This window comes from Pinus tabuliformis, chromosome 1_2 (genome assembly GCF_031772625.1).
Source record: "Pinus tabuliformis cultivar Carrire ecotype Pingquan chromosome 1_2, CPIR1, whole genome shotgun sequence".
Classification (NCBI taxonomy): Eukaryota; Viridiplantae; Streptophyta; class Pinopsida; order Pinales; family Pinaceae; genus Pinus; species Pinus tabuliformis.
This window is the reverse complement of record NC_142298.1, coordinates 237,971,246-238,115,424: the sequence shown is the minus strand read 5'-3', so window position 1 is coordinate 238,115,424 and position 144,179 is coordinate 237,971,246.

Below are 144,179 nucleotides of genomic sequence, written 5' to 3'. Positions count from 1 at the left end.
GGTGGCTGGGGTATCAAGCAACTTGATCTGTTTGCTAAGGCCCTAGCTGCCAAACTAGGCAGGCTACTTCTGACTACAGACAGCCTCTGATCACGAGTAGCACAAGAAAAATATATCAGACCCTCCCATCTCATGGACTGGTTCCGTCGACATCACAACCTAGGTCCCAATATCTCAAATATTTGGAAGGCTATATTACTCTCCCTCCTGCTTCTCAGGGAAGGCATCACTTGGCGCATTAAGAGTGGATAGGACGTGAGGATTGGCATTGACCCCTGGGTAGGATGCGGCAACCTACACAGGCTCTCAGATGATCTCATCAGACACCTTCATGACAGGGGGATAACTCACATCAATCATATAGGGGACAATGAAAACTCTACATTCCTACAACAGGCCTGGTTCACATCCGCAACCTTGGACATCCCAGAACAGTGGCAGCCTAAATGGAGCGCATTTACTGAGGCCCTCACTCAAGCCAACATCAGACTATCTGAAGGGCCCGACAAACTCATATGGGCCATCGCTAAACATGGATGTTATACTCCTAAGGAGGGATATCTGAAGCTTATGGAACCTTATAAGCCCCCGGACATCAATCCTCAATGGAACAGGATCTGGAAATTGCAGGCCACACCTCGTTGTCGTTTGCTCATGTGGAATATCATTTTCGACAAGATCCCCACAGGAGTAAACCTCTTGAAGAGATCCTTCCACGGCCCTTTCAGATGCCATCTCTGCTGTTGTGAAGAGGAGAGCACTGATCATCTATTCATCCACTGCTCTGTCATACGAACATTCTGGCACAGCATTTCTGCTCATATACCTGACCTCAAGGATTGGCACGGATCTAACAGCAAGGAAGCTTGGAGCAATTGGATTAAAGACCACGCGGACAGACTCATTAACTTACCCCTGCTCGTTTGTTGGGCCATTTGGATTGCCCGTAATCACATCATCTTTAATAACAGGCCCCCTAATTGGCCATCCATCCTGAGTCACACTATTGTTGACTTCAATCTTCTACCTACGTCTGTGAGGAGCATTCCTACCCGCACTATCACCCCCCTCACCATAGACAGAACCAAGCCTTGGGCCTTCTTCGACGGCTCTGCCCAGGATACTGGATGTGGCGGGGGTGCTGTCCTTTATTTGAATGAATCCCGCTGCTTTAAGATACAGATCAAATACCCAAATGGCACCAATAATTTCTCTGAGCTCAGCACAGCCAAACACATCATATATTTTGCTATACAAAAACAGTGCAGACATCTCCAACTATTTGGCAACTCCCAGATTGTTTGCAATTGGATAAATTCTGCATCACATTGTAATACTTACTCTTTGAGAAATATCCTTGATGAAGCCAAAAGACTGATCACTTCTTTTGAATCTTTTGACTGTCGTCATATCTACAGGGAGCAGAATGAAGAAGCAGACCAACTGTCAAAAGAAGCAGCGCACAACCATCTAGAACAATGGCTGATACAGGAGAAGATTGATTGAACCTTCCATCAATATTATCACCGGCCCTACATAGATCATAACAGGAATGGGTCACCGACCCATCCATAACTATAGATATGGAAATGGCTATCTCTTTTTGTGATATGGTTCCTTTTTGTTACAGTTCATCATGACTATTACAGTACTCCCTGTGTGGAGCCAGACTTTGATATTTAAAATTTTGTATACATAACATACAGACTCCCTGCGAGGAGATCCAGAACACTCAAGTTATTTTTTTGCTGAACTCAGGATGGTCAATGGCCACATATGAATATGCAATATGCATCTGCAAAATGTAATTTCTCCCTTTTAATAGAAATTACGACTTTTTCCTAATGGGAAAAAAAAAGGTTGAAAAACACCTTATGATTGGCAAAAATGATAAGTACAAAAAACAAAAATGTCACATGTGCCCACAAAAGGCGATCATCCTATCACTGGTGATGATCTCTATAAGAAACCACTGCCCTGGCCACCTTGCAAAGGAACCTCCTAAAAGGTCCCAGGACTCCAATCACATAGCGCTGAAGTCGACGAGGAATGTCATCTATAGTGGTCTCAGGAATATCCCTTGTCAAGCGCTCAAGATGACCCTCCAACTCAGCCAAAACCTCTGCTGATTCGTCCTGTGGGGCTGGCGCGGGTGCAACTGGTTGCCTCCTCTCGAAAGGCCGTAGAGCGGCTGGTCGCTGTGGACCCACATCTGCATTTGAAATTTTTACTATCAGTTTTGAGACGATGGAAAAATAAAAAAAAATAAAAATAGGAAAAGTTGAAAAGATTTTACCTGACTCGTCCCACTGCTCTCCTGGTGGAAGAGCCATGTCTGGGTCACCACGGAAATCTATCCCAGCGTAAGGGAAATCCTGAATGGAAAAGACCTGGTTTTCCAACCATTGGAAATACTCAGGTTTGAACCGAGCAACTTCTGTCCTCTCGTCCAGGTGACGGGCCATGACTGCGACCCATCGCATCCGTTTGGGCTCTCGAGGAAGCCCAGCTCCAACAGTAAGGTGTTGTGGGATCAGCATGGGAACCCTCTCCAGGCCAAAACTCATGACCAAAGCCCCATAACCAAAGGTCTTTAGTCGTCCGCTCTTGGCCCTGGTCAGTTGGCCTTTCACATTGGCCAGCACAGCATTGCACCAGTTGAAGATGGTGCCTCGAAAGCAATCAACTGCCAGACGCAACTGGGATACGGTGGCAACATGTAATGCGGCAGCTCCGCAAAGTCTAGTGATGGTAAACGCAATCGCCATGAGCTCAGGATGGGATATGGTCTTTATATCTATCCCTTTGTCTTTAGCCTGGCTGTTGCAGTACTCTAGCCGAAGGCTATCGACAAACTGGCCACCTGGCCTAGTACTGAATAGAGTCAAGTATTTGCCTCTCTTAGGCAAACCAGTCAAGAAATAAATGTCCTCCGGCTCGATTTCGAGCCCGTGCCCGCCAATGAAAAAACGTTGGTCCTGTATGCTCCATCTGTCAACCAGCCATTGTAAGAAATCCACCTGAGCCCTCATGCCAGGAATAGTCCAGAATTTGTACAGTCCGCATCAAGTGAAGGTTGATGATTCCATGCGGCAGTATCCACGTCCTCATGCTCTCGTTCACGAAAATCTAGCATGATGTACTCTCTGCATCAAGTATAAAGATTAATTAAATTGCTAGAAAACATTTTGATTGGTCCATTTTTGAGAAATTTTGGGTTCAAAACCCTTGCGGCGGGGTACGCACCCTCCGAGTTAGACACAGTGCGTGGGTACGCACTTTGTCTACACGGAAGGTGCGGACCCCGAGCTTTTTCCCAATGGAGAAAAAGTCGGGGTCCGTGGGTCCGCAATGGTAAACCTGCGGACCCCCACGCACGGGTTTTGCGCCTAAAAACCCTCCCAAAAAATGAAATGAGGGACTAAATCAAAAAACTAAACGGTTGAAAATGAAGAGTAGGATGATGTGGATTACCAGGAGAAGACGGCGCTCGATTCCGACGGTTGGATTTTCCACAATCTTCACGGGAAGTTTTCTAAGCAAAAGCACTATTTTCTCACCTAAACTCGAACGGTAAAAATGAATTGACAAAGGCCCTTTTTATATTTTTTTTGATTAAATAAATCGCAAATTTGTTTATGTTTCACTTTGAAAAGGTATTTTGCAACGCTTTTATCCATTTCAAATAGGTATGAGTAATGTTTGTGTTTCTGTGCAGAATAAAGGATTATTCAGGAAAAATCTATCATTTTCAATGAAAAAACAAGTAGAGTCATCTTTAAGCCCTTTTCTGACTCCTAAAATATGAAAAGATTGTCGAGCGTTTCTTTTACACTCGTTAAAACGGAATTAAAAGACGGTCCACTTACAGCTCTTTTTCGACCGTAAAAACATGAAAAGATTGCCGGATTTTTGTCGTTTCGAATTTGATATTGGTTATAAAACGACGTGTCGTTGATCGCTTTTTTACTTTTTCGAATCAATGACACTAATAACGAAAAGTACTCCTTGGTCGTAAAAGATCAAGCGGTTCTCTCAAGTATTATTTTATACTTTTTCAGGCTTGGGAGACACAAATTTACGAAAAAGGTCAACCCTGGAGTCTTCTTAAGTTTTTTCAGACTCTCTAAAATTGAAAAACGCCGAGTTTCTCCTATACTGGACTCGTTAAAATTTCACAGTAAAGGACCTGTTCAATTACAAACAGGAACGAACCACTCCTTCTTAGGGTTCGAATCTAAACTATGTTGGACTCATCTGAAGGATGAGCTTATAATCAAGCAAATGTTATCCTCCTCAAGCTTTTCAAAAATAAAGAGGTACTTGCAAGAAATGGTGGGGGAAAAGAGAGGAAAATGAGTATGTTTGTCATACTTTGTAACCACTCTTGAACACGACACTTTTATTCACCTGGGTTGGGAAATCCTTTGCCTAACAGTTGATCAAACCACATTGAAAGTCTTCAGCCGGTTTCTGGGTATTAACTTTGGGTCAATTGTTACCAAGCCATCTGTCGTGTCGTTATGTGTTCAAGAGGTCACTGCCAATAAGCCATTCATCTGCAAAATATCTGTCATCCATCTTGACCATCCCTGAGTCAGTCCTTGCAACTAAATTTCTTCAACTTGATCTATGATTTCGTGTTGTGGGCTTGCCTATGACGGATCGCTTTCTATCGACGTTAGCACATTATCTAGAAAGATGATCTAGGAATCGTCAATACGTTGAGATCTGCATGCCTCAATGGCAGGTTTCTCGCCTTTGACGACAGTTTACATCATTGACTTTCGATCGAAGGATACCGTGACATGTTCGACATCAACACATTTATTCACATCTCATGGATTGTACTGAGTACTTTGAGAGCCATTGACATCACTGGTGGTTTCTCTCACACTTGTTAACAGTTTACATCATTGACTGGTAATCAAGTGGTTTCTACCATGTTCGACTTCAACACATTTATTCGCATGGATAGAATCGTACTATTTCGGGATATAGAAATGAAGACCCTGGATCTAGTTTCCACCATCCACGCTGTGAGGAATTTTGTATTCGTTATGTTGTGGACTATTCATAAACAGATGGCTGCGTCCATACTGTGTTCACACGAGTCTATACTTATGATGTTTTACAAGATCATTCCTATATCGGAGCAGTAGATAGTTTTCTAGTTAGTTTTGATCTGAGTATGGGAATACCTACCTCAGCGATGATATGATCTCATATATATATCTTGCATTGAATGTTTTTACAGGTTCCGACCGGGCCCTCCATAAGATGATCCTCGAAATGATAAAGTACTTCACTCTTCCTATATGATAAATGAAATCCTCATCTACTACAGACTTGGCACTTTAGGGGGCAATCTGTTACACAAAAATATCGTCACCATGATTATTTGCAGTCAGTATGGGTCTATCATCACTTGTACTATCCTCCTAAGCAAGTCTAAGACCTCAGCTCTTCAAATCAAGCTTTAGAAGTGGGAGAAAGACATTAAATATCAATGTAACTCTGGTTCCGCACTTTCTCTCATGGTCACCTGCGGTCCCGCACCTTCTGTGTACAAAAGCTGCGTACCTACCCGCTCTGTTCCTAACGGTGTAGGTGCGGACCCCTGTGAAAGTCAAAAGGCGCAAGTTTTATCTTAAAAACTCACTTTGGGTTAATTCTAGAGTTTTCTAGAAGTAATTTTGACGTGGATTGTTCGCTCTGAGGTGGTTCATTCATCCCAAAAGAGAAGGAGCTAATCCCTTGACTAAAGGAGCTATCCCTTTGAAGGAGGGCTTTATCCCTTTAAAGGAGGACCTAGTAACTTCCCTCCATTGCACTATAAATACAGGCATTGGGGTGAGGTCTAGAGAGGTTAGAAGCTGAACATTTTGAGGGTAAATGCTGGTGAAATTGAGACTCTTTAGTTGAGCTTGAGAGGAGAGATCACATACCTCTTGGTTTCATTGGAGAGTGAGGGAAACTTGTCAAAGTAGAGGAGACATCTTGTTGGACCCTGGGAGGAGCTTGTACAGCGTCAAGGCAAAGGTTGTAAGGTTCTTCTTCTTTTGAATTAATACAATCAAACTCATTTTTATCAACAAGTATCTTATGTTATTTGTTTCATGGACTCCTTGACTTTCATGTTAAATATGTTTTATGCAATTGGTTTTTCAGGTGCTATTTAATTTGTTTGCCTTGTTTGTGTTTGCAGATTCGCGAAAAGGAGCTCATTTAGATCAAAGGAGCGAGGGCATCCACAAGCTTGCATTGGACCAAAGGTAGGCCCTAAAAACACTTGTTTGCTAATTGTTTATTGAAACATATTTAGAGAAAGATAGTGTCTGGTTGGTTTGCTTGTCGTTAGGTCTTCTTTAGATTCTAGGAAGGTCTATCTTGACCGCAAGATCGACCCATTCCGTGCGACAGTGGGTGCTCTCCATCAGGCCTAAGAATCCAGGGATGGGATATACGGTAGAGCCTAGAAAGTGGAGTCTTGGTTAGGGCCTAGTGATCCGGTGTGGATTGTGGTAAATCCCAGATATTCATGTCTTGGTTATGGCCTAGTGATCCCTTAATCGAACTGTGGATTGCAGTAAATCCTAGAGACTAGGAGACAAGAAAACACCTCATAGTGTAGGTGGAGAAATCTGGTGGCATCGATGCTTTTTTGGCCTAGTGATCCGGTGAGGATTGGGGCAAATCCTAGTTCTATTGATGAGGGTGAGGTGGTGTAGCCTCGGGAAGCCCTAGTTGAGTTTTGGTTATGAGTCTGAGATTCATTATTGGAATATGGCACGGGGATGATTGCCTGAAAGAAAGATTAAGTTGATCTAATATATGGTAGGGCGGTTCGTGGAAGTCCCATACCCGATTAGCTTTTGCATTCATTAATAAGAGTTCTTTTCCTTGGTAATTTATGAGAAATGTACTGGTTCATATGTGGCATTTATGGTTGATGTATCCTTATTATTTATGTTGTTTATATGTTGGTTATGAGTATGTTTTATGACAATGATGATTTATGGCTCTCATCATGTTTTAATTGTAAATGAATGAACAATGAATATATGACTTAAGAGATGATAATGCATCTAATGTGTAAAGGCATCAATGATTCTTAGCGATTCTCAGATAAGTGTGCGACCCATATGCTCAGATCTATTGTTATGGCTTATAGATTGCATATTCGTGACATGTTTGACAAAATTCCTGTCATGTCTAGTAGGGGTCCAATCAAGTATTTGTTCAAATATTTGCATTTTTATCATTGTCTCAATGTTAATTTCATTTCTGAAAGTGTCATGGATTTATGGGCAGTGGCATGAGTCATGGCCCTTAAAAGGTGGCACAGAAGCTGAGGTAGAAGGCTCAAAACTAGATGAAGAAAACTTCAGTCGCTTGCATGCCCATGCTATGATAGCAATTGGAGGGCCCAAGTCACATGCATGCCTATGTCATGGGAGTGAATGAGTCTCTAAGGCAATGAAGTTTCAAGTTGTCTCAGGGGTTGATCACCTAGAAGGGTTGGTTGGCTCTTGTAGTTTTTGTGACATGTGCAGAAGCCCAGATTGGTTGTGTTGTGTTGGTTCCACTTCCATTACTGTACATGGGGAGTTGAATCATATTGTAGTAGTCTCTCATCATATTTTTACCCCAACGGACCAATTAACTTGGAGAAATGTGGGAGGAGGGTGTTACAGAGTGGTAACAAAGCATGGTTTACCCATTGGACTGGATGGGTGATGTGTTAGTCATGCATTCATGTCGATTGCATTTGTATTCCTTATGCTTATGGTTTATGTACTTGTTTTGTATGCATGGTGTTAGTCATGGTTTCACTTATGTCACAGTGTGGAAGTTGATGGTGTGTTATTGGATGTTCTTATCATGAGTATAGGTCGGTTATGCACTGGTTATGCATGTCAGTTTTTGTATGTGTCGTGTGTGCATGCATGTTGTATGTATGTTGATTACGCATACATTGACATGGTTCGAACCACATTAGTTGGTTCGAAACATCAACCAAAACTCAATGTTGTGATTAATCTAAAAGAAAATCTCGTTATTAATACGAATCACAAAAGTCTAAGTTCTAACATGGTTGTAGTTGTGTTGTGTTGTTCAACAACCCCCCCATTTATCGATTTAATAGTTAATATTTTATTAATAAATGGGGACCCTTTATAAAAAATCCTCCAAGAAAAACTTAGCACTTAAGTGCTTTCTTTTAAAAATTTTAGAAATAAATTAAGATATCAAGTCAAATCCCTTTAAGGCTAGAAATTATCTCTTTTATCGCATATCATTGGACCGAGTGTGTCAAAGGTTAATTATCAACCAAGATTCGCGAGTTGTGCTAGAAGGGATCACCGTAATAAACTTAGGATATCATTAGACTTTCCATTTAAAGCTAAGGCTAAAGGCATTTATTGTAAAATGAAGTGCCCATCGCAATCACATATTGGCTTTCACAAAAAAAACAACTCATAAAAGCCTGTTGTAATATGAGAACTAGGATATTGCGGTAGAGAAAGCCAATACTTATCGCATCGTGACACTTTACTTAAAAGCCAATCTTGTGAACTACAAAAGTTTGTGAAGTGCGATAGAACTTGGATCCAATAAAAACAAATGTTATAAAATATAATTTAAGTCCGGCACATAGTAAAAATGCACTTTACTAATTAATTATTCATTTAAGAAAAGTATGTTCTAAGACAATGAAAAGTATGCCTCTCACCTCGCATCTCACTAAATTATAAACAACTCCATCAAAACACACAACCTAAAATGCAATAGTGTTATTTGTGATATTGCGATAATATTATCACAATCGCATAATCAAAATTTCGCACTTTAAACTTTCCACCTTAAATTTTTCCCCTTCCCATTTGCAATGTGGTAGTTTAAATGAGTAATAAAGGCAATGATAAAAGATCTTAGTGCATATTTATTAAGTTTAATGGCATTTATCTTAAGAGCAACTCGACGTGATTTGATATCTTTTCATTTATGTTTTGAATAAAAGCTCCTTTCTTGTCACCTTTCGAGGTTAAATGTATCATTTAATTCTCACTGTCATTCTTGCTTTGTGTTTATCCGATAACTTCCATTGCTCCATTTTAGGAAACCTCCGCAGAAAAAATCGTTAGAAAGAATGGCGAAGAAGGGAAAAGCGACTGCATCTGAGAAATCAAACATGGTGCCACGTTTCTCAGATATCACATGAAGCAAGGACAGAGGAACCATGACATGGGAAGCCATGTATAATTTGTTAGAAGAAGAGAAGCCCAGGCAACTGGTAACAAAGGCCACGACTGAGGCTCAAGAGTCATATGACGCCTCTTATTTTGAGATAGCATGTTCATTCTTGCATCGAATAGCTGCGAGACCAAAGATAATACCATACACAAATATGGTAAAATGGGTAATTGATGAGGCAGACATCTCAGACATAAATTTCAAGAATAAAAGCCAACATGTCATGGGGTCTTTCTCACCAGACAATCTACGCCTAATGTACTAGATACCAGAGCCTCAAAAGCTCTATAACAAAGAGTTCCTTGAGCATTTCACCAAATAAAACGAGGACCCATTGGACGTTACATAGACCTAGAGGTCAAGCAGAGGCAAACTCAAATGGGATAAAACTGGTATGTACTCAATAGCATCCATTTCTCCCCCTCATAGTTTCGCAGCAGCAATGATGTGTAGGTTATTCGATAGACCCGATACCACCAAATTTTCTATGGAGTGGCTCATGTTAATAGATGCAACGGTTAATGCAACAATTATGAATTGGGATCATATTTTATCAAACAATTTACGAAGGGCCATTATGGAATATAGAGTGTTTTTTCAAGGATTTTCCCCCCTTTCTTTATGAGTGCTTTTGTTATGGACACAATTTGTTTTTGTTCTCAGTTTCCATATATGGGATGGAAGCAGACTGTACAGAACCCACTCCCCATCCATATATACCATAAAATTTTGTGGGAATCTCAATTCCACCCCCATTTTTATAAAATCTGTAAGGGTGTTGTGCTACCTATTCATAAAGCAGTTTTTGATAGAACAACCCCTAGGTTTTCTAAGGAAGTTGAAGTAGATATCTTTCCAGTAGCGAGATGGTTTGGGGAAGAGACATCACCTACATTAGAGTTTTTGGGAGCAATGTTTCTCTGCATATCCTCCCATATTATGTCCCCGACAAGCTATTAGCCAGAGAAATAGCTTACCAGATAGTAGGGGAGGGCGGTTTAACTAGGGGATTGAAAGAACAAAAGAAATCCATTTGGCAAACATTCCCATTACAATGAGATGCTTTTGCACTACACGATTATGGACATGTAGTAAAGGAAGCAAAGATTATTATGTCTCTAAAATTGGCTACAGTTCCAGGAAGGCAATACGACCCAAATCGTGTTGCTAAAGAGTTTACTACTATGGTAAAAGTCAAACAATTCACCCATGAAGAGGATGCCTTTGATGACCTCTTCCAACAAGAAGAAACATTTTCACAAGTTCTACATATGGCATCATTATTTTTGACCCCGGAAGATATTAATGCTTTCCATGTATACAAGAATAAGAGACTATTAAAGGTCCCATTGGACCTATCACAGATTGAACCAATAAGAGAGCCAACTCCTAACGTAAGCTTAGAGGGAATTTCCAAAGAAAATTCTGAAGAAGAAACCCAAGAAAATTTGATTCATGAGGTCTGGAAGGACACGCCTCTTGACCCATTAGAGAATCTCACAAAGTTATCGCAGTTCGTAGGGGCTTATGCCACAGCAACCATTGATAAGGCAACATAATTCTGAATGTTGCTAAAGGAAAAGTAATAGAAAATTATGCTGCTCGAACAACAATTAGCACAAGAAAAAACTAATCAGCAAGCAAAGAAACAAGTAGCCCAGCTTCAAAGGGAATTCGAGTAGATGAGAGTGTAGCACCAGGCCATCTTATCAAAAAAGGATTCGCAAATTCATCAAATGAAAGCCATGGTGGATAAATTCATAGATAACCCAGAAATTGACGAATTCATCAAAGAAGCAGTCAGCCTCAATTCCCTATTAATGCAGCAAGAGGAAATATTATGCCAGAAAATCTCGCAAATAAATCCTTACTGTGAGACCAATGATAAATTAACGAACCAAGTAATTGATATGAGGTTTGAGTATGAAGAAATCCACAAAAAGGTTTATGAATTTATCACCTGGCAAGAATCAGAGGATGGAAGAAAGGTTGACCTACCAAAATTGGAAGAGTCCCACAAAGATATTATGTTTATAGATTGGGATTCTCAGTTGAAATAGGCAGAAAGGGCAACAACGATAGCAACAGGAGCAACAATCAATATAATAGAAGTCGTAAATGAAAACCTTCATGGTGCCAACCTTGTTAAGGAGTGTGTATCAAGTTTTCTACTGAATGTCAAACAACTAGAGCAGCAGTGGAAACAGACAACGCAGGAAAAGGAAGAGGTAGTTAAATAGCTAAACAGGTTAATTGGGAGACATATTGGCAGTTTCTAGTAAAACCACACAGCGAGTGGATGACTCTGAAGTGTTTAGCAAACTATACACAAATTATGGTGCCAACATTGAAAGATGTCATATTTGTTGGGCAGTTAAAATCTACAATCAGCCAGCTGCCTCAGCTTGAGCCACTGATCGATATTTGCGACCTCAGAGACCAAGTTAGCAGATTAATTTACTTCAAGTTCAAAGGAGCTAGTCATTAGTTTATTTTATTTTTAGTTTTATTTTTTGCCTGTTCTGAGGAAGGTTGTTTGAAACCTCCTTAGCTATTTTTGTAATAATCTATTTTGAGGCAAGTATTTTGGTATTTAAACCCCTCTCATGCATTTAGAGAGGGATCCAAAATATTTATCAAAAAAACTTTTCAAGACATTACACTTATGTACTTTTGAGGAGGTTTTGATGAAATGAATGGAACATGATCTATTTTTCTTTGAATATCTAGCATGCTCTACTAGAATTCACTTATGTACTCTTAGAATGTGTTGGATTGAATGAAATTGGGTCAATATTGCTGAAGCACATGAGTAAGACTTACCATATATGGTACTTTTATCATATGATTATGTTTTATTTATGTATTAAGCAATACTCATCTCGATTGTTTTATGTATGAAAGTTGGGATTATAGTTCTGAACTATTGCACTTCTGTATGATGTTAGCTCTGATTCTGTTTTGAATACATGAATGCTTTGTTATATGCAATATATTTCTCTCAATTGTTTTGTCTAACTATTTATCCAAAACAATTATCGTTAAACAATTTCATTTCTTTTGGCAGTTGAATGATATTTATTACCAATTATTGTAAGACATCATTGTAGATTACATGTCTTATTTTATTCCCAGTTATATTTATATTTAGATAATGTTAGATTAAGGTATATACATATTTTTAGTAGCTATATTAGATTACACTTAGTTGAACCATTTCCCATTACATCTTGTATCATCCCATAAACATTAAATCATTTCGCTTTGGGAAACGGGTCCCATTATCCCTAGTCGGAGCCATTATATGAAACAAAAAAGGAGTTGCTTTCAAGGTCCGGACCGGGTGGTTATCCCCCATGTTGCTGCAGTGAAATTCGAGGCTTCAACATCAACTAGAAGGAGAAAACACAATCTGAAGCTCATTGTGAGATTATCTCATCATCACTAGAAACACCTTCATTCATTCCATCATCTTCATCACAAAATCAATCATCCACCTCACAACTCCAGATCATGATTTACACTGGCACTAGAGCACAAGCCTCCTCTACCCAATCACCTTCAACTACTGGAAAATATTCCTCTAAACAGATATCCACGATGGCTCAAAGACCATGGAAAAAATCTAGGAGTTGTTTGAATGGCAATACCATTACATCCACTACCTACACATCCAGAAAAGTGGTTGCCAAAATTCAATCTTGATGATGGTCTACCTATTGAAGAACACATAAATAACTTCATGTTGTTCATAAATTTGAATGAAGTGGTAGAAGAATATGTAGTTGTAATATTATTCCCATATACTTACAAGGATTAGCAAGATCATGGTATCTTTCATTACCATCCGGTTCCATTAATAGTTGGGATGCCTTTCAAGAGCAGTTCCTAACCAAGTTTGGAGATGACCGATTAACAGCTACTCTTCTCAATGATATCTCCAACTTGAAAGTTGAACCTAGATAACTAATTAAGGACTTCAATTCATATTTTAATAAGTTATTAAATAAGATCCCAATGACATCCAAACCCAGTGATGAAGTTCAAAATGAATGGTACATTTCTGCTCTTCCCTCAAACGCATCTATTTTTGTCAATAGAGCTGCCAAACTTTCTTTGGAAGAAAACATGAAAGAAGCCATAGTTGTGGAAAAACTCATTTTAGCTTTAGATAAAAAGAATGCATTAGAAGAAATAAAATCCAAGAAGGTCACTTTCAGGGATGAATCCAAGAAGAAAGCACCTAAAGATCATTTTGATATTAAAGGTCTACAAAAGGTCCTTAAAACCATTTCTAATGAAATGGTCGACATTAAAATACAAGTAGTTGAGACTTCTTCAAGGAAATCTTACAGACCTTATAAAAGAAATCCTTCCTCTAATCCTAAACCTCCAAATATAATATCAAATGCTGAGTCGGATGTGGAGGAAGAGGAAGTCTCACCAGCTGAAGAACAAATTGATGACGAAGAGGTAGTTGAATTATAAGGAATGTGGGATTTCGTTCTTCCTAATGAAGAATCACAAGAAGCATTACATGTCCCGACCAGGAGCAAGAGTATTGTTGATTTTCCACAAACATATAAAAACAAAAATCATCAACTCCATCCCTTAAAGACAAAGCAATAGGTAAGAAATCTTCCCCCAAATCCACTCAAACAACTCCTCCTCAATCAAATTCTTCATTTTCAACCAAAACCCTGCTAGTATCTAATGAAATGGAATACAACATCATCAAAGATATGAAGAAGACTAGGGCTAATATTACATTCCACGAGCTTAGCAAGTTAAAATATCAATAGAAGCTATTGCTCAAAGAGCTAAAATTAGTCCCCACTTCTCCTCTTCCCATTGCTGTAATCTCACAAGTTGCTCAATAAATGGGTAGGCCTCCTAGTACTTCATCAGACAAAATAAGTTCAACTGATATTTCTTTAATAGGTGGAAGATCTAAATCTCACACACCTCCATTTATTTTGACTTTTGAAGTTTTCAACAAGAATTTTCAAAAGTGCTTAGTTGATTCTGGAGCTTCATTCAACATTCTACCAAAATATGTTTATGCAAAATTGAATGTGGAACCCAAAAAATCTATTGTTCGCATCATGCAATTAGATCGATCTCAAGTCGAAGTCATAGGAGAACTCAATCAGGTCATTATTAGACTCTCATCTAACCCAAAAGTATGTCAAGTGATTGATGTTCTTGTGGTGGATATCCCATAATTCTATGGTTTAATCCTCAATAGAGACTAGTCTGAAAATCTTCATGGCTATTTCGCAACAGAATGGTCCCATGTGTGGCTCCCTTATAACGGCAAGCTGAATCAAATTAGGGTCAACCATGAGAAACATCAAAGGTATATCATCACGAAACTCGAGGGAGAAAATGAGCCTATTGCATACAATAACAATATCATTGGAAAATATTTAGTCGAGTCATTCCGATGAAATTTTAATGCAAATACTTCACCCTTTTTGGAAAATTTTGTTACATCACAAGTCGAAAACTATTCTCAAACATATTCCTCTAAATGTATCAACTTTGTAGATAGACCTATAGTTGAGTCGTTATTTTGGAAGTTATATTTTGATGGATCTAAATCTAACGATGGATCTGGAGTAGGTTGCATATTGGTTAGCCCCGAAGGGGAAAAAACTATGTTATCATGCAGACTTGAATTTCAATGCACAAATAACACTACCGAATATGAAGCATTAGTTCAAGGGTTGTACAAAACCATCAGCCTTGAAATCAAATATCTTCAAGTATTTGGAGATTTGGAAATTGTAATTAAACAAGTGAGGAATACTATACACTGTCTCTCTGGACATCTGAAACATTATCAATCACTAGTCCAGGACCTCACCTCTCATTTTACAGCATTCAACATTTCCCCAATTCCAAGACTTCAAAATGCAAGTGTCGATCTTTTGGCTAACGTTGCATCCAAGCTCATTCCACCAAGAGATTATAGTCCTAATCGCTTTTCTATAGAATTAATTTTTAGGCCTTCTATTCCCAACAACATCACCAATTAGCGAGTTTTTAATAATGATCTGGATATCATAAATTTTCTAACATCTGATGGCTCTTATGATGACCAAATAATATATGAATATTAGCATGATAGCCATCTTAAGTAGGAAACAATAACAAATTCCATACCTAAATTTGTGGTTAAGATGGAATATTTATATGATCTTAAGGACAGATTCAAGAAACCTACTAACTCAAAGCTTCAAATTTCAACTTTGAGGTTTGAATTAGTTAATCTTGGAACTGACCTTAAACCTCAAAATATTAATCTGGGACTTGGTCTTACATCTGATGAAAGACTAGCCTTTATTCATTTGTTAAAGAAATACAAAAATGTTTTTGCTTGGAACTATGAAGATCTTAAGACATATGATACTTCCATCATTCAACATACCATTCCTATGATATCCGATGAAAAGCCTGTACAACAGAAGTTGAGAAAGATTCACCTGAATTTAGAAAATTAGATCAAATCTGAATTGAATAAGCTTCTCAAAGCCAAAATAATTTTTCCTGTCAGGCATTCAAGGTGGGTTTCTAACCTTGTTCTAGTCAGGAAAAAGAATGGTGATATTCGAATATGTATAGACTTTTGCAATCTCAACAAAGCTTGTCAGAAGGAAAACTTTCCATTGCCTCCTATGGAACAGATATTGCAATCAGTTGCAGGCTCAGAACTAATATCTTTTCTAGATGGATTTTCAGGTTATAATTAGATTCTTATACATCCAGATGATCGGCTAAAGACCACATTTCGAACCAAATGGGGAACATATGCTTACCAAAAGATTTCATTTGGGTTAATTAATGTTGGTGCAACATTTCAGAGAGCCATGGATATAGCTTTCAAAGGTTTGGTGAATAAATCAGTGGTAATTTATTTAGATGACATAACTATGTATTCAAAAAAGCACAGTAATCATTTAAAGGATTTAAAACAAATCTTTGAACATTGTCAGAGATATGGAATTTCTCTAAATCCCAAGAAATATTTCTTTGCTTTGAGTGAAGGAAAACTTCTTGGATTTATTGTATTTAAAGATGGCATTCACATTGATCCTGATAGGATAAAAGAAATTTATGAAATCTCTTTGCCTCATAATAAAAAATCCATGCAATCTTTCCTAGGTCAAATAAATTTTGTCAAGAGATTTGTCCCTGACTTTTCACGAATTGTTTTACCCCTCCAATCTATGATTAAGAAAAAATATGTTTTTAAATGGGGACATACCGAGCATGAAGCTTTTAATCTGATCAAACAAGCAATCATAAATTCTCCCTCTTTAGCAACTCCAATTTTTTCTAATCATTTCATTTTATATACCTTTGCTTCTAAGACATCATATGCAGCTATATTGACACAGGTCAATGATGAAAAAATCGAAGCACCAATTTCTTTCTTTAGTTCCAATTTGCAAGGGGTTGAATTAAATTATTCAGATGTTGAAAAACAAGCTTTTGATGTTTTCAAATCAGTAAAACATTTCAGATCCTTTCTTCTCAAAACTCACACTACGATAGTAGTTCCATTCTCAGTAGTGAGAAATTTACTAAGGCAAAGAGAAGTAGGAGAGAAAAGAGAAAATTGGGTAATAGCACTGCAAGAATATGACATTGAGATTAGACCAGCTAAAATTGTTAATGGTCAAGGTTTTTGCAGAATGCTAGTAGGAGCATCTAACTTACTAGCACTACAAGATTCAGGTGATGATATTCAAATATGTGAGGTAAGCCTCAATGATACTGAATCTAAATACGTCGATATCATATTTTATTTGAAAAATGGATATGCCCCTATGCAACTCAGTTACAAAAGAAAAAGGTCTTTGAGGATAAAAGCTAAGCAATATGAAATCATCAATGATGTTTTGTTTAGGAATAATTATGATTATGTTTTACTTAGATTCCTTGAAAAATCTGAGGCAGAAAAGGTTTTGCAAGAACTCCATGATGGACCAGCTGGTGGACATTTTGGGGGAGACACAAAAACACATAAAATCCTCCACGTTGGCTATTATTGGCCAACCTTATTCAAAGATGCACACGAATATGTAAGGAAATGTAACGTTTGTCAAATACCTACTGGAAGACAGAGGAAACCCGCCTTACAATTGTAGCCAGAAAACATACAACAACCATTTGAACTATGGGGACTGGACATAATGGGTGAGATCGTTCCTCACTCTTCAAAGCAGCATAGATATATCCTTACAGCAACTGATTACTTCATGAAATGGGTGGAAGAAATTCCACTTAAGGTAACCAATTTTCAAAACATCATTGAATTTATTGACCAGTTTATTATTACCATATTTGGTCTACTAACTGCCCTCATGTTTGACAATGCATATTATTCACACATAATGCAATGACAGAATTTTCTCTTAAAAGAGGTTTCAAACTTAAATATTTTGCTAACTATTATCCTTATGGAAATGGTTTGGCCAAATCTACAAATAAAAATCTCATAAGGGTCATCAAATGAACTGTTGATCAAAGTCGAAAAAACTAGAATAAATATTTAACATTTTCTCTATGGGCATGTTGACGGTGTTGGACCCATCAATATTCAAGGGATCACCCCAGTATGAAGTCCAAACTATACCTCACACCGTTTGGTGTGGGATTCCCATCCGGTATGATGGCTTGATTTCCATTGTCTTAAGGATTTGCCTCAACTCTTGCTTGTCACCATAGGAAAGTGGTTTGTTTTGCCTTCGAGAAGTGAGGTTCGCTTGCCTGGTGAATGCTAGTGTACTCGTGTCAATGTTTCTTTCACTGGAAAGGGAGAGGGTGAGAGTGATTCCCAAGGTTGTTGGGATGAAGTCCCAACTTGGCTAGGAACACACAACACAAAAGGATGTGCACGTCTTCTAGAGTAATCGACACGGATGCGACAGTCACAACACACAAGGTAAGATAACACATACATCACTCAACGGATAAGTCTAAACAAGTGCAACAGTTGTTACAGCAAGTTTTATGTGAAAGGTTTGTCTGATGTCTGGGGAGATAGCCACCATGGGTGAGACAACATTAACAGCATATACAACACATTTCCATTAACAAATTATGTATTACAACAAGTGAAATAGTTTAAGTATTCAACACAAGTTAAAGAAACATGCATTACAAGTGTTCAAGATTAGTCTTACAACAGTTACAATACATGTGTGAAAATGTGCTCGCCTGTTAGTAGGCTTCTGAATTAAGCGAATGTTCCAAGACACATTGCTACACCATACATCACTAACCCACGTGATTGGGGCATTAGAGCCACTACTTACTCCTTAAAGAAAAGATTACAGACTCTCTTGGCTATGTGGGAGGAGCTGAGGTGAAAATTCCCTTGCATGTACAAATGAGGGGGTATTTATAGCCAAGGGTGAAATTGACCCTTGTGGTTTTTCGACTACCCTCATGATTGTTTGAATTCCATGAATTTTTTACTTTTACATGACTCTTAGTATAAGAAGTGGGTCCCTTGGACTTCCACACTACATTACATTGATTGACAACATAGCCCATAGTAGAGATGTGGGCGACAGGACTCATGACATGACTCAACATGGCAGTGTTGGTACATTAGTGTTGTTGCTAGAGTGCATGTCAACCTACAGTGTTGTTAGGTGATGGACATCTTCATGGTGTAGCACAGCTTCACCTTCGCATGGAAAAGTGTGCAGAGTCTTCGATGGTATTTGGTTCGCTTGATGATGCTTTGGCATGTTGTTCCTTACTTGCATCTTTGAAGGCTTGACAGGCTCATCTGTTCGCGAAAGGTGCATGTTCATCCGTTCATCCATCTGTGATCACATCTTCCATGTTTGCTCATCCATCCATCCGTGAAAACATTTTTGCATGACTATACATTCATGAGCACATATTTTCACATGCATCATTCATTCATCCATTGTTGAATATGTCCTCTTGCATGTGCTCCTTTCGTTCATCCCTTTCGTTGTCACGACATGTTTGTTAGTGTACCTGTGCCTGCAGTCACTCATGACGAGATGACATCAAATCCAAAAACCTCCTAGTCTACCATGACACATGATCATTTTGGATGTAGGTGACCGGGAGAGGTAGCAAGGTTGTGAAGCAAGATGATGGCTCCAGGCACTGCTGATGAAAATTGCACAAGAGTCACTGAGTGATGAAGATGGTCAATCCAAGTCAACAGTGACTGTCTGCGAGGTCTGGCTTTGCTGGAAGGAAAAATTGTGAAAATTTTGAGAGGGACAGTCTGGGTTGTAGGAAGGCAAGGTAGGCAGAATTTGTGTAGTTTCTGGAACGAGTGGGAAGCATGGGCTGGAAGGAAAAATTTGCACAATTTTCTGGAGGAACAGGTTGGGCTACAAGAAGGATAAACAGATAGAAATTGCACAGTTTTTGGGAGGAACTGGCTGGGAGCCTGGTAGCCAAAAATTTGCAATTCCCATAGGGAACTGGTAGTTGGATGTTGTGTCATTGGCAGCAGAAAATGCGCAATTCTGAAGGGGAACCAGCAGCCAGCTGCTGGGTGATTGGCAGCAGAAACTACACAATTCCTAGAGGGAACTGGCAGTCTGCTGCTTGGAGCTGCTGGTGAGGAAAATTGCAATAAGGCTGAAAAACTGACCTACTGATCATCTATGTGCAGTTTCTGAGTTGAGCAGGCTGTTGTCTAGCAGAAGGCTTGCTCATGAAAACTGCACAGTTTCGTGGATGAGTAGTCGGTCAGCTGTCGGGAGGATTGACTGGAAAACTGCATAATTTTTTGGGGAGACATGGGTGGGAATTTGGTGTCTGTCCATATTTTCTGTGCAATTTCCTCAGTCAGTAGAGCGGGAAAGGTCAGTAGACTCTGTGAAATTTTTGAGGGGAGTCAGTCCCGGGGTGGCTGTCGGGTCCGACTGTCTGGGTGGTCAGCATGAAAGTTGATTGGATTTCTTGCGATCAGTGCAGCTTGGAAATACTTGCTTGGTGCTTCTGTGCTATTCTGGGTGACAGTCAACCGAGTCAATGATGGGGTGATGGTCTAGTTGCCAGAGGGGGAGTCCAGTCGTCATAACTTCAGCAAAATGACTAAGTGTGTGAATGATCAAAAGATGCGTATGTGATCATGCAAACACACACTCATATGACTCGATCACGAAGCGACTCAAAACATCCAAACACACATGCTTAACATGACTGACCGATTGTGCATGCGACAAGCGCGACACTCGTGACTGATCATTGATTGATCATGACAATGCTTCTGCAACGGGGAATGTGACTTTGTGTGTGAGTGCGACAGCTGCTTTCATAGTGAACACAACAAGTACACACGAAGCGAAGACTTTGAGCATAACCAGAACATGGTCGCAAGCATGACTTAGACACCAACATGCAAAAACTTGGATGAAATGAACAAGCAAGGCGGATGCAAAGACTCCCAAGGGCTCATAGAGTGAACCTGAGGGTGTGTAATCATCAAGCGAAACTCCCAAGGGAGGCTCTGAAATTTGGTGCAGGCCAAAATTTTGGAGGGTGGTTGTAGCCACTACAACACTTGGTGACACACTGGTAGAACTCCAGCTTCTCTATTTTGGTTCATTGCTAGCACAGAGCCTTGTTCTTTCGAGGAGTATTGAATCGTTGCGCGGGTTACTTCGGCTTCCCCACTTACCCCATGGACATACATGGTTCACCCTTTGCCAACTCAATCTATCATTGCATCTTTGAAGATGTCAGCATTGGCCATGAAATATCCTATCTTTTGATCAAGTTGGATGATTTGCGTCGATGTCTCGCTCCATTGCGTATTGATCTTCCTAGCAATAGAGAGTGACATGACGTTGGCTGTTGTGCCAGAATCAACCAAGCAATTGTGAACCTTGTAGTTAAAAAATTCAAATGAAAGTAGGAATGGAGGGCAACCTGATTTTGCTTCTTCCATCTGGAGTGTATTGAGCACAGTGGAAAGTGATCCAGGAGGTGTGCTTGCTCCCTTGCTAGTAGAGGTTGTGTTGTTTGTTTCTGTTTGTACCAATGCGCACAGTAGGATATCTCGTTGTCTTTGGATCTTATCTAACTCAAACAAATTGATGTTCACTTGAGTTTTCTTCATGTATTCAATAATGTTGTAGTCCAGAGGTGGTAGACTTACCGACATGTTCGGGGTGCAATGGATGTTCATGTTGTCCGGCGGAGTGTTTTGCAACTTGCTTCGCATGGATGTACTCTTATCCGTCGTTGTCTTCTCGGACTTGATTTATGTTTTCTACTTTGTTGTGGCCAGTGGATCGGCCTTCCTTATCAGTAGTCTGATCTTTTCTTGCATCTCCCCAAGTGTAGGGGGATCCCCTTTACTCTTAAGATTGTAATGGTCATTTTTCTTTTGGGGCTGCTTCTCGATGTTTGTCTTTTACATCATTTGTGAGCACTGATACACGTTCACCACATGCCCAAAGTTTGAGGGCTCATCAGGTGCAACCTCTTCATGATCGTCAGTGTCTTCCAACTCCTCCTGCATATTACTCCCCGCATCGAGTGTATGACTATAGAAAGCACTTCTAACTCGCTTCCATTCCGAAAAAGAGTTCTTGAGGTGATGTTCTTCATGGAAAGAATAGAACTTAGGATCTACACATTGTTCGAGATGCAACACAGGCTTCTACACAATTTTTGAAGCGAATCAGTTGTTTCTTAATGAGTTTCTTTCATGTCTCTGCGTCAGTAGATGACTGCTTGCAAATGTGTATGTTTTATGTTGTTTTATTTCGAACACTTCAGTGGTCAATCTATTGACAAGATGAGTGAAGGTCTCAATATCGATTGCTTCCTTGTCCCTACCCTTGCTCGCCACTGCTTGGTACTTCCTGCTCACATCCTTGGAGTCCTTTGCTGATTCATCATCCTTGATGACTCCAATTGTACGCAGGTTTTTCTCAACAGTGATAGCCTCTTCACAGTGTTCCAGAAGTGTTGGTTTCGCAACTTGCTTGACAAACTGCACAACATTGGTCGGCAATGTGGACGTGTAGTAATCAATAGTGATGGAGTCATGAGGTTTAGTGTCTGCTGCAAACTTGTTCAATATACGTGTAAACCTCTTATTGAAATCTTTCACTTTTTGGTTTCCCTCCATCTTGAGGTTTCCCAACTCTTTGAGTAGCATGTTTGGGGTCTTGTCATCAACAAACCTCTCAAGGAACATGCATTTAAATGCACCCCAGTTATGTATAGAGTTCGGTGGAAGGTTGTGATGCCAAGCAGCTACGCGACCATCCAAGGTGTAACATGGGAACAATCTACATGCTACATCTTCATGTCATACCTCACAGGTTTGTAGTTGTAGCTAGAAGTTGTCTAAGTGGTCTTCTGCGTTCATCGTGCTGTTAGGGTCGAACTTGATGTTCATTCCCTCCACTCGCTTTGTCATCTTGTGCAAAACAGTCGAGAGAGCTAATGGTCCCTGAATCATCCACTCCAATTTTGGGTCAGCCACCTCTTTTTCTTCCTCGTCCTCTTCCTCTCTTTCATAATTTGATGGTTCCGACTCTGAGTCTATTGGTTCATCTCTGCCTCCACCTCTTCCATTTCCTTCCCCTCCACCTCCTATACCGAAGTTCGATCCTAAGTTCACAAGAGTGTCTTGTTCGCCTTGTCGGAAGATCAAAGGTTCCTCTCCATCTTCAATAGCTTCTTTCAGACCTTCAAGTGTGGAAAGGACTGCTTCTTCCACCAATGATACAACAAATCCTGTGGGAGTGGCTTTTTGCTTCCTAGATGTGTGTGGAACATGTTGTATGCATGGGATCAATCTGACTACTTTCGCGAACTAGCAAGTGATGGGATAGATGGAGAGAAGTTGATGATATGGAATCTCATGTTCAATCCTGGGAGGTGAGGAGTAACCAACTGCAGAGTCGTGTGTAGGTGAGAGGGAGTGTGAGTTACTGCCTTGACCAGATGGTTGATGAATGAGTGTGAGGGGATGTTCAGCCATATACAACTGGCTGCCCTCCTTCTAGCGCCAGAAATGTTGATGGTGTTGGACCCACCAACATTCCAGGGATCACCCCGATATGAAGTCTCAAATAGACCTCACACTGTTTGGTGTGGGAGTCCCATCCGATATGATGGCCCGATTGCCATCATCTTAAGGATTTGCCTCAACTCTTTCTTTTTAGCACAAGAGAGTGGTATGTTTTTCCTTCGAGAAGTGAGGTTTGCGTGCCTAATGAATGCTAGTGTACTCGTGTCAATGGTTCTTTCAATGTAAAGAGAGAGGGTGAGAGTGAGTCCCAAGTCGGTTGGGATGAAGTTCCAACTCGTTTAGGAACACACAACACAACAAGATGTGCACATCTTTCGGAGGAGCAGTCCACATAGATGCGGCAATAACAACACACAAGGTAAGATAAAACATAAAGCACTCAACGAATGAGTACAAACGAGTGCAACGATTGTTACATAAAGCTTTATATGAAAGGTTTGTCTGATGTTTGGGGAGATAGCCACCACTAGTGAGACAGCATTAACAGCATATACAAGACATTTCCATTAAAATATTATATATTAGAACAAGTGAAATAGTTCAATTTTTCAACACAAGTTAAAGCAACATGCATTACAAGTGTTCAATATTAGTCTTACAACAGTTACAATACATGTGTGAAAATGTATTGGCCTGTTATCAGGCTCCTAAATTAAGCGAAAGTTCCAAGACACATCGTTACACCATACATCACTAACCATGTAAGCGGGGCATTGGAGCCACTACTTACTCCTCAAAGAAAAGATTATAGACTCTCTTGGCTATGTGGGAGGAGTTTAGGTGAAAACTCCCTTGCATGTACAAATGAGGGGGTATTCATAGCCAAGGGTGAAACTGACCCTTGTGGTTGTTCGACTACCCTCATGACTGTTTGACTTCCATGACTTCTTGATTTTTACATGACTCTTAGTACAACAAGTGGGTCTCTTGGAATTCCATGTTACATTACATTGATTGACAACATAGCCCATAGTAGAGATGTCTGCGACATGACTCATGACATGACTTGACATGGCAATGCTGGTACATTAGTGTTGTTGCTGGAGTGCATGTTGAGCTATAGTTCTGCTAGGTGATGGATATCTTCATGGTGTAGCACAGCTTCACCTCTACATGACAAAGTGTGCAGAGTCTTCGATGGTCTTTGGTTCGCTTGATGATGCTTTGGCATGTTGTTCCTTGCTTGCATGTTGGAAGGCTTGGCAGGCTCATTTTTTCACGAAAGGTGCATGTTCGTCTATTCGTCCGTCCATGAGCACATCTTGCATGTTTTCTTGTCCGTCTGTCTGCGAACACATCTTTTCATGATTATCCATTCGTGAGCATATCTTTTCACATGCACCATTCATTCATCAGCTGGTGAACCTGTCCTTTTTTATGTGCTCCGTTCATTCATCCCTTTCATTGTCATGCCATGTTTGTTAGTGTAACTATGCCTGCAGTCACTCATGATGAGACGACATCAAATCCAAAAACCTCCTATTTTACCATGACACATGATCATTTAAGATGTAGGCGACTGGGAGAGGCAGCAAGGTTGTGAAGCGGGATGATGGCTTCGGGCACTACTAATGAAAATTGCACAAGAATCACTGAGTGATGAAGATGGTCAATCCAATTCGACAGTGACTATCCACGAGGTCTAGCTCAGCTTGAAGGAAAAATTGTACAAATTTTGAGAGGGAGAGTTCAAGCTGTAGGAAGGAAAGGTAGGCAAAATCCGCGCAGTTTCCGGAATGAGTGGGAAACAGGGGCTGGAAGGAAAAATTTGCGCAATTTTCTGGAGGAATAGGTCGGGCTGCAAGGAGGATCAACAGGCAGAAATTACGTAGTTTTTGGGAGGAACTGACCGGGAGCTAGACAGTCAAAACTGTGCAATTCCCAGAGGGAACTAGCAGTTGGCTGTTGGGTCACTAGTAGCAGAAACTGTGCAATTCCAAAGGGGAACTAGCAGTCAGCTATTGGGTGCTTGACAGCAGAAACTGTGCAATTCCTGAAGGGAACTGGCAGTCTACTTCTTGGAGCTGTTGATGACGAAAAATGTATTGAGGCTGATAGACTGGCCTGTTGATCATCTTTGCACAGTTTCTGAGCTGAGCGAGCTGTTGTCTAGGAGAAGACTTGATCATGAAAACTGCACAGCTTCCTGGATGAGCAATCGGTCAGTTGTTGGGAGGACTAACTGGGAAAACTGTGCAATTTTCTGGGGAGACAGCGACGGGCACTTGGTGTCTATCCAGCATGTCTGTTTAATTTCCTCATTCAGCAGAGCGGGCAAGGTCAGTAGCCTCTACACAATTTTTGAGGGGAGTCAGTCTGGAGTGGCTACCGGGTCCGACTGTCTAGGTGGTCAGCATGAAAGTTGATTGGATTGCTTGCGATCAGTGCAACTTGGAAATAATTTCTTGGTGCTTTTGTGATGTTTTCGGTGACATTTGATCGAGTCGATGACGGGGTGATGGTCCAACTATCAAAGGGGGAGTCCAGTCATTAGAACTTCATCAAAATGACTGATTGTGTGAATGATCGAAAGATGCATAAGTGATCATGAAACCACACACTCATATAACTCGAAGACGAAGTGACTCAAAACATCCAGACACACATGTTCAACATGATTGATCGACGGTGCAAGCGACAAGCGTGACACTCGTGATTGATCATTGATTGACCATGACAACGCTTGTGTGACTGTGAATGTGACTCTCTATATGATTGCGACAGATTCTTTCATAGCGAAAACAACAAGTACACATAAAGTGAAGACTTTGAACATAACCAAAACATTGTCACAAGCATGACTTAGACACCAACACGCAGAAAATTCGGTGAAATGAACAAGCAAGGCAGATGCAAAGACTCCCAAGCACTCACGGAGTGAACCTGAGGGTGTATAGTCATCAAGCGAAACTCCCAAGGGACGCTTCAAAATTTGATGCAGGCCAAAATTTTGGAGGGTGGTTGTAGCCGCTACAACAGGGCATATTGAATAAAATAGAAGGCCTCAATAGGCACTTCTTGTTTTAATTTTGTCTATGGGAAAGAGGTTTTTCTTCCTACAAATGTAGTTATTCCCTCTTTAGCCCTGGTTCAAATTATTGAAGAAACTCCTTCCTCTTTTATGAAATTAAGGCAATCTCAAATCCTCAAGCTCAAAGAAGAAAGAGACAAAGCCAAAATCATACATGCACATCATCAACAATTAGTCAAATATTCATTTGATGCAAATTCTTTAAGTCCTAAATCCTTTCAGCTCAAAGACCTTGTATTGAAGTGGGATAAAGCACACCAGGAAAAAGGCAAGAATAACAAATTCCAAAGAATGTGTCTTGGCCCATTTCAGATTGCGAAACAAATGAGCCCATCAACCTTTTTGTTGCAAGATTTATCAGGCAAGAGAGATTCTCTACCTGTTAATGGGCAGATTTTGCAAAAATATTTTTCATATAAGATAACCTCTTCTATCCCTTGTACACTTTTGCCTTTACTTTTTCTAGGAAAATAAAAGTTAAATAGTATGTACTTTTGGCCTTTCAATAAAAATCTCTTTTATAATTTGATTTGTCACTTGTATAAGTAGAGATTGTTGAGAATATAATTTTCACATTTGAGACATAATCTAAGTTCTATTTCTCTGAAACTTGCTTGTTTTCCACCAAAATCATTTGTCCTTTGTAAAACCTCAACTTTATAAAGAGACCTTTGTTCTACCATCAGTCAAGAAAAGCATCTTTAACAAAGCAAAGACTCTCTGCAGATAAGCATCTTTAACTCTATAATTGTCATCCAAAAAATCTTAAGTCAATGATTCTCCCCATCTAGTAAAATTTTCTCTTTTTAATGTGTAATTATAAAATATACTTAAACTTAAAGGATAAGAGGTCTCATCAAGAGCTAACCTACCATGTTCATAGGGAAATAATAAACTGACATTACCAATACTGCATATAAAAATAGGGAAATGGCTTGAGATTATTTTAATCAAAAGACAAGGGGTCTCGTCACGAACCAACTTGTTCAGTTAAGTTACAAGCAATGAATGGCATTGTCAATTTTGGCCACCAAACCAAGACAATGACCTTTAAGTAGAAAAAATGAAAATTTTTAGAAGAAAAAATAACCTATTTAGAAAAGAAAGAAAAAGCGTAAGTATATGAATCTAAATTTATCTCTAAAAATGGCATTCTTATTTGGATGGGATACTGAATCCTTGATGGTTAAAAGGTAACCCTGTCGAGGCTATTGTTGGGTAGCGGTAGCCCCACGCAATGGTTATGGGGCTCAAAGCTCGCAATTTTAGGTAAAAGCAAGGTAAAGAATCCACGAGATGTGTGCAACGTGATTTGTAACAAGTCAAAGTCGAAAGGGTAGTCCGCCCAAAAATAAGGTAAAGAAATGTAAGATGAGTCGGCCCACCCATGGATCACAGTTCATGGAAACGTATAAATAGAGCAAGGCTCTATGGGTAGGGTAGCTAGGTTTTGTTGTATGATTTTGAGACCTCATATGCGATGGGTTTTCGAGAGAAGTAATCTGAAAGAGTGTGTAAATCTGAGTCGAGGGTTCGGGTAGAGGATAGAGGCTCTACAGTTGTGTGCGCAGAGGCCTGGAAGAGTCCGCAACTCTGTGCATGGACCCCTATAGCTGAGTGCACAGTGCGGATCTGATTGTACTGGTGATAATTGGAAATAAAGATAAGTTCATTCTATGAATTATTTGTGATCTCTGAATTATCACAAATCTGGCATTTGGTATGGTTAATAAGACTATTTGATTTATGCACATTGCTTATTGAATACTTGTGAATCTGGGTTTAATATTAATATGTGAATCGAATAAATGTGATAAATGCTTGCTTAAAGACCGCTCTAAAGTAGATCCAAGTTTCAATACTCCATCCCCTAGATTAGATCCATAGACTGCACGCTAATAGAGTAAGAGGTATTCGGGATCTGCGCAAATACAGTGCAACGCGAAGCTGCAAATCGGGGTGCGAAACCTCCAGACCACATCTAGAAATCCCAAGGGTGTGGAAACCTGGTTCCATCACCCTCCCCTGCTACCTTGGGTGAGACCTCAATCCACGCTTCATTGGCTATTGCCAAAAGGGCCGGTAGCTGCGGGATTTTCTTGGCTAAATAATTCTTCCGAACCTGGGCCAAACCCATATAAGCCAATAAATGGTTTTGTTGCCAGGACCGAGATCTGCCTAAGGGGTGTCTGATGTGGGAACACTAGAACCCTACAAAGAAAGATATTGAAGAGTGGTGGGATCTGAAACTCCATGAGTTCGCAGTTTAGGAAAACAAAAACCCCACGAGTATCAGAGGAAGGTTGGCTATCGTTATATATTCACAGATATTCACAAAATCTTCTTCGCTTTGTTCCCAGTAGAGTTGTACGAGTGGATCGCAAGGCTAGCTGACAGCGTGGGAAGGTGCAGATTGGACCAGCCTATTGTGTGGACCCCGGAACTGGTGCACAGGCTAGAAGCTATAGAAGATAAAATCACGCGCGCAGTAGACCATTGGCTGGATTGGGTAATAGGAGGATTTATTACCAAGTTCGCGATAGATACTACCATGAGCTATAGCGAAGTGGAAAGGAGGTTTCTTAAAGGACCTTGAGTTAGGTATATCAAATCATTGAATACTTCGATTAAGATGTTGTTGTGTGAAAAACAGATTATGTGCATTTATTGATGTCTGGAGTAACATGGAGCGGACGAGGGTACCACAGAACGAGAGGAGTAGAGAACAGTCCTTTAGCTTCTGTTTCCCGGGAAAGTGAGGAGGAGCTTGCAAGGTACTCACCAAGAAGTGTGGTCTGGTTGATTAGGGAACGCTTCCCACTGATACCACCTCCATCCATGCCACCACCTACTTCGAAGCCGTCGACACCAACTCTGACCCCACCTCCTCCACCACTTCTATCGAAAGTTGGGATGACAAGTGCAATCAAACTACCAGTATTTAAGGGTGTGGGGAATGAAGAACCAGGACGATTTTGGTTTGTGATACAATCGGTATAGGACGCCCAAGGCATTACAGATGATAATATAGAAAAGGCCACATTAGTTAGTCCACTACAGGACCGCGCGCTGGTGTGGTACATAAAATACTCAACCGACCATCCAAATGATGGGATAGTGGCAATCCAGGATGCGCTAAATAAAGAGTTTGGCCGACCAAAGTTTGAAACCTAGTCGGTTATTGGATTCAATGAGATCGCAATGTTTCCTGGCGAAACTCCATGGGACCTGGACCAGAGGTTAAAAATTACTATCCACGAAGATAACATGACCTTGACAGATGCACAGCACTGCGCGTGGTTTGTGGCATCATTGACACCACATCTAAGGACAACTTTTTCACAACAAAAGATCTCAACCCAAGCGAGGCACTGGAGACATCAATGAGGTTACATGAGACCCCAATACCAGATCCAGGGTTGGGAGTTCAGCAAATCCATACACAACTTCAAAACTTGAGTTTATAAATGCAAAGCTTGAAGCAAGAAAGAGTATCCCAACTAGAGGTACGTACGGAGGTGGGTTGTATTAAATGCAAGAGCCAAGCGCACGATAAGTACCATTACCTTGTCTTCGTGAACTATCTGGCAGGGGGAAGCCCAATGCCGTTAAAAGTGGAGGTACAAGCAGGACCAAGTGTCGCACCTGCGCTCTAGTGCGCGATTTGTCAAGTGGGTGGGAAACATGCAACAGATAACTGCCATCTATTGCAAAAGTATACCCAGACCCCATAGCAGTTGTATTGTAACTTTTGCCGATCGGTGGGACACGATGAGCGAACGTGTCAAAGTTATGACTTAATTATAGAAATAACCCCAGCTTACAGAATGCACCCTGAAGTGCAGGGAGGATATCAAGGACGCGACCGAGGAAGTGGAATGGAGCTCGGGTGGGGCCACAAACAACTAATCTATTATAATTGTGGCGGGTCGGGACACTATGCTCACGACTGCACTAACCCAACCAGTACTTCATGCCCCTACTGTGAGCAGTTTGATCATGAAATGGTAGACTGTCCAACCTTAATTGCCCAAATGCGCGAAAAGGGAGTACTCCAATCTCCACCAACCCAGAATATCTAGATGATGTGAGCAGAACCTCGCGAAGAGGATCCCAGTATAAATATGGTACTAAGAAGCGGCGCAACTGTAGGAGGTAATCCGCAAGAAGAACGTGTTGAAGGCAGAAAGAGGTGTGACACACCTACAAAGGAACATGACTCTGAGCCGAGACAATGGAAGACGATGTTGAGGGAGGCTCGGTGGAGCTTCGCAGAAGCCTCTACCCTGGGTAGGAGGGATCAAACAGAGTCAAGATTGGACCCCTCCATAATTACTACCTTTCTTGAAACCTGCATGAAACTGTTGCGTGATAGTAAGGTTGTTCAAGGGTTGCAAGAGTTGATCACTAGGTGCGCCAGATCCAACGAGCCCCTGGTAGTCCGGAAAATAGGAAGACATGCTCTGCGCACCAGACGAGAGATGAGATTGACAACGCAAATCGGTAACTATGAAATGGATCAGGTCATCCTGGACTTAGGCTCGAATGTGAACGTATTACCTAAACAAACACAGGAACGCATGGGCAAGCATGCACTGCAATGGTCGCCAATTCAGCTGTGAATGGCCAACCAACAAAAGATCATAGAAATGGGTCGACTGCAAGGAGTGACTATGGATATCAACGGTTTAAGTACACAGACTAATTTTGAAGTCATAGAAATTGTTGATGACAGTAACCCTTACCTTGAATTTCTCGGATTCGATTGGGCAACGGATATGAAAGGGATCATTAACTTGAGAAGGTGGAAGATGACGTTCGAAAAGAAGTCACTAAGAGTAGTAGTTCCATTGGACCCAGCTGAAGGAGAACGCTAAACTGAACCTGTGTGTGATGAGGACAGTGACAACGAGCTGGATTACATCTATCAGATAACTGCGCAGGACCAAGATCAGGCACGCTCTGCGGACGGTGGGAGAATCTCATGGGAACGCAATAGCACATGTATAGTGGATTCTGATGAGGAGACTGAATGATGGCAGAACCGGTTGTAGGAAGTTACGGCACTTAACTGTAATATGATGAGACAGTCATTGCGATGTGTAACCACCGAGGAAAGACAGTAGCCAGTAGAAAACGTTGCAACAGATCAAAGGCAGCTTGGCCAGCTAGGTAATTTATACGCAGCACGGGAGCAACATAACGTGGCAGGAAATGTGTTATGCGCACCTGGGTGGGGTCGCAAAAGCCGAATTATAGGAAGCAGTTCTGAGTACGCATTAGAGGACGTACACTACCGCCAAGACGGTATAGGACGGTCATTCCTCAACGACGATGGGTACTGGTGCACATCAAGCGGCCATCAACCCAACCGGACCTGCGTGGAACGAAGACTCGGCAGGAAAGTCCCCCTATGACCGAACGAACTAGCACATAGACAGTTCACCCGAGGGACAACATCCACGAAAGAATTCAACAGCTCTGGGCAGCCATTTGGCACAAAAAGGTGCAAATGGGTAAGTTATAAGAAACAAGGTCCAGACTTTACGCACAGAGTGCGAAGCTGGAAAAAGCTATTGACAAGTTGCAGTTAGAAGCTTACACGAAGGAACTAACGAAGGAAATGGACATGGCTAGCTCTCCTACCCTGCCACAAGTAGCAACCCTGCTAGCATGGTTGCGCTTGCACCAAAAAGGACACAACCGCACACACTGCAATCTGTTAGCAAAATCGAGGAAACGCAAAAGGTGCTCGCAGCCCGGGCTAGTCGGGAACTGGAAGACCCGCGTGAGGGGTTCGCCCACCTGACTATCTATAAGAGGCCCAGTCCTAGGGCCCCATGCAGTTGAAATAGGATGTGAGACTATAAACCAGGCTGCTGTGAAGCCGCACGACATGGCCATAGCATACATACAAAAACCGCACTTACGACCCTGGGGATTCGCTGCCGCGAAGGAAAGATGGAAAGCAGCCATTAAAGGTACTGTTCATGATATGATGGCCTATTTAAGGCACATTGAAGCGGGCGGCGGGTAATTAAGGCAGAAGAATAACTGCCAAAATCACATTTATGGGTTACCGCCAAGGCAACCAGCCGATGTTATATTTAAAATCATATATAGTCATAGTAAGGGTCACACCACCACGTCTTACTGTCCTGCAAGAAAGCCGCCCTGGATTAGAAACAAGCGCAATATGAGTGACAAGCAATTCGAAGAAAGTCTATGGTTTAAGGCACTGCCGAAGTATTACCAGGAAGCAATCCTCAAAGCACACAACCCTATCGCCGATAATCCACAGAAAGCTTCACCGCAAGCAGCCGAGCTCCCTAAACCACCCTAGATGCTGAGGACTAGGAAGGACCCTCAGGTTCCAAAGTCAGTAAGAAGGTCATCGCGACACCTGCACTTTGGAAAATTCATAATGGAGGAAAAGGGTAAAAGTGTTACAATTGATAGCGATGAGGAAGCAGAAGAGTCTCCCACATATATCAAAGAAGTAAACCCTAAGGAGGACCCCATACAGCCAGTGCGACGACCCAAGTATGTGCCTCCAAGCAAGGGGAAGGCGAAGGTACCTGCAAACCTAGATGAAGTTGACATTGTAATCAATACCCGGTCTCTACCAAAAGCAATCCCAATGGAAAACTCGGTAGTTGGCCGTGTTGCGAAAATGAAATTCGAAGATTGGGACCTCGCAGATATAGTAAAATTTCCCCACCTAGAGAGGGACGCACTAATGGAGTGGAATGTAGAAGGGATAGTGACAATGCTACAGCCAAAGAAGTGGTTGCAGAAGGTGGACACAGTCAAGTTGCTCTGTCTCTTGTCTATTTCTCACTTCCTCTGACCTCCTATCACCATGTTGGTCATAAAGCAGTTGCTCTGTTTAGTTCATGAGGAAATATTACGGGTCAGCAAACCCGTCTGTATCACAGCTGAATTTGTTCATCGGGTCTCGCACCTTCCTTGCGACGGTAGAGACCCTCAGGAGATTACTGATAGAAGTAACGATGTCATGATGATAGAGCGACTAAAAAAGAAGTATCAGCTCGCCAAGGGACAACAAGGGTACATCATTGGCAGTATTTCAGACAACATAGTTTGCATTGCCACTCAGTTGCTGGCAAGAAAAGTAATGAGGAAATGTCGTGGCACTGAGGTTCCCCCCGTAGTTATCACACTTGCTGAGGAATGCGCAGCTAGCGTATGGTTGAATTAGTCACAGTTCCTTTGTGAAGAGTTTCTGACCAATTGCCGCAAAGTGCAGGAGGAGGGCAAGACCTTCCATTATGTGTGGTTGCTCCTATCCATCATGTTGGTCGCCACTGACTTACCCAAAGAAAGCTAGTTTCCGGTCTTGGACTCAAAATGGCCAGAGGCCACTCGATATGCCTCCCTCTAGGTGAAAAGGGATGCGGGACTGATTCAAAATATCAAAATCTTTTGGGTACTGATGGACGCGACTATGCATTAGTGGATTAATGAGTTACCCTACCTATCCAACGGGATCTATGAAAGCATAAAGAATATTGTCGAATTTAAAGCAGACATGCATCATATCTACAACAGGGTGCATAAGGACCTAACCTAGGCATGGACCTAACTCCAATTTATTGCTATTGATGATGTTGTCAACGGAATTGTGGATACTTGGCCACCGGCGTGGCATGGACCAGCGGTGGTAGAGCGCAACAAGGCCGCTATCCGGCAGAAGAAGGAGGAAGCTAAGCGGGTTGCATAACAAAAGCACAATGAACAGTTCACCGTGGAAGTCCAGGCAGCACGGGAAGCGGTGCTGGTGGAAATAAGAAAGACACCACCAGGAGGGGTGGTGTCAACAACAAACAAGGGCGGCCAGACAACACCCCCTAAGACGATCGCGAATTAACCACCAGCAACAGGCACGAATTCACCTTTGAAGCGGCCAATGACATCGGAGCTGCCGAAGCCACGAAAGAAGGAAAAGTTGTCTAAAACAGACAGTGGCGTGACTACGTTAACTGAAGGGGACCTAAATGACATCGAAAACACCGTTCAAGAAGCCGCTCAAGACGCCGTTGACAAGGCCATGTCAGAGCAGCAAATTGTGTTGGGGGAACTCCGCACACAACTACACGAACTAGGAACAGAATCGTGCCATTAAGCACCAATGCTACTCCAGGGGTTTCAAGTATGATAGCTGCGGAACTGTTGTTCAAAGCCCAAGTGGCTCATTCTATTCTGATTCTATTAGGAGCGTTGGTTACTACAAAGGCGGACGACCGAGCTGTGCTAGAACAACTTACAGGGCTAGGACTAAACGTGGCTGCTCTACCGTGCGAAAGTCTACAACAACTCCACGACAGCACCACAATCGAACTGCGCCAAGGTCGGCCGCACCGATCAAGCACTCTAGGAACAGAAAATTAATATGAACAACTGCAACCCCAACGCAACGAAGTAGTCACACAAAAGCAGCAAATGGAGAAGCTAGTAGCGGAAGCCTGTTCGAGTGCCCAAGAGTTAGAAATTGCGGAGGATTTTCCCATTGCGAAATAGATCCTTAAACTGGCTACTGGGTTCCGAAAGACAAAGGAGGAGGCCGTGCACATCCAGCTAGAGCTCAGCTCGTAGATTGCGGACTTAAAACTACAGGTTCCACCACCGACGCCACCAGAGATCCTAGAGCAATGCAGGAACATTATTACTATGGGGCACACAATGCTCACACGTTCAATGGCGGAATGTACCGAGCTGCTAACTTAGTCGATTGTTACGCTCACTGCCCTTCAGGAAGATCCAACACTTCACCAATTGGAAACTGAGGCTCGGGAGCTCCCACAAGCTTACGATCAGCTCAGAGGAATCGCACAGGCCATTGCTATTACGTGGTGCTTGGCTAAGATGCGGGAGGCGCGGGACCTAAAAATCCAAGCCGATACCGCCAAACAAAAGGAAGTAGTGGTTAAAGCTCGTCTCCACCATGGCTGGATGAGGAGTTTGCGGTTTCAACCACCTTAGAACGCAAGGTATCCCACATGCAGGTTGAGTATGCCACTATGGAGACAATAGAGACAGGGATTAAAGTGTCGGTGACACACATAGAACGGATGCAGCAAATGCGTAAGATATTTCTGCTAGCACCAGCGACGCATAGAAGATGCTCAACAATCTCCACGCGAAGTTGGCCGAACCAGTTGAGTGACTCGGGATGGGTCACGATGATTTTGTTGGAGGACTGTTGGGTAGCGGATGCCCCACGCAATGGTTATGGGGCTCGAAGCCTGCAATTTTAGGTAAAAGCAGGGTAAAGACTCTACGAGATGCACAGAGCGTGATTTGTAATAATTCAAATTCGAAAGGGTAGTCTGCCCAAAAATAAGGTAAAGAAATGTAAGATGAGTCGACCTACCCATGGATCGCAGTCCATGGAAATGTATAAATAGATCAAGGCTCTATGGGTAGGGTAGCTAAGTTTTGTTGTATGATTTTGAGATCTGATATGCGATGGGTTTTCGAGAGAAGTAATCTGAAAGAGTCTGTAAGTCTGATTCAAGGGTTTGGGTAGAGGATAGAGGCTCTGCAGCTGTGAGCGTAGAGTCTTGGAAGAGTCCGCAACTGTGTGCGCAGACCCCTGTAGCTGAGTGCGCAAGGCAGATCTGATTGTACTGGTGATAAGTGGAAATAAAGATAATTTCTTTCTGTGAATTATTTGTGATCTCTGAATTATCACGAATCTGGCATTTGGTATGGTTAATAAGACTGTTTGATTTATGCGCATTGCTTATTGAATACTTGTGAATATGGGTTTAATATTAATATGTGAACCAAATAAATGTGATAAATTTTTGCTTAAAGACCGCTCTAAAGTAGATCCAAGTTGCAATACTTCATCCTCCAGATTAGATCCGTAGAGTGCACGCTAATAGACAGTAAGAGGTATTCAGGATCTGCGTGAAAACAGCGCAGCGCGAAGCTACAAATCGGGGCGCGAAACCTCCAGACCACATCTAGACATCCTAAGGGTGTGGAAGCTTGGTTCAAGCACCCTCCCCTGCTACCTCGAGTGATACCTCAATCCGCGCTTCGCGGGCTATTGCCGAAAGGGTCGGTAGCTGCAGGATTTGCTTGGCTAAATAATTCTTCTGAACCTGGGTCAGACCCATATAATCCAATAGCTATGGATGCCTACTGGTGGCAGAGGCTCTACCTGTGACAAATGAGTACATCTAAAAGCTAATATGCAAGAGCCCACTGCATTATCTTTAGAACCAAGTAAAGACTGATGTAGACAAAGGAAATTTCATTTTGAAGAGGATATCAAGTGGATTTTGTTTTCTTATTCAGAGAAATGTTACTTATCTTAGATTCCATGTAATTCCTATTTTCTGAACTATCTTTATTTTGAAAGTTTTAGAAGTTTCAAAATACTATCAAAGATAACTGGTTCTTATAGTGAATCGCCAATTGTTGTGTTGTTCAAAAACCCCCCATTTATTGATTTAATAGTTAATATTATATTAATAAATGGGGACCCTTTATAAAAAATCCTCCAAGAAAAACTTAGCACTTAAGCACTTTCTTTTTATTTTTTGAAATAAATTAAAATATCAAGTCAAATCCCTTTAAGACTAACAATTATCGCTTATATCACATATCGTTAGACCAAGTGTGTCAAAGGTTAATTAAAAACCAGGATCCGCGAGTTAAGATGGAAGGGATCACCATAATAAACTTAGGATATCATTAGACTTTCCATTTAAAGCTAAGACTAAAGGCATTTATTGTAAAATGAAGCGCCTATCGCAATCGCATATTGGCTTTCACAAAAGACACAACTCATAAAATCCTATTGTAATATGTGAATTGCAATATTGCGGTAGAGAAAGCCAATACTTATCGCATCACGGCACTTTACTTAAAAGCCAATCTTGTGAACTACAAAAGTTTGCGAAGTGTGATAGAACCTAGACCCAATAAAAACAAATGTTATAAACTATAAGTCTGGTGCTTAGTATAAAGGAGCTTTACGAAGTAATTATTCATTTAGGCAAAGTACACTCTAAAACAATGAAAAGTATGTCACTCACCTCGCATCTCGCATAATTCTAAACAACTCCAGAAAAATGCACAACCAAAAATGCAATAGTGTGATTTGTGATATTGCGATAATCTTATCGCAATCGCATAATCGGCATTTCACACTTTAAACTCGCCACCTTAAAGTTTTCCCCTTCCTGTTTGCGATGTGGTAGTTTAAATGAGTAATAAAGCCAATGATAAAAGATCTTAGTGCGTATTTAATAAGTTTAATGGCATTTCTCTTAAGAGCGGCTCGACTTGATTTGATATCTTTTCTTCTACGTTTTCAATAAAATATCCTTTCTTGTCACCTTTCGAGGTTAAATGTATCATTTAATTCTCATTATCATTCTCGCTCTATGTTTATCCAATAACTTGCATTTCTCCATTTCAGGAAACCTCCACAGAAAATATCATTAGAAAGAATGGCAAAGAAGGGAAAGGCGACTGCATCTGAGAAATCAGACATGGTACCGCTTTGTTCCGATACCACATGCAGCAAGGATGGAGGAACCATGACATTGGAAGCCATGTATAATTTGTTAGAAGAAGAGAGGCCCAAACCACTAGTAACAAAGGCCACAGTTGATGCTCAGGAGTCATCTAATGCCTCCTATTTTGATACAGCATGTTCATCCTTGCACTGAATAGTTGTGAGACCAAATATAATACCATACACGGATATGGTAAATTGGGTAATTGATGAGGTAGACATCTTAGACATAAATGTCAAGAATAAAAGGAAATAGGTCATGGGGTCTTTCTTTAGACAATCTACGCCTAATGTACTAGTTACTGAGCCTAAAAAGCTATATAACAAAGAGTTCCTTGAGCATTTCGCCAAAGAAAATGAGGACTCGTTGGACATTATGTAGACCTGGAGGGCAAGCGGAGGCAAACTCAAATGGTATAAAACTGGTATGTACTCAATAACATCCATTTCTCCCCCCTCATAGTTTGGCAGCAGCAATGATGTGTAGGTTATTCGGTAGACCCGATAACACCAATTTTTTTATGGAGTGGCTCCCGTTAACAGATGCAGCAGTTAATGCAACAATTATGAACTGGGGTCAGATTTTATCACACAATTTAGCAAGGGCCATTATGGAAAATAGAAAGAAGAGAAGTGTTTCTTCAAGGATTTTTCCCCCTTTCTTTAGAGTGCTTTTGTTATGGACGCAATTTATTTTTGTTCTCAGTTTCCGAATATGGGATGGAAGCAGACTGTACAGAACCCGCTCCCCATCCATATATGCCATAAAATTTTCTGGGAATTGCAATTCCACCCCCATTTTTATAAAATTTGTCAGCGTGTTATGCTACCTATTCATAAAGCAGTTTTTGATATAAAATCCCCTATGTTTTCTAAAGAAGTCGAAGTAGATATCTTGCCAATAGCGAGATGGTTCGAGGAAGAGACATTCACCTACATTAGAGTTTTTGGGAGCATTTTTTCTCTGCATTTCCTCCCATATTATGTCCCCGATAAGCTATTAGCCAAAGAAATAGATTACCAGACAACAGGGGAGGGTGGTTTAACCAGAGAACTGAAAGAACAGAAGAAAGCCATTTGGCCAACCTTCCCATTACAATGTGGTGCTTTCACACTACACCATTATGGACATGCAGTAAAGGAAGCAGAGATTATTATGTCTCTAAAATTGGCTACGGTTCCAGGAAGGAAATACGACCCAAATCACATTGCTAAAGAATTTACTACTATGGTAAAAGTCAAACAGTTCACCCATGAAGAGGATGCCTTTGATGACCTCTTCCAACAAGCAGAAACATTTTCACAAGTTCTACATATGGCATCATTATTGTTGACCCCGGAAGCTATTAATTCTTTCCATGTATACATGAATAAGACACTGTTAAAGGTCCCATTAGACCTATTGCAGATTGAATCAATAAAAGAGCCAACTCCTAGCATAATCTTGGAGGGAAGTTCCAAAGAAAATTATGAAGAAGAAACTCAATAAAAGTCGACTCATGAGTCAGAGCACTCGGAACGACAATGTCAAAATTGAGGAGGAAACACAAATAAAGAGTCTGAGAAAGACACAGCTGGAAGTACAGAGGAAACAGTCGAACATGCCTTGGCAAAGAAGCAGGCAGCAGTTGCTTATACTTCAACTCAGTCAGGTAAAGCTCTAGTCATTGACCTAGAACAAGAATGGGATAAATTCAATAAGAAGCTCCATACAGACACAAATCTTGAGCAAACATCTGAACTAGAAACTCCCAAGCAAACCCAGCATAAAGAAAATCCAAAAACAACAGGGGAAGGAGCTATAGGTACTCAGGATATTGAGATTATTCCTACTATTCCTACTTCCAAAATTGTCCTATGAATTGAGGAGATACCTCCATTAGATATATTCTACAATCCTACTCATAAGGCTATAGTTAAAAGTCAAAGGAAGAAAAGGAAACTGGACACTACTATTGTTACAACTCTAGAAAATGAACCAATGGATGTTCTCTGGAAGGACACACCTATTGACCCATCATAGAATCTCACAAAGTTGTCGCTACTCATTGGGGCTTATGCCACAGCAACCATCGATAAGGTGATGGAAGTTTGAATGCTACTGAAGGAAAAGGAACAGAAAATTTTGTTGCTCGAACAACAACTAGCACAAGAAAAAACTAATTAGCATGCAAAGCAACAAGTAGCCTAGCTTCAAAGGGAACTCGAGCAGATGAGAGTGCAGCACCATGCCAACATATCATAAAAGGATTCGAAAATTCGTCAAATGAAAGCTATGGTGGATAAATTCAGAGATAACCTACAAATTAGTGAATTCATCAAAGAAGCAGTCAACCTCAATTCCCTATTAATGCGGTAAGAGGAAATATTCTGCCAGAAAATCTCGCAAACAAATCCTTACTACGAGACCAATGATAAATTGACGCACCAAGTAATTGATATGAGCTTTGAGTATGAATAAATCCACAAAAAGGTTTCTAAATTTATCACCTGGCAAGAATCGGAGGATGGAAGAAAGGTTGACCTACCAAAATTGGAAGAGTCCCACAAAGATATTATGTTTACAGATTGGGATTCTCGGTTGAAATAGGCAGAAAGGGTGACAACAATAGTAGTAGGAGCAGCAAGCAACATAATAGAAGCCGTAATTTAAAACCTTCATGGTGCCAACCTTGTTAAGGAGTGTGTACCAAGGTTTCTATTGAATGACAAACAACTAGAGTAGCAGTGGAAACAAACAGCGCAGGAAAAGGAATAAGGAATTAAACAGCTAAATAGGTTGGATTGGGAGACGTATGAAGTTTATAGTAAAACCACATAGCTAGTGGATTACTCTGAAGTGTTTAATAACCTCTACACAAAATATGGTGCAAGCATTGACAGATACTATATTTGTTGGGTAGTTAAAATCTACAATTAGTCAGCCGCCTCAGCTCAAGCCAATGATCGATATTTGTGACCTCAGAGATCAAGTTAGTAGATTAACTTAGTTCAAGTTCAAAGGAGCTAGTCATTAGTTTATTTTATTTTTTGCACATTTTGAGGACGGTTGTTTGAAACCTCCTCAGCTATTTTTGTAATAATCTATTTTGAGGCAAGTATTTTAGTATTTAAAACCCTCTCATGCATTTAGAGTGGGGTCCTGAAACTTTATCAAAAACACTTTTCAAGACATTACACTTCTGTACTTTTAAGGAGGTTTTGATGAAATGAATGGAACAGGATCTATTTTTCTTTGAATATCTATCATGCTCTACTGAAATGCACTTTTTTACTCTTACAATGTGTTTGATTGAATGAAATTGGGTCAATATTTTTGAAGCACACGAGCAGGACTTATCATATATGGTACTTTTATCGTATGATTATGTTTTATTTATGTATTAAGCAATACTCCTACTCTCCCTATGGAACAGATGAGAAGCGTGGTGTTGGGCACTCTTCTGACTTAGCAGACACATTAAGAAGCTTAAAGGAAGAATTAAGAAGTTGCAAAGTAGATAATGACATAATCATGCAGGTACAAGAGAAACAAGCAGAAGCCAATGCAATAATCCTTCAGAGTTTGTTAGAATTGTAGACATAGGGACCACTTCGGATCAGCCATGGGCAGGAGGACAGAACCAATGGGGCATATGGTAGTAGATCTCATCGTGGGCACAGGTTGAATAGGGATGACATGGTTAGAGATGGCAAGTTCTTGGATACTCTAGATCGGAGAGGTGATGGACACAAGTACTATTCTAGTTCTCTTCTGACATGTACTATGATCATCATGTTATCATCCTTATAGGAGCAGTGACAAGGGATATTTTTTGAATGAGTTTAAGAAATCTAAGACACCTACCTTTGATGGAGATTTGAAGGATTTGGAGTATGCATACGCTTGGTTACTTGGGATGAAGAAGTTCTTTGAGTTACACAAGTACACAGAGAATATGAAGGTCAGAATAGCTATCTTCAACCTCAAGGGGAAAGCAGACATTTGGTGGGAAGATGTAAAGTGGGTTAGATACATCGGGATAGAGGAGTTGAGTTGGCATGAATTCAAAAAACTTCTCAGGAAGAAGTACTTGTCAAAAAGGTACCTTGACAATAAGGCCAAATAATTTTATGAGCTAAAGATGAGGTCAATGACAGATGAGGATTATACGAATAAGTCCATTAACCTATTGAGGTATGTATTGTATCTTAAGGATGAGAAGGCTAAAGTTCATAGGTTTTTTAGTGGATTTCCATTATATTTTAGAGATCAAATAGAGTATGATGAGCCTTGGCCACTTGAGGAAGTTATTGAGAAATTGAAGCATTTCTATGATAAGCCAAATTATAAGAATGAATCTTAGCAAGGATGGAAAGGGAAGGATAAATGTAGAGGTAAATGGAAACCAAAAAGAACAAGGCCTCAGAATGCATAAGAGAAAGAAAATGTTGCACCATACAAGAATTTCAACATAGGTAGACAAGGACATGGATCACAACATTAGAATAGAGGTGATGGTACAGGACGGTTGGAGTGTTGGACGTGTGGTAAGGAACATCTTAAGAGAGATTATGCATGGAATTAGGGTGGTATGCCTCATATCTATTGTGACAAGAGGCACATACTATTGGGGATGTTGGGCAGAGCATTCCTCATATCTATGCAGCACTAGATAACAAGCAGACAGAGCACTGGGAAACTGTTATCAAGATGGACAGTAAGATTTGTGATCAATTTGTTTCCATTTTGATTAACGTTGGATCTACTTATAGTTATGTTAGTCCTGACCTGGTGGATAAGTATGATTTGAATAAAGAAGTGCATGTAGAATCTTGGCTAGTGCAGTTGGCTACAGGTGCAAAGAAGAGTGTATATCATTAGGTAAGAGCTTGTGCATTCGAGTTGATTGGTATGCCTACATCAGTACATTTGAATGTATATCCGTTAGGGTCATATAGTATGCTATTGGGTATGGACTGTCTATATCTTCATAGGACCAAAATGGATTATTATGACAAATCCATTAAGTGCTTGGATGACAATGGAGAAGAGAGAATCTTACACGATAAGAAAAAGGCAACATCAGTTAGAATGGTTATAGTTATGTAAGCAAAGAGCAGCTGTAAAAATGGGTGTGTGTTATTTGCAGTGCATATTTCTAGTGAAAAAGGTAAGGATGTTGAGGATGCGGAGGTATGGAGCAAGTACCTAATCTTGCAGTAGTTTCAGGATGTGTTTCCAACAGAGATTTCAGAGTTGTTGACTCATAAAGAAGTATACTTTTCTATTGAGTTGGTACTGAGGGCAACACTAGCATCAAATACATTATATAGGATGAGCACTCCCAAATTAGTAGAGTTAAATTTGGAGTTGAAGGAAATTCTTGACAAGGGATACATTAGATTAAGTGTATCACCTTGGGGTGCACCAGTATTGTTTGTGAAGAAGAAGGATGGTACTCTCAGGTTATGCATTGATTACAGGAAATTGAATAAGGTGACCATCAAGAATAGGTATATGTTGCCAAGGATTGATGACTTGTTTGATCAATTGAAGGGAGAAATAGTGTTCTGAAAGATTGGTTTGAGATCTAGATATCATTAGGTACACATTAAGGAAGACGACATATATAAGACATCTTTCCAGACCAATTACGGGCATTATGAGTTTATTGTAGTTCCATTTGGTTTGACTAATGCTCCAGCTACCTTTATGTGCTTAATGAATAGTGTGTTGTGTCCTTATCTAGACAAGCATGTCATTGTGTTCATTGATGAAATCTTCATATATTCTAAAAATGAGGAAGAACATGCTGAGCATTTAGCAGCAGTGTTGAGATTGTTGAGAGATCATCAGCTGTATTCTAAGCTTAGAAAATGCAATTTCTTTCAAACAGAGGTACATTGCTTGGGGCATTTGGTCTCTAAGAAAGGTATAGCAGTGAGTCCCAATAAGATAAGGGTTATCATGGAGTGGGCACTTCCTAGAAATATGAAAGAAGTAAGATCGTTTATGGGGCTAGCAGGTTACGCTAGGAGGTCCATCAGGAAATTATCTCAGATTGCATATCCTATTATGTCATTGTAGAGGCAAGGTAAGAAATTTGAATGGACAGAGGAATGTGAAAAAAGTTTTGAGCAGTTAAAACAATTATTGACAAATTCTCTAGTGTTAAAGATTGCAGATCCAGACCAGGAGTTTGTGGTATGTACAAATGCCTATAAGAGAGGACTTTGTGGAGTTCTTATGCAGGAAGGAGAGGTGGTATGCTATGAATCACTGAAACTGAATGAGCACAAGCAGAATTATTCGACACATGATCTTGAGCTGGTAGCGTTCATTCATGTGTTGAATATGCGGAGGCACTATCTTATTAGTAGAAGGTTTGTATTGACGAGTGATCACAGTGGGTTGAGATACTTGTTTGATTAGTTGAACTTGAATGCTAGGCAAGCTAGATAGTTAGCCATAATCAGTGAGTTCGACTTCGAGATTAGATACATTAAAGGTAAAGAGAATAGGGTTGCATATGCTATTAGCAGGCAAATACATGTGAATCATATAGAAGATAATGATTTCTTATGGGACAGAGTTACAGGATCGGATCTTACAGGAAATTTAGCAAGATGATAGGTACACGGAGCTTATGCATAGGTTACAACAAAGTACATTTACAAGTACAGGTGGTCAGGATGTAGACTATCATCTTACAGCATATGGTTTTATCAGATTTAGGGACAGGATATATGTGTCAGACAATAACGAGCTCAAGAAGACTATCTTGAGAGAATTTCATGCTAAGTCGTATTCAGGTCACCCAGGATATCAAAATACATTGACATCAATGAAGAAGTTTTATTATTGACCGAATTTGAAGAAGCACGTGGCATAGTTTGTGGCTAAATGCCTGGATTGTCATCAAGTAAAGGTAGAATATAAGCATCTAAGTGGACTACTACAAGCGATTGTGATTCCGGAGTGGAAGCGGGAACTCATTTACATGGATTTCATCACAGGTTCGTCGAGGACATCTAGACAGCATGATTCCATCATGGTTGTGGTGGACAAGTTAACAAAGGTAGCAAACTTCATTCCAATGAAGTCTACTTATTCAACTAGTGATGTAGCACAAGTCTTCATCAGATATGTGGTCAGATTGTATGGTGTTTTGAAGAAGATTGTGTCAGACAGGGATGCTAACTTCACTTACAAGTTTTGGAAGGAGTCTTTTGTAGGTTTAGGGATAGAGTTGGCCTTTAGCACATCTTATCACCTGCAGATAGATGTATAGACAAAGAGCGTCAATAGGATATTGGAGGAGACGTTGGTGATGTCTGTGATGCATCAGCATTGGAAGTGGGAAGAGTATATTCCACTGGTTGAGTTTTCTTACAACAATGGGTATCAGTAATCTCTAAGGATGAGTCTGTATGAGGTATGGTATGGTTAGAGTTGTAATACTCCTATCAGTTGGAGTGATATAGATAACAGGGCACTGATTGGACTGGACATGTTAGAATAAATGGAACATGAATGCAGATAATAAATAAGAATTTGAAGACAACAGAGGATAGACAGAAAAGCTATGTAGACTGGAATAGGTTGTTTTAGTAATTTTAGGTTGGGGAACAGGTGTAGTTGTGTATCAAGCCCAAGCGGAGCAACTTGCAGATTGGATCATGTGCCAAGTTGGCACCTCGTTTTTGTGGACCTTTCAAGATTCTTGAAAGGATTAGACCAATAGCCTATCAACTTGTACTACCTCCGACACTGAAAGTCCATGATGTTTTCCATGTGTCATTGTTTAAGAAATATGTTAAATATGTTGAGCATGTGATTGACTGGTCTATATTGCAGGTGGAGCGAGATGGATAGAATTCCAGCCAGAGCCTTAGTGTATATTGCAAAAAAAATTATCATGCTCTAGAACCGAGCAATAAAGAAGGTTAAAGTGCAGTAGAAGTATTTTGGGCCCAATAAAACTACATGGAAGATGGCAGATCAGATGCGACCTATGTATCCTTGCTTATTCGTTGGTTGAGCAAATGTTTTTGGTATATGTTTTGGTGTGATGTTTTGTTATATGTACATATGTATATGGATGTAAATACCACCATGAGTTGTGTTATAAAGCTTCAATAAGTGATATGGGTGTCATGTTATTATGATTGTCATGTTGTCATGTTGCTATGTTGTTATGTTGTCATGTTGTCATGCTGTCATGTTGGTTGCCTTTTAGTAGGTTGATCATTGTAAATACTTCATCAAGCTAAGTTATAAAAATCCATGGGAAGTATGTTTTGTTTGTAGCAGTTTTATTGGTTGTAGTTGTCATTAAACACCGAGGATAGTGTTCCCCCAAGGGGGAGGGTTCTATGACAACCCTTGTCAAAATTACATGTAATAAAGTTAATAAAGGCAAAATAATAACCATGGTCATGTGACACTTATTCCAAGCTAAATGTTGGACAAAAAATCCTATTGTGGGTGTTCATTTGGTTTATTATGGCTAAGGAAATTGGCAATGGCAAAGGCTTTAAAAAGGAAAAATGGAATTTTTGGCAATTTATTTAGGAAAACAATGGAAATTAGGAGGAAAGGAAGGTGAAAGGTCATAGGTTTCATGTGAGGAGGAAAATGAAGGAAAATAATGAAAAATTGAAGAAAATAGAGGCCCCATTAATGAAAAGGATTTTGAGGATTAGTTGGTACCTTTTGTCAGCTCATTTTTTTAGCTCTCTCTCTATTATCCCTCTCACACTCTTGGAGACTTCGAGTTTTCTTGGATCCCTTAAGCATTAGATCAAGAAAATAAAAGAAGGATAAGGAATGAAAGGATCAAGCAAGGAAGAGCAGGATCAATCAGCTACATCAGGATTATTTTCAAGTATTGATTTGTACGTGCGATTTCCTTTTTATTTTTGGCATGCATGGTTATGCACATGTGTTCTTGGTTCTCTTGTTGTCATGGGAATGGGTTTTTCTAGGTGTGACAATGTTCTTCAACCTTGCCTTTCCATTTCCGAATAGCCATGGTGTGATGAGTTGTCATGTTTTGGTTGAGATGGATTGTCAGATGGACTCGAAACTGAGTGAGGTGGATCTCTAAAAGAAAGAACACATGGCCTAGTCACCTCTGAACTAGACTGTGGGTTACGGTAAAGCCAAATTTTGTGTTTCCTTGGTGGACTAGGAATCATCGACTTGTGAATGGCGGGATATACGGTAAATCCTAGAGGTGGGTGCTCTCCATCAAGCCTAGGAATCGCAGGAGAGGATATACGATAAAGCCTAGACATTGGAGTCTTGGTTAGTGCCTAGTGATCCGATGTGGATTACGGTAAAGTGCAGATACTGGTGTCTGAATTATGGTCTAATTATCCTTGAATCGGATGGGGGATTGTGGTAAAGCCTAGAGACTAGGAGACTAGGAGATAGGAAAATTCATCACGGTGTAGGTGGAGAAATCCGGTGGCATCCATGCTTGTTTTGGCCTAGTGATCCAATGAGGATTGCGGTAAAGTCTAGTTCTATTGATGAGGATGAGGTTGTGTAGCCTTGGGAAGCCCTAGTTTAGTTTTGGTTATGAGTCCCACATTCATGCTTGGAATATGGAACGAGGGTGATTGGTTGAAAGAAAGATTTGGTTCAACCAATCTATGTTTGGGTGGTTCGTGGAAGTCCCATACCCAGTTGGCTTTTACGTTCATTAATAAGAGTTCATTTCCTTGGTATTTTATGAGAAACTGTATTAGTTCATATGTGGCATTTATGGTTGATGTATCCTATTATTTATGTTGTTTATGTGTTGGTTATGAGTATCTTTTATGACAGTGATGATGTATGGCTATCATCATGTTTTGATTTTAAATGAATGAACAATGAATATATTACCTAATATATCATAATCCAACTAATGTGATAAGGCATCAATACTGCTTAGTGATTCTTAGATAAGTATCATACCCCTATGCTCAGATTTGTTGTTAGGACCCGTAGATTGCATATTTGTGACATGTTTGACGAAATGTATGTCATGGCTATTAGGGGTTCCAATGAAGTCTTTGTTCAAATATTTGCATTTGTATCATTGTCTTGATGTTACTTTTCATTCTTGAAGGTTTCATGGAGTTCTGGGCAGTGGCCTAAGTCCTGGGCCTGAAAAGGTGGCACATAATCTAGGGTCGTGGGCTCAGAACTAACTAAAAAAGACCCCAGTTGCTTGCATGCCCATAATGTGAGCGAAAATGGAGGGCCTCAGTCATACGCATGCCCATGTCATGGGAGTTACTAAGGCTCTAAGGCAATGAAGTGTCAAGTTGTCTCAGGGGTTGATCACCTGGAAGGGTTGGTTCTTGTAGGTTCTGTGACATGTGCAGAAGGTCATATTGATTGTTTTATGTTGGTTCCACTTCCTTAACTATACATGGGGAGTTGAATCATATTGTAGTAGCCTCTCATCACATGTTTACCCTAGTAAACTGGTTAACTTGGGTAAATATGGGAGAAGGGTGTTAAACCTTTGTGGTCAACTCTTATATATAAAGCATGTCACTCATCTTATAACATTAATAGAATGTACCACATATATCATGGGTCGATTCAATACCATATATCTATATTATCATTACTGCTAATGATATTTGATGATGATAAGGCCCCTCACAACGGTCTGTGGTTCTTGGAGTGGTTGTAGTGGCCATTTGCCTCTATACTTGTATATGTGTGTTCCCTTTTCTTTTTATGAAAGATAATTAAACATAGAATACACCTACCACGTGTATGTAGACAAATATGACACATTGTTAATATACCGCTACTAATGCTTTGCTTACCCAACAATGGTGACGTTTTTGTAGTGATGGTGCATCTTGTAATGGGTATTTGTGTGCATACAAGTTGGTGTGTGTTGATGTAAACTGAACCTTGGTTATTAGACTTTAACTACAATGGAGTTATAAAAATGTTGTATCGATAAAATGCTTGAGAGTTGAAAGAGAGTATAAGCCATATAATTCCTCACTTTAAAACTTTCGTGAGGGCTTACTTGAAATCACTCATCATTGTTTGATAATCTTTTATATTTTAAAAATGATAAAGAGGGCCACTACTTTTGTAACATGGGGATTAATAATACACCAAGGCATTTAAGAGCGTCGTGGAGGAGAGAGAATAAAAAATTCAACTAGGGAGAGATATGTGGTCTTTTTTAATGTAGGTGTTGGGTTTTCTCTTTGGTTTTTGAGTGGATGAGAGAGAATAAAAAATGAAACTAGGGGGAGATATGTGGTATTCATTAAGGTAGGAGCTAGGATTCCACTTTGGTTTTTTGGTGGAGGGATATTTTTTTTTAATATGAGGGATATAAGTAAGGTGTGTTGTTTGAACAAAAATGAGAGAATATAACATCGAAATATAGGTGGTGTATGTTGTGAGATTAGGCACGAAAATAGGATGCAGTAAGGTGAGAGACGTAATTGAGCATGCATTGGCAAATGTGGATGAAAATTGTTGTCAACACCATCGTATATGCATTGGACCATTAGGGGAGGTCCCACTAGAGTAGGATAAAAAATTAACCCCCCATTAAGGGCGATGGAATGGGATCATGATTAAAATCCATCTTTCTTTTAGGTCACCCCATAAGCCATATCAAACACCCATATACAAACAAGCATAAATAGTTGATTGCAAATAAATTACCTTTTGATCGGAATTACGCCTTTGTCCATGTGCTTTTGCTAGATGGTTGAGAAGCATATGACTAATGAAATTGGCAGGGATAAAATGGCACATCGTTAGCTAGTGGTGGTTGTTATGGGCTACATTGTTGTTTGATTGGATGCCAAGAATGGGAGAAAATTTTTCTCCTATAGGGTCACCCATTTTGGTGGCTAACAATATTGTAACAAAGCTATTTATAGAATAAGAATATCCATAGTAAAATGGTGGTGAAATCCATGGCTAAGAATTTTTTTACATATTTCTTTTTTAAATGTATATATGTTTATTTTATATATTAATTCTTTTTAAAATTAATAATACTAATACTAATAATAATTATAATGATTTAAAATAAAGTTATAATTTAGTTAATTGTTATGATTTTTTTAATTATGTTCATATACATGTCTATTTTTTAATATGGCTTCTAGAACATTAATTTAATTATCAATAGTTATTAGGTGAATAGTAGGGACTTAACCTCCACAAAATATAACCCAAATGGTGGTGATAATGGCTAAGCCAATTCACTCTAGCACAGATCTCTAGGTCATTAAAGAGTCATTCAGAGGAGGTATTCTAGCCAAGACGCCAATAGGGATTTGGTTAGCAATGTTGAACATTTAAGCATGTCAATGAGAAAGCCATTGGAGCACATAGCTTCGATATTAAATATCCACACACTCTCTGTCATTGAGCTATCACTCACTCTAGGGAATTTATTTGGTGTAATCAAGTCTGAATATGGTCATTCATTGCAGCAAGATTTTCATCAAGGGATTGGGAATGTTTGTGATCTATATATAAATGTGGTTATTTGAAATCACTCTTGCCTTTTCTCTCTCTAGTAGATTTGGCATTGTAGAAGGAAATAACATTTTTAAAGATAGTTTAGTCACACATTGAGATAAAGTCCAAACCCTCCTAGTATGGTCCCTTAGTCTTTAAGGATTCTACTCACCTTCTTTGGTCAACTTTCTCTTTCTCGACATATCAACCAACCTTGCTACGAGGGGAACCTAGTAAAATGGTTTTTCTCTTTTCACTTTCAATTGAACGATGCTCAGGCTTATTGCTTTGGTTCTATTTGGTCTCTCTTGTCCAAAATTCTTTGGTGCTTTGGATACTTGTAGTTGATGGACTAGCTTTGGTCCTTTCAGTTGGTGTTTCTTTTTCAATTTTTTCTTTCCCTTTATGCAACTCTCCTTGCTCCCTTCTCGCTCTATAGAACAAACCTCCATTCTCCTTACCTTTGGCTTCTTCCCAGTTAGTGGTTCCTATATTTGCAGTGATTTTCTTCACTCCTTAGCGATTCTTAGGGAATGAGCTTGGTCAAGGAGAGGTAGAGTTGGGGGGAGCATGGGCAGGTAGGTCATTCTCTCACCCACACCCAGGCTTGAGAATTAGCATAAATATTGTGAGGATGTGTTCCCTTTGCAACTCAGGGGGGCTTATCAAACATGGAGCATAAATTTGTCGACAAGCGGTAAGAGTTATAATCAGAATATGAATTCTTGGAAGAGGTTAGAAATTGTGTGGCATATCTGGGCACTCCCAGAGTAAGAAGAAACAAATACTTACACATGGTTGATTTGTACTAGCACATCAACAATTTTCTCGAGAAGGTCATGCTCGATTGAAGTGAAACCAAAGAGAAGCTCCTCCTTATAATGGAGGAGCTCCATATGTTGTATCATATTATGGATGGGCTACTGCAATGACTATAAGAGGTTATGTGCTCGAACAGATCACACCCTCCTCTTTCCAATCTAGAGCCTACCATTCTTGTGGGCTAGTGCACATGATATCCGCATGGTGACATGCCACTAGTACTAAGCTCAGAAGTTCTATCTAGTTTTTAGTTTTTATTACATGTTAATTGTTTTATCTTAGACAATATGGCTCTCATAACCTCATTTTGCAACATTTTACTCAGGCAGCATGGTCATACACAATTCTGTTATGGTTTTATTTTTATACATTTCAACTTCTTCCTTGATCAGATTTCTTGACTTAGTTCCATTTTGGCGGGCCAAATTTGATCAAGACACCTATATGTATTATGCATTGTATATATTTTTCAGTAGCATATAAGATCTTAAGGTTACAAAAAAAAAATCCATAGAATATTAAAAATAGTATTGAAAAATCAAAGGTTGAGATTTATCTCGAAAGTAGTTATGCTCTTTTAGCTAAATTGATTAATTAAAAAAATTTCATATGAAATGAGTTATGGTTTTTTAAACATGTGATATTGATAAGTCATGGTATTGTAATAAAGCCTATTTACATATTAAGAAACTCCATGACAAAGTGGGGGTGAATCTTCATGGTTAAGAATCTTATTACATGTTTTTTTTATAAAATGTATATATGTTTAATTTATATATTAATTATTTTATAATTAATAATAGTAATAATAATGCCCATGGGGTGTCAATACAATAGAACAGGGAAATAGTGCCTTAAATTACACTGGATTTTAGTGTTTTTTAGTTCATGAATTGGGCACCTTTCCTGGCACAAAAATGGTCATGACTAGGTATGTTTGCATTAGTTCCATATTTTACGTCGTAAATTACTCCAGAAACAACATTAGAAATAGCTCTGGAAATAGCATCGGAAAAATAACGCCATAAATGACGTTAGAAATAGCGCCTGTAATAGCACCCCATAATTTGTTGGGAGTTTCTCTGAAATTTTCAACGAAATTAACGTCGTAAGTAGTATTAGGAATCACACCGTAAATAACACCTAGAATAGCACCATTTTAGCGTCAAAAATAGCACTAAGACTTCTTTCCAATTTGTCTCCTAGTTTGGCTTCCATTTTAATCTCCAATTTTGCTTCGTTTTTTTCTTCTAGTTTTGCCTCTAGTGTGGCTTTCAATTTTGCTTCCCATTTTTCTTCTAGTGTGGCTTCCAAATTTACGTCCATTTTTTCTTCTAGCGTGGATTCCAATTTTGCTTCTAGTTGTGCTTCTAGTGTAGCTTCCAATTTTTCTTCCAGTTTTTCTTCTAGTGTGGCTTCCAATTTTGCTTCAAGTTTTGCTTCTAGTGTGGCTTCTAATTTTTCTTCCAATTCGGTTTCCATTGTTGCTTTTGTTTTGCTTCAAATCGTAGGAAATAGCACCAGGTTATGCGTCTAGTTTGGTTTCTGATTTAGTTTCCATTTTTGCTTCCCGTTCTGCTTCTAGTGTGGCTTCCAATTTGGCTTCCACTTTTGCTTCTTTATTTGCTTCCAAAAAATGATCATTTTTTTGCATACAGTTAAATTACTATGTTTCATTTCAATTTAATTAGTTAAATATATCATGTCTCCTAAATACGTTATATGATTATATGTCATATGAATTCATTTGAAATATTTTATAGGATAACATTTATAAAGAATTTTTAGGGAAACAGACATCCATATAAATTAACAACATCATTATACTTATTAAATCTCCATCAAAATAGAATCTATAACATCCAGTATATACAAAATAACAAGATAATTATTGTAACATGATCATCATCTATAATTAAAACAAGTGAATCAAATATCTATAATTTAAGTGAATTTGACAACATCCATCATGAGCAGTAAATCAAAACCATCGTACGTAATAAATATGCATCCAAATCATCAACCACTTTCAACATAAAAATTGACGAGTCAATACTGACAAGATCATCATTATATATGTATTTGGAGACTCTCTCATTACAATTCAAAAATGTATCAAATTGAATCATTGCAAGGACCCAAATACAAGACCAACTCTACAAAGAATCCAATTGATCATGGATAAATTTGAAATTTTGGAGTTCTATCATATCAAGAGAGAGAACAACACTTTGGCAGATGATCAAGCCAATAAAGGCATCAATTTGGTTCAAGGTGAGTTGATGGAGGAGGGCGACATAACAACTATATGTCACATACCATGATTTCTCATAACTCTAGGATCTTGAGATGCGTAATGGTAATTAAGTAGGATAATCTGACTGACTAAGATTGCATAAATTTGGTAGTCATTTCATGGTAAAAAAATCTCATGAGTGATCACTCCAGTAGAATGATAGGCCATTCATCCAAAATATGGTTAAATGTGAGGATTAATGCTAATCTAGTGGCCAAGTGGGATGTCATCAGCAAAGGATTTGATATTTTTGTGGCTGAGGTATAACGTCTTAGTTTGACCGTGTGTGTTTATGGTCTAGACCAACTAGCAATGAATTGGAAATTGTTAATGCAGACAGCATTAAACTTGAAGGGACTCCCCTGCTGTCATTTTGGTGTTCAAGTTTGGCTATAAGAAGATGGTTGTGCAAAATTCATGCACAATGGCTCTTCGTATTTTATTTCCGAGCCAAATAGATCATGGTATCCTTGTCAGGAAATGGTGTTGGTGGCTCCCCAGATGAGATTAATCGGTGTTCAAGCAGGAAATCAAGGAGATGATCTCCACGACAGGTGGGAAAATAATTTCTTAGGCTTGATCTCATTTCACTGTGGTAACATGTCAGTTAGAAGGTCTAAAAAAATATGTTGAAATTGTGCAAGCAGTGATGGAGGTAATTATATCCAAGATAGAAAATATTGCTTACAAGGTGGAGAACTATGAGGTCAATTTGGAGAATGCAGTTGATTCAGTGTTAAAAGATATATTTAACCTCGATGACATCGATGAACAGGATATGGCGATTGGTGAGGGAGGGGCTCTCCCTTTGGTGTTCCCCAATCAGCAAGAGTTGGAGCAGGAGCAAGGGCAATAAGGAGCAAGGACAGAAACTCGGCCAGAATAATGTGGATGGAACTGGGTAGTTAGTCTCATAGTAATAGCTAGGTAGATTATGTTATATAGGTATGTAAGTATATATGGAGTATTTTGGAGAAATTACAAGAAGAATGATGTAGTAAATATAGAAAAAACATTATTGTATACCCAAAGATATTGGTCAAATAAATTTTAGAGGACTCTGGAAATTTTGATGCCTTTGAATGTAATGGCACTAACTAGATTCCAGTTTGATTAACAGAAATATACTTGTTCCTTTTAAGAAAAAAATAACATGTGAAAATGATGCATGTCTAACAGTCAACATAAGTCAAAATGATACATCACGTACAAGTGATATAAATAAAAATTATGAACTATATAAGACCAAATGATACAATTCAATATGACATGTCATGTCCAAATGATATAAGTCGAAATGATACATGTCAAAAAGATACAACTTAATAATATGGTATAGGAGGCCGGGAAAATGATACATATTATAGTAACCATGAAAATAAGCATCATAACAATATATAAAAATGATCCATGATGCAATCTATATGATCATGAATGTCACTAGTTGCTACCAATAATTGCCTCATGATCATCATCATCATCATCTTCATCATCTTTTGTATCAGCATCAACTTCATTGTCATTTGTATTTGTGTCATCATGAACATCATATGCCATTTCAACATCGAAGCCAACGTGACATGAATCTATGTGATGAGGATCATTTGGATCTTTTGGAAGATCTTCGTTTTGCAAAAAAAAAGAAAACAAAAATTACAATGAAAAGTTATTATTCATTTCATTCAATAATTAACTTCTTTGTTATATATCTAATATTACAACATATGAAATGAAACAGTAATCATATTACATTGTATCAAAGTGCACATACAATAATAAAATTTCAAATAAGTTACAAATAAGATGTTGTAACAGTGGATATTGTAACAACAATTCATTTCATCTTGCTTCTCAGAGCTTGAAAGTGGGCAGCCAAAGAGGTGTTTTTGCCACCAAACACTACACCAGCATTTCGGGGATCAACAAAACAAATTGAGAAGCGAAAACATTGGTAGCATCAAATTGATAAGTATATATTGTAACAATGAATAACAATAGATGTTGTAACAACAGATGCCATAACAACATGCCAATGTTAAATCTATTGAAAATGTTGAAACCACTGTAAAAGTTGATGTTATAACAACTGCTACTATTGAAACTACTGAAACAATGACTGCTCTATAGGATGTTGTAATAGTAGATGTTGTAACAATGGATGTAATAGCAGATGTTGCAACAATTGAGGGGGTAGAAATCCATTTCATTTTGCTTGTCAAAGCTTGAAAGTGGGTAGCCAAAGAGGTGTTTCTGCCACCCAACACTACACCAGCACTTGCGGGATCAAGAAAACAAATTGAGAAGCACAAACATATATAACAACAAGTTGAGAAGCAGATGTTGTAACAGCGAATGTTGTAACAACAAATTCCATAACAGATTTTGTAACAACGAATGTTGTAACAAGTAGTCATTCATCTTGTTTTTCAAATCTTGAAAGTGAGGAGCCAAAGAGGTGTATCTACCACCCAACACTACATCAACACCTAGGGGATCAAGAAAACAAATTGAGAATCACAAACATAGGTAACAATGGATGTTGTAACAGAAGACATTGTAAGAACAAATGCCATAACAGCATGTCAATGTTAAATATATTGAAAATGTTGTACCAGTTGATGTTGTAACACCCATTACTATTGAAAAAGTTGAAACTGTTGTAAAAGGTGATGCTATAACAACTGCTACAATTGAAACTACTGAAATAGTGACCATTACAGTGGATGTTGTAATAGAAGATGTTTTAACAATTGTGGGGGTAGAAATACATATCATTTTGCATGTCAAAGCTTGAAAGTGGGTATCCAAAAAGGTGTTTTGCCTCCCAACACTACACTAGCACTTGGGGGATCAAGAAAACAAATTAAGAAGCACAAACATAGGTAACAATGGATTGAGAAGAAGATGTTGTAACAGTAGATGTGTAACATCACCCAACCCCTCATACTATTAGAGGAATGGGGTAAAACATATTTATTTATTTTTTTCCTCCGAACTCTACTTGACTTCCCAACTCGTCATAAGGGCCTCACAACTAGATTTGTTACTCTACATGCTTATATATATATATATATATATATATATAGGCCCTGTCGAATGCAACAGTCTCTACTCATTGCATCAACCCGTTGTTGACTTGTCAAGAGGGTCCACCTCTTACCAATCACAAAACTTCTGGGCTGGTGTGTCATCCAGCTCATCTAGGCTGACATCATCCCGGTCGATCCCATAGTTGTGCCACACAATTCTCTCAGGTAATATTTTGGGTTTGTACCTCTGGGCCAAGTCGTCATTTCCTCATCCAATTGTGCTAAAGGAAAAATCAAGTCATGCCAATGAAGAGTCTTTATGGCTAGGGTTTGGAGCGATGCAAGGTTTTGTTGAATTTTAATTATAAGTTTAAGGCTTGCCCTCCTGCGTGACATCGAGCTTGCCCTCAATCTCTTCCTTGGCTTGACTAAGGGACCTTGACCCTACCTTAAGCTATGCATCAAACAAGAATATTTACGACCATCATAAGAGAAATTCTCGACCCGACTTTAATTTCCCTAAGCTAGCTACTTTGACCACGACTTTGTCTCAAAGGCCCTGCAGACCTCTGAATCAATGTCAGTACTTAATACTAACATCGATGGATTATTAAGTTTCCCTATAGTGTTAGCCCTCTTGAGCTTGAGCCAATCCAACTCCAAGGAGTTCTTGGCCCTTTTGCATTCCCCATTCTCATACAGGGAATTCCATGTACGTAGTTATTAGTGTTCATGCAACCCTTACGTACCACTAGTTGTGTGTGAACTCCTGAAAGGCTCCACCTTGTCAGCCACACACTAAATGTTTCAAGCTTCAAATCATGTCTGTAAGCATCTCCATGGAGATATGCAAATCAATTTCAGGGTCGAGCTAGCTACACCTTGATACAAGCAGAAGATATCCAAGTTACTTATAATTCAAGGCTTGCAAAGCTTACCTGCATGGGTTTTGGTTATTCCTACACTTAAAGGGAGGATAACCCTTCCAGAATTGACTCACCACCTTTTTCACAAGTTCAAGGGCTTATAGCATAGTGAAGGAACATCCATGTATATGTACATCCCTGCCAAGTGAGCAGTCCCTTATGTACTTTACGCTAATAAAAAGGGTCTTTGTGCCCAATGTTTCAAGTTTTTATTCTAGATCCTTATGGATCCTTCCACTGCTTGTGGTGTTTCATGACATATTTGTATTACTTACATATGTGTTGTTAATAAGTATCAATGAGTGTTTACCCCAAGACAAGATTCTGGTTCAGGAAGATGATTCAAGTTATTTTATTGTATAGAACATTACACATTTAGTTGCAGAGTATATTTTATGAACTATGGTAATGAGCATTCAACACAACACTTCATTCCATCACAGATGAATATACTAGTTCAAATTGTTTATCAACATTGTTCATTTTGGAGGTGTAACATCTGTCTTTATGTATGCATTTATTTATCATAAGTATAAAGTTATCTTTCCATAAAGAGGCATCCACATCCTTATCACATTAACAACGTTGTTAAAATCCAAAAAGAATTTGAACCATTTCAACCAGAAATGCATCATAAGTTCATTAATATTTAAGCAACACAAAAAAATACTTATGTTTAAAGTTGCGTCGCAACTGAGTTTGGGACAAGGACTCTCCACCCAACCATAGATAGCTACATCCACACTTTCAGTTGTCACCCCTGAGCCATATTATACATTTTGAGGGGGACGCTTTCTTAAGGGATTAGAACACCAATTGCTAACGAAAACAGGGAATCCAGAGGGCCTCTTCCTCAATTGCGCCAGTTGACATTGCCATATTCTCAGCATAGGGAGTCCAAAGGTTCTTTCCTAACCCCAAGTGCATACACAATGATTCAATCCATTCTGGAGAGTCCAAGATCCACTATAACAGTAAGGCAATGACCAAGTTCTTTAATCAAGTCTTCTATTGATTTCGTTGCAGGATTAGCCTCCTCCCAAGCTATCCAGAGCTCTAGATCCTGCTATCTCAACCCACAGCCTTAGGGGACCCAAGTTGTTACATGGCTCCATAGATTACATCCCAACCTAGAGTCTCCAGGGACCCAAGTTGTTATAGCGCTCCAAATATTGTCTCAACCCATAACCCCTAGGGACCAAAGTCGTTACAGGGATCCTATCTCAACCCACAGCCTCCAAGGAACCCCAAACTATTACAGGACTCCAGGAATCCTATCTCAACCCACAGCCTATAGATAACTCCAAACTATTACAGGGCTCCAAAGACTAGTAGCTCAACCCACAGCCTCCACGGAAACTGCAAGCCAATCCCCTTCTCTTCACTCATGTTCTACCCTGCCTGTTGATCGAACTAGATTTTTTTGTTTTTCTATTGCTTGAATTGTGTATCCTCTCTCCTTCATCATGAATTTGAATACCATGCCTTGCCTTCTTTTCTTGTCTCGCATTTATTGCTTTGTCCTTGCTTTCTTGCACTGTGTAGTTCCCCTCTTGGTTTCTTGTCCCTTTTATTTATGAAGGTTCCCAAGTGCATGGGCCTATGTATGTTCCTTGCAGTTCATTGAATTTTAAGAACCAATTCATTATTCATGCAACATCCATATTTTAATTGTTGTCCCAAAGATTTCATATTTTCTCCACAAGAGAACCTCAACCTCCCAAGAAAGTAATCCTCCTCCCCAACTTTGGAATCAGTGTCCCTTTGACTCAGTCCCTTTTTCTTAATTTCACATATCTGTAAAAAATATTTACAATGCATTTTATGGTAGAACCATGGATGGGTTGTCACAAGATGTTGTAATAGCAGAGGTTGTAACAAAAAATGTCATAACATCTATCAATGTTAAATCTATTGAAATTGTTGTAGCAACTAATGTTGTAACACCCATTACTGTTGAAAATGTTGTAAAAGTTTATGCTATAACAACTTATACTATTGAAACTACTAAAACATTGACCATTATAGCAAATGTTGTAATAACAAATGCTATAAAAATATATGTTGTATTGGTTGTCAATGTTAAATCTGTTGAAAGGGTTGTAACAACTGATGTTGTAAAAGTCATTCAAATCCCTTCAACCTGGTAGTATCACCATTTTTTAGAAATTTAAAGAAATATTTCTTAAAATATGGTGTTGTAGCTATTTTATCATTGTATTTCAAATATATATATACAAGGGAGATATAGGGACTCTTTGAGCTAAGCCTTTGTAAAATTTAGTCCTATATATACACTACATTTCCACACTCAAGTGAAGGGATGGTCATTTTTTCCTTTCAATGTTGAGTATTTAGATGTAGTAAAGGTGTTTGAAGATGAAATGGTTATGGGGAATGAGACTAGATTCAACTCCAAGTGGAGAAGAAAGATCAACAAGAATGGCACAAGTGCAATTGCAACTGGTAGCATTCACTCTCTAGTTGCATGAAGTGGTGAAAGGGAGCTTTGCTTTGTCTATGTCACTTCCTGGAGAAATGGTTGTGTTTGAAGCTCACATGTAGAATAGCTAGGATATTGTTGATAGTTTGGACCAACCAACATTTAGGGGATCACCGGGGTATGAAGTCCCAACTAGACCTCACACCGTTTGGTGTGGGAATCCCATCCGGTATGATGGCCTGGTTTCCATTGTCTTAAGGATTTGCCTCAACTCTTGCTTGTCAGCACAGGAGAGTGGTTCGCTTTGTCTTCGAGAAGTGAGGTTCGCGTGCCTGGTGAGTGTAAGTGTACTTGTGCCAATGGTTCTTTCACTCTGAGGGGAAAAGGGTGAAGGTGAGCTCCAAGTTGAAAGGGATCAGTCCCAACTCGACTAGGAACACACAACATAAAGGACATACACAGCTTCCGGCAGAGCAGTCCACTCCGATGCGACAGTCACAACATACAAGGTAAGATAACACGTATGGAACTCACGGATCAGTCCAAGATGAGTGAAACAGTTGTTACAGCAAGGTTTATGTGAAAGGTTTATCTGATGTCCAGCAGAGTAGTCGACACAGATGGCACAACATTAGCATCATATACAACACATTTCCATTAATAGATTATGCATTACAAGAAATGAATTAGTTCAGATGCAGAACACATGGCTAAAGGGACATGCATTACAAGTGTTAAAGATCAGTCTTACAACAAATACAATACATGTGTGAAAACGTGTTGGCCTGTTGGTAGGTTTCTGAATTAAGCGAAAGTTCCAAGACACATTGTTACACCATACATCACTAACCCCATCAGCGGGGCATTGGAGCCATCACTTACTCCTCAAAGAAATGATTACAGACTCTCTTGGCTATGTGGGAGGAGCTGAGGTCAAAAATCCCTTCTTGTACAAATGAGGGGGGTATTTATAGTCAAGGGAGAAACTGACCCTTGTGGTTGTTTGACTACCCTCATGACCGTTTGACTTCCATGACTTTCCAACTTACATGACTCTATGTTCAACAAGTGGGTCTCTTGGACTTCCACGTTACATCACATTGTTTGACATCAAGCCCATAATGGAGATGTGGGCAATATGACTCATGACTTGACTCGACATGACTTGACATGATAATGTTGGTACATTCGTGTTACTGCAGGAGTGCATGTTGAGCTAGAGTGCTGCTGAGTGATGGATGTCTTCATGGTGTACCATAGCTTCACCTCTGCATGGCGAAGTGCGCTATGTCTTTGACGGTCCTTGGTTCGCTTGATGAAGCTTTAGCATGTTGTTCCTCACTTTCATGTTACAAGTCTTGACAAGCTCACTTGTTCGCGAAGGTGCATGCTCGTCACGTTCATCTACTTCGTATGCTTCGCTTGTTCATCCATTGGTAAACCTGTCCATCTGCATGTGCTCCCTTCGTTCATCACGTTCATCGTCTCGACATGTTTTTTGGTGTACATGTACTTGTAGTCACTCATGACGAGACAACATCAAATCCAAAATCTCCTAGTATACCATGACATATGATCATTCGAATGCAAGTTACCAGGAGAGGCAGCAGGGCTGTGATGCAGGATGATGGCTCCAGGTAACTACTGATGAAAATTGTGCAAGATTCACTAAGAGACGAAGACATGCGATCTGAGTCGATAGTGACTGTCTGCAAGGTCTAGCTCGGCTAGGAGGCAAAACTGTGCAAATTTTGGGAGGGACAGTTCGGGCTATAGGAGGGCAAGGTAGGCATGCTCTGTGCATTTTCCGAAACGAATAGTCAGCAGGGATTGGACAGCCATATTTGTGGAATTTTCCAGAGGAATGGGTTGAGTTGCATGAAGGTTTAGCGGGAAGGTATTGCGTAGTTTTTCTAGGGAACTGCCTGGGAGAGTGGCAGCCAGATCTGCACAATTCCCAGAGGGAACTACCAGTTGGTTGCTCAGTCCCTGGCAGCAGAAACTGTGGAATTCGTGGAGGGAACAGGCAGTCTGCTGCTGGGAGCTACTCGTTGGGAAAATTTCATTAAGGCCGAGAGGTCGGCCTATTGATCATCTCTACACAATTTTTGAGCTGAGCTGACTGATGGGCAGCAGGAGGCCTGCTCATGAACATTGCGTAATTTTTGAGATGAATAGTCGGTCAACTGTCCAAGTGGCCAGCATGAGTGTTGATTGAATTGCTTGTGGGCAACACAGCTTGAAAGAACTATCTTTGTGCTTTTGCGTTGTTTTAGTTGACAGTCGATTGAGTCGAAACCAAGGTGATGGTCCGACTATCAGTGACGAGTCTGGTCGTCAAAATTCAGAAAAACTGACTAAGTGTGTGAAAATTCAAAATATTCATAGGTGATCATAAGGACACACACTTGCATGACTTGATGACGAAACGACCAAACCATCCGGACAAACATGTTCAACATGACTAACTGACAGTGCAAGCGATAAGCACAACACTTGTGATTTATCATTCATGATCGAGACGGTGCTTGCATGACAGTGGATGTGACTCCGTGTGAGAGTGTGACAGATGCTTTCATGGTGAACACAACAAACACATATGAAGCAAAGACTTTGAGCATAACCGGAACACAGTGGCAAGCATGACTTAGATATCAACATGCAGAGACTTGAATGCAATAAATAAGCAAGGCGAATGTAAAGACTCACGTGAGCCCATGGAGTAACCCTAGTGTGTCCAATCATCAAGTGCAACTCTTCAAGGGAGGCTCTGAAATTGGTGCAAGCCAAAATTTTGGAGGGTGGTTGTAGCTGCTACAACACTTGGCGACACACTGGTAGAACTCCAACTTCTCTGTTTCAGTTCATTACTAGCATAGGGCCTTGGTCTTTCAAGGAGTATTGAATCAATGTGAAGGTTACTTCAATTTCCCCACTTACCCCATGGAAATAAATGGTTCACCCTTTGCCAACTCAGTCAAACACATTCAAAATCTCAACTTAGATCTCAGTGTTTCGAAACCGGGAAGGGTAATTTAGCTCGCGAGTTGAAGATTTTCAGAGTATAAGTTTTTGTCTTTGGTGTTGCTCCGCTGCCAGCAGACCTGGATAGTACCCCGGCCAAGTCACGTAGTAACACACACATTTCTCCACTGCCAATGAGCCTGATCAGTACCCCGGTGGAGTTGCATGCTTCACCTCTCCGCGCGGGAAGCCTTTCTCATCTTTCGCCTTCGTATTTTTAATGAGAACTGTGCATCGGCACTTATTTTATTTTTTGGGGGCGGAACAGGGATCCCAACTTATTGAGAGAAGAATAGGTTGTTCCTTTAGAGATTCATGTAAGACCTCTGACATAGGTTTTCCTGTTTAGATGCTTCCCCTTCTCCATTTATACTAATTGGATTAGCTTCAACACACAGAGTAGAAGGTTGTGTACAAGCATGGGGTTTCCCAAGGTGGACATAGGTTCACGGTTGGACCAAAGCTTCCCTTACAGACGGTTCGTATTTTCCACCAGGACTTCATCAGCTGAAGATTGTAACCAAGCACAGAGAAAATGGACACAAGACTAGCCAAGTGCTGCAATGTCACAAGTCTCTTGAAATTTCAGCCACATACTCCATTCAAAAGCGAGAACATAGTAGTTGGAAGCACTTATTTCCATAAACAAAAATAGTAATATATCAAACAAACAAAATGAACGTGAACAAAAATAGTAAGCAGAATCAAATAAAGCAAAAGGAAAGATAATAAGAAAAACAAACCAAACAAAACAACAAATAGCAAGCAGACTATGTACATGGCATGGGCGTGGCCCGACCTACTGAAACTAGTGTTTGAGGACTTGGTTGTTGACAGGAAGATTATCAATCCTCCCGTCAAGTAATTGCAAATGATAGGTGGGTGAGCCAAGTCTCTGGTGGACCAGTGTGAGTCCACCAGGCTCCGCTACCGGAACCTGGTGGCATTCTAGAAGACCTTCAAGTGAAGACAACACCAATGTTTCAGGTACTATGTGCAACATGGGCTCGGATGATGGCACGGGGTAGTTGTTTTTATTCCAGGAACGATTCAATTTTCTGAAGTCAATGCGTACTCGAATCTTCCCAAATTTCTTACGTGCAGGATTTGAATTAGAAAACCAAGTATGATGACAAACTTTGAAAATAAGCCAAAAACTTGATATGTTAGTCAATATTTTCAGCAAAAGGAGGACAAACAACATGTAGTGTTACCTATTCCTAGCTGCAATGACTTGTCTCCTCCTTTACCTAGAATATCATGTTGGATTGCTCAGGTGCAATGGGTACTCAGGTCATCATCTACTTGTGCAGACCCATCTCGGTATTGTTCGATCAAGTGGTCAACAATTGTTCATTGATGTAGTGTGAAACTTGTACCGAGATTGGCCATCTTTGGATCATGGTGGATTCCCAAGTTTCTTTGTTCGTTCATAGTGTTGGTCCTCCGTGTGTTCAGCATGAGTGCTTCAGCATCATTATTTGTGACTCCGAACTTTAAATAGCTTGAAATCATGCATTGTTCATTATTTTGTATGACTGAGATGCACTTAGCCCTTGAGTCATCATGTGTTCCTTATTTTTCAAGACTCATCGTCCACAACTTGTCTGTACATGGACCGTTTGGCACACTAGTACTGTCGCTACTATTGTTGTTGCTACTACTGCAACTAACAAAGAAAATAAACTGTACAAGTTTCATTATCATCAGTTGGGTGAAGAAGGAGTCCCAACTGCTTGTCTGATGATATCGAAGTAGGTCATGCAGGATAACACTCCAATGTCTTTTCCAGGAGGCAATTGCCAAACATGAGTTCTGTGAAGGCCAATGGTTCATTCTCTCTATCAAGGGGAGTGACGTTGTGTTTCATATACCTCTCGGATAACACCCAGATTTGGTTGCATCTACCCTTGTATGGAAGCCACAGGTGAGACCTGTCTGTAGCAAAGTATCCATCTAGCTTACTGGACCAGTCTCTGCTAAGCAACAGACCATATGCTTCAAGTATGTCCACAACAACTATGTTGATGCACTAGTGGACTTGATTGCCATGGGATAGTTGGATGATCGTGTCTCATAGTTGACCAATGGCTGGTACTAATGTTCTATCAAGTTGGATTATTCTCGTGAATGTTTTTCTCCATCGTGCATTGATCTTCTTAGCAATGGAGAGTGACATGACATTGGTTTTCATGCCAGAATCAACCAAATGATTGTGGAAATTATAGTTGAAAAATTAGAATGAAAGCGGGATTGGGGGGCAACTTGAGTTTGCTTCTTCCATATCAAGTGTATTGAGCATAGTGGATAGTGATTCGAGAGGTGTGCATGCTACCTTGCTGGTAGATGTCCCGTTGTCTGTTTCTATTTGTCCCAATGCGTGCAGCAGGATATCTCGTTGGCTCTGGACTTTAGCTAACTCAAACAAATTGATGTTCACTCATATTCTTTCCACGACTAGACCACGTATTGAACCAAGGGGTTAAAGGGGGGTGGAGCCCCCCCTTCATTGTGCTGATTGCAGGGGGGTCACAGGGGGGCGGGAGCCCCCATTGTCCGGGGGGTTTGAAGGGGGCGGGTAGCCCCCCTCTACGGGGTCTAGGGCAGTGACCTGCGAAATAAAAAAAAATGGACCCTATATTAGGTTGGGTGTGTAGAAATTTTGAATAATAAACACATATTCAACAGAGATTATCCTGATTATACACTATTGCAGAATACATGCATAATACATAACCTCTTCTACGTTGATCATCAATTTAGCAGCATCAAAAACAATGAAACATCAATCGCATGCACACATTAACACAGTATGTAACCCGGGGAAAGCTTATAGCTAAAAACCCCACACTATCTATATATTAATGATTGAGAACATGTAACATTACATAGTACAATACTCCTCTCAAGTATCCAGCACTATCTCCACCTGTTACACACAAAACTAGCTCAGATCCGAACAAGTCACAAGTTCAAATCTTCTCCACTGCTTTGCCTGCCTCTATTGCACAATACTTGCTGAGAATCACTCACACTGGAAATCACGTGAGCACATGTTATTCTACTGGGCATATGCTGGGCAATTCTCATGGGCATACTCAATACATTGCTTGTGCAAGACCTCATGCACAACTATAGTCACAACTGATAGCAATCTCATCCTCTAACACCTGTCTCCACTGAACTGTACATGCACTGAGTTAACTGATGTATTCTTCAGTTGCATTATGAGTTAATAATTAGTGAATTAATTTAATCAATTAATTCACATCACTCATCACTAGTCTATTTGAAGTTAGACTAATTACAACTAGTTTAACCAAGTCAAGCTGAACACAACTCCATCAACTCCACATCCAACTCCATAGAACTCACATGCATGAGTTCTAACTGATGTCTTGCATGCAATAGCTCAACTCACTCATAAGAAAAGTGTATTTCCTTCTAACAGCTGCATGTGCCACGTCTGTAGCTCAAACTGAAGTGCTCCAAGAGGATAAGATAAAGTTTATAGTATAAATATTATTATGAAACAATAATATTTGACTTTTCTATTTTTGACTAGCAGTCTAAAAATAGACTCTAATCACTCCTGCTGTGATCCAAAAATAGAAGTCCATCTATTTTTCCCAACATGACCAATCATCCATAAACAACATCCTGCAACTCATAGACATTATCCATATGTCTAAAAATAGACATTGCGCCATAATTTGCTTGCGGGCCCACTTAGTGAAGGTGAATCCTTTCCACTAAGCTCCATCATCTTGTTGCATTCTCAACAGGGCGGACCTACCTATGGTTTTGTGCATGATTTTCGCACATGGTTATGGACGTGATGGTTTTCGATCCATGGTTTTGGACGTGATGGTTTTCAGTCCATGGTTCTGGACAAGAGGTCCATGGTATTGGATGCTTCAGCATGTATAAATATGTACTGTAACATTGAAAGGAACATAATGAAAAATCAAGCTAGTAGTCCCGGTTTTGGGATCCAGGGGAATTCATATGCAGGTAATTTTTGTATGGGGTTAAAACCTACACTTCCATCTCAAGTGTATTGATCACAGTGGATAGTGATCTGGGAGGTGTGCATGCTACTTTCCTGGTAGAGGCCATGTTGTCTGTTTCTGTTTGTCCCAATGTGCACAGCAGGATACCTCGTTGGCTCTGGACTTTGGCTAACTCGAACAAACTGATGTTCGCTCGAGTTTTCTTCATTTCATCGACTATGTTGTAATCTAGAGGTGGTAGACTCTCCGAGGGGTCCGGGGTGGAATGGATGCTCGTGATGTCTAGCGGATTGTTTTGCAACTTGTTTTTCACGGATGTGTTCTTATCCACCATTATCTTCCCGGACTTGCTTTGTGTTTGTTACTTTGAGGTAGCTGGTGGATCGGCCTTCTTTATCAGTTGTCTCACTTTCTTTTGCATCTCCTCAAGTGTAGGGGGAGCCCCTTTACTCCATAGGTTGCAATGATCATTTTGCTTTTGGGGTTGCTTCTCGGTGTTCGTCTTCGAGACTACTTGCGAGCACTGATATGTGTTCACCACATGCCTAGAACTTGGTGCTTCATTAGGTGCAACCTCTTCGTTATCATCAGTTTCTTCTGGTTCACCATCCACATCGAGTGTATGAGTATAGACAGAGGTGACAACTAGCTTCCAATCTGAATAAGATTTCTCGGTATGAAATTCTTCATGGAAGGAATATACTTAGGATCAGCGCATTGATCGAGTTGGAACATAGGCTTATGCACAAATTTAGAACCGAACCAGATGTTTCTTGATGAGCCGGTTGATGAATTTCTTACCTGTCTTTATCTGGGCAGATGACTGTTCATGAATCTATTCGTCTTAGGTTGCTTGAGTTCGGACATTTCAGTGGTCAAGTCCTTGATAAGGTGAGTGAGGGCCTCAATGTTAGTTGCTTCCTTGTCTCTACCTTTTCTCGTCGTTGCTTGGGCTTTATGCTCACATCTTTGGAGTCTTTCGTTGATTTGTCATCCTTGATGAGTCCAATGGCATGCAAGTCTTTCTCAATAGCAATAGCCACTTTGCAGCTTTCTAACAATGTTGACTTCGCAGCTCGCTTGATGAACTATGGAATGGTGTTTGGCAGTGCAAATGTGTAATAGTCGACAGTGATGGAGTCATGAGGTTCGGTGTCTACTGCAAACTTGTTCAAAATACGCATAAACCTCTTATTGAAATCTTTCACTTTCTCTTTTCCCTCCATCCTGAGGCTTCCCAATTATTTGAGTAGTATGGCTGGGGTCTTATCATAAGCAAACTTTTCAAGGAACATACGTTTGAAAGAACCCTAGTTCTGTATGGAGTTGGGTGGAAGGTGGTGATACCAAGTAATTGTGTGGCCGTCAAAGGTACATGGAAACAATCTACATGCTATGTCGTGATAACGTACCTCAAGGGTCTGCATTTGTAGGTAGATGTTTTCTAAGTGGTCTTCTGCGCCATGCTATCAGAGTGAAAATTGACGTTCATTCTCTCCACTCACTTCGGCATCTTGTGCAGAACAGTTGGGAGAGACAATGGTCCCTGAGTCATCCATTCAAGATTTGGTTCAGCCATCTCTTCATCCTCTTCGTCTACTTCCTCTCCTTTGGAATCTGATGGTTCTGGATCTGAGTTTGTCAGTTCGTCTCCACCCCCACTTCCTCCACTACCTTCCACTTTGCCTCCTATACCAGAGTTTGATCCCAAGACCACAAGAGTGCCCTATTCATATTCAAAGAAGATTGGAGGTTCCTCTCCGTCTTCAATAGCTTCTTCCAAACCTTCAAGAGCAGCAAGGACTACTTCTTCCACCAATGATACAACAACCCTTGTGGTAGCGGCTTTTGGCTTCTTCAATGTGTGTTGAAGATATTGTACGTCTGGGATCAGTCTGACTACTTTCGTGAACTGGCGATTGATGGGACGGACAGAGCAAAGGTGTTGATATGAAATCTTTTGTTCAATTTTGGGAGTTGAGGAGTAACCAACTGCTGAGTCGTGAGAGAGGGAGTGTGAGTTACTACCTTGACTAAATGGTTTATAAGTGAATGTGAGGGGAATTTCAGCCATGTACAACTGGTTTCCCTCCTTCTAGCACCAGAAATGTTGACAGTGTTGGACCTGCCAACATTTATGGGATGACCCTAGTATGAAGTCCCAACTAGACCTCACACCATTTGGTGTGGGAATCCCATCTGGTATGATGGCCCAGTTTCCATTATATTAAGGATTTACCTCAACTCTTACTTGTTAGCACAGGAGAGTGATTCATTTTGTCTTCAAGAAGTGAGGTTCACGTGCCTGGTGAGTGTAAGTGTACTTGTGTCAATGGTTCTTTCACTGTGAGGGGAAAAGGGTGAAGGTGAGTTCCAGGTTGAAAGGGATCAGTCCCAACTTAGCTAGGAACACACAACACAAAGGACATACACATCTTCTGGTGGAGTGGTCCACTCAGATGCGGTAGTCACAACATACAAGGTAAGATAACACGTACAGCACTCACGGATCAGTCTAAGACGAGTGTAATGGTTGTTATAGAAAGGTTCATGCGAAAGGTATGTTTGATGTCTGACAAAGCAATCAACATGGATAGGACAGCATTAACAACATATACAACACATTTCCATTAATGGATTATGCATTACAACAAATGAATCATTTCATATGTAGAACACATGGTTAAAGCAACATGCATTACAAGTGTTAAAGATCAGTCTTACAACAAATACAATACATGTGTGTAAACTTGTTGGCCTGTTGACAAGCTTTTGAATTAAGAAATAGTTCCAAGACACATCGTTACACCATACATCACTAACCCTGTCAACGGGGCATTGGAGCCACTACTTACTCCTCAAAGAAACTATTACAGACTCTCTTGGCTATGTGGGAGGAGCTGAGGTGAAAAGTATTTCTTATACAAATGAGGGGGTATTTATAGCGAAGGGTGAAACTTACCCATGTGGCTGTTCAACTACCCTCATGACCGTTCAACTTCAATGACTTTCCAACTTACATGACTCTATGTTCAACAAGTGGGTCTCTTGGACTTCCACGTTACATCACATTGTTTGACATCAAGCCCATAGTGGAGATGTGGGAAATATGACTCATGACTTGACATGACAATGTTGGTACATTTGTGCTGATGTTGGAGTGCATGACAAGCTAGAGTGTTGCTGAGTGATGGATGTCTTCATGGTGTACCATTGCTTCACCTTTGCATGGCGAAGTGCACAGAGTTTTCGATGGTCCTTGGTTTTCTTGATGAAGCTTTAGCATTTTTTCCTTGCTTTCATGCTGGAAGGCTTGAAACGCTCAATTGCTCGTGAAGGTGCATTTTCGTCGTGTTCGTCCCCTTCGCATGCTTCACTCATTCATCCATTGGTGAACTTGTCCATCTGCATGTGCTCCCTTCATTCATCCCATTCGTCGTCTCGACATGTTTGTTGGTGTACCTGTACCTGCGGTCACTCCCAATGAGACGACACCAAATCCAAAACCTCCTAGTCTACCATGACACATGGCCATTCGAATGCAAGTGATTAGGAGAGGCAGGAGGGTTGTGATGAGGGATGATGGCTTTGGGCAACTGCTCATGAAAACTGGGCAAGAGTCACTGAGAGATGGAGACAAGCGATCTGAGTTGATAGTGACTATCTGCAAGGTCTGGCTCGACTGGGAGGTAAAATTGCGCAAATTTTGGGAGGGACAGTCTGGGCTACAGGAGTGCAAGGCAGGCATGCTCTGCACATTTTCCAGAATGAACAGTTTGCAGGAGCTAGAAAGCCAGATTTGCGTAATTTTCCATAGGAACGGGCCAGGCTGCATGAAGGGTCATCAGGCAGGGATTGCGCAATTTTTCTAGGGAACTACACGGGATACTGGCAGCCAGATCTGCGCAATTCCCAGAGGGAACTGCGAGTTGGCTGTTGGGGTCACTGGCAGCCAGATCTGCGCAATTCCTAGTGGGAACTACTAGTTGGCTGTTAGGGTCACTGGCAGCCAGATCTACACAATTACCATAGGGAACTTGATCTAGGTGGATATTGGTGGCCACCCGCTAATTCCACTTGGATCCCCTCTAGTGCTTCTTTCATTTTTTTTCAGTTTCCTTAATTATAGCACAGTTTACTATCTTTAGCAGTTTTCGAGTCCTAAACTTCCGGAGCCGTTTTGAGGCCCTAAATGACGTTTTTTGGGAAATCTACCGCCAACGATTTTTCTTTCAAAAAATCATCTTTTCCATCATAGTCCTCGGAGAGATATTTCCAACGGGCTATCATGCGCGTCAAATGGAGATAATACGACCAATTCACGACCCCGGGAAGTTGATGTACCAACTTACCCAAAAACGGGGCCCACAATTTGGTGTCTCATCTTCTAGGGTTAGGTTTTGGAATGTGAAGGGTTTTCCATTGTTCCTCAACAATAAATAGGCCTTTGAGCCTCATTGTAACACAGTTCAGAGGCATGTAGCCACACATCTCTTCTAAGAGATAAGGTACCATCGCCCTAGCTGGTTTATTTCCATTTCTGGTTGTAAGCATATTTCAATATTTTCCATTAATGAAATGAAGTATTATTTCCACTGCATCTTTGTGTATATGGTTATCTCTATAATTTGTTGTGTTCTTGTTTAAGTCTGGATCAGAACTACTAGTTAGCTATTGGGTTCACTAGCAGCTAGATCTACGCAATTCCCATAGGGAACTACCAGTTGGTTGCTCAGTCACTAGCAACAGAAACTACGCAATTCCTGGAGGGGACAGGTAGTCTGATACTGGGAGATTCTAGCTGGGAAAATTGCATTAAGGCTAGGAGGCTGGTCTACTAATCATCTCTACGCAATTTCTGAGTTGAGCTAACTGATGGTCAGCGGGAGGCCTGCTTATGAGCACTGCGCAATTTCTTAGATGAACAGTCGGTCGACTATTCAAGTGGCCAACATGAGTGCTGATTGAATTCCTTGTGGGTAACATAGCTTGAAATAACTAGCTTGGCACTTTTGCGTTGTTATGGTTGACAGTCGACCGAGTAAAAGCAGGGTGATGGTCCAGCTGTCAGTGAGGAGTCTGGTTTTCCAAACTTTAGCAAAAATGACTAAGTGTGTGAACAGTCGAAACATGCATAGGTGATCACACAGACACACACTCACATGACTTGACAACAAAATTACCAAACTATCCGGACACACGTGTTCAACATGACTAACCGACGGTGAAAGCGACAAGTGCGACACTCGTGATTGATCATTCACGATCGAGACGGTGCTTGCGCGATAGTATATGTGACTCCATGTGTGAGTGCAACAGATGATTTCATGGCGAACACAACAAACACATACGAAGCAAAGACTTTGAGCATAACCGAAACACAGTCACAAGCATGACTTAGACATCAACATGCAGAGACTTGAATGCAATAAACAAGCAAGGCAAATGTAAAGACTCGTGCAAGCCCACGGATTGAACGCGAGTGTGTGCAGTCATCAAGTGCAACTCTTCAAGGGAGGCTCCGAGATTAGTGCAAGCCAAAATTTTGGAGGGTGGTTGTAGTCACTACAACAGAGATATAGGGATCATTCCACCCTAGTCTTACAGTTAGAGATCAAAACAATTCAATGACTTGTGGTACAATGAAAGAACTTGACTTTAGTCTAAGAATAAAGGCAAGGAAGGTGACCTAGATGCGACCTAGGGCTCCTATAGGTATGCACTAAAATTGTAAGTTGATTGTTCATTGCGACTTCTACATAGTAAACACTTTCCATATAGATGATTGTTGCAAATTATTTGTTCTTGCCTAACAGTTTGAGAACATATTCAAGGTATAGTTTTCCATGGATAATAATTAGGGGTCAAATTCAAAATCAAGATAGTACATGGAATCTATGAAATGGAATCGGTCACTTCACAGATTGGGCATGATGAATCTCTATTCACAGGTGAACCTATGGCTTTTAGATGTTGCAGCAATTTTCAACTAAATAAATCGAACTTCCTTATGAAATAGCCTCTTATTGAGGAATTATAATTTTGGAATCCATTTGGAATTAGGCTTGAAACCTAGTGAAAACATAGTCGATTATGCCCTTTGTTGATCAAGAGCCTTGATCACAACAATTTTTTCTTTTGATCAATTGGATACAAATTGAAGGTTGAGCGTTGGTTATGTGAATTACAACAATGCATCATGGGTAGGATCCTTTAACTCGCTTATACTAACAAAGGATCCTTAAACTCAACTTGACAAAGTTTTGGTTTTTTAAATAAATTGTATTGGAAACAATCATTGAGTTTTAGAGACATCATTGTTTTCTTTTATATTTATTTTCACAATGATCCATGTTGATGAGATAAACAAAACATAGGCCTATTGTTCATGAACCATATGTTATCAAAGCAGCTGAATTTGTAGCCTTAAAGGAGATGTAGCACCTTGAAGAAAATTGAGGGGGTACAAAGCCATTTCAAGTTGTTTGTCAAAGCTTGAAAGTGGGCAGCCAAAGAGGTGTTTCTGCCACCCAACACTACACCAACACTTGGGGGATCAAGAAAACAAACTGAGAAGCACAAACATAGGTAACAACTGCTACTATTGAAACTACTAAAACAACGATGATTACCACAAATCATGTAGCAACATATGTTGTAACAGTAGATATTGTAACAATAGATGCAGTAACATCTGTATTCAAGCTTCTATGATCCATAATGAATTAAGAAAAGTCTTTCGGTAGAAATCACATAAGAAAAATTTTTGGCCGACGCGTTTCGAACCAACAAGTGTGGTTCATCATCAGGACCAGATGAAGAGGCAGACCATGGCATAGGCTTAAATAGAGAGCAATATAGAGACATAATTTCAAGTAACAGCTATATTTTGACAATAATATTTAAATTATAATATTAATATATTAATATATTAAAAACAAATATTATTAACAACTATATTAAACAGCTAGTTTTTAAAAAATAATATTTAAATTATGATATTATTTCATTAAAATATTAATAGGTAATGATTATCTTTGAAAATTTATGATTTTGCATTGCAGTATGGTATTGTGTTGAAACACTCATCTAACTACTACCCGCATGGAGGGGTGATTATCCATCAGAGGAAGCTTTACTGGAGAGGATGGAGCTCTGCGCACACCCCACTTGCTACTCTGACCTTGGTTAACTATTGTGGGCACCCGTAGCGGTTATCCTCCTCCAGCCTACAACACGCCGGTCCTAGCCTACACAACTATCATTTTTAGCAGATAAGTATGGAGGGAATGGAACTTGACGTTTTGGATTATTCGCCGAATCCTATTCCGAACAGGTTATTTTCCCAAACCCTATTTTGAAATCGGTCACCATTACATCTACCCCGTCCTGATCGCTAACGGCGTTGGTTTTCTCCCTTCCTAAGCATAAGGACAGCTCCATCTGCATCGATTCCCTCTCAATCGACTCTCCGGCCCTCGACTATCTGCCCTTGTCCCCTTCAACCCTCAACCTCCTTGCCTCATGCTCATCTCTGCTCTTCGATCCCTCACCCCCCACTGACCTTTGTTTCTCTCAGAATCCTAACTCTCACCCTAGACCTGCTTCGGAAGCGGCCACTCAATCTCAGCTACCACCTAATCTCCCCGGATCAGGCGATAAATCACAAGAATCCGTAATTCCATCGGGATGTTTCGATACCCCTGTTATTGGGTTCTGTTCGATGGAGCCCTCCTCAGCAACAAAAAATCCAGCATATCCTTTACAAGACCATCTTACTATGCCTCGGATAGGGAAGAAGAAATCCAATTGCATCAGAGAATCTGGGAAAGATTACACTATTAAATTTGGCGAAGGACTCACCATGGGGGATGTCACCGATAGAGCAAGCAAAGTTTTGGTGGGTAGGGTTTGCGGTAGAACCTATACAGCAGACTGATTAGGGCAATGGGTGAAAGAGATTTGGGGGTAGATCTTCCTTCAACTGCCGGAGGTTCAAACTCTTCCTCACGGGTGGTGCGCGCTTCACTTTGCACTTGAAGAATACACAAATATGGCTCTGGCTCGATTTTGGCACATAGAGATGGCGTCGGTTTTACTCAAAAGATGGAGCCCACTTTTTTATCCAGAAAGAGAGCAGATCAGAGTAGGGCCTCTCTGGGTGAGGTTTCTAGGTTTACCTCTGCAGTACTGGTCAGAAGAGGTGTTTATCAAAATAGGGAATACCCTAGGTATGTTTCTAGATTACGACAAATCCATTGTCCAATCTAAAAACCGATCATTAGCCCATATTTTAGTGCATCTGGGCACTCAGGAGGGTTTGGAAGAAAGGATAACTCTGCGATGGAAGAATTTCACCCGAGTATAGATCTTAGATTATGAGGTAGTGCCATTTATATGCCGAAGATGTCATAAGGTCAGGCATCTATTCAAATAGTGCCCTCTGGTAGTGAAAGCCCAGGAGATAGCCTCAGGACAAGAAGCTGGAATCGAAAAAGGAACCCCTGTCATCAGTAGAAAGCATCCAGAGGCTGGCCCAGAACCTCCCCAGAAGGTGACCTCATCCAAGCTGGTGCAACACGAATCTAGAACATCTTCGGGACCACCATCCCCTCCTCTAACTCGAGCTCGGGCAGCTGTAGAAGCGACTCGTTCAGCAGGTATTCCTCTTCCCTCATCCCCTACTCTTTCTTATGTTAATGCATCTATTGCACAGCATATGCATACCACACATGTTTTCGCATGGTATCATCTCCCTTGCCTCCATCACCTGCTCACCTCTCCCCCATCATTTGGTTGATTCCACCACCCCCCCCCATTACCCACCCGGTGAAATCCCACTCATTTCCTCCATCTCCATTGGCACCCTCTCATCCCTATAACCTTCGTTTGTGAACTCACTTTGGGGACTCTAATCTTTACTACACAGGCCTTGGCCTGACTCTACCTGCATCCTCTGTTAATCCACTTAGAGGGTGCAAATCATACCTCACACATGCTATCCTTCACGCTGGGGCAGAGGTGATCTCAGGCAGACAATCCTCTTTAGATCGGGTTCTTAGAGCAAAGCAAACCCTAGACATGGTTCCCCCATGAAATGCATCTCCTTTAATTGTAGGGGCTTGGCTAGTTCTCCCAAAAAACTAGCCCTTTGTAGACTCTTCACTACGGAACCAGTCGACTTAATCCTCCTTCAAGAAACCCTAGGGGAAGCACATCATGCTACAAATATTATGCAGGCTATATGCCCTGGGTGGGTCTTCACTACTCTGAATGCCATGGGACAATCTAGTGGTTTGGCCATGGGATACAATCCCTGTACCATAGAACCCATATTGACCTGAGGAGGAAAGGGTTACATGGGCATTGATTTTTTCTCAGCTGAATTGGGAATGGATTTCAAGGTCATGAATGTTTTTGGGTTGTGCCAAGGATGGGAGGCTTTCTGGAACCACCTCCTTAATCTATCCTTATCCTCTGCTAACAACTTCATATTGGGAGGGGATCTTAACTTTTCTATCAAATTCAGTGAGTCCTCGGGCTCATCGGCTTAGATTGATCCACTCTCAGATACAATGGAAAATCTTCTTGAATAGGCCCAACTCACTGGTGTTCCAATGATAAATCCCCTACCAACTTGGAGGAATAAAGGGTTGGGGAGGCCACCCTCACTAGGAGACTCGACTGGTTTGTCCTCAAGAATCAGTTGTTGCAGCATTTATCCCATCATAGGTAGTGGGTTGGGTCAGGAGGCATATCTGACCACTCACCTATCTACCTGGAAGTATATGGTCCACCAAACAAACTTCAGGCACCCTTCAAGTTTAACTTTGTATGGCTATAGGATCCTTCATTCATTGAGCTGGTCACTAATCATTGGAAACAAAACCCACCCTCTCGGTATCATACAAGGGTTGAAGGCTTTTGTCAAAACCTTCTTCAGCTCAAGAAGCTCACTATTAAGTGGTCCAAAGAAAAACATCAGAAGGATAACCATATCCTCTCAACTATGGAAGCTGCCCTGGTGGGCCTTACCGATGAAAACAATAGGGGATTCATGAGTGCTGAAGCCAAATCCTATCTGATTGAACTGGAAAACAAAAGAGAAAAGATCTTGAAGGACCAGGAGGAAACTTGGAGACTAAAGAGTCGTGTTATCTGTCTCAAAGCAGGGGATGAGAACACTAGGTACTTCCAAAACTTTTCCAAAGGAATAAAAGCCTCCAATACTATCTGGCAATTGCCCACCCCTGACGGAGAAAGTGCTAAAACTTTTCACCAACTCTCACAGTTGGGCATATCACACTTCCAACAGCTCTTTAAGGAAGCTCCTGTCTTAAACCTAGTTGAGATCATCGGTGTAGCAAAGAATTTTCCTAGATTTTTCAACCAGGATACAGCCGATGAGATCACTGCACCTATCACCAGAGAACTGGAAGGGACTCTCAAATGGTTCCAGAAAGATAAAAGCCCTAGGCCGGATGGTTGGCCTATTCAATTTTACTTAGAATTCTTTGAAATCGTCGAGAATGACCTTCTCAATGTAGTCGAAGAGTGAAGGACATCTAGGAGAATTATGAGGCCATCAATACCACTTTCATTGCTCTTATCCCAAAATAGGATTCCCCGGTATCCTTCAATGATTTTCATCCAATCTCTCCCTACGATACCATCTATAAAATCATTGCTAAGATCATAGCAAATCAACTTCGACCCATTCTATCCCATCACATATCCCCCGAGCAATTTGCTTTCCTCCATAATAGGTAGATTCATGAAGCCATTGGCACAGCCCAGGAAGCCATTCACTCTATCAAATCTAAGAATCTAAGAAGAATAATTCTCAAGATTGATCTGGCGAAGGCCTTTGATTGTGTAAGCTGGCTATTCATTAAGATGATTCTTATCCACTTAGGATTCCCTATTAATTTCATAAATTGGATTATATGTTGCATAAATACAATCTCCTACAGCATCCTGATCAATGGCTCAACAACCCAGTTCTTTCATGCCGACCGAGGGCTGGGGTAGGGTTGTCCCCTGTCTCCTCTACTATTCCTTTTAGTGATGGAAGGTCTCAGTAGGCTCATTGGCTCGGCAAAAAGGGAGGGCAGACTAAAAGGTCTAAGAATGAATTATCTCTACCATCTCACACACCTGTTCTTTGTAAATGATGTCTTGATATTCCTAGATGGCAGCATTAGGGACTTGGTAACCTTCCATGAGATTCTCATCCTCTTTGAAAAAGCCACTGGAATGATTGCAAATCAAACCAAATCTACAATCACCCTGAATCATACTACCCCTCAAGAGGTCAGAGCAGCGCAAATGTACTTTCATTACATCCCCCACAACCTCTCGGATCAGCCTAAATATTTGGGTTTCCGGATAAAACCCAATAGCTATAGGATTGCTGACTGGATTTGGTTAGTGATCAAGCTAGAGAAGAGGCTGAAAATTTGGAACCATAGATTGCTTTCTAGAGTAGGGAGACTTGTCCTAATTAAATTTGTTCTGGAAGCCACCCCGGTATACTGGATGTCTCTTGCCTGGATCCCACAGGGAACCCTCAGTTGTATACAACAGTTATGTTGTTGATATCTTTGGAATGGACAAAAGGAAGGTAAAACATTTGCCTAGGTAAGATGGAAGAACATCGCCCTACCAAAGAAATTGGGGGGGGGTGGGGGTTAAAAGATCTGTCATATTTTTCCCAAGCTCTTGCAGCAAAGATGAGCTAGTCTCTTCTCACTATTAACAACCTTTGGATGACAATGACATACCATAAATACATCTGGCCTCATCAGATCCTGGACTGGGTTTGTCAACATGACTGGCCACGTGGGGGGATATCCATTGTTTGGAAATCCATATTACAAACAATTCCTTTCATCAGAGCAGAATTGGCATGGCGTATAAACAATGGTTCCTCTGTGAGAATTGGTATCGATCCTTGGATAGGTGGGGGTAACAGATACCTTCTTCCACCGAACCTCTTACAATATCTTAATCACAAGGAAGTCAAGACGATCGCCCAAATTGTTGATCAAGATCACAGATCCATCCTCAGACAGAGCTGGTGATCAACACATGAACTGAATATTCCTACACAGTGGCAGCACACTTGGGAAACATACCTTGGGGCACTATCTGAAGCGCATATAATCCTCAATCAGGACCCTGATGTTTTAGTTTGGACTCCTGCTGATCATGGGAAATACAGTCCAAAACTCAGATATTTGCATCTACTACATCCCAAAAGCCCAACCACGCTAATGAATGGTGGCAGTAGCTATGGAGACTAAAAGCTCCCCCTCGGACCTGCCTATTTATGTGGTGCGTATTAAGCAACAAAACCCCACAGGTGAGGCACTTATGCACAGAACTTCAGGCCAAGCTGGTGCGTTCTTTGCAAAAAAGCAACCGAATCAAATGAACACTTGTTCTTGTCCTGTTCATCCGTCACCCAAATCTGGCAATCAATAACACAGCATCTCTCAATGAGAAATGCTTGGCAGGGCCCTACTATTCTACAAGCTTCGAATAATTGGAACATAGCGCACCTGAGGAAAAAAGCACAATGCCTACCACTTACAATCTGCTAGACCATTTGGCTTGCCCAAAGCCACCTTATTTTTAAGAATGAGACTGTTTGCTGGCCCCTGCTCATCGCTAAGGTAGTGGCAGTCTATCATGACATCCTGGATGAAGAACCATCACACACCCATATAATATCGAGACCTGGTAATATTGAGAAAACTCGGTCGTGGGCCTTTTTCGACGGGGCTGCACAACCTCAAGGCTATGGGGGGGGGGGGGGTTTCTGCTTATACATCTTGGATCAGCATCATTTCAAAGTCAAATTAGGACTGGGGGAAGGAACAAATAACTTCGTTGAGCTTATCACTCTCAGACATTTGCTGCACTTTACACTTGCACATAATTGCACTTCCCTACAGATCTTTGGAGATTCACAAATTATCATCAATTGGTTCAATACAAAAAATCAATGTCATGCTATATCTCTTCAAAACATTTTGAATGATGTTTACAATCTCAAAACAGGTTTTAATATGGTCTCTTGTCAACATATACATAAGGAATACAATGAAGATGCTGAAAATCTTTCCAAGGAGGGCACGCTACTTCCCCGAGGCATGTGGTTAATCATTAAACAATTGGGCACAGAGGTTTATCAATATCATCATAGACCATATATAGACCAAGATTACTATAGGGTGGAACACCCTAAGTTATAATAGTATCTTTTCTTGCTGTCGTTTTTTTTAGTAACTACATAGACATAACAATATGTATATATTTATACTTCTGATGATAAAAGAGACAAGTGTTTTTGATACTGGAAATGGCAAGGCCAAAAATTTTCTACAACAAATTATTGTACAAAGATCTATACTGATCTTGCAGATACAGCATATGCCACTGGCATCTACTACATGTAATTTTTCCCTCATAATGAAATATTACGATTTTCTCCTTGGAAAAAAATAGGTGACAATTATATTAAACGACTAGTTTTTGAAAAATAATATTTAAATAATGATATTAGTTTATTAATTTATTAAAAATATTAATATGTAGCATTTATATTAAACACTAGTTTTTGAAAAATAATATTTAAATAATGATATTATTTCATTAATTTATTAAAAATATTAATAGGTAACAGTTATATTAAACGACTAGTTTTTGAAAAATAATATTTAAATAATGATATTATTTCATTAATTTATTAAAAATATTAATAGGTAACAGTTATATTAAACGACTAGTTTTTGAAAAATAATATTTAAATTAATTTATTAAAACCAAATATTACTAGATTTTGAAGTATAATATTTAAATTGTGATATTAGTTTATTAATTTATTAAAAACAAATATTAATAAGTAACTGCTATATTAAATGGCTAGTTTTTCAAAAATAATATCTATAGATATATATATATATATATATATATATATATATATATATATATATATATATATATATATAGATATAGATATATCAAAGTTAAAGTTTAAAGTAGGGGAGTCAAATAATTATAAAAAGGAGTGAAGACCTTAATCAAGACAAGATCATTTGATAAATAAAATAATTAATGGAAATAAAATCAAATATATTAAAAATAATTAATGGAAAAATAAATAAAATAAAACAAAAATATACACAAGTGAAAAGATATATATATATATATATATATATATATATATATATATATATATCCAAAGAAAAATAATCAATAAATAAAACGGGGTCAACAATAAAATCTGGGGCTCGGGCCCATTAGACAAATAACAAGAATACTAAAAGGAGTTAAGAACGAATAGGATGATAAAATACATAAAAAACATTGAGAAAATAAACTCTAATGAAGAATAAATCAACAACAAATACTATAAAAAGGATGCCAATACCTACATAGATAAACAAACAAACAAAATAAATCCCAAAAAGAAGCCTAAAAAACTAGGAGGACAGGACAGGGACCCAACTTCTACTAATATTTCAACCATCATCTTTATTCAAATTATTGGGTCTTTTTTCAATTTCTAGGGCCTTGATCTGTAATTGATCTAAGACAAACAATTAAGGTATTACAGACTCATGTGCATGGATGTGCCTATGTTATTTTATGCAACGGATCGATAAGATTGCGAAATACACAGGCACTGAAGCAGTTAGGGAAAACATAACAGGCAAACATATAAACACAACAAGTTTAATAAGGAGTTCACCCAATACTCCTGGGCTACGTCTCCCGGTCCAACCTTCAGTGGTGGCCTCTCTATTATGTTTTCAAAGCAAAGTTTTTACAACAGTGAGCTCAATTTGAGTCTCACACAGCAGACATAAATCAGCAAGATTGTACTTGGATCCCCCAAGTCTCTGGAGTACACAAACTCTCCTTACTAAAACTCGACCTCTATTGGTCACAGTAGTATGAGCCCAATCTGAGACTCATACATGACAGGCATATATAGAGGAGTTCGCTTGAACCTCTCAAGCCTTCTCTGGAGTACACAGACTCTCTGACTCTCTCTGGCTCTATCTAGCTCAATGTTGCCTTTGCTTCTGCAGGTCAGCTCGGTTTTTTCTCTCTACTCTTATCTTTTCGCTTCTAACTTACTTGCTTCTCCTCTGTCAGCGTCGTGGCTTTAAAGCCAATCTGTTCTCTAACTGTTCATTTCTGCTTCCCGGATTTTCGGTTCCCTGCCTCTGTCCATCTGAATCCCTCTGTTCTACGTAATCATCACTATATAATGCCTCACAGGGAAGTGGCCACCTATTTCGTAACGAACTGAGTGTCATTTCTCTTGGACGTCTTTGAAACGACCGTTTTTACTGTTAACTCCAAGAATGCCTACGAAACATGATTTTCTGCCAACGCATCGTCCACGTCAGACTTCAAATCCTATACAACTCTGCCTATTTACCTCGTCAAATCCAGTCACCCATCGGAACGCATCTCTATCGTTGATCTAGAGCCTACAAATCCTACGGTCATCGTTCATATCAGACAGGTAAGTAACATGACATTTACCTGTCCGATGTGAGCGGTTTTCTCTCTCTTCCACCGGACGCGTGGCACCCATTTTGTGGCATCGGGCAGGACTCGGTTAAAACCGCTTACCGCTCGAAGCCCTTTCAATATTCTGTCGGTTTTTGTGCAACCCTGCTTCTGAAGGAATCAGTACACTACCCGATGCATTTTATAATTTTTCGGATCCGGGGCGCTTGGGGCTTTTCCTTCTTTGAGGGGTTTTCTCGGTGATATGCAATTAGCGACTATATCATAAACTACCCCCATTTCTTGAAATGACCTCCTATTTTTCAAATTCGCGACACTGCGCATTGCCATGGGCCGACGGTCTGCACTCTTGACCGAGGGTCCTTGTTGCTCCACGCTGATCACAAATTGCAACTGTTACGAGGATATCTCTAATAAGCTTGATCTTTATAAGACCTTGATACTTTGGCATGATTTTTTAAAGAGTTCATGAAAACTTAGAGAGTGTTCTAGGATCCAATTCGGATCACAACCTTCCCACTGAAAAAGCTTTCGGACCACCAAAAGTTGGTTTTTAAGCATCAATCAAGTGAGGGTATAGATTCCTTGCTTACCCAATTTCTATCCATTTTGCACTGCTTGGTTTTAAACCTTTGAGCCCAATCCTAAGGTACTCAACATCCCCTCTGCGCGTAGTTCTCATCTTCCTGTCCAGAACTGTATCTTCTTGCAACTCATTGAGATATTCAGGCAACAGATCATCAATAGAAGGCAATTGACTCTGCTCTTTAGGATCTTCAATCAATGAAGGTTCAAATAGTCTCAAGCTATCTGCATTAACAACTGAGTAGATGTGCATGTATGCTGGTAAATCAAGGCGAAAATAATTCTCACCAATTTTCTCAAGTATCTTGAAAGGTCCATACCTTATTGGCTTCAGCTTCTTACCTTCACCTTGCATTCTGTCTTTGCTGATATACAACCAAACTTGATCACCAACTTGGAAACTATGCTCAATCTGATTCTTATCATGCCTTGCCTTGTACTTGGCTTGGCTCTTTTCTAGCTATTCATGTACTTCCTGGTGAATCTCTTGGATTTGTTCAATGAACTTGGTTGCCTTGTCCACATCATTGTGTCCATCAACCGTTGTGTCATTATCAAAGACAAAATCCAAGGGAGACCTTGGTGTGAAACCAAAACAAGTCTCAAAAGGAGATCTTTGTGTAGAAGAATGTTTAGCTCGGTTGTAAGCATGTTGCACATAACATAAATGTTCATCCCAAAGCTTGGGATGCTTGCTGCAATAGCCTCTGAGCAACTGGATCACCGTCCTGTTGACCACTTCTGTTTGGCCATTTGTTTGTGGGTGAAAATTTGTGCTCTTCTTCAGTCTAGTGTCCATCAATTCCCACAGACTCAACCAAAATTTCCCAACAAATCGGGAGTCTCGATAAGATATAATGGAAGTGGGTAATCCAAAATGAACCCATACATGTTGAAAGAACAACCTTGCAGTTTATTCAACTGTAATCTGTTTGTTACAAAGTATTAAAATACACATTTTGCTGAACCTATCCACAATAACATATAAATAGTCTTGACCTTTTCTAGATTTAGGCAGGCCCCCAACAAAGTCCATGGAAATACTTTCCAAGGATGAGAAGGAACTAGTAGTGGAGTGTACAAACCTAATTTTCTATTGCTGGGCTTACTTTTAGCACACATGGTACACCCTCTTACATATCTAGAAACTGTTTCATTTATTTTTGGCCAATAACAAAATCTTTGCAGTTGTGCAACCGTTTTACGTATACCAAAGTGACCTGATATTAGAGAAGTGTGTGCTTCTCGAATTATCTTTACTCTTTCAGTTTGTGGAATGCATAACTTTCTGAAATGATACAAGAGTTGGTCCTTAACATGATAATCCAATTCTTCTACTTGTTTGCCATTGACTTAAAGTTGCATATACATCTTTAAAATCTGTATCTTGAGCATATTGTTCAATGTAGCTTTCATGCAATACTGAATTATGCTTAAGTATAATAGATGCATTTATGATTGGTCTGGACAACATATCTGCAACTTTATTGTGTATGCCCTTTTTATATCTGATGACAAGATGAAAATGTTGTAGAAAACCCATCCACCTATAGTGTCTTGATTGTTGCAACTTAGTTTGTGAGTGTAAATATTGAATTGGTTGTTGATCAGTATGTATAACTGTCTCTTTGCCCATTAGGTAATGTTTCCACTTTTTCACACTCTGTACTAATGCATACAACTCTTTATCATATGTGGGATAATTAACTACTGCAGAATTAAATGTCTCAAAATGATAACATATGGGTTTACCATGCTGCATCAACACTGCTCCCATGGCATAGTCACTGGCATCCATTTCAATCTCAAATGGTCTTTGAAGATCAGGGAGTGCTAGTACTGGTGTTGTACTAATCTTTTCTTTCAAGGTGTCGAAGGCTTTCTGTTGTTTTCCTCCCCACTGAAACACCTTTTTCAATCCTGTTAAAGCATGTAAGGGAGCTGCAATCAAGGAAAAGTTAGAAATAAACTTTCTCCAATACTGTGTTGCTCCTAGGAAGCTTCTAACTTCTGTAGCAGATTTGGGTTTAGGCTAGTTTATAATGACTGCCACCTTAGAGGGATCTATCTTCAATTCACCACCCCCTACAATATGACCCAAATAATTCAAAGATGTTTTGCCAAATTCACATTTTGAGAGCTTAACATAAAGATTTTCTCTTTTCAAAACATCTAGAGTCTGCTTTACATGCTTCAAATGTTCTTCCCATGTTTTACTAAATATAAGAATGTCATCTAAATATACAATGACAAAATCATCAATAAAAGGTCTGAGTACATCATTCATTACTCTCATGAAAGCAGCAAGTGCATTAGTTAAGCCAAAAGGCATAACTAACCACTCATATAATCCCTGCTTTGTTTTGAAAGCAGTCTTCCATGCATCTTGCTCTGCAACTCTGACCTGATGGTAGCCACTATGCAAGTCCAACTTGTAAAAATAAACAGCTCCTTTCAACTGATCTAATAGATCATCTATGTGAGGAAAGGGATAACGATTTTTTATCGTTATTTTATTCAGTGCTTGGTAATCAATGCACATTCTCCATGAGCCATCTTTCTTTCTCACCAAGACAATTGCAGACCCACATGGCGATGTGCTAGGTATTATGAACCCTTTCTTGAGCAACTCTTGTACCTGCTTCTTGATTTTTGCATTCTCTAAAGTGGACAACCTGTACATTCCGATGTTAGGAAATGGAGCATCTTGCTACAAATTAATATCATGTACTATTTCCTTTTTGGGTGGTAGACCTTTAGGTTCTTGAAATAGTATATCATATTCTGAAACAACTTTTTCTAAATCAGCTTGTTGTTTAGCATTATAGCGCTCAAATACATTGGTTTTATCAGGTTTCTTTTCCTTTACAACCATCAGTAAAAATTGTTTGCATGAATTTACAATTCTTTTCATTTGCCCTGAGTTTATTAGAGTATAATTATTCTTGAGTTTATGAGCTCTTACAATATATTCAATTCCATCTTTAACGAGTTGATACTTGTTTTCTGATCTATAGAAAATAGCTTTTCTATCATACAAGTAAGGACTTCCTAAAACAATTCCACATATATCCAAGGGAACAATATCTAAATCAACCTCATCTACAAATGTTGACCCAAAAGAAAACCTAAGTTTACATTGTCTAGTCACTTGTAGCTTTGCTTTATCACATAACCAGCCTAATGGATATGGCTTCTTGTGTGGTGTGGTTAGTAATCCCAACTTCTTTACAATTGCTTCAGAAATTAAATTTACTTGTGAGCCACTATCACACAAAGTATCAATCTTTTGATGCTTGGAAATAACTCTAATATGAAAAAGCTCATGCCTTTTCCTCTCATTTTCTTCATTTTCAGTAGATTGTGTAGAATTACTAGTAAATGCTTCAGAATTTTTACCTTTTATACCTGTGGTTGTGATTGTTGTTTCATCCCCTGAGTCTGACCCCAAATCCTTCTGAATAGCTGCAGCAGTCTTCTTCTTTTTTCCATCATACTTCTTGGGCCTCAGCTCTGGAAGCAGAATCCAACAGTGTTCATCATCATGCCCATCCTTCTTGTATTGAGTGCATGAAGATTTTGTCTTTTGTACAGTATTTGTCTTCCTCTCTTTCCATTTCTGTTTTTTGTTTTCCTTATTCTTGCTTGCAGTGGGTTTTGATGATCCCCCAACTTCTGGGTTCACATTCTTGCCTCTAGCCTCTAGGTGTGTAGCCTGAACAGATACCTCATCTATGCTAGTGGAAGTAAACATGAGAATGGTGTGCTTTAAATAGCTATGTAGACCACCTATATACTTCAGAAAGGTTTCAGGTGAGTCTAAAGAAATTCCTAGAATCAAAGCTCTTTTTCTAAATTGTTGGGTGTAGCCTTGTACACTTTGCCCTTTTAATTTTCGAAGAGTTTTCCAACTCATCATGGCTTGCTGCATATAAGCTAGTGGATAGAACTTTTTTTTAATTGCAGAAACAAATTCACTCCAGACAGAAAGAATTTTACCATGCTTCTTCATGTCAGCTTGTGTCTTGCCTTCCCACCATACCAAGGCAATGCCTCCAAGGCGTAGGCTGGCCAGCTAAATCTTACTTTTGTCTTAATCTATGCTCTGCACTCTGAAATACACATCAATCTGTCTAATCCAATTATCTAGCCTCTCTGCATTCAACTCTCCCTCATATATCGACAAATCAAATTTAACATCTAATTTAATCAAAGATGTTTTCTTTTTATTTCCAGGGCTGTTAGGAGGTGTGGGAAGATTTTCTTCCTTCCCTTTGCCTTTAGAATGGTCATGGAGGAGAGATTCTTATACTCCTTTATCTTGTTTGGAGTTTGATGAATCTTCATCTCTACCTTTCTTGAATTCTCTATACATTTCCTCTACCATGGCTCTCATGGTCATGAAACTATCCATGAACTGGGAGTCTGATTCCAAGGTACTTTCTTCTGACAGTTTCCTCTTAGGATAGACTCTTCCAATTTCAAGGTTAGCTTCAACCAATTCTCCTTCTCCTAATTTTATCTTTGTCCTAGTTAGCATTCAACAAAAATCCAGCACAAGCTTGTCTAACCTTAGTAACCTAGAGCTCTGATACCACTTGATCTGTAATTGATCTAAGACAAACAATTAAGGTATTACAGACTCATGTGCATGGATGTGCCTATGTTATTTTATGCAACGGATCGATAAGATTGCGAAATACACAAGCACTGAAGTAGTTAGGGAAAACATAACAGACAAACATATAAACACAACAAGTTTAATAAGGAGTTCACCCAATACTCTTGGGCTATGTCTCCCGATCCAGCCTTCAGTGGTGGCCTCTCTATTATGTTTTAAAAGTAGATTTTTTACAACAGTGAGCTCAATTTGAGTCTCACACAGGAGACATAAATCAGCAAGAAGGTACTTGGATCCCCCAAGTCTCTGGAGTACACAAACTCTCCTTATTGAAACTAGACCTCTATTGGTCATAGTAGTATGAGCCCAATCTGAGACTCATACATGACAAGAATATACAGAGGAGTTCTCTTGAACCTCTCAAGCCTTCTCTGGAGTACATAGACTCTCTGACTCTCTTTGGCTCTGTCTGGCTCGATGTTGCCTTTGCTTCTGTAGGTCAGCTCGGCTTCTTCTCTCTGCTCTTAGCTTTCCGCTTCTAACTTACTTGCTTCTCCTCTGTCAGCTTCGTGGCTTTAAGGCCAATCTACTCTTTGATTGTTCGTTTCCACTTCCTGGCTTTCCAGTTTCCTTGCCTCTATCCATTTGAATCCCTCTGTTATGCGTAATCATCACTGTATAACGCCTCATAGGGAGGTGGCCACCTATTTCATAACGAACTGAGTGTCGATTCTCTTAGACGTCTTTGAAACGACCGTTTTTACTGTTAACTCCAAGAATGCCTACGAAACATGATCTTCTGCCAACGCATCATCCACGTCAAACTTTAAATCCTATACAACTCTGCATTTTTACCTCGTCAAATCCAATCACCCATCGGAATGCATCTCCGTCGTTGATCTAGAGCCTCCAGATCCTACGGTCATCGTTCATATTGGGCGGGTAAGTAACATGATGTTTACCCATCTAAAGTGAGTGGTTTTCTCTCTCTTCCACCAGATGCGTAGCACCCATTGTGTGGCATCGGGCGAGACTCAGTTAAAACTTCTTACCACTCGAAGCCCTTCCAATATTCTGCTGGTTTTTGTGGGACCCCACTTCTGACAGAATCGGTACACTATCTGTTGCATTTTATAACTTTTTGGGTCTGGGGCACTCAAGGCTTTTCCTTCTTTGAGGGGTTTTCCTGATGATATGTCGCTAATCGCATATCAGAAACTACCCTCGTTTCTTGAAATGACCTCCCGTTTTGCTAATTCGTGATAGTGCACTTTACCATGGGTCAACGGTCTGTGCGCTTGACCAAGGGTCCTCATTGCTCTGCGCTGATCACAAATTGCAACTGTTACGAGGATATCTTTGATAAGCTTGATCTTTATAAGACTTTGAAACTTTGGCATGATTTTTTAAAGAGTTCATGAAAACTTAGAGAGTGTTCTAGGATCAAATTCAGATCAGGCCTCCCTCAATTTACGATGATGGAAATGACTAAACCTAGAAAAGGGTTAGGCTTTCTCAATGCAAATGTGATGCATAGATTTATTTGCATGCTCTACCAAAGCAGAGGAGTGGGTCCTGCCATTCTTGATGTCAGTAGCATCCTCACGAATCCTTTGATTAATCGAGCGACCAGTCTCACCAATGTAGGGAGTCCCACAAGAGCATGGAATAACGTAAACACCCTTCATATTCTTGGGGTCCACTGGGTCTTTTACAGATCTAAGGGAGCTCTGGATGGTATTTAAAGGCCGAAAGGTTGAAGCCACCTTATGCTTCCTTAGGATCCTTGCAATCTTGTCAATGGTCCCTTAGATAAAAGGAAGATGAACACCAGAAAATCGATCCTTGGTATATTTCTTAGCACTAGGACCTTTTTCAACTCTAAGGAAAGCCTTAATACATTGGTGTCTACTATACCCATTATTAAAGAAAGCACTTAGGAGATGTGCTTTCTCTTCCTTAAGATGGTTCTCATTATAAACACTTAAAGCTCTAGTCGCTAAGGTGTTGAGAACACCAAGCTTTTGAGCTGGGAAATGATGAGAATTAGCATGAAGATGAAGTAACAATTAAGGCGGTGGAAAGCCATTTCATCTTGTTTTTCAAAGCTTGAAAGTGGAAAATCAAAGAGGTGATTCTGCCACCCACCACTACACCAGCACTTGGGGTGTTGTAACATTTTCTTGTTACATTGAAAATTTCAAAATTTTAATTAAAAGTTACAAAAAAAAAGAAAAAAAAAACTTTTTATTGCACTTTGTAATAGTTTGCACGCAAATATATAATTTTCTTTTGTTTTAATAAATAAAATGTCAAATCACCACATGCTAACTATCTTACGTTTTCTATTGGCGTCGATTGATGCTTTGGTGGTCGACAATTCTCCTTATATTGTGTGACCCCCCCCACGCTTGGTCGATATTTAATGTGGGGGGGGGCACAAAAAGTAAGTTGTTTTTCCAAAAAACTTTTGCAACATGGCAGTGACATATGAATTGCGCACCTCCCCCCCCCCCTTCCTCATTACCACTTACCGCCTACCCCCCACGCAAAAAAACATTCCCAGTTTTCAGTAATAAATATCACCGGCCACCATTTTATTGACTGTTTGCCACTTAATTTCAAATAAATATTGCCATTTAATTCTAAATATGCCCCTTATCATAATGTTCATTCCACTACGTTTTCATTCTCATTCATAACTTAATTCCACCCTCCTTTTTTTGTCCCCTCTCACCTTTCCTTCAATCACCAAACACTGAATCAAAGTGTGGAATTATAGAAAGCCCTTAGTGACAACTAATAAATATAGTGTGCGATATATTTTACAAGTAATTATGCTCCTTGCTACAAGTTTATAGTTCAAAATGAGTTCAACTAAACTAAAAGAGTCTCAGGTTCAGTCTTAAACCCTCCCAAAAATTATGAGTTGCCCTTAGTTGATAGGGAACGCACAATAGAAGATACAAACCCAGGGTTTGACCTATATGAATTGTATAATTGGACTTCCCAAAATTTCAAGATAATAGTGACGAGTTTTCTCTATGGGGGTCATTTTTACCCCAATTTATATTTCCTCAAACTCATCCTTTTCTGGAATTTGTAGTATGGTGTGCATATAGGTACTTATCCAATGAGAAAACCATAATTGCTCAAAATGGTGAAACCCTGTTTTCTGTAACTTCTGAGTCCATTTTAAAGGACTTGTGCATAAATTTTCCCAACTCTTTGCACCCATTCTCTAGTGAAATTATCTTGGAAACATATCAAAAGTTGAGTTTTGAAAAAAGTGTAGTTATTTATGAATTATTCATGCCTAAAGGGATTGGTATTCCTGCTCATGGTCTGCCTTACCCTTCACCAATGTTTCCAAATTTTTTAAGATAAATCATATCCATTTTATGTTGTATTTTAGGGTATCACCGTGATGAGAAAGTGAATGAAGTAGTTCTAGATTTTCTGTCAACTTTTTGTCCATGTAAGAAACCACAAACCTTATTCAATTTCATCTAGTTTTTATCTGAGGCCATTCATGACCAGTTTCTTAAATTTGGAGCTGAAAAAGATTTTAAATACCAATCAGTCCCGGTGTATTTATTTTTGTATTATCATTCAAACACATTCAAAATACAATTACAATTGGACATCCTTGGTTAGAAGGAATTATGAGGAAGTTTCCTTCATTGATTTTGTGAACAAATTTATTCACATATGCTACATTATATTGATTAGTGATATTCCTCCCAGAATTTCACCTGAAATCAAAAGAATTATGCGTCGTAGTGAACAAACAAGGCTTGGTGATTGGTATTTGTACCAACATTTTACAGAAATTAGATTGTATGGGTGTGAACTTCCACCCTATCAGTTGCCAGTTTTTTTTCCTATGCATATTTTTGCAATTAAATTCATCAAACAAAGCCTCAATGTCGATCAAGTGCATTCTTTACCTAGAAGGAAACAATCCTTCTTTAATGAAGACACAGGTTGGGCAACTTATAATGAATCAAAGGTCAGCAGATAAAGAGGTGGAACTGAATTTTAAATTGGGGGTTACTTAGCCATATGACCCCATTGGGATAATTTCATCCATCAAAGTTCAACAGAAAACCCCATCTTATTTTCATGTGTCGAAGACTGAGATTGAGAAGTTTGCTAATAAGGACACTTGAAAGGAAAACACTTTGTAAGAAGTTACAGAAGGACAAATTGTGGAGCAGTCAATAGGACATAAAATTTTGGTTACACCTCTAATGAAAGAAAAAGAACTTAAGAGGACGGATCAAAGCTTATTGGAGTCATAAATGGAACAATTCATAGTGTACAAGAGAAAGAAGACAAACACTATGGAGGAAGTTACAGAATGCACGAAATAGATCCAAGGAAAAAACAATCTTCTCCTTCTTCTTCTTCTATCCAAAATATTTTTTCTAAGTTTTTGGAAATGAAGAAAAATAATGAGGCTTTGATGGCAGTAACTTATACTGAGTTCTAGAAGCAAACTTCTTCCAGTGAAATCGGGTTGCTTTCACCTCTTGATACTAAAAAAGGTGAATTTAAGTTAGCATTTCTTAAACCTAAAGTTTATGATCCTAGAGTTGTTGGAGAGTATAACACTTATGTTTTATCTTTGACTACTAAACAGATCCATCCTATAGATCAAATTGATCTGCATAGACAAACTAGTGAGATGGTCTATTCCTCTCTCACTAGTTCTGCTTCAAATGTATCAAAATTGTAGAATTCTTTGAATAATCCTATTGCATAACTTAAAATGGAAAAGACTTATTCTCTCGAAAAGGATGTTAGGATCAAATCACTGGAAGACCTTGTAATTAAATTAGGTTTGGATCCAAAAAGTGTGGATGTAGCTCAAGAGATTGTTAAGAAGAAAATTGAAGATATTCAAGCACTTAGAAGAAAGTACAAGATGACCACAACAAAGCATCCCCAAACACAAGAAAGTGGGGAATTAGAGAAGAAGAAGGAAATTATGTTATCCTATCTAATTGAACAAAATCGACAGATTCAGAAAATGCAAGAAAGGATAGAAGAGTTGTTAAAAGAGAAGGCTCAAATTGATAGTGTAGTAATTCCAGCAACAAAAATTGGTTCCACATAAATTCTATCACAGGCATTTTATCTTGTTAAACTAAAGGATGTTGAGATTAGAAGACTGAAAGAAAAATTGAACAGAACTGATATGAACAAAAATGAATCAGAAAATGCCTTAGTTGAGGAAATAAATAAAAATGCAAATTTGCAAAAGCAATTAGAACAATATTTGAGCAGCTCTAACAATATTCAATGTTTACCATAGGCCAAAGAACAAATTTGGATAGGAATTATGTCATTTGGTTTTTATATTTGGCAGTCTATGGAGATTATTGTAGAATAGGAGGAGTTGGTTGAAAGAGCCAAAGAAGTTATTAATGACATCAAAATACAATATGGAAATAAACCTGGACAAGCAAGTCAGATAACAAAAAGCTCTAAGGACAAGGTCCATAGAAGAACTTGAAGAACTAGGAATTGTAGACAAAACATAATCAGTTATTCAAACTAGAAAAGTTCTCATGAAGAAAACTCTGATGTTGAAGACAAAGGAAAAGTGTGAAAATATTCTAGTGCAAATCAATAAATTCTACAGAAAAATTTATATTATGCAAGAGAGAGGTCTTCCATATTTTAAGAATTCATATGGCCAGATGGTAACAGAAGACCAATATGAAAGATTGTTGAAGAGAGAGGCAGGGGATAGGACAAAGTTTGTTGGAATCAAGGGAGAGATTAGCAGTCAGAATCTACTTCAAATGTTAGTTGATGACCTTTTCTTCTGCGACGAAATCAAATGTGTTCATTGTAAAACATTCTTATGATAAGGATACTGATGCAAATGAATCGTACAGATAGATGATGGATCTCAAATACCCAACAGATGAAGAATGGGAGAAGTTGGTCAAAAATTTTCAATAAATTCAGCTTATTAATGCAGCATATTAGCAATATATCATAGCTATTAAGCATTTTGAGCAACAAGAAAGAAGCTTGAATGCAGAAATCAAGCGCAATTGCAGACATTTTTGGAACAATTTTCTATTTTTAGTTAAATTAGTGTTGCAAACATCTCGATAACATCCTGATTTTATCTCAAAATCATGATTTTTTAGCCTAGCCAATGTTTGCCAATTTTTACAGATATTTTGGTGGTACCTTGATTTTGCCAATGTTTATCAATATTTAGCAATATTTTCCCAATTTTTACGATTTTTTGGTTTTCTGAACCCTTAGCGATTTATCCCGATGTCAATGTTTGCAACATTGGTTAAAATTTGTTTAAACATTATCCAAATCTTTGGATGAAGAATATTTTGAATGTAAATATTTTAAGAGATGATATTTTGTAAAGCACTCTATATATACCTTATTTTTTAATAAAAAAGGGTTGATATCTAGAGCAAGTTTTTGTAATATTGTTGTAATACTTTCAACTTGGATATAATCAAAGGCTTTTGGTTTTTGTTCATGATAGCAATTGTGTACTTGTGAGTTCTTCTTGTAATTTCATAGTCTCTTTCTATGTATATTCGAGAATAGTATAGGACACTAGGAAGGGCTAGATTGATTATCAACCTCCCTGATGTCCCTCCGCAAAAATATGTTCACAACTGAGTTAGAAATTGAACAATCTATTTTATTTACTGCCCATAAATCTTTAGATTGTTTCTTCTATGTTGTACTAGGATATATTTGTATCGACTATCAGGTTATAAGTATCCGCTATTATTAGATGATTAAATGTTCAGGGATAATGTTTAGCCTTCTAAATTCCTCACATTGATGCTTTGGCTCAGTTCTTTAGCCAATGGTTTCCTACAAAGATATAACATGCAGAATCAAGAAAACAAATTGAGAAGCACAAACATAGGTAACAGTTGATTGAGAAACAGATGTTGTAACAACAAATGCCATAACAACATGTCAATGTAAAATCTGTTGAAAATGTTGTAAAAATTGATGTTGTAACACTCCTTAATGTTGAAAATGTTGAAATAGTTGTAAAATTTGATGTTATAACAACTACTAATATTGAAACTACTAAAACAGTTACCATTATAGTGGATGTTGTGATAGTAGATGTTGTAACAACAAATGTTGTAACAACAAATGTTGTAACAACAAATGTTGTAACAACAAATGTTGTAACAACAAATGTTGTAACAACAAATGTTGTAACAGCAGATGTTGTAACAATTGAGGGGGTAGAAATAAATTTCATCTTGTGCGTCAAAGCTTGAAAGTGGGCAGCGAAAGAGGTGTTTCTTCCAACCAACACTGCACCAACACTTGGGTGATCAAGAAAAAAATTTGAGAAGCATAAACATAGGTAAAAGTGGATTAAGAAGTTGTTGACAGTGTTGGACCTGCCAACATGTCAAGGGGATCTCCCCGATAAGATGTCCCAATTAAACCTCAAACCGTTTGATGTAGGAGTCCCAGCAGTAGGTCGTAAAGTAATGCCTTGATCATGATGTCGCATAGAGGAAAGTAAGATAACTCTGTCATTAGCAAGGGTGTGACTGATGCAGAGAGTCAAGGAATGCATACGAGAGGTTCCAACACTTCAAAGGGAGAGGAAGGTGAAAGTGAGTTCCAGGTTGAAAGGGATCAGTCCCAACACGGCTAGGAACACACCACACAAAGGACATGCACAGCTTCCGATGGAGCACTCCACTCGGATTCCGCAGTCACAACAACAAGGTATGATAACACGAACAACAATCACGGATCAATATGAGACAAGTGTGAAGATTGATATAGAGATGTTGATGAGAAAGGTCTATCTGATGTTTGGCAAAACAGTTGACATAGAAAGTGACAAAATTAACAACATATGCAACACATTAACAACAAGATTCATATAATTACATACAAATCAGTTCATATACAAGTACGTGAGTTAAACAACATATATCATAAGGCAACCAAAATAGTCCAACTACAATAACAATATATGCTTGAAAATGTGTTGGCTCTTATTATTAAAGAAGTGTAAGTCACAATCATACAATACACCATGTAAACCTGCTAGCCCCAATAGTGGACCGTTACAGCCACATCCGCCTACTCCTCCAAAGAGATGTACTAGCTCCATGTAATGGAGAAGCCTAGGTGCATTACAATATTGTCCAAGCCTTCTTCAAGATAGTCTTAGTAGTAGCTTAGATGACCAAAAGCCTATACAATGAGTTATGAGGGATTATTTATAGCAAAGGGTGGGGTGACCCTTGACATTCCTCTTTGTGACAGTTCAACTACCCTCATGAGTCTTCACCTACTCTATGATTGTTACATCCAACTATTGACACTTGATTTACACTTGACATGACTCAACATTACAATGCACATGTACTCATGTGAGACAACATGGCTTGACTAACCCTTGCAAGACATCTTTGACACTCGGTCCGCTATGATGAGACCAATTCTTTGACATGCTTGTGATGGTGAAGCTGGTGAGCTAATGCTAAGCTTGTTCATCCGTGATGGTGCACATGCACCTCATGGTGACATCTCATTGAAGCGAACTCTTGCCCCCTTTGCAATCGGTGCATTGGTGCGGCCCCTTCATCCAACTCGTCTGCTAACATGCACATGGTCTTCTTGGGTATGGTTGAACTGACAATACACTAATGCATAGTGTCCATGTTGATCTTCAAGTGTGTGCTGGTGTTCATACGCATCAACTTGCCAAAGTACATGTTCAGCCCCAGTTGTACTTGCTTCTCGTCTTCGCCTTGGTGAGTGTGTTGAATGGGTTGGCTTGCATGCATGCGCTCAACAACATGCATGATGTTGAATCCCTTGCATGTGATCAACAACATTGCTCACCATGTCTGCTCCATGTCAGCTGCTGGGATGGATCTTTAACTTGGGTGCAGTTTCATCCGTGAGTGCATGTTGCACCCACTGTTGTTCCTATTCCTATTGCAACTCATATGTTTGTCTATGCAGCTTCATGTTCTTCCTGAGTTGCTGCTTCAGCACATGCAACTCCTTCTTTGTTCCATCTTCTGCCTTCACGCGATTTTCATGTCACGTTGTCACTTCGTAGCCTGAGTCTCCAAAGTTGCTCTCATTATTAGTGGATCTGCTTGATCTTGTAACTTTGTTTTGCCTCTATGTTGTCAACAACCTTCCTCTTGCATTCACTACATTCGCTGTGTTCGCTGCATTCAGTATGTTGCCTTCAGTTGTTGTTCATGATGCTGCTTGTTGTGATGTTGCTATTTGATGTCCTTGTCTATGAACAACTTGATGTCTTCGTGAGTAAGCAAGCTCATAGACACTTGATCAACTGCATCCCCAAGCATGCTCTGAAGAGTATCTTTAGCTCTGCTCTCCTGGAAACCATTGTTCCTGTAATGTTGAGAGGCAAATGAACACCTGTGATACCTGGAGACATGGCAACACTCAAAGCAATAAATCTATCAATCGAAAACCAAAATGAACATGAGAATTAACTTACAACATACCTTGGTAAATGATCATGAAGGTTGCGCAATTTCGGCCGGGAGGTCGAGAGACCGACTGCCAAGACCGCATAAGGCACAGTTTGGATTGCTAGGAGACTGAATGACTACTCGAACTGCATAATGCATAGTCCAGTCTGACTTTTGATTATTGGGATTGCACAATGCGCAATTCCATCTGGGAAGGACAGCTGGCCGAGGGACAGATTTGTGCAATTTCTTGAGCCAAGCAGCCACTGTCCTCCAGAAATACACAAAATAGTCCTAGAGGCTAGTGCTGGGCAAGAATGCGCAAATCTGGAGTGGAAGGTGAGCATTCCTTCCCCATATTATGTAATACAGCCTTGATGAAGGTAAAGTTCAGGCCAAGGTTGGCCCGACTTGTCGGAAAGCAACTAAAAGCAAGTCAGTAAATGCATGGCGACACTAAGTGATAGAAAAATTGATTAACAATGCATGCAAAACATGAATGAAAGATTCGACAAACAGATCAACATGCATGTGGGTGAGGTAGTTTTCCAGTTGGGCAAATGTTCCTGCAAAACATTTTCATGCATGCGACAGCAGTGAAATAAATGAAAACTCAAAAAGAGCTAGAACACGCTAGTATACATATAAATGACAGCAAGTGTTTAAAGAAATTGTTATCACACAAAAATTCTCAAAACATCATGGTGTCAACTCTGTTTTTGGTCATGATTTTAAGGAGGTCTAAAAGTCATTTTAGTCTTGATAAAAGGGTAAGTGATAGGGTTTGAAGTCTTAAAATGTTGTCTTTCATTTCCAAATAAAGTCCTTTAGGTTCACTTCATGGTCAAATAGGTCACATGTTCCATTAAGTTTAGGGTTAAATTTTTGCAATCCTACAGGAATCCACAGTTTCGTAGCGTAGTTAGTTCAAAAAGGGTGATTTGCACTACGAAAACAAGCTAATTTCATAGCACACTATGAGGCAAAAGCCCTGTTTTTCTGTTTTTAGTAGTCAACTTCCAAAGGGATTCCTGAGCAACTGAAAACTCATTTTGTAAAACTAAAAGAGGTTTTTCTTATAAACATTCTTATCTACCAAAACATCTTCCATTTTTGTAACAGGTATCAGGGTTTAAGAGATAGGAGCTCAGGAGTGCAGCCTTCTTTTTCAAGAAAAACAAAGTTATTTTTATTGGGTGATGAAGTGGTTGTTGCTTTCCACTCCCTCATTTTGTCACCTTTCTCTCCACATTCGAATATAATTCCTTAAACAAGTAACCCAAGATCCTCTATGTTATTTACTTTTCAACCTTTTCATGTATCAGTCAGCTGCCACCTTTGAAAAGTTAACTTTGGGACAAACAGCGTGTTGTCCAAAAAGTTCTTTACAGCTATCATATTTTTAAGAGGGCAGTTTGGGTTATAAAGGGAAATTGCCATGAAGATGAAAGCATAAAAAGAAGGCTATGTGTTTGGATAGGAGCCTATATATCTTTAACTAATCATGGACAACCTCAGCGTCACACAAGCTTTCATCCAGATATGTTACATGTATTTCTACTAGGAGTTGCAAGGGGATTTGTGTGTTTCTTGGACTGTTTTGAGCTGTTGGTTTAAAAAGGAATTTTTAGGCAAATGAAGATGAGTTTCAAAAATATGAAGGAGTTTTTTTCCTAAGAACATAACAAGGAACAAAAACCACTTTCAAATTTCTCCTAGGTGCTACCAATTTGGAGATTCGAAGTTTCTTTTGAGACCTATTTGCAGAATTCTGAATTTTCTTGTTTTATACATGATTTTATAATGCAGATTTCGGACAACTGAAGCTGGTTTTCAAAAAAATGAGAGAGGTTTTTCTTAGAAAAATTCTTATCTACAAAAATTTCCCCTAGTTTTGTAATAGCTATCAGGGATCAAAAGATATATTCTTTGTCTTGACACCTATTTTTCAGATAAAAACTGTGCAGAAAATTATAAATTTATAGATCAGTGTTTCGCTAAGGTGAAGACCAAATTTTGAGGAAAAGCACTTTTAAAGGGCAAGTTGTTATGATTTTTTATTTTGACACCAATCCTTGAAGAATGTTAAATATCTTCAAACTTTAAATTTCTGAAAACGATGTTAAAGGGAGCATACACAGCAGTTTCGCAGTGCATACACAGCAGTTTCGTAGCGCGCTACGAAACTGCTGAAGGTGAATTTTGGGCAGTTTATGCATGTATTTGGGAGAAAGATAAAACATATTTAAATAAATTCCACATCAACAGACAAAGAGTATCAGAGCATGACAAAGAGTATCAGATCAGTCATTTGACAAGTGGAGATATTCAGTTAAAGGAAGAGTTTGAAGACACTAGTCTACATGTGCCAGGTCATCAAACTGATATCTCCTTAATGATAGGCAGAGTAACTTCACGAAGGCAGTCAGAATATTAATGTTTGGTTGATGGCCAGCATGGTTAAAATATAGGATTCCTTTCGAGGAAGATTTGGATCAGTTTGGTTTAAATGTAATAATTAGGTGTTTGAGTCATAGTAGGACTCTAACTCTTAATTCGAATAGGTGTCAGACCTAGTTTCATGAATCTAGTTAGTAGCTAGATTTGGTGTCAGTTGTAAAGTATAATGGTCTAGCCACTTGTCAAACTTGTTGTAGAGGCTATATGCCTATAAGTAATGTAAACTTTGATGTGCACAGGGTTGGAAAATGTTATAGAAAAAGACTACTTTTGTAAATGTTGTGAAGGGACTGATATATACAGAAGCAGTTTAACTTTTCTGAATCTGAGATTCTTAATGTACTTCAGTGAGCTTTATCTTTTATCTTTAATATGTTTTACTTCCATATTCTTAACACTTATTACTCAGAATTCATGGAGGAACATGCTCTAACTTCCTTTAAGTGTTAAACTATGGTGAATTGAGTTCTTGGGTCCTATATTTGGATGTTTTTCTTCAATTTTTTATACTTTTTACTCATAATTCATGGTTATTCATGCTCTGACTTCCTTTAAGTATTAAACTTTGATGAATCACTTTAAATACTTTCCTTTTGAATACCTTGATGTATCATTACTAAAAATTCATGCCCACATGCTCTGACTTCTATGAACTTCAAGTTATTGAGATTTTTCCTAAATGTGTTACTCTTTCATTGAAGTATATACAAGCCTCAGTTTTATAACAAGAGCTATTTGTTATCTTTATCTTTGTCACTGACCCCATAGCCCAATGGTTGCAAGTCTCCATCTTTCAACCTATAAACATATAAAATCACAAACCATAGAGTTATCCATCTATCTATATCTTTAATCAATATCATTAACCCTTGAGAGAGCCCTCTCAGGCTTAGGAGGCTAAGCTTCAGCCAAAAGATTGGTTTGAAATAGTTAACTGAGATTGACTTGATGAGCAGCCTATCAGGGTCTTATTTTGGTGATAACATTTTGGTGCGTCTGCCGAGAGACTGAAGATTACTCATTCCCGAAATCAAGAAGTTGAACTTTTGAAGGTAGCAGGAGCTTAGGAAGTTGTTCAAGGAAGCTATTCGAGGCTGCATCTACCTTGGCGACTCCACACATCAAATAGCAAATTGGAAGGTGACTCCACTATTAGAAGATTAGTATCTTGATGAAGTTTCAAGATGAGTGCCATTGCAAGAAAGAATACCAGGTATACCCCTATGAATCGGTCTCATATCCCTGGTTTTCCAAATCCTATGCCAAAGGCTGAATGGTTAGATGATCTTCCAATATTCAAATATGAAAAGAAAGACAATATTTCTCTTCATTTGGTTAGGTTCCATATGCATTTACACAGTCTTAAGGTTCAGTTCCCTGAAGATTGTCTCATGAAGATGTTTATGACCATTTTAGAAGGAAAAGCGTGGTCTTGGTATAACGGCTTGGAAAATGGTTCATTGTATTCTCTTGCTAATTTTCATGATGTATTCTATGAGAAGTATAAAGAGTGTCATCCCTCCTTATTGCTGGTCAAAGATTGTTGTAAACATTCTGTAAGTTTTATTCAATATTTGGAGGATTGTTATGATGATGATGAATTCGTGGATGAAGAAATTTTAGAGGCTCTTCATAACAATACATTTCAACACCAAGAAGAAAGGATAATGTCCCATAAAATGCAACATGAAAATTAGCAGGGGTTTACTTATGAAAACCATGTTACATCCTCTGAGATTAATGTAAAGATGCAGCAAAATTGCCAGTCTTTGGATCATAAAGACTATGAAAATCATTGCAAACACCAAGAAGATATACTAGAAGATAGCTTTTATAACCCTCAGGCCGAGGAAAGGGTTGATTTTTTATGTCATACTTTGCAGCAGCTTACATCAAAGAATGATCATAATAATGAGGAAAATTACATTGTTTGTGGGAATCATTCAGAAAAGCAGTTGGATAGCATATCAAAGGAATCTTGTGTGGCTGAGAATCAGTTGTCTGAAGATATAGAATGTTATGATGATCATCAAACTAACCATGTCCTCTTTGAACCTATAAATGAATACATGGCAAAGTTTTGCACACCATTATTTCATTTTCATTTGCATTATGAAGATCAGATACATTATAAGTTGATTTGGTCATCTCACTATCATGGTTATTTTGAGGTCGAATGTAGTCAAGAGCCTCAAATATCAGAAAAGACAATTGATTGGCTTTATTGGAAATATCATGTTGCTTGACCTAAAGTGGAAATTGCAGCTGATAGGGTAGGTAGGAATGTGCAAATAAGCTCAGGGTAGGTTTACTGATCATTTTTTAGTAGGTGCAGTTTGAGTCCCTCTTGAAAAAATAATTAAAGCTTGAGCAGAATTTCAGAGTTTTATTCTAAAGGATGGATAGCAGCACTGGAGCTACCAGTTCTTAGCATACCACTGGGGCATACTATCCCTAGTGGAGCCACTTTTATCACCCAAAAATTCTCAAAACATTATTGTTTCAACTCTGTTTTTGGTCATGATTTCAAGGAGGTCTAAAATTCATTTTAGTCTTGATAAAAGGGTAAGTGATAGGGTTTGAAGTCTTAAAATGTCATCTTTCATTTCCAAATAAATTCCTTTAGGTTCACTTCATGGTCAAATAGGTCACATGTTCCATTAAGTTTAGGGTTAAAGTCTTGCAATCATACAGGAATCCGCAGTTTCGTAGCGCAGCTAGTTCAAAAAAGGTGATTTGTGCTACGAAAACAAGCTAATTTCGTAGCACACTATGAGGCAAAAACCTTGTTTTTCTGTTTTTAGTAGTCAACTTCCAAGGGGGTTATTGAGCAATTGAAAACTCATTTTTGAAAAATGAAAGATTTTTTTCTTATAAACATTATTATCTACCAAAACCTCCTCCAATTTTGTAAGAGCTATCAGGGATCAAGAGATAGGAGCTCAGGACTGCAACCTTCTTTTTCAGGAAAAACAGAGTTATTTTTATTGGGTGATAAAGTGGTTGTTGCTTTCCACTCCCTCATTTTGTCACCTTTCTCTCCACATTCAAATATCATTCCTTAAACAAGTCACCCAAGATCCTCTCAGTTATTTAATTTTCAACCTTTGCATGTATCAGTCAGTTGTCACCTTTGAAAAGTTAACTTTGTGACAAACAACTTGTTGTCCAAAAAGTTCTTTACAGCTGCCATATTTTTAAAAGGGCAGTTTGGGTTGTAAAGGGAAACTGCCATGAAGATGAAAGCATAGAAAGAATGCTATGTGTTTGGATAGGAGCCTATATAGCTTTAATTGATCATGGATGACCTCAACTTCACACAAGCTTTCATCCAGACAGGTTACATGTATTTCTACCAGGCGCTGCAAGGGGATTTGTGTGTTTCTTGGACTATTTTGAGCTGTTAGTTTCAAAAGGAATTTTCAGGCAAATTAAGATGAGTTTCAAAAACTTGAAGGAGGTTTTTTCTAAGAACATAACAAGGAACAAAAACCTCTTTCAAATTTCTCCCAAGTGCTACCAATTTGGAGATTCGAAGTTTCCTTTGAAACCTATTTGCATAATTCTGAATTTTCATGTTTTATACATGATTTTATAATGCAGATTTCAGACAACTGAAGCTGGTTTTCAAACAACTAAGAGAGGTTTTTCTTAAAAAAATTCTTATCTACAAAACCTCCTCCAATTTTTTAACAGCTATCAGGGACAAAAATATATAAGCTCTATCTCAACACCTATTTTTCAGATAAAAACAGTGCAGAAAATGATAAATTTATAGGTCAGTCTTTCATTAAGGTGAAGACCAAATTTTGAGGAAAAACACTTTTAAAGGGAAATTTGTTATGCTTTTTGATGTTGACACCAATCCTTGAAGAATTTTAAATATCTTCAAACTTTAAATTTCTGAAAACTGTGTTAAAGGGAGCATACACAACAGTTTCGTAGCGTGCTACGAAACTGCTGAAGGTGAATTTTGGGCATTTTATGCATGTATTTAGGAGAAAGGTAAAACATACTTAAAGCAATTCCACATCAGCAGACAAAGAGTATCATAGCATGACAAAGAGTATCAGATCAGTCATTTGACAAGTGGAGATATTCAATTAAAGGAAGAGTTTGAAGACACTAGTCTACATGTGCCAGGTCATCAAACTGATATCTCCTTAATGATAGGCAGAGTAACTTCACGAAGGTAGACAGAATATTAATGTTTGGTTGATGTCCAGCATGGTTAAAATATAGGATTCCTTTCTAGGAATATTTGGATCAGTTTGGTTTAAATATAATAATTAGATGTTTGAGTCATAGTAGGACTCTAGCTCTTAATTCGAATAGGTGTCAATCCTAGTTTCATGAAACTAGTTAGTAGTTAGATTTGGTGTCAGTTGTAAAGTCTAACGGTCTAGCCACTTGGCAGACTTTTTGTAAAGGCTAGATGGCTATAATTAATGTAAATTTCGATGTACATAGATTTAGAAAATGTTATAGAAAAAGACTATTTTTGTAAATGTTGTGAAGGGACTGATATATATAGAAGCAGTTTAACTTTTCTGAATCTGAGATTCTTAGTGTACTTTAGTGAGCTTTATCTTTTATCTTTGATATGTTTTAATTCCATAGTCTTAACGCTTATTACTCAGAATTCATGGAGGAACATGCTCTAACTTCCTTTAAGTGTTAAACTATGGTGAATTGAGTTCTTGGGTCCTATCTTTGGATGTTTTTCTTAAATTTTTTAATACTTATTACTCATAATTCATGGTTATTCATGCTCTAACTTCCTTTAAGTATTAAACTTTGATGAATCACTTTAAATAATTTCCTTTTGAATACCTTGATGTATCATTACTCAGAATTCATGCCCACATGCTCTGACTTCTATGAACTTCAATTTATTGAGATTTTCCTGAATGTGTTACTCTTTCATTGAAGTATATACAAGCCTCAGTTTTATAAGAAGATCTATTTGTTATCTTTTTCTTTGTCATTGACTCCATAGCCCAATGGTAGCAAGTCTCCATCTTTCAACCTATAAACATATAAAATCACAAACCATAGAGTTAGCCATCTATCTATATCTTTAATCAATATCATTAACCCTTGAGAGAGCCCTCTCAGGCTGAGGACGCTATGCTTCAGCCAAAATATTGGTTTGAAATAGTTACACTAATATTGACTTGATGAGCAGCCTATCAAGGTCTTATTTTGGTGATAAAAAAAATCAAGAAAATAGTACTCATACAAGTGAAAACCCAAAAAGCGACAGAAATGCAACACAAGGCATGGGAAGTGGTCTTACCCCAAAACAGCTGAGTTGAATGTGCCGACTTCTCTTAGATGTGATGTGGGATGTTAGAGCTACAAGGCTGATGTGAGGATTGAGCTCTGCAACATTCGGTTGATGAGTTTTGATAACATCGAGGTTGTGACGAGCATGCCACAAATCTAGGGGAAGTGACACTTGGTGGGAGGTTTCTGAATTACTCCTTGCATGTAACCTCCAACTGCTAAACATAGATCATTGAGATAAGGGATGCCTTTGCATGCTGCCTTGGAAGAAGTATCCTATGCATGCAAATCTGTTTTTCTCGGTCTGGAGGGAAAAGACAGATGAAGGATCAAGTGGATCTTTAATGAATAACTTATCCTCTCCATTTTTTAATGATGGACTAACATCTGGTGAGTCCTGCGAGTGATCAAAAATGGGTGCATCCGCGAATGAAGACACACATGCAAAATTATGGATGGCAGTTTCACCAAAGAAGCTAGGAAAGAACGGAGGGGGCTCGGACAGAAGGGAGCCATCCTGCACCGAGTGTTGATGTTCAAGCTTCCACTCATACTCTTCATGAATGATAACGCATGTTGGTTATGCAACACCAACTCCGTTAGTGGGTTGTCCCTCATATACAATAAGTGAAGAGTCCGGAATGGACAAACACAAGACAGCATCATCTGGAGGAACACCTGAGTGCGAAGATGGAGGTCGAAGAAAAGAATGCATATGGGAACTAGAAGGAATCACAACAAACTTTGCGCAAAAATTTAGTGGAGTGATGTCGGTAGGGTGTGAAGGATGAACAAATGTGTGAACATGATCCTCAGCATCACTGGGCGATGGTGGAACTATTGAATGAGGGGGATGCAGATAGTCCTTTGAGACAGTGCCTGCTCCCACATGGGATTGCGTAGTTCCATCAATGAAGAAGGTTGAGCGAGGCTTGACATCAAGCTCCCTCTTAGGACGAGCAAATTTCTTAAAACAATACTCAAACCAGTCCTAGAGATAAGCGAACTTCATCTGGCTCCTCAGAGCATGAAATTGCAAGTCACGGAAGTGCTACCAAAAATCAATAATGGATTCATGCGGAGCCCTTCGTTGTTGTAACAGTTTCTGGTCAAGATGGTCTGGATCAAAATGATAGAACGTGTCTTCAGTAAGATCACAGAAGTTCTCACATGAGTGCATGATGTTAGTCGGTAGGCTGAGCACCCAAGAAAATGGAGATTTGCGAAGTGTGTATGCAAGCAGAATTTGTTAGTAAACTCATCTTCCTCATAAATCATGGAAAGAAAGTTATGTAAGTGTTCAGGCCAAGCCACTTTGCCTTCACCATTATATGTGTGAGTGGACAAGAGATCAAACAGCTTCCCCAAGATGGAGACATATTCACAATTCGAAAAACACCTCAAGGGAAGAATAATGCAAGACTCCATGAAAGATATGCAAAGGTTCAAAATTGGATGAGAGGACACTGCTTATCATCAAGCCCTCCTTCTAGCACCAAAAATGTTGACGGTGGTGGACACGCCAACATGTCAAGGGGATCTCCCCGATAAGAAGTCCCAACTAGACCTCGGACCATTTGGTGTAGGAGTCACAGCAGTGGGTCGTAAGTTAATGCTTTGACCGTGATGTCACATAGAGGCAAGTAAGATAACTCTGTCAGTAGAAAGGGTGTGACTAATGCAGAGAGTCACGAAATGCGTACGAGAGGTTCCAACACTTTAAAGGGAGAGGAAGGTGAAAGTGAGTTCCAGGTTGAAAGGGATTAGTCCCAACACGGCTAGGAACACACCACACAAAGGACATGCACAACTTCCGGTAGAGCAGTCCACTCGGATGCAGCAATCACAACAACAAGGTATGATAACATGAACAGCACTCACAGATCAGTCCGAGACAAGTGTGACAGTTGATATAGAGAGGTTGATGAGAAAGGTCTGTCTGATGTCCAGCAGAGCAGTCGACATGGACAGTGACAGCATTAACAACATATGCAACATATGCAACACATTAACAAGAAGATTCATATAATTTCATACAAATCAGTTCATATAGAAGTATGTAAGTTAAACAACATATATCATTAAGGCAACTGGAACAGTCCAGCCACAATAACAACATATGCATGAAAATATGTTGGCTCTTATTATTAAAGAAGTGTAAGTCACAATCATACAATACACCATGTAAACCTACTAGCCCCAACAATGGAACGTTATAGCCACATCCACCTACTCCTCCAAAGAGATGTACTAGCTCTGTGCAGTGGAGAAGCCAAGGCGCGTTACAATAGAAGAATCTTGGCTTACCAAAAGCCTATACAATGAGTTATGAGGGACTATTTATAGCAAAGGGTGGGGTGACCCTTGAAATACCCCTTTGTGACAGTTCAACTACCCTCATGAGTCTTCACCTACTCTATGACTGTTACATCCAACTATTGACACTTGACTTACACTTGACATGACTCAACATTACAATGCACATGTACTCATGTGAGACAACATGGCTTGAGAAAGCCTTGCAAGAAATCACTAACACTCGGTCTGCTTTGATGAGACCAATTATTTGAAATGCTTGTGATGGTGAAGCTGGTGAGCTGATGCTAAGCTTGGTCGTCCGTGATGGTGTGCATGCACCTCATGGTGACATCTTGTTGAAGCGAACTCTTGCCTCCTTTGCAATTGGTGCATTGGTTCGACCCCTTCATCCAACTCATTTGCTAACATGTGCCTGGTCTTCTTGGGTATGGTTGAACTGGCAACACACTGATGCATAGTGTCTGTGTTGATCTTCAAGTTTGTACTAGTGGTCATGCGCATCAACTTGCCATAGTACATGTTCAGCCCCAGTTCGACTTGATTCTTGTCCTCGCCTTGGTGAGTGTGTTGAATGGGTTGGCTTGCATGCATGCGCTCAATGACATGCATGCGATCAACAACACTGCTCACCATGTCTGCTCCATGTCAGCTGCTGGGATGGATCTTTAACTTGTATGGGCACAATTTCATCCGTAAGTGCATGTTGTGCCCACTGTTGTTCCTATTCTTGCTGCAACTCATTCGTCTGTCTGTGTAGCTTCATGTTCTTCCTGAGTTGTTGCTTCAGCACATACAACTCTTTCTTTGTTCCATCTTCTACCTTCGTGTGATCTTCATGTCACGTCGTCACTTCATAGCTTCAGTCTCCAAATTTGCTTTCATTATCAGTGGATCTACTTGATCTTGCAACTTTGTTCCGCCTCTATGTTGTCAACAACCTTCCTCTTACATTCATTGCATTCGGTATGTTGCCTTCAACTAATGTTCATGATGTTGCTTGTTGTGTTGTCGTTGCTTGATGTCCTTGTCTACGAACAACTTGATGTCTTTGTGAGTAGGAAAGCTCATAGACACTTGATCGATTACATCCCCAAGCATGCTCTGGACGGTGTCTTCGGCTTTGCTCTCCTGGAAACCATTATTCCTGTACTGCTGAGAGGCAGATGAACACCTGCGATAACTGGAGACATGGAAACACTCATAGCAAGAAATCTATCAGTTGAAAACCAAAATGAACTTGAGAACTAACTTGCAACATACCTAGGTAAATGATCATGAAGGTTGCACAATTTCAGCCGGGAGGTCAGGAGACTGGCTGCCAAGACCACACAAGCTAGCTCGTGATGAGACCCCTTGTCTTTTGATTTTAACAATCTTGAGTCATTGCCCTGTTGTGGTATGCAGTATTTGGCAAAGTCAGCAAGCTATAATATCTAGGATCATGATAAGTCGGCTCGTGATGAGACCTCTTACTCTTTAAGTTAAAGTGTATCTTTGGATCATTCTCCGAATATTGTAGTTTCCTGGGTGGGGAGGAAGTCTTTGTTTCCTTAAGACAGCTCTGGACGATAATGATAGAGTTTTTGGAAAGAGCCTTTCTACAAAGAATCTTCATTTTGTTATTGATACCTTTCATTGGACTGATATAAAACAATTTCTAACTAAAGGTAGCTTTTCATCAAAATTTATAAAGTCAAAACTAATATCATTTCTAAGCCTATAGTATTTAACTATATCTTTCAATAGTAATGGTTAATTTTTCAGAAAGAATTCTATTTATACAAGTGAAAAAACAAAATCCAGAAGAGAATTTGTGTCCTTTTCGTGAATCTCAAATGTAACCATTTACAACTGGTTTTATTATGAAAAGAAAAACAACTACTCTACAAAAATAGAAGAATGATCTTCTATGGAAAATATTTTTTGAGGATCTGACCATTAACAGGTAAAGAATCTGTTTTCCCTGTTAAATCTTGTAACATGAAAGTAGACGGACCTATGACTTCTATGATTTGAAAAGGACCTAGGCACATTCTTTGAAATTTTGTATGTTTCCCTTTTTCCTCATGAGCCTTGTCCCATTTTAAAACTAGATCTCCCATCTGAAAATCTTTTCTAGATATCATGTTTGAATCAAAAGAAGCCTTCACTAATGCTTGGTGATGGGCATGAGTTATCTTAGCTCGTTCTCGTTCTTCTTCTAACTTAATTAATTCCAGTTGCCTTAGTTGTAAGGAAGAAGTTGGTGCTTCATCAATATACTGAACCAAGGCTAAAGAGGGAATTGCGAGATGTGTTGGAAGAACCACTTCTTTCCCATAAACTAAATTAAAGGGAGAAGTGTCGATGGAGGCTTTCTGCATTATTTGATCTGCCCATAAAGCATATATTAAAGACTTATGCCAATTTTTATGATTTTGGTCAATGGTTTGCTTAATGATTCTGATTAAATTTTTATTTGTAGATTCAACTAACCCATTCCCTTGTGGGTAATAATTGGCAGAGTATTTAAGCTTAAAACCCCTTTTGAGTGCAAATTCAGTCATTGCATTACCAAAAAAATATGATGCATTATCAAACATTAAAGCGGAAGGCAACCCAAACCTGGTGATTATGAACTGATCTATGAACTCGATGATATTTTCAGCGTGAGCCATCTTGAGTGGAACTGCTTCTACCCATTTAGTAAAGTAATCTGTTGCTGTAAGGATATATCTATGCTTTTTAGAAGAGTAAGGAACGATCTCACCTATTACATCCAATCCCCACTAATTGAATGGTTGTTCAATGGTAACCGGTTGCAGTGGCAAGGATGGTTTCTTTTGTTTCCCAGCAGCGGTTTGACAGACTTGACATTTCCTCACGTAATTATGTGCATATTTAAATAATGTGGGCCAGTAATAGCCTGCGCGTAAGATTTTATGAGCAGTAGCGTCTACAGTGTAGTGTCCGCCTGCTGGCCCATCATGGAGTTCCTGCAAGACTTTTTCAGCTTCATATTTCTCCAAACATCTAAGGAGAATAGCAACACAATTTATTCTAAAAAGAACATCATTCACGAGTTGATATTGTTTGGCTTTTAACCTTAGAGCTCTTTTCTTGGTATGGTCGAGGTTTGGAGGAGCATATCCATTCTTTAGATAATAAATAATATAAGCGTATAATGACTCAACATCGTTTAGGCTTACCTCGTACACTTGTACCTCTACAGATGGATTTTCGGACATTAGCGATGCTCCGGTCAGCATTTTGCAAAAGCCTTGACCTTTTACAATACTTGTTGGTTTGATTTCTACGTTATATTCCTGTAAGGCAGTAACCCAATTGGCCCTTTTCTCACCCACATCCTTCTGTACTAGAAGATTTCTTACCGCTGGAAATGGTACTATGATCTTGGTATGTGTTTTGAGTAAAAAAGGTCTGAAATATTTAATTGCTTTGAAAACAACATAATCTTGTTTCTCCACATTTGAATAATTCAACTCAGCTCCTTGTAAATTGGAACTGAAAAAAGCAATTGGGGCTTCCGCCTTTTCTTGATTTTCTTGAGTGAGTATCACAGCATATGATCTATCCGAGGCAAATGTATACAATATAAAAGGATCGAAAAAATTTTGAGTTGCTAAAGATGGAGCATTGATAATTTCTTGTTTGATCAAATTGAATGCCTCATGTTCATCTTGGCCCCATTTAAAATTTGCATTCTTTTTAATCATTGCTTGTAAAGGAGACACGATTCTTGAAAAGTCTGGAACAAATCTCTTTACAAAGTTAATCTAGCCAAGGAAAGATTGCATGGCTTTCTTGTTGTGAGGTAGGGGTACTGCGGAAATTTCCTTGATTCTGTCAGGATCTATGTGAATTCCAGATTTTGACACTATGAATCCTAGAAGTTTTCCTTCACTTAATGCGAAAAAGGATTTTTTCGGGTTAAGCAAAATCCCATACCTTAGACAACGTTGGAAGATTTGTTTTAAATCTCTGAGATGGTTGTTTCGTTTCTTGGAATAAACAATTATATCATCCAGATAGATTACCACTGATTTATTAACTAATCCCTTGAATGTGATGTCCATGGCTCTCTGAAATGTGGCACCCGCGTTAATCAAACCAAATGGCATCTTTTGATATGCGTATGTGCCCCATTTAGTTCTGAATGTAGTTTTTAGTTGATCGTCAGGATGTACCAACACTTGATTGTATCCTGAGAATCCATCCAAGAATGACATTAATTTTGAGCCCGCGACTGCCTGCAGTATTTCTTCCATGGGAGGTAAAGGAAAATTATCCTTTTGGCAGGCCTTGTTAAGGTTTCGAAAAGTCAATGCAGATTCTAATATCTCTGTTTTTCTTTCTAACGGGTACCATATTGGAGACCCATTTAGAATGTCTAACGGGAAAGATTATTTTGGCTTTCAATAACTCATTGAGTTCAGTTTTGATCTGATTTTCTAAATTGGGATGGATCTTTCTCAACTTTTATTAGACAGGTTTTTCATTATCGATCATTGGGATAGTATGTTGGATGATGGAGGTGTCATATGTTTTGAGTTCATCGTAATTCCAAGAAAAGACGCTTTTGTGTTGTTTCAAGAGACGGATATACGCTAATTTTGCTTCAGGGGCTAGGCCAAGGCCTAGGTTGATATTCTACGGTTTGGCATCAGTTCCTAGATTTACTAATTCATAATTCAAAGTTGAACTTTGGAGTTTTGAATTGGTAGATCTTTTGAATCGATCTTTCAAATCATAAAGGTCTTCTAATTTGACTACTGATTTAGGTATAGCATTGTTAGTACTATCCTGTTGCAATTGTTGGTCATGTTGGTCTTCATCAATTATTTGATTGGTGTAGGATCCTTCAGATGTGAGGGAACTCACAATATTAGGATCGTCGTTGAAAATCCTCCAATTGTTCATGTTATCAGGAATAGATGGTCTAAAAATTAACTCAACTGAAAATCGGTCAGGGCTAAAATCTTCTGAAGGAATGAGCTTGGAAGCTACATTGGCTAAGAGGTCTGCGACAGCATTCTGGAGTCTAGGAATTGATGGAATATTAAATGTTATAAAGTGTTCAGTTAGATCTTGAACTAAATATTGATAATGCTTTAAATGACTTGATAAACAGTGTATAGTATTACTTACCTGTCTGATTACAATTTCAGAATCTCCAAAAACTTGCAGGTATTTGACGTCTAGTCTGATTGCTTTGTATAACCCTTGGATTAAAGCCTCGTATTCTGCGGTATTGTTGGTGCAATCAAATTCGAGTCTACAAGTTAGCATAGTTTTATCTCCCTCTGGACTTACTAACATGCATCCTGCTCCTGCTCCTTCGTTAGACTTAGAACCATCAAAAAATAACTTCCAAAACAAAGATTTATTTACAGGACTATCTATAAAATTAATGCATTTAGAACTATCTGTTTGAGAGAAATTTTCTACTTGAGATAAAACAGAATGTTCTAAGTAAGGTGAAGTATGAGCATTAAAATTTCCTAGGAAAGAATCTACTGAATAGTTTCCAATGATGTTAGAATTATATGCTACTGGTTCATTTTCTCCCTCGAGTTCTATTACTATGTATTTCTGATGTTTTTCCCGCTCAACTTTTATCTAATTTGGTTTACCATTGTAAGGGAGCCACATGTGCGACCAGTCAGTTGCAAAGTATCCATGAAGTTTTTCTGACCAATCTCTGCTAAGAATTAAGCCATAAAATTCTGGAATATCAGCAACTAAAATGTCGATAACTTGACATACCTTTGGGTTGGATGACAGCCTTATGGTAACCTAATTTAATTCGCCAATCACTTCGACTTGCGATCGATCTAGCTGAACTATGCGTACAACGGATTTCTGTGGTTGAACGTTCAATTTTGTACATATTGATCTTGGTAAAATATTTGATGAAGCTCCAGAATCCACTTAGCAATTATGCACGTTTTTATTGAAAATTTCATAAGTAAGGAGAAATGGGGGAGTATGAGATCTCGATATTCCTCCAATTAAGGAAATATTGTTTGGATCAACCTTATTCATCGTATTAGTTGGAGGTCTTCCCATATCATGGGAAGCTTGAGAGATTACAACGGCTGGTAAAGGTGCAACTGGTATAGCATGTAATTCTTTCAAAAGTACTTTTTGTTGGTGTTTTAACTTGCTCAATTCGAAAAGAGTAATATTGGCCCTAGTCTTTTTCATGTCTTCTATGATATTATACTCCATTTCATCCGAAACGATTAGCATTTTAGATGGAGTTGATGTGTCTGTTTGGACTGGGCTGATTTGAGTCACTTTAGGTGATGTTTTCTTGGCTGCGACTTTATCCTTAGTCATCGAGCTTGCGCTCTTTGGCTTAGGTGTAGGTTGAGGAGGATCAAGTTGATTTCTACTGCGAGTACTAACCGGGAATACCTCTTGATCCTCTTCATATGGGAGGATGAAAACCCACATACCTTGTAACTCTACAACTTCTTCTTCAGCGGTATGTTCTTCAGTAGCGATTTCCTCTTCTTCTTCTTCTGATTCAGCACTTGTAATAGCGTTAGGGGGTTTGGAATCGGTTGAAGGATTTCTTTTAAAAGGCCTGTATGGATTTTTAGAAGAAGTTTCTGCTACTTGTTTCTTAATGTCGATCATCTCGTTAGACATGGTCTTCAAAACTTTTTGTAATCCTTCTAAATCAAATGGATCTTTCGATTATTTTTTCTTGGGATCTTCTTTGAAAGAAACCTTCTTAGATTTTCGTTCTTCTATGGCATTTTTATTTTCTAGGGCCATAATACGTTTCTCTATTGCTATTGCTTCTTTCATATTTTCAACTAAGGTTGTTTTGTTAGCCCTATTAACAAAGATTGCTATGTTTGATGGTAAAGCAGTGATGTACCATTCACTTCGCACTTCTTCGCTAGGCTGGGAAGCAGTAGGAATTTTGTTTAAGATTTTATTGAAACGTAAATTGAAATCTTTGATAGGCTCTCTGGACTCGGCCCTAAGGTTAGACAAGTCGTTGATTAGTGTCGCCGTAGAATTTTCATCACCGAACTTGGTCAAGAATTGTTCTTGGAAGATGTCCCAACTAGTAATAGATACAGATGGTAATGAGAAATACCATGATCCGGCTGTTCCTTGCAAAGTATAAGGAAAAAGTCGAGCAACAGTGTCTTCGTTGGCAACTCCATTGAGATTTATGGATAGCATAAAGTTATTTATATGTTCTTCCGCTAGCATACTTGCCTCAGGATTAAACTTAGGCAACCATTTTTCAAGATGGGCGGATAGCTGACTCAAGGGTGCAGGCATTAAGACTGCCCCTGGGTTATTCCATGGAGATTGGGCCATCGTTGAACTAGTAATAGAGGAAAGTGCAGAAGATGATCCCTGCAGTTGAGAAGATGAGGATATTACAACTCTAAATGGTTGAGAAGGAGTTGCAGAAGTTCTAGTGGGCTGATGGAAAATGATCTGAAGTGGAGGAGTGGATGGTTGACTTCGCGGTGAAGAGGTTGAGATGGATGATGATGATGAAAGAGTCTCGCTACCGAAACCTTTAGGAGACTTCCTTGCTCTTTTCCTTGTAGATAGAGGTAACTCGGTTGGTTGAACACCAAAATTTTCTCTCTTTAACCTGGTAAGAGGATGAGAAGGGTTATATTGCGAAGTCACGCTGCCTTGAGATTTATCAGATTTTTTAGGGGATATAGAAAATCGCTGAAGTTTTTGAATCAAAGATTCAACTTCAGGAGGTTCTATAGTAGATTGTTCTGAAATGTCAGGGTTTGTAGCAGCGGCTGTTGCTCCAACAACCTCTGACTCCGTATTTAAAGATTCTAAATGCAATGGAGAAGTCGAGGGAGATGGTGAGGGCGATTTACTCTTAGAATGGTATTTAGATTTAGATTTTCTTGCCATTCGTAGTTCGGGGCCCTCCTTCTAGCGCCAAATATGTTGAAGCCCTGAAAATCGGGTCTACAACAAGGGTGATACCCACCTAGTCCAGACCTTGGTTAGCAGCTCCTTTTCCTTTTGGTATAGTGGGTCCGACTGGAGATATGGGACCAGTTTCCCAATTTATGTGTGTGTGTGTGTGATGGACTGATATTTCTCTTTCTAGCAGTTTCTAAATGGAATACTTTTACTCTGACTCTAATCTAATAATATAGAAATTGTATTCTAATAAGCAGAAATATCTAAATCTACACTAACTCGGGGTGTAACCTTTCTTTTATGCGATCTAAAATGATTTCAAATAACAACTGGTAATAAATATCATTCAACTATTATGAGAAAAGAATTCAATAAAGATAAACCACTTCGTATAAAAAGTTAGCTGAAACAGTTGTGAAAAACATATCGCATAATAAGCTATTCATACATTAAGCATAAATAAATAGTTATCACCATACAAAAGTGCCAAATGATAACTCAGGCATTCATGCATCAATATATAAATAACTAAACAGGAATATCACTTTAACGCAAAGGCAGAAATAGTTAAGAGATAGAAGTACCATTTATAACTAGTCCTACTCATCAGCTTGAAGCGATAATGATTTATCTCTTCTTGATCTAACATCCACTAAGAGTACAAAAGTGCAACATCACTAGCAGATATCAAATGCAAATATCAATAAATCATGTTCCATTCATTCATCAAAACTTCCTCAGAGGGTATAGAAGTGCATGTTCTGGGGATAAGTTTTTGACAAATTTCAGGACCCTTCTCTAAATGCATGAGAAGGGTTTAAATACTACTAACTAAATCTAAAAATAAATTATTACAAAAATGTAGGATGCGGTTTAAATGACCGTCCTCATTTCAGGAAAAATAAAACTAAATTAAAACTAAAATTGCATCTAAAATTAAAACTACTTCTGTATCTGCTCCTTGAAATCGCACGCATTCAGCATCTGTTTGAGAAGAGTCAGCTGGCCGACTTCCGATTTTAGCTGAGCTAAGAAAACAGAATCGGCAAGAGTTGGTGCCATCTTTTCGGCCGAATTGATGATACACTTGATAGTCATCCACTAGCTATGTGGCTTTACCAAGTATGCCCAGTAATAATCCCAGTTCAACTTGGTTAACCCTTGGATTGCTTCTGCCTTTTCTTGAGCTTTCTGCCTCCAATCTGTTTGTAGTTGTTGTACGTTAGGTAAATACCCTGGAGTGGTTTCTGCGATCAAATTTTCCCTGTGAAAATTTTCATTTACACAATCAATAATACTGTTTGCTGTCGTGGCTGCTCCTTCTGCTGCTTGCTCTGCCTCCCTGATTTGCTCGTCCCATTTGTTAAAGAGCATTTCTTTGTGATTTTCATTGATCCTTGGTGCACCTGCTCTTTTTCCCTCGTCTGTTTCTTGCCAAGCCAAATATTCAGTAACTCGTTTATCAACTAAATCGTAATCACTTCGTAAATCTACAACTTGATTAGTGGTTTTATCACTTATTTCACAATAATAGTTCCAGTGTGATATTTTTTGGCCCAATGCTTCCTGTTGCTGTAGTAATTGTTCATTCAAGGAAATGGATTCTGTGATAAATTCTGTAAGTTTTGGATTGTCCTTGTGCATCTCCTGTAAATCCTGTAACTTCTTTCCTTTCTCATCCAAACTTTTCTAGTAGCCTATCTGCATTTGTTGGAAGTCTTGTTGTAACCTTTCAAGTTGTTTTTGTGCTTCATTGTTGGTGTTGGCTTGTTGCAACTGTTGTTGCAAAACTTGTATCTGGTCTTCCTTTTCTTTTAGCGGTTGTTGTACCTCAGATGCTTTATCAATAGTTGCAGAGGCGTACGCTCCTGCGATCTGAGATAGTTTGGTGAAATTCTCAGTGGGATTGGTAGTGGGATCTTGCCATAGGAGACGTCTAATTGTTCTGCATCATGAGAGAGCACGTTTTCCAATTTCCTTTTCTTCCTCTGTTTTCTCACTACTGCTTTTCGCTGTGGGCTATAAAATATATCAAGAGGAGGAATTTCTTCTATTTTGAGCATAAGCTCAGAGGATGGGGCAATAGGAATATGCTCCATATCTGAGACATTGCTAACTGTTCTTGTGACTACTTCTTTTGTTGCCTGTGCATTGCTCACAGGTGTCTTTATGGTTTGTCCTTCAAGATTGATCAAGTCATTGAAGGTTTCCCATTCTTTATCTAGTTCGGTTCTGACTGATGGCTGCTGAATGACAAGAGGGGGAGGATCTCTTTGCGGAGAGGTAAAAACCTGTTGCTGTAGAAGTTCCGTTGACTGAGCAGTATCCTTTACTGACCCTTCACTCTTATCCTGTTCACTTTCGGATCTTTTAGAATGTTCAGATGTTTCTTTTCCAGACTTGGATTTAGATCTGTTTGTGCCTAAACTTCTGCTAAGACTAACACTTGGAGTTGGTTCCCTTACGGGTTCTAGGCGTAGTTTTTCCAAAGGAATACTAGCTAACCTTCTTTCCCTGTATATTTTGAACTTTTGAAATTCTTCTGGAGAGAATTGCATTTGGGCTGCATGTAGAATTTCTTCAAGTGTGCTTTTCTGTTGGAATATGTCATTGAATAAATCATCTTCTCCAGAAAACACCTTTATCTTGACTGCAATAGTGAAATTCTTAGCAACATCATGAGGGTCGAACGATCTTCCTGAAAATTTGAATAACTATAAACATATTTTTTTACTTCCGTGAATGTGTGGCCTACATCAAATAGCAAAAAGGCCCCACAGGCTATAGGAAACCGCGGCCAGATAGCCTTCTTTTTGTCTTTCAAATCTTTAGTCAAACCTCCTTCTCCACAGGTTTGATAAGCAATTTTTCGAGCCAAGAGTTTATCAGGGACATACAAAGGTAGGACGTACGGGGAAGCAGAACTTCCAAATACCCTGACATAAGTAAACAATCCCTCCCCAAACCATCTCGCGACGAGGAGTATGTCTACCTCTGCTTCAGGAGAGCATCATGGAGCATCTTTATCCTACAAAATTCTGTACAAGGGCAGCATGATTCCATGACAAATCTGGTAGAAGTGTGGAGCGAACTTAGAGTCCCACAATTCTTTATGATAGATATGGATGGGTAAGGGGTCTTGAGTTGTCCATTTCCAACCCATAACAGGAAACTTAGAAACATAACATATTGCATCCATTACATATGCAGATAGGTAAAAAGGGGGATAAATTCTCTGAGAAACAGTTCTTTTAGACCGGTAATTTACAATGGCCATGACTAGGTTATCAGACAATATTTTAGCCCAATCTACAATAGTGGCATTCGTGGAGACATCCAATAACCGTAGCCATTCAGATGAAAATTTGTTGATCTCTGGCATTCCAAACAGTCTACAGAGCATGGCATTAGCAAATCCATATGGGGAGGTGAGAGAACCAGTACTATACATACCATGTTTATCTTTCTTCAGCGGTTCGTCCCTCCTTGACCAGTCTTTAGTGGTTTCTGCCAGGTCTTGATTTTCTTTTGCAAATTTCTCCATAAATTGCTTGTTATAAGTTGCCTATGGCTCTGGTAAATGATACATGAGCTTTAAATCCTGTGCAGCGAATGAGTCGATGAGTCCTTGACCCTGAGTTTTAAATTGTCTATTTCTGATATCAACTTTGTCCAGTATCCACTTAACCATGTCCGTGTATGGGAGAACTTTGGGTCTTGCTGCTATCTGGTGCAAGAATGAGCAAGCTAGCTCTGTGATGGATGCCTCATAAGAACTATGTGAGCCCGCAGTAGCAGTAACTTCCATTACTCTGGGATTCTCTTCTTCAAGCAGATTATACATGCCTTCCCACGTAGCTATATCAGTGTCTCTGTTACAGGCTGTGTCTGTATACAAGGGTGTCATTTCTTTCTCTTCAGAGCTCGGAGCTTTGCTTTTCTTTCCCATAATATCCTATTTATTGCTTTGTATCATTTTTTGTTCTCCGTTCCTGCAATTCACAAGTGAAGTGAAAATAATGGTAAGGCAGGGTGATGGGAAAGTTTTAAATGCCGAAGACGCATCAAATATACCACCTTACGTGAGATGATTTTTCGATAAGTACGAAACCATATTCCATTAATAACTGGCAACTAACTCATTTATTAGCATTAAAGCGCATAACCAGGTGTCAGTTTATGGAAAATACTTTTTTGAATAACAAGCCTGAAAGATCTGCGATGAAGCGATTTTGCGATTTGCTTCGCAATATCGCGGAATCACAACATCGCAGAATCGTAACATCGCAGAGTTGATCGCTCGTGACATCGCATTATCGCATTGTCGTTGTATCGCGAAATCACAATATCGCAATATCACAGATCGCAGGAACGTGATATATGACAATCTTCGTTATTTTGTTTTCTGCGAAATGCGATTTGCGATGTGCGTCATCGCATATCGGCAATGTAAGATGTTTCAATGTAAGTTGTGCTTGATGTATGCGATGTGATATTTTATTATCACGTATCGCGATCTCACAATGATAGAATTCGACTTGTAAGGTGGTATCTTGTCATCTTTTTGCGATGCGATATTTCCTAAGGAAATATTTTGTCTTACCTTATCATAAAACTTAGATTTTTTAGGTTTTGCAAGGGGGTTTCCCAAGCTTATGATGGTAAGCTTTTATTCAAAAAGGAAATTTAAGCACTAATTGATTTTTAAATTTTTAGCTAAGGGTCCCCACTTATTTAGTATTAGGAATAACACTAAATAAGAAGGGGGGTTGTTGCGGGCCACAACATGTCTATCATAAACTACCACAATTTTCTAATTGCTTTAGGATTAATAAGGTCTGATAGAGCTAGAATAGTGTGCAGACTTGTGTGGTAGTCTAGAATGTAGGAAGAATTTTGTTTTGAAAAAATCACCAAGTTGTGTGCTAACTATACTTCCCATAGGACTAGAAAAGGAAGATTTCAGGTCCTTTCTTTCAAACCGGACCTTCAAAGTTCAAACATGCTCCAACATAGGCCTTCATCGTAAATGTTTCTATTCCAATAGCCATGTCCCTACATATCTTCTTAATTCATTCAATATATCTATATATATATAGATATCACTACAAAACAAATGTTTTAGACCTAAATGCACTCTTCATCCTACTATATGGGAAATAATTGCTAAGACAAGTGAAAATACTCAATATCGTCCCTAGTGCTAGCGTTCATCGTCATTTCTTATCTAGGGTTTACATCACAAATTATAGGTCTTCCTTTATTGTATCCCACAAGCACTAAGAACTCTCCATGACAATTATGTAGATGGAATAATGAGTATAGTGTAGAAAAAGGCATTCTCTTCCCTCTATGCAGAGTAGGTGAGGGAGGCCAACATTGGTAAAGTGGACTAATTACACAAGCAATTTAATTTAATGCACAAGATAAGGTCTCTAAGTGAAGTGATCTCTCTCCAAGGTATACATGTGAAGAGACCAATCCTCAGGTGGTGCACTCTCTAAGCATGCGTTGCAAGTGTCAAGTGGCTTTCATCATAAGGCTTCTTTCTTTCCAAGACAATCATCCCATGATCCTCAACACATGTATGTTGGGTCCATAATCAGTCCCATGTATTGTAATCTCAACCCAAGCATCTATAATCAATCCCATGTAATTTATTTTGTTGTCTATAGGTTATATATTACATGGTATTGCATCCCTCCTTTGTCCTATGGTTTTGGCAAAGGACTTGATAAAGCCATGATTGGATATGGATTTATAAGAACTTGATCATAGTGAAAGGTTGGTGATTTATAAGGCAGTTATGACCGATGGGAGCACAAAAGAACTCAACCTACACATAAACAAACAACTCAACACAAGAAATGCAAATTGGCATATTAACGTAACAATATCCAAGTAAGATTGAAATTCAACTAATGATACCTTGTTCTCCATCCAGATAACAAAATCGGACCACTTTTTGTCGTGTATCATATTGAATTCCAATTGTGATGGTTAATGGCCATATTGTTTCTCTTGTCAAAACACGACAGATGGACAAGCTAAATTGATTAATATCCAATCATTTTCTTTTTTGTACAAAATTTAAAAAAAAAAAAAGTTTCAGATATTAAATATACTTACAAATTTCCATATTAAGGCTTCTAAACATGTTTGGCGATGATGATGTGTGGCACGATATTTGGCAAGCCTAGCCTTTGAGGTCTTGTCATGAAACATACACTAATTCAATTTAATTATGCACCAAAAAAATAAAATAAAAATCATTTAATGAATTTGAAATAATTGTATGACCAAATCTAAATACCTGTATCCTCTCCTCATTGGACTTCCTCCGTGCATATTCTCTATCATATGCTTTCACGAGCTCTTTCCATACTTTCACGCTTACATCAATTGGCCTTCTTTTGGCCCTTAGCTCGGGAGGAATTTGTTTTATCTTTTTCATTTGGTTGCAACGAAATCTCTTGTAGTTTTGAGTCATTTGTTTCTTTACTTGCTTTACTGACCAACCTGTCCCAAATTCAGTCTGCATGTCATGGATGAATGCCTTTTGAAGGTGCATGGGTATCTTTGATAATGGAAGATGTAGATTCTCTTTGAAGTGTTGAAGGAATGATTCCTTCAACCTACGATTGAACACTTTCCTGGAATCTATCATTTTGATTTCCCCATAAACAACATCATATTCTACCTCAGTTTCGTATTTACCAATGCAATATGCATAAGTACCTGTACTAGCGTTGGAAGAAATTTGTGTCCCAAGAGTTGGTGAGACATTGGACGTCTCTATTCCTTGTTCCACATTCTTATAGGTTATTGTGATTGATTTTTTCCTAGATCTTTTGCTCGATCCAGGAGTTGATGGGGAATCAATCGATTCCCTTTGACAGGGTTGCTTTAGTTGGTCTATTTCAGTGCCTTTAATGCATTCTTCCACGTATTTGGCAAGCATGGAAACATCCATACCTTCTAGTTTATTCATTGGTTCTACCCCAATATAGAAGCCATTGCCTCTTTCATTTTCTCATTGTCGTGTCCCTATATATGTACAATAAATATTTTATTCTAAAATTATAAATAAAAAATAAAAAAATAAACCCTAGTTTTATTTTAAAATTATAAATAAAAAATAAACCCATAAAATAAAAATAAAAACGTCATGCAGGCTTGATGGTTGGCCACGATCAGTGAGTTTGATTTCGAGATCAGGTATATCAAAGGTAAAGAGAACATGTTGGGAGATGCTCTCAGAAGGCGGTTACAGGTAAATCACTTTGTAGTTATGAGATCCTATGGGACAGATTTACAGGATAGGATCTTGCAGGTAGGTCAGTAGGATGTCAGGTATATGGAGATTGTGCACTTGTTGCAGCAGAGTACAGGTACAAGTACAGGTGCGGGTACACAGGGTGTGTATTATTTTCTTACACCGATGGATTGGTCAAATTCATAGACAAGATATATGTACCATATAGCAGCGAGCTCAAGAAGGTGATCATAAGAGAGTTTCATGTGAAACCATATTCAGGCCACCCAGGTTATCAAGAGACATTGACAATAGTGAAGAGGTTTTAATATTGACCAAATTTGAAGAGGGATGTAGAAAAAATTGTGGCTAGGTGATTTGATTGTCAGCATGTGAAGGCAGAGTGTAAACACACAGGCGGACTACTACAATCAATCATGATCACAGAGTTGAAATGGGAGGTAATTTCCATGGACTTCATCACAGGGTTACCTAAGATAGTGAGAGAGCATGATTCCATCATGGTTGTTGTAGACAGGTTGAAAAAGGTTGCACACTTCATTCTAGTGAATTCAATATTCTCATCTAGTGATGTAGCACATGTATTCATTCGAGATATGGTCAGATTGCATGGTGTTCCAAAGAATATTGTGTCAGACAGGGATGCAAATTTCACTTCAAAGTTTTGGAAGGAGTTGTTTGCAGGTTTAGGCACAGAGTTGGCCTTTAGTACAACTTATCATCTACAGATAGATGGATAAAAAAAGAGGGTCAATAAGATATTGGAGGACATGTTGAGGATGTATGTGATACATCAGCAGCAAAAGTGGGAAGAATATCTTCCACTGGTAGATTTTGCGTACAACAATGGGTATAAGGAATAATTGAGGATGAGTCCTTTTGAGGCATTCTATGGGCGAAGTTGCAATACTCCTATCAGTTGGAGTGATCCAGTGAACAGGGTGTTGATTGGACCAAACATGTTGGAAGACATGGAATAGGAAATGCATGTGATCAATAAAAACCTAAAGGCACCACAGGATAGGCAGAGGAGCTATGCAGATTGGAACAATTTGTTCAAGGAGTTCCAGGTTGGGAACATGTGTACTTATGCATCAAACCGAAGAAGAGCTCCTTACGGATTAGATCATTTTCCAAGCTGGCACCACCATTTTCTGGACCCTTCAGCATTGTTGAGAGGATTGGGCCATTAGCCTATCGACTTGCACTACCTCTGACAATTAAATTCCATGATGTTTTCCATGTATCATTGCTTAAGAAGTATGTTAAAGATGTTGATCATCTAATTGACTAGTTTGTATTGTAGGTGGAAACAGATGGAAAATTCCAGCCAGAGCGTCAATGTATATTGTACAAAAAGGTTTTCATGCTCCATAACCAAGCAATTGAGCAAGTTAAAGTGCAATGGATGCACTATGGGCCCGATGAAGCTACATGGGATATGGCGGATCAAATGCGGGCCATGTATCCTTCCTTATTTGTCGGTTGAGGCAAAGTAGTTTTGGTATGGTGTTTTGGTATATGTCTTGTATATGTTTTGGTATATTTTTGGTGATGTTTCTATATGTACATATATATATGGATGTAAATACCGCCATGAGCTAAGTTATAAAGCTCCAATAAGCGGTATGGGTGTCATCATCATGTCATTATTTTGTCATGTTGTTATGATGTTATTTTCTTTTAAGCAGGCATTGTAAATATTGCATCAAGTTATGTTATAAAGCTCCATGGGAAGTATGTTTTTTTTTCAATGGTTTTGCTGAGGTCTTGGAGTGGTTTTACACCGAGGACAATGTTCCCAAAGGGGGAGGGTTCTGTAACAGCCCTGGTGAAAATTCCATGTACTAAAAGTAAATAAAAGAAAGAATAATAACCATGATTGATGGGACACTTATTCCAAGTTGAATGTTGGGAAAGACATCCTATGGGGTATTAATTTGGTTTATTATGGCTAAGGAAATTGGAAAAGGCAATGGCTAAGGCTTTGGAAAGGAAAAATGGCATTTTTTCCACATTTATTTATGAAAATATTGGAAATTGGGAGAAAAAGGAGGTGAAAAGTCACAGTTTGCATGTGAGGAGGAAATTGAAGGAAAATAATGGAAAATGAAGAAAATAGATGCCTCATTCATAAAAAGGCTTCTGAGGATTAGTTGGTAACCTTTTGCCAGTTCAGTTTTGGAGCTCTCTCATTATTCTCTCTCTCTCTCTCACTGACTCTTGGACACTTAGAGCTTTCTTGGAGCAATTTTTGGCATTGGATCAAGAAAGGAAAAAGAAGGCAAGAGGAAACAAAGATCAAGTAGGGAAAGGCATGATTAAGCATCTATAGCAAGACTCATTGCAAGTATCAGTTTGCATGTGTATTCTCCTTGCCAGACTTGGCATGCATGGTATTGCATGTGGTCCTTTTGCTATTGTGGCATGGATTTTGCCAGGTGTAATAGTGTTTTCTGCGATCCTACTACCCTGGAGTGGTTTCTGCGATCAAATTTGCCCTGTACAATTTTCATTTACACAATCTATAATACTGTTTGTTGTGGTGGCTGCTCCTTCTACTGCTTGCTCTGCCTCCCTGATTTGCTCGTCCCATTTGTTAAAGAGCATTTCTTTGTGATTTTCATTGATCCTTGGTGCACCTGCTCTTTTTCCCTCGTCTGTTTCTTGCCAAGTCAAATATTCAGTAACTCGTTTATCAACTAAATCGTAATCACTTCGTAAATCTACAACTTGATTAGTGGTTTTATCACTTATTTCACAATAATAGTTCCAGTGTGATATTTTTTGGCCCAATGCTTCCTGCTGCTGTAGTAATTTTTCATTCAAGGAAATGGATTCTGTGATAAATTCTGTAAGTTTTGGATTTTCCTTGTGCATCTCCTGTAAATCCTGTAACTGCTTTCCTTTCTCATCCAAACTTTTCTAGTAGCCTATCTGCATTTGTTGGAAGTCCTGCTGTAACCTTTCAAGCTGTTTTTGTGCTTCATTGTTGGCGTTGGCTTGTTGCAACTGTTGTTGCAAAACTTGTATCTGGTCTTCCTTTTCTTTTAGCAGTTGTTTTACCTCAGATGCTTTATCAATAGTTGCAGAGGCGTACGCTCCTGCGATCTGAGATAGTTTGGTGAGATTCTCAGTGGGATTGGTAGTGGGATCTTGCCATAGGAGACGTCTAATTGTTCTGCATCATGAGAGAGCACGTTTTCCAATTTCCTTTTCTTCCTCTGTTTTCTCACTACTGCTTTTTGTTGTGGGCTATAAAATATATCAAGAGGAGGAATTTCTTCTATTTTGAGCATAAGCTCAGAGGATGGGGCAACAGGAATATTCTCCATATCTAAGACATTGCTAACTGTTCTTGTGACTACTTCTTTTGTTGCCTGTGCATTGCTCACAGGTGTCTTTATGGTTTGTCCTTAAAGATTGATCAAGTCATTGAAGGTTTCCCATTCTTTATCTAGTTCAGTTCTGATTGATGGCTGTTGAATGACGAGAGGGGGGGATCTCTTTGCGGGGAGGTAAAAACCTGTTGTTGTAGAAGTTCCATTGACTGGGTAGTATCCTTTACTGACCCTTCACTCTTATCCTGTTCACTTTTGGATATTTTAGAATGTTCAGATGTTTCTTTTCTAGACTTGGATTTATATCCGTTTGTGCCTAAACTTCTGCTAAGACTAACACTTGGAGTTGGTTCCCTTACGGGTTCTAGGTGTAGTTTTTCCAAAGGAATACTAGCTAACCTTCTTTCCCTGTATATTTTGAAATTTTGAAATTCTTCTGGAGAGAATTGCATTTGGGCTGCATGTAGAATTTCTTCAAGTGTGCTTTTCTGTTGGAATATGTCATCGAATAAATCATCTTCTCCAGAAAACACCTTTATCTTGACTGCAATAGTGAAATTCTTAGCAACATCATGAGGGTCGAAAGGTCTTCCTGAAAATTTGAATAACTGTAAACACGTTATATTTTTTACTTCTGTGAATGTGTGGCCTACATCAAATAGCGAAAAGGCCCAACAGGCTACAGGAAACTGCGGCCAGATAGCCTTCTTTTTGTCTTTCAAATCTTTATTCAAACCTCCTTCTCCACAGGTTTGATAAGCAATTTCTTGAGCCAAGAGTTTATTAGGGACATACAAAGGTAGGACGTGAGGGGAAGCAGAACTTCCAAATACCCTGACATAAGTAAACAATCCCTCCCCAAACCATCTCACGACGAGGAGTATGTCTACCTCTGCTTCAGGAGAGCATTCTATGGGTGAAGTTGCAATACTCCTATCAGTTGGAGTGATCCAGTGAACAAGGTGTTGATTGGACCAAACATGTTGGAAGACATGGAATAGGAAATGCATGTGATCAATAAAAACCTAAAGGCACCACAGGATAGGCAGAGGAGCTATGCAGATTGGAACAATTTGTTCAAGGAGTTCCAGGTTGGGAACATGTTACTGAATATTTGGCTTGGCAAGAAACAGACGAGGGAAAAAGAGCAGGTGCACCAAGGATTAATCAAAATCACAAAGAAATGTTCTTTAACAAATGGGATGAGCAAATCAGGGAGGCAGAGCAAGCAGCAGAAGGAGCAGCCACCACAACAAACAGTATTATTGATTGTGTAAATGAAAATTTGCACAGGGCAAATTTGATCGCAGAAACCACTCCAAGGTAGTAGGATCACAGAAAACATTATTACACCTGGAAAAATCCATGCCACAATAGCAAAAGGACCACATGCAATACCATGCATGCCAAGTCTGGCAAGGAGAATACACATGCAAACCGATACTTGCAATGAATCTTGCTATAGATGCTTAATCATGCCTTTCCCTACTTGATCTTTGTTTCCTCTTGCCTTCTTTTTCCATTCTTGATCCAATGCCAAAAATTGCTCCAAGAAAGCTCTAAGTGTCCAAGAGCCAGTGAGAGAGAGAGAGAGAGAATAATGAGAGAGCTCCAAAACTGAACTGACAAAAGGTTACCAACTAATCCTCATAAGCCTTTTTATGAATGAGGCATCTATTTTCTTCATTTTCCATTATTTTCCTTCAATTTCCTCCTCACATGCAACCTGTGACTTTTCACCTCCTTTTTCTCCCAATTTCCAATATTTTCATAAATAAATGTGGAAAAAATTCCATTTTTCCTTTCCAAAGCCTTAGCCTTTGCCAATTTCCTTAGCCATAATAAACCAAATTAATACCCCATAGGATGTCTTTCCCAACATTCAACTTGGAATAAGTGTCCCATCAATCATGGTTATTATTCTTTCTTTTATTTATTTTTAGTACATGGAATTTTCACCAGGGCTGTTACAGAACCCTCCCCCTTGGAGAACATTGTCCTCGGTGTTAAACCACTCCAAGCGGTATGGGTGTCATCATCATGTCATTATTTTGGGCGAAGTTGCAATACTCCTATCAGTTGGACTGATCCAGTGAAAAGGGTGTTGATTGGACCAAACATGTTGGAAGACATGGAATAGGAAATGCAAGTGATCAATAAAAACCTAAAGGCAACACAGAATAGGCAAAGGAGCTATGTAGATTGGAACAATTTGTTCAAGGAGTTCCAGGTTGGGAACATGTGTACTTATGCATCAAACCGAAGAAGAGCTCCTTACAGATTAGATCATTTTCCAAGCTGGCACCACCATTTTCTGGACCCTTCAGCATTGTTGAGAGGATTGGGCCATTAGCCTATCGACTTGCACTACCTCCGACAATTAAATTCCATGATGTTTTCCATGTATGATTGCTTAAGAAGTATGTTAAAGATGTTGATCATCTAATTGACTACTTTGTATTGTAGGTGGAACCAGATGGAAAATTCCAGCCAAAGCCTCAATGTATATTGTACAAAAAGGTTTTCATGCTCCATAACCAAGCAATTGAGCAAGTTAAAGTGCAATGGATGCACTATGGGCCCGATGAAGCTACATGGGATATGGCGGATCAAATGCGGGCCATGTATCCTTCCTTATTTGTCGGTTGAGGCAAAGCAGTTTTGGTATGGTGTTTTGGTATATGTCTTGGTATATGTTTTGGTATATTTTTGGTGATGTTTCTATATGTACATATGTATATGGATGTAAATACTGCCACGAGCTAAGTTATAAAGCTCCAATAAGCGGTATGGGTGTCATCATCATGTCATTATTTTGTCATGTTGTTATGATGTTGTTTTCTTTTAAGCAGGGTGGTCATTGTAAATATTGCATCGAGTTATGTTATAAAGCTCCATGGGAAATATGTTTGTTTTTCAGTGGTTTTGCTGAGGTCTTGGAGTGGTTTAACACCGAGGACAATGTTCCCCAAGGGGGAGGGTTCTATAACAGCCCTGGTGAAATTTCCATGTACTAAAAGTAAATAAAAGAAAGAATAATAACCATGATTGATGGGACACTTATTCCAAGTTGAATGTTGGGAAAGACATCCTAAGGGGTATTAATTTGGTTTATTATGGCTAAGGAAATTGGCAACGGCAATGGCTAAGGCTTTGGAAAGGAAAAATGGAATTTTTTCCACATTTATTTATGAAAATATTGGAAATTGGGAGAAAAAGGAGGTGAAAAGTCACAGGTTGCATGTGAGGAGGAAATTGAAGGAAAACAATGGAAAATGAAGAAAATAGATGCCTCATTCATAAAAAGGCTTCTGAGGATTAGTTGGTAACCTTTTGTCAGTTCAGTTTTGGAGCTCTCTCATTATTCTCTCTCTCTCTCTCTCACTGACTCTTGGACACTTAGAGCTTTCTTGGAGCAATTTTTGGCATTGGATCAAGAAAGGAAAAAGAAGGCAAGAGGAAACAAAGATCAAGTAGGGAAAGGCATGATTAAGCATCTATAGCAAGATTCATCGCAAGTATCGATTTGCATGTGTATTCTCCTTGCCAGACTTGGCATGCATGGTATTGCATGTGGTCCTTTTGCTATTGTGGCATGGATTTTGCCAGGTGTAATAGTGTTTTCAGCCTAGCCTTACCATTTCTGGATAGCCATGGTGTGATGGGCTTCTCATGTTTTAGTTGAGTTGGATTGCCAGATGAATTCGAAGCTGAGTGAGGTGGATCTCTGAAATGATAAAACACATGGCTTAGTAACCCATCAACCAGACTGTGGATTGTCGTAAAGTCATATTTTGTGTTGCCTCAGATGCCATATGAATCCTTTTAGGTGAATGGCAAGATATACGGTAAAGCCAAGAGGTGGTTTTCTCTCCATTGGGCCTAGTAATCCCAGGTTTGAGATATGCGGTAAACCTTGGAGAGTTGGTTTCGTTTGGGGCATAGTGATCCAGGTTTGGATTGCAGTAAATCGTGAGAGACTAGGAGATAGGAAAACTCCTCATGGTGTAGTTGGAAAAATTTGGTGGGATCCCTACTTGTTTGGCCTAGTGATAGGGTGGAGATCACAGTAAAGCCTATTATTATTTGTTCCTTGTGTTGACCTAGTGATCTAGGATGGATTACAGTAAAGTCTAGTTTCTATTGATGAGGGTGAGGTGGCTTAGCCTCAGTTTGCCCTGGTTGGTTCTTTTGGTTTAAGTTCCACATTCATGCTTGGAATATGGCACGGGGCTGAATGGTTGAAAAGAGATTTGGCTCAGCCATTATATGGTCAGGTGGAACGTGCAAGTCTCATCTCGGGTTTGTTTTTTGCATCATTAATGAAAGGTTATTTCTCCTTGTATTTCTATGAGAATTTTGATATATTATATGTGGTCCATGTGGTTGTACTTTCGTGAGTATTTTTATTATTATTATGTTGTTTATATGTGTGTTTTATGACAGTATCTATGTATGGATCTCAACATGTTTTTACTTGTAAATGAATGGATAATGTATTTATGGTCTAATAGATGGTAATGCAACAAATGACATGAGGGAACAATGGTTAATAGCGATTCTCAGATAAGTACAAGATCCCTATGTTTAATTATGTTGGTTACACCTATCGATTACATGCTCGTGACGTGTTTGACGAAATTCTTGTCATAGGCGGTAGGGTTGTGATTAAGGATTTGTTTAAATTATTGTTTTTGCATCATTTTTTCCATGTTCTTTTACTGCTTCTAAGTTATCATACCATTTTGGGAAGTCACTTGGGCTCTGGGCCTGAAAAAGTGGCTCAAATCCTGGGGACGTTGGCACGGAACTTGAAAAATGAGTCTCTGGATGCTAGCAGGCAAGCTTTTGAGAGTGACTTTGGGTTTCTGGACGTTGTCATGCCTATAGCATGAGAGCGAATGAGTCATAAGTTGGTCAAAAATTCAGTAGGACCCAAGGGTAAGTTTTCTAAAGTGTTGGATACGTTCTTAAGGGTCCTGAAGCTGATGTTGAATGTCTGTGTGTTATGTTTCCATCGATTCCACTTCCTTAAGGGCACATAGAAGGTCGAATCCAATCATAGTAGCCTCTCATCCCATGTTTACCCCAGTTGGCATGGTTACTTAGGTAGATGTGGGAGGATGGTGTTACGGAGTGGTATCAGAGCATGGTTCATCCTCGGACTAGATGGGATGTGTGTTGGTCATGCATGTGTGTCTCTTACACTTGCATTCCATGTGCCTCTTGCATTTGCATAATGTTGATCATGGTTGTAGTGATGTTGTCATGTGGAATTTGATGTTGATTTTGTGGAATGCATCATCATGAGTGTACAATTGGTTACACATTGTATGTCACTTACATATTGTTATATGTTGCATACATGTTATTATATGTCGATTGGTTACCTTCTTGTATGTTTGATTACATGTATCAGTCTTGTAGGTTTGGTTACAAGAATTGATCGCTTATGCTCAACTACATGAATTTATGCATATGTGTAGTTGATTAGGAATTGCTTATGCATGTTGATGGTTGCATGTGGCAATGTGTACAATGGAGTAATGGTTGTTTTCATGCATGAGATCATAGCATGCATTGTTGATATGGCCTTGCATTGATGACTGGACCCTAACTAGAATGATGTTTATGTGTTGATGCATTTATTTGTGTATGTCTATATGTTGTTATGTTTATTTTATACATGTATCATGCTGATTTGTTGATCTTGCAAACAAGGTATCCTCCCCGAGCTATGTTAAGATACGTTGATTTATTGTGATTTGGTTTAGATGACATGGTATGCCTTGCAGGAAAGAGATCAAATGGCTAGAAATATGATAGACTACAAAGACTCTCCCTATGAATTAGAAGAGAAACATGGTGTGGGGCACTCTTCTGCTTTGGAAAACACATTGAGAATCGTGAAGGAAGAAGTAAGGAGTTGTAAGGATGACAATGACAGGATCATACAGGCACAAGAGAAACAAGCAAAGGTTAATTCTATACTTCTTCAGAGTTTGTCAGAATTGCAGTGACACGGGCCACTTCGGATCAGCCATGGACAAGAGGATAGAACTAATGGGGCGCATGGCAGTAGGTCTCCTAGTAGACCCAGGTTAGATAAATATGATACGGTGAGAGATGGAAAGTTGTTGGACACTCCAGATATGAGAGGAAATTAGTACTAGTACTATTCTAGTTCTGGTTTTGGTAGATATCATGACCATCATCGTTATCACCCTTACAGGAGGAGTGATAGGGGATACTTTCCAGATGATTTTAAGAAAGAGAAGCCACCTACTTTTGATGGAGATATGAAAAATCTGGAAGATGCAGAGGCTTGGATACTTGGGATGAACAAATTCTTTGAGTTGCATGAGTACACAGATAACATGAAGGCCAGAATCATTATCTTCAGCTTCAAAGGTAAAGCATACATTTGGTGGGAAATTTTTAAGTGGGTCAGAGACATCAGGATAGATGATTTGAGTTGGCATGAGTTCAAGCGGCTTTTCAGGAAGAAATACTTGTCACAAAAGGTACTATGACAGTAAGGCCAGAGAATTATATGAGCTAATGATGCAATCAATAATAGATGAAGAGTACACAACCAAGTTTCTAGAGCTATTGAGGTATGCATCGTATCTTACTAATGATAAGGCTAAAGTTCAATGGTTTATCAGTGGTTTTCCATAAGCATTTAGAGATCAGATTGAGTATGATGAGCCTCAAACACTTGAGGAAGTTATTGGGAAACTGAAGCGTTGCTATGAACAATCAAAGCATAAGAATGAATCTCAACAAGGATGGAAGGGAAAAGACAAAGGTAAAGGTAAATGGAAGCCTAAGAGGACAAGGCCTTAGAATGCATATGAGAAATAAAATGTGGCACCGCAAAAGAGGTTTAATGCAGCTAAACGGGGACATGAGTCGCAGCAACAGCATAGAGTTGTGGTATTGGTCGGTTGGAGTGTTGAACATGCGTCAAGGAGCACCTTAAGAGAGATTTTCCATAGAATAAGGGTGGCATGCCTTAGATATATAGTGCACAGGAGGCACACACTATTGGGGATGTAGGCCAGAGCATTCCTCGTATTTATGCAGTCGTGGAAAATAGGCAGGAAGAACACTAGGCATCTATCATTGAGATGGACGATAAGATTTGTGATCAACTTATTTATATTTTGATTGACCTTGGATCTAATTATAGTTATGTTAGTCTTGACTTGGTGGATAAGTGTGGTTTGAGTAAGGAATTGCATTTGGTTAGTGAATTTGTCTACAGGTACGAAGAAGCAAGTTCATCATTGGGTAAGATCTTGTGTATTTGATTTGAATGGTATGCCTACAACAACACATTTGAATGTATTACCATTTGGATCATACAGTATGTTGTTGGGCATGGATTGGTTGTATCTTCATATAACAAAGGTAGATTGTTATGACAAATCTATTGAGTGTGTTGATGACAATGGGGAACCAAGAGTTTTGCAGGGTAAGAAGAAAGACACATCAGTTAGGATGGTGACAGATATAAAATCAAAGTGTAGCCGCGAGAAAGGGTGCATACTATTCACAATGCACATTTCTAGTGACAAGGGCAAGGAGGTTGAGGATGCATATGTGTTGAGAAAATACCCATTTTTGCAGCAGTTTCAAAATGTATTTCCTCAGTACATTACAGAGTTTCCACCCCATAGGGAGGTAGACTTTTCTATTGATTTAGTGCCAAGGGCAGCTCCAAGTTCAAAAGCACCTTACAGGATGAGCACACCTGAATTGGTTGAGTTAAAGCTACAGTTGAAGGAAATATTGGACAAGGGATACATTAGGCCAAGTGTATCACCTTGGGGCGCACTGGTAATGTTTGTGAAGATGAAATATGGTACTCTTAGATTGTGCATTGACTATAGGTAATTGAACAAAGTGATATCAAGAACAGGTACCCTTTACCGAGGATTAATGATTTGTTCGATCAACTGAAGGGAGTAGCAATGTTCTCCAAGATGGACTTGAGATCGGGATACCATCAAGTACACACCAAGGAAGAGGATATCTTCAAGACTACGTTCAGGACCAAATATGGGCATTATGAGTTTGTTGTTGTTCCTTTTGGCTTAACCAATTCTCTAGCTACGTTTATGTGCTTGATGAATAATGTGTTGCATCCATATTTAGATAAGTTGTTATTATGTTCATTGATGATATATTGGTATATTCTAAAAATGAGGACGAGCATGTTGAGCATTTGGTAGCAATGTAGAGGTTGTTGAGAGAGCATCAGTTGTATGCTAAGCTTAGCAAGTGAAGTTTCTTTCAGACTGAGGTACACTACTTAGGGCATGTTTTCTCCGAGAAGGGCATTGCAATAGATTCGGAAAATATAAGATCCATCATGGAATGGGTAGCTCCTAAGAATGTGGATGAGGCGAGATATTTCATGGGTTTGGCAGGGTATTATAGGAGGTTCATTAGGAACTTCTCGTAGATTTCTTATCCTATCACCTCATTGTAGAGGAAAGGTAAGAAGTTCAAATGGATAAAGGAGTGTGAAGCTAGTTTTGAGTAGCTTAAGTAGTTGTTGACACATGCACCTGTGCTACAGATTGCAGATCCAGACAAGGAGTTTGTAGTATGTATAAATGTTCGCAAGAGACGACTTGGTGGAGTCCTTATGCAGGATGGACAGGTGGTTTGATATGAGTCGTGGAAACTGAATGAGCACGAACAAAACTACCTCACACGTGATCTTAAGTTGGCAGTGATTATACATGCATTGAATATGTGGAGGCACTACCTTCTTAGTATGAGGTTTGTACTGATGAGTGATCATATTAGGTTGAGGTATTTATTTGACGAGTTGAATCTGAATTCTAGGCAGGCTAGATGGTTGGCCACGATTAATGAGTTTGATTTCGAGATCAGGTATTTCAAAGGTAAAGAGAACAGGGTGGAAGATGCTCTCAGTAGGAAGGTACGAGTAAATCACTTGGTAGCTATGAGCTCCTATGGGAAAAATCTACATGATAGGATCTTGCAAGTATGTCATCAGGATGCCACATATATGGATATTATGCATAGGTTGCAGCAAAGTACAAGTACAGGTATAGGTGTAGGTGCACAAGGTGTGGATTATTGTCTTACATCAGATGAATTGGTTATATTCAAAGATAGGATATATATACTGGATAGCAACGAGCTCAAGAAGGTTATCTTGAAGGAGTTGCATGTGAAATTGTATTCAGGCCACCCAAGTTATCAGAAGACACTGACAGTAGTGAAGAAGTTTTAATGTTAATTGAATCTAAAGAGGGGTGTAGCCGAGTTTGTGGCTAGTTGTTTTGATTGTCAGCATGTGAAGGCAGAGTGTAAACAACCAGGTGGACTGCTATAGCCGATCACGATTCCAGAGTGGAAATGGGAGGTCATTTACATGGACTTCATCATATGGTTTCCTAAGACAGTGAGACCACATGATTCCATCATGGTTGTTGTGGACAAGTTGACAAAGGTTGCACACTTCATTCCAGTGAAGTCTACATTTTCAGCTAGCGATGTAGCACAGGTATTCATTTGAGATGTGGTTAGATTGTCTAGTGTTCCAAAGAAGATTGTGTCAAACAGGGATGTGAAGTTCACTTCCAAGTTTTGGAAGGATTTATTTGCAGGTTTGGGCATAGAGTTAGCCTTTAGTATGACTTATCATCAGCAGACAGATGGACAGACATGGAGGGTCAATAGGATATTGGAGGACATTTTGAGGATGTATGTGATGCATTAGCAACGAAAGTGGGAAGAATATATTCTACTGGTAGAGTTTTCGTACAACAATGGGTATCATGAATCATTGAGGATGAGTCCTTTTGAGGCATTGTATGGGTAGAATTGCAATACTCCTATCAGTTGGAGTGATCTAATGAACATGGTGTTGATTGGACCAGACATGTTGGCAGACTTAGAACAAGAAATGAAGGTGATCAAGAAGAACCGAAAGGTAGCACAAGAGAGGAAGAAGAGTTATGCATATCGGAACACGTTGTTCAAGGAGTTCCAAGTTGGGGAACAAGTGTACTTACACATCAACCTGAAGAAGATCTCCTTACGAATTAGATCATGTGCCAAGTTGGCACCACGATTTTGTGGACACTTCAGCATTGTTGATAGGATTGGGCTAGTAGCCTATCGACTTTCACTACCTCCAATAGTGAAATTCCATGATATTTTCCATGTATTATTGCTTGAGAAGTATTTTAAATATGTTGATCATGTGATTGACTGGTCTGTATTGCAGGTGGAACCAGATGCAAAATTATAGCCAGAGCCTGAGTGTATATTGTAGAAAAAGGTGTTAATTCTTCGGAACCGAACAAGTTAAATTGAAGTGGAAGCACTTTGGGCTCGATGAAGCTACATGGGATATGGTAGATGAGATGTGGGCTATGTATCCTTCCTTGTTTTTCAGTTGAGGCAAAGCAGTTTTTGTATGGTGTTTTGGTATATGTTTTGTTATATGTTTTGGTGATGTTTCTATATGTACATATGTATATGGATGTAAATACCACCATGAGATAAGTTATAAATATCCAATAAGCAGTATGGTTGTGTTGTAGTGGCTACAACCACCCTCAAAAATTTTGCATTAGCTTCCTTTTGGAGCCTCCCTACCAACTTTTCATAGCAGCTTGTCTTGCTTAGTCAACATAGAAAATTTTAGGGGCGAATGTTCACCCTTTGGCGAAATTAAGGGGTTTTAAATTTTTAGTGGGCGAATATTTTGTATCATAGCACATTTTTGCAAATCACCTCAAATAGCCCACCTTATTTTAAGGGAGAGGGTAAAAAAGGTAAATTTAGCCCTTGAAACTAGGAGTTACAACCTTCCATTCACCCATTTTCAAGAATAGGTTTTATTTAAGTGAATCCATTCGCCCATTTTCAAGAATAGGTTTTATTTAAGTGAATCCATTCGCCCATTTTCAAGAATAGGTTTTATTTAAGTGAATCCTATGGGCCAAATACCATATTTATAAAATAGGTATGGTAAATTAACAAAACATTTTTTATATTTACTCCATAAGTCACCTTATATACATGCAAGGGTCTAAACAAATAAAAACATAAGTAAAGTGGAGGTATGGTAAATAAATAAAACGTCTTTTTATACTTACTCAAAAGGTATGGTAAATAAATAAAAATATAAATAAACTAGACGTATGGTAAATAAATAAAACCTCTTTTTATATTTAGTCCATAACCCTCGTTCTATTTATGAAGGCTCAAGAAATAGGTTTTATTTAAGTGAATCCTATGGGCCAAATACCATATTTGTAAAAGAGGTATGGTAAATTAATAAAAATATAAATAAACAAGAGGTATGGTAAACAAATAAAACATTTTTTTATATTTACTCCATAAGTCACCTTATATTTAAGGACACTCAAAAAATGCGTTATATTTAGGTGAAACCTATGGGAAAAATACTATGGGACAAATACCATGGGAATTAAACCAGCATAGATACATCTTTACTCTGGATCTACTAACCCCCGAGAGGTATCAAAAATCGTGATATGCAAACTAGCATAGAGTGAAAAAATGTTTGATCCCTCTCGGGGCTTGGTGGGTCAAGAGTAAAAAAGGATGTTGTAATTTAATGTATGTTAAACATTTTATCTTGGTTAAAATAAAAAATAAAATAAAATTCAACTATTAATTTTATTAATTTTTATAAATTACTAATAGTAATTTTTAAGCTCCAGGTTTATGATAACCCATGGTATTGACCCATGGTAATACCATGGTATTCATGTGAGCATAGACTATTTAAAAGGGAAATTCTATCATCTTAGATCCATCTTAATTATGGGTCTACCAAGTGCTCAGAAGGATAAATAGATTTCATCCCCCTAAGAGTGGTAGATGTGGAGTTAAGATGGATATAGGTTGGTTTTTATGATAATGAAGATATTAAATAGACTTAGGAAATTATATTGTAAAAACATTTTAAGGTGAATGGTTAAAGCATAGACATTGGACAAGTATATTTGTATACTTCTGTTTCAAACTGAAACAAATCCAGGGCTAAAAGGAATGGATTGATTGCACTAGTCATCCTTCTATAACTTTCCAACATATGAGTAAACAAATTGTAATTTGGGTAATTTTTCTAACCGCAAACAGGAACATACTTGTGTATTGGCAGGGTGGTTACGAGGTCCCTAGAAGTGATGAATTTGAATTTTTCTTGGTTTTATAATAGTATTAGGTTTTTTCTCATGCTTTATGTGAATGACACGGGTGAATTTTATCCTACACCCAATAGGTTATGTAATTTCAGTAATTTTGATTTCAAAAGATATCTTAAAGAAATGCAATGATTTCATTTGTGTATGCAATAAACACAATATTCTAATGGAATTCTGCATTTGTGGTTTACCTACATAGATTCCATGGAGAAGTGTTAGTGGTGTGACATCAATTGTCCTCAAGCAGATGCTTTAGTTTTACTCTTTTTGGAAGCAAATACTTTCTTCCAACATTTTTGAGTTCCATGAAAAATTTGAAAGTCCTAATAGTATTCAATTATGGGTTCAAAAGAGACATAGTATTCAATTATGGGTTAAAGAGATCCACACTGAATGATCTATCAGCCTTATCTTCACTTAGTTTAAGACTATTCACTTGGAGAGCCTGCATGTGCCCCCACTTCAAGAGCATAGTAAAGTCATGTAGAACTTAGAGAAGCTATCTTTAAGCTTTTAGTGAAGAATGGAAAAATGTCTGGGTTCAATAACAACCAGTCGAGCATTAAGCTTCCAATAATGATAGATTTTAACCTGGAGCACTTTTGTGATTTGGAGGAGATGCCCCCTTGTATTTGTGACACATCTTCATTTGTGAATTGGACTATTACTAACTGTCATTTCCTTCTAAAGTTACCTGATGAATTGGGGAACCTCAAATCTTTAAGAATGTTAAGGAAGGAAAGAAATTACATTATGCTAAGTTCTCTTATGCTTTTCAAGTTTTTCTTGGATATCTACAACATTTCAGGTAGGAAAGTACATTTTGTTAATGAAAATTTGTCTTGATAGAAAGGCCCAATTTCAAATTCTAATGCTTTCAAAAAACATTGTATAACTATAATGTTTCTAAAAGGAAAGCATATTTTTTCAATTTAAGTATCATGATCCCATATTCCAACTTATTTTTCAGTAACCCATTAGGCTTTGTAGCTTTGAATAAATCCATGTCTTTTGATAATATCCTCTTCCAAATTAGAACGCAGTTTCCTTTTGGCAATAACCACATACAATGTCTTGATTTTGTTATTGAGAAAATAGAGGTTGTGAAGCAAGATTGTGCCATTCAAGGACTTGATTCATTGATTATGTATCAATTATGGCTCTTGATGTAACAATGTCTTGATTTTGTTGCTTGAAAATAGAGGTTACACTTTACTATTTCACAGAATTTCTTACAATCTTTCCATAAGTATTTATTTGTAATCTCAGTCACTAAGGGATGATAGTAATGACAAAGGTAATATTCCATGGTTTGAAGTTACCCTCTTACTAAATATATTAATATATCACCACAATTTAACTATTAGTTAAAGGAATTGTATTTGATTTGTAAACAATTCATTGCTTGATTTATAGATTTTGATTTTTTCCCTTTTTTATTTTTTTCTCAGATTTGGTATGAGATATCTTCCAATATTTGGGTTCCCTAGTTTCCCCACCATAGCTATGAGGTTCAGATGCTATCATTAAATATTCTCAGAACGTTACAACTTTTCTAGTAAGTGTACTTTGAAACATTGTTGTTGCTTTTCCATGGAGTTAATGCAAATAAGCACTACAACTAGTGCCATTATTTAGATTAAGTGCCGAAATCTAGGTGGTCTTGTAATGATGGAGTGATTGTTTTCTAGCTACCAAGGCCATATGCATTTTTATCTCTTATGTTTTCCTGAGATATTCAAATTCAGAATAAGAATTGAGGTCTCGTTTCCACTGTAGATTGCAGTCAGTTTCTTGAACATAATATATAGTAGATTATATTTTACTAATCAACTGTGGATGTGATCCCTTACAGGAAAGGAAATTCAAAGTGACTTTGATTTCACATTGATTTGTCAAAACATCCACACAGGAAAGGAGATTCAAAGTGACATTGATTTCACACTGATTTTTAAAAATGGAGGCAAGAGGAAAGGAAACTTTGTATTCAACAATGCTCTTAATTTCATATGTACATGCACAGACATATTAGTAGAAAATATTGAAGGGTTGCCTAAGTAATATTTTCCATTCCACTACATTCTTTATATCTTGTAAATAAATAACTCGGAACAATTCATTACACTACTTGTTATTCTTTATTAATCAGTGGTTAATATTTTGATATTGAACTGGCTAAGATTTTTCTTCCTTCTGTGAAATTGTGTGTTCTATAATGCTTCTTTTCCATTCACTATGTATAGCATATAAAGTGTGTCTAATGGAGTAGGAAGATTGGAAAGTCTTGTGATCCTTGAACTATGTTACAAGGCAGAAACCCAATGGGGCACGGTAGGTGCATCCCCACAAAGGGGTCACAAATACCAAAGTTGGTATTGGCTAGTGCCTTGAGCTAGAAAATTTCCTTTACCCTTGTATTAACAGTGAATCCGGAGAGGATTCTAATATTATCTTGATAAGATTTATATTAGTTAATATTGATGAATAAAATTCATGAGACATGAGCTAGGATGTCCTTTCAAGGTGGTTGTTGATTATTGGAAGCTATGATGGCCATTATGTTAGGCTAGGTGGTCGCACTCCCTTGATCGTGAGCACGATTGTGATGAAGATGGAAGACTTCATAGCCTGGATTGATTGTTTAGCAGTGATAATTAGTGGGTTCATTCATAAAAGCTTATATTTCACTAATCCTTTTTATAGAGTTGTCAAATTCAATTTCCAAAGGTTTTAATTACACTATAGAGTTGAGTTCTGAGAGAGTTGTGATTCACAGTGTTAAGTATAGCAGCTATGACACTTGAATGAAGACAAGCATAGTAGATGTATCAGACTCTGTTATAAGCTTACCTGCATATTATAAGGGACTTGGTTGGCTTTTTTATAATTTTATAAACAAGTTCCATTTCGTGGAAATGTAAAAAAAACAATGATATTGCCACCATGTGGCTCTTGTCATATATGGTTTTATACTTTTTCAAAAAATTCTCTAAGAGTTCACAATGCTAAGATTCACTAGGACCTTACAAAGTTTTATTATTTCGTGAAAGACCCACCAAGATCTTACAAGATTTTATAATTGAGTAAAATATTCGCCATGCCTGGTGAGAGATTCGCCAAAAAATTATATATACATATTATATTATTGATAAAATCGCCTTCCATTTTTCCTATATACCATGGAGATTCGCCCATTTATTATACATATAAATTTACGGGGGGTTCTTAAAATTTTCCTTGTTCGTCAAGTTCACAAGCTTCAATGTTTTGGAGGGCAACCATCCTTCCCTCCAAAAATTGCGCAATCCTGACTGGCAGCCTACTGGGCTCCAAAATTGCATAATTCTGGCAGTCGATACTCACAGTGAAAATTGCGCAATTTTCCCCAACAGGGATACTCAGCCCAGAATTTGCACAAATTTGGGCAGCAGTTAGTTTCTCTACCCAGAAATTGCACAAATATCCTGGGCAACCAGCCCAGCTCCCAACCAGAAATGCACATTTTCTCCCAACAGTCAAACAGCCTCTTGCATGTGCAGCTGAGTTGACCAATTCCATTCGGGACCGAGCAAAACAAACTTGCATGCATGGGATGCTTCTCTCAAGGTAGCATGCAAAGGAATCCCTTATTTCAGGGATCTAGTTTTAGTAGTTGGAGGTTACATGCAAGGATCATTTCAAAAACCTCCCACCAAGTGCCACTTTCCCTAGATTTGTGAAATGCGCATCACAACCTCGATGTTATCAAAACTGGTTTGGTCATCCCTGTGTCTAGATTTCCGAAGTAGTCATTTTCATTCCTTTTCGACTCCTTAAAAGAAAAGGTCCATTTGAGCACTTTCCACTTCAGGCTCATTAAAAATCGATGGCGACTAGAGTCATCTTTAGCTTTTTCTCGACTCTTAAAAATTGAAAAAGCAAAATTGTCTCAAAGCGTCATTAAAATTTATTTAATTTGAAATAACATCCCTATTCCTTCATTGATATTAGGTTGAGATAATGGAGTCTACCAATCAAGGAATCCCTTTTTATGGGAATCCTAGTCCTTTCTCCTCTTGGGGAGATATTGGCGCTCCGTATATGGCCACATTGTCCCTTCCGGGAATCACAATTGGCCTACCAGTATGGCTATTCTCAACCTTTTTCGTTCAAAATATCGTAATTCCTTAGCAATCGAATCAGCAACCAGTTGATATCGAAAGCGACCCTTCACCTTCTACTTCGTTTGTTTCTTCCTCCCCTTCTTCCTCTTCGCTTGGTGAAAATAGTGATACTAGTAACCAAGTGGCTGAGAAGAAGAAGAAAGGGAAGGAGAAGAAGAAGAAGAAGTCAGTTAATCAAGGGGGTGACAATGAATCATCTGGTGAAAATCCACACATTAAATCTCCTAAATATCCTTGTCTAATTTGCAAAGCAAACCATTTTCATCGAGATTGTCCTTGCATTTCATAGATCTTGAGAGAATGGTCTCCCCGTTCACACAATCTGGTGTCATCAACGTCTAGCGATCATGTTGATAGCACACCATCAACTAGTGAAAATGAATTTCCTGGACAGAAAGGAAAGGTCATAATTCCATGTCAATTATGTGAAGGAGACCATTGCCTTCCCCATTGTCCTTTTCTGGATGAGGCCAAGAGAATCTTGCATAATTTTCCTGCTTCGTCGTAGCGACTTCCACCTGGATACAAGAAACTCTCACCAAGTCCTTCGCTAGTTGAAAATCTGACTGACGTAACTCAATCGTCGGTCGAAATGCCTATCATTGAGAGTGAACCTTCTGAGTCCATACCGGACCAAAGTCAGCAGGTCGAGATGGTAGTCGACCCAGTCTTGCCTTCAGAAGGTCCACCTTCAAATGATACAATTTCCAAAAAGAATGAGAATAATACCGTTCAATTGTTTTCTGTTAATACAGAGTCTGATGAACTTGGGGGCAATCCACCCGTTCCTTTACAACAGGAGGAAAATTCCCCAATTCAAGGGGATCATCCAACCGTTTATTCGGTACCCCCTCCAAGCAATCTAGTCGCTCCCTTCAATTGGAATCGATTAGCAAGATCCTGCCATCCTTCTAATGTACCATTTCGGATCATAGTACAAGTGTACAAAATGGTCGTGTCTAGCACTATAAAGATGAAGGGACTTCAGTGAGTATCCTTTCCTCAACTATTTGGAAAGCACTTGGTTTGCCATCGCTTACGCCTGTTACACAGAATTTGTCAGGCTTTAACAAAGGAACCAGTCGACCGTTAGGGATCCTTCCTAAGTTACCCATAACTTTAACAAGGAAAACCATTCACTTGGATGTGATGGTAGTCCGAGGACCATTAGATTACAATCTGCTCCTTGGACGCGACAATGTTTACAGCATGGAAGCCATTGTTTCCACACTCTTTCGAGTGATGTGTTTCCTGCATGAAGGAAAAATTATTCAGCTTATTGACCAGCTTTCATTCCCCAATTCAAACACAGCTCCAAGTCAAGCATCATCCATAAATGGCCCCTTTAAATCAAGGATGTCTCTTCAACCTTCATTTCATCCACCTAATTACCATGAGTAGTCCGATGAATGTAACGAAGATTAGGGGGCATGCACCCTTGTCCATTCGGCGGACGAACCCAGCTGAAAAGATGAGTTTCCTTGTAGGTTATATGATTGGAAGTGCCGACCCACGCCATTCACTTTTGTCTGTGCTATGGACAAGGCCAAGGAGTAAGTGTTTTTGTCTAATCGCTGACTAAAACCATCTTGCTTAACCACAGTGATTTCCACATGGTTACTAGAAACTCTCCTTTTCTCGATGCCTAGGGGCATGCAAACCTTTTTATGCAAGCAAAAAGCGACCAATTTCATTTTTTAGCTTTTTAGATTTTTTAACTTTTTAGTTTTTCAACTTCTCAAGTTAGGTGATTGGTCTAACCCACCATTCACCCTTGTCTGCGCCATAGACGAGGCAAAGGAAATTTTTTGTCTAGACGGAAGATAAAACCATCCCACCTAACCTTAGTAGTTTCTTAACTTTTTAGTGTTTTTAGATTTGTATTTTGGTCGTTTCTAGCCTACATAAAAAGGAAATGAGCATATGTTATCATAGAGTTCAAGCTCAC